Below are 144,179 nucleotides of genomic sequence, written 5' to 3'. Positions count from 1 at the left end.
ACATACCCGCAGGTACAGAAGTTTGATTTGCTGATCATTCCGCTTAGGACATCTGCTGAGTTGTTGACAGTGCTCTGTTGTCCGGAACTTATATTTTGGTACTGACTCTTTTTGCTATGTATATTATACGTTGCTCAGGGGTACGAGGGGGCCCTATCCCATTCTATGACTAGATTATCTTTCTATAGAGGTCTGTAGATATTTGTTGTAGGTTCTATATATAGTTTGGGATTTTATACTCTGTGATGACTGTAGCGGTGTTCCCATACTACTTATGTTTTGATTTGATCTAGCGTACTCGTTTGATGTTAATATTTGCTTATTTCATTAATATGCTAATTAGATTAAAGGTACATATGAGTGTCAAACTTGGGCATCAGTCACGGCCTACGGGGTTCAGATCGTGACAAAAGGTTTTATCCTTAATATTTCACAAGCTGTCTTATTAACACTTTACTTCCATCATAATCCTTTTTTCCTTGCACTCTTGTCATAATCATACTTTTATTTCTTTCAACTATAACTCATCATAGTTTATCCCTATGTATCAATTCAGGTGATGCCTTACTATATCATTTTATCCCGATCTATCAATCTTCTCTGAATCATCTTCTTTGGCTTATAGGTCCTTTCCAACTTCGTTCTAATATACCAGTATCGACCTTCTAGTTTCTATTGCCATTAATTCAGCAATTAACTCATTCCTCGAGGTCAACCATACTCATTTAGTCAAATCTCATCATTGTTGTGAGCACAACCTTTCAAGACATACTACGGCCCTGTATCTCATTCTCTTGTTATTTCTAAGAAAAATTGGGCAGAGTTTCCTCTGTATTTCTCATTATCTCAACACCTACACACAGAAAATACCAACAGTGCCTCACAGGGCACACATATATATAGTCATATCATCTTATATCATAGCCACACAGGGCGCCCACAATTAACAATATGGAAAAGGACTTACCTCGTATGTCCACTCAAATTGCACCGATTATACTTTCCTATTTACCTTTCCTTTCACTCTTAAACTTTATATGTCAATCGCATTTCAATACCTTACCTGACATTTGTCTTTTGTGCCTTTGATTAACTGCATGCTTTGTAACTTCCAATATCGTCAGTTACTTTCTTCTATCAATATTGTTCTTCTGCTGAAACCACAAGTTAGTATGAAGAATTTCATTCCCTATGACTCAGTTCTATCGCACGATCTTAGAAATGAATGAAAGGTAACATCCTAAATATCCTATAGCCTCCTATCTATAGATGTGGTAAATAACACATCGATAAACAAGACTCTACTAGACACGGTCTATAGATATTTCAAGGATGAACTGCTCTGATACCACTTCTATCACAACCCAACCCTGTAGGCCACGACTGGGGTCCGACCTGGACCCCCTTATGCGTATCTATCAGCTATACTTAAGTTGAACCATGTGTGATGTGATACTATACACAAAAACCTCAATAGTTTAAAACTTTTTCATATACATGTAGCCTCTTTCATTCATATCATATTATGAAAGGGCACGCGAGCCGACAAGGCTGCCATATTATAAAAACATTTATAATATGCCGTATAGGCACAGTCGAAACAAACTTATAAACAACCCATATATACATATATCTACAAACCCCTAAGAATAGTAACAGCAACATATAGCAGGACAGAACCCCTGCCGTACCCCTGGACAAATCAATATATACATATTACATGATTGGTATCAAAAGTTAGGCTTCGGAACAGTAGAGCGCTCCCAACATCGTTGAGTGGAAATCCTAAACTGGCGGATCTCCAAAATGAAAATCTGTATCTACGGGCATGAAACGCAACCCCCGAAGAACAGGGGGTTAGTATGATATATGTACTAAGTATATAAAGCATAACAACACATAATTGAGCTAACAACTGAAGTAGGGATGCAGGAAACAAATATAACAGTTAACGAATTTCTCTACCTGCATCTTATGACATGAGGGCATGTATATCCTCCTTACATACCATACTTGGCCCCGCTGTGGGACTTGGTGCTACAAGTGTGCCACTATATTTCCACATGCATGTCTATAGACTATATTCGGCCCTTTAGTGAGGGACTCACTGAAGTTGTCATTTCATCATATATCATTCCCATCCCTTCATGGGATGCGGTGAATAATCATTTTATTATATATCATGCCCAGCCCTTCATGGGATGCGGTGAATAATCATTTCATCATATATCATGTTCGGCCTTTCATGGGATGCGATGAGTTTATCCTGCCCGGCCCTTCATGGGACGCGGTGAGTTTATCCTACCCGGCCCTTCATGGGATGCGGTCAGTGACGTATTAACAGCCTGCACAAGTAGAGTAATGAGAAACCATATACAATTAGCTCATGATCTAAGACTCGGTATAACAATCATCATGGACTATCATTTGAGGATCAAAATAATCATCACTCAAGTATCCTCTAAATGCCATTAAAGGCCATATCGACGGAGTCTCAAGAGTCCTAGACTTTTATTAAGGTAATACCAAACGGCTTATGCAATCAGATATACTTGTCATTATAGAGTTCTTAGGCATGGGAGCTCATACATTCAATTAGTATTCATCATATAGGGACTCGAGGGTAGCAGTTCAACTACTTCAAGGACTTTGATATTAAGAAATGAATAGGAGTTATAGTGCATGCTTCCCATGCATCTGGTTACTAGTTCCTGTATAGAAGGCTCGAGGGTGATAGCTCAGCTACCTTAAGAGCCTTAGCATTTAGAAGTGAACACGAGTCAATAGGCTCTACATATATTACCTTTTATCCTATAGGAGCCTTAACTAGGCAATAGCTCAACTATTACAGGAGTTCTACTATTACGAAGTGGATAAGAATTATAGACTGTACTCGAAGCTTTACGAATGGAATTATCCCCAAGTTCCATATACAAACCATACGTAACTTATATATAAGACATGTTAGAAAGAAATAAAGAAGAATAGATTTACATACTTATGCCAAAAACATGCCAAGAGAAAGCTTCACATACCTCTTACGGGTTACTCTTTATCTCATTTGTCTCGTCATCCTCTGAACCTAAGTAAGATAAAAGCAACACGAATATTAATAACCCTTGGCTTTCCAGCATCTTAGGTTACATATGAGTATTCATAGAACTCAACCCCTCGCTCGTCTTCCCAACTAGTTCTTTAGCTAGTTAAGGCGTTAACCAAAATTGGGCAGCACCTCCTCTATAATGTACCCTATCTGAATTTACAATTATGTCCCTAATACCTAAAGCCAACAAACAACATAACCAGAAGCTCACATATATATAAAACATGGCAACATTATACATTACAACCTCCAAATAACTCGCTTGAAATTACGATATCCAAAATAGGGTTTGTAGGGGGGTCATGTGGCTACAACCAGAAGCTCCCCCACCTCTTTTAGGACAAATTTAGGCCCTGCAAGACACACAACACAACCAGAATAGGCCTCCACACACACAACGCCTTATTTCGACTATAATTTAAGTATGACGACTTCAATTTCGATTGTTTCTATTATCGAGCATTCCCACTACCTTTTTTATCCTTACAACAGTATAAAAGGTATATAATACACTATATAACAACCCCATAAAGTAAAATTTAAAGGCGAAGCCTTACCTTACCCAAAATTGGCCAAAACAAGCCAAAATTGCGCCTCGAAACTTCTTTAGTCACGCTGAAACTGCGTGGACTGTTTGTTTTCCATTTTTGCTGCCCCATATAGAAATTTTTCATTATTAAACACTGTCATATCATCATAGTATACCTTAAATAATTAATTCACAGAACAAAATCGGGCCTTACCTTTTTCTCTTGGCCAACCCGTAGGGTCCTCTCTTTGCCCCTAGCATTTTCTCTCTTTATTTCTCACGTTTTCTCTCTTGTTCTAGGCTGAAATTTGGATAGAAACTGAATTTGTGAGTCATATAACATACATATATAGGTCTTACCAAGAGGTGACACATGTCAGCCCCTTAGGGTGACACGTGTCAAGCCCTTATTGGGCCATGTATCCCTGTCAAGGCTCCTAGGCTGCCATGTGTCCTTGGTAGGGCCCACCCTCAAGTAGGTGGGTCACCTACTTTACCCCAATAAGGTGGGTCACCTGCTACCACGTGGAACTCCTTCATTGGCTGCCACATATCCTCTTTTCCTCTTCCTCGTGGGTTCATAATCTCATCTTGTTTTAAGAGCCTATGTAATCCATGCTATGTAAGCTTGGTATGTCCTCAAGTAGCTTAAGTATGTAAGACTTCTAATTCAGTAGCTTAAGTAGGTACATCGAGTCCTACGACTCATTACTTGGCCTCCAATTCCTTTTGGATTCGTATGACTCTATTTCCAACCTTCCCTACTATGAGGTATCACCTTCTCCCTTCCTTAGAGTCATTTGATAGTGTCATAGCTTATCCAGCTCACATGATAATATATATGGATCTTAAGAAGATATTCTAAGCTCAAGAGTATGAGGTGTAACATCCTTTCCCTTTAGAACATTCTGAGCTCGTTAATGGTTTGCCTCTTACTCGTAGGCAACATGATTCGATTTGGGTGATTATCGACCAAATGAATAAGTCGGCTTATTTTCTTCTTGTTAAGACATCATACTCTGCCAAAATTTATGTTAGGTTGTATATTTGAGTGTTGGTTAAGATTCATGGTATTCCATTATCTATCATTTCTGATCAAGGTACTCAGTTTACATCTGAGTTTTGGGGATCTTTCCAAAGTGGTCTTAGTAATCAAGTGAAGCTTAGTACAACTTTTCTCCCACAGATGGATGGACAGGCCAAGTGTATTATTCATACCCTAGAGTATATGTTGAGAGTCTATGTTATGGATTTTAAAGGAAATTGGGATAATCATTTGTTATTGATAGAGTTTGCTTATAATAACAATTATCATTCCAGCATTTAGATGGCTCCATTTGTAGCCTTATATGGTAGAAAGTATTGATATCCTGTTGGTTGGTTTGAGGTTAGTGAAATTGCTTTGATAGGTCCTGAGTTGGTATATGAGGTTATGGAGAAGGTGAGACTTATTAGGGAAATATTAAAGACTGCCCAAAGTCGAGAAAAGTCCTATTCGGATGTGAGGAAAAGAGAGCTTGAATTTGAGGTGAATGATTGGGTTTTAAGATGGATGCATTTTTGTAGGAAAGGGAAACTAAGTCCCCACTATGTTGGCCCATATCAGATTTTGAGGTAGATTGGGAAGGTGGCATATGAGTTAGATTTAACTTCAGATTTGGTATCGGTGCATTCGGTATTTCATGTGTCATGATTGAGGAAGTTTATTAGTGATCCTAACTCTATTGTTACCTTGGATAGCATTGAGGTAAAGGAGAGTCTCTATTATGAGGAAGTTTCATTTGAGATCTTAGGACAGCAAGTTAGGAAGTTGAGAAATAAAGAAATGTCGTCCATTCAAGTTTTATAGAGGAATCAAGAGGTTGAGGGAGCTACATGGGAAGCCGAAGTAGCTATGATGTCGGGATATCCTTATATATTTTCCTTTCATACCTAGTTGAGGTATTTAGTTCCTTCATGATCCATTCAGCCTAAACTTTGTGTTTTAGTCATTCTCATATTCTCTTATGCATTCATGTTCATGAAACGAGTTTTAAAGTCATGTTTTAGATTGAGATTGAGTATTTCATGTTTTATGCACTTTCGAGAAGTTTTGCATTCATGTTGGGCTACTATGTTCTTTTCCATTCCACTCATGCTAGTTTGAGTCCCATTTGAGGATGAATGTTTCTACGGGGGAGATATTGTAAAACCCCAAAATTTGAAAAGTCAAAAAATGAAGTTCAAAAGAAGTTTCCAAGAAAAATCTCAACTTTTGCGCTAAGGGATCTCCACGAGCTTAGTGCACGAGTCGTGAACTTGAGTACATGCCACATTGCCCATCAGGGTAGAAGCCTCGAAACTTAGTGGATCATGGGTTGGACCATGAGTGGTGAGCACTAAAAGTTGTGATGGCCCATGGTGGACACCCTCCTCAGACCCCCTTGGCAGCCTTCTCACCATGCCCATCACCATGAGCCATGGTGATCTTCACGGGCCATGGTGTGTCTCGTGGGAGGGGACCCTTGAAAAACCCTTATTCCAAAAGTCCAAGTACACCACCATAACCATGAATATGGCCCATATTAGCCATCACGGATCAAGGTGAAGGCTCGTCTAGGTGCCCGAATCTAATTTAAGTTGGGGTATTTTGGTTATTCTCTATGTTTTCATTAATGAATATAGATGGGTTTTGGGAGATTATTCTAACCTATTAACTACTCTATGCCCTCCAAACCCTCTTATTATCATTCTAACTCTCTAAGATAAAATCTTCTCTCTAAAATTATGCTCTCCAAGTCTCCTTCTTCCTCAAGTTAATTCTAAGGATTTCTTCAAGGTCAAGCTTCAATTTTCTGCAATTTAGGGCATCTAAAGGTCAAGGTATATGGGAATTCAACCTTGGTCCCTGTCACCCATGGAATCATACGTTTTCTCTCAAATTCTCTTATGATTTATTCTTCTAAAAGCTCTAATTTTATGGTGTTGCATTGCGTATTCTCATTCATGATATGTCTTATGATTTATGATAAAATTATGCATAATTCACATAACATCGAATTATTTCAAGATAAATTTTAAAGACCTATGCTACATGCTAGTTTCAAGCATGATTTATGAGTTATGATCATGATTTTCAAGTTATTTCTATGAAAGCTATATGAATGATGTTCAAAGATACTTTAAGAAAAAGAAGTTATGAATGATGTTTCAATGATGCTATAATCAAAGAATTTATGGTGCAATAAGGACAATTCTTGCACAATTATGTTAAAAGAGGTGATAAGGACAATTCTCACCAATTCAAGAATTCCTTGTAAATCAAGCAAGTTAATGAGTTATTCTTATGATTTTACCATGATGAAGCTAATAGATGAGCTATTCTTATGTTATCTTTATAAAGATGGATTGAATCTATTATTATCTTTCATAATGATATTAATGATTATGTTTTCATGAAAGTTCTATTGGGATAAAGACTTAGCGTCGAGAGGACTATAAGGTTGGGTTCAGTACGGTAGCCATTATATCTACCCAAGAGAATCCTAGTAGAAACCTTTAGTCCCTAACATTATTGCCTGCATAGGTTTAAAGATGTCAATATGGCGAATCTAGTGGATCCACATATAGATCATATAAAGATAATGTACAATGACAGAGTCTACCCTGAAAGGTAGCCACTTCCTTCTCGATGTAGGGATCGTCAGGTTTCATGTAATAGCTTGCATGGTCTTAAGTGTCAGTTAAGGTCCTATTCCACACCAATTAAAGAAAGGTTATAAATTTCTCATGATAATGATGTTTTGATGGATTGACCAATGAGTTAAATGTTTCAATATTTTTGGTTGTACTCATGTGTAAGATAGTAGTCTTGCATCCTATATTTCATATTGATTATGTCCTATATTTATTTGTTTATGCATACTTCTCACACACTTAATACATTTAATCTAGTAATGCACAATTGTTTCCTACATTGTATCATAATATAGGACAGACGATCATCACGCACCTCATATTCATGAGTAGAGTTGAGCCTAGACTTGCACTTGTGGTGAGTCCTCATGTTTAGAGAACAAGATACTTTATTTTTATTTACTTCATTTGACTATTTCATTATATTATATTATCATGGGTGATCTAGGAGCTTGTCTTATGCACCCATCTAGTAGTAGAGGCATGCTGGATGTGGTAGAGTCTATGTTGTCTTCTATTCTGTATTTTGTGACATATGCTATATTTTGAGACTATGCTTTTGTGTCTATGATTTAGTTTATTTTTCTTATTTATCTTAGGTATGCTCTTGAATGATATGCTAAGAGGCTTGGTTGGGGCCCTGCGAGATTCTAATCATTGTGTTGCGCCTAAGGCCTAGCTTAGGTCGTGACTGAGACATTGCGTTGGTTAAATTGATGCATTCTGAAAGACTTTGAGACTTTGAGTACAGTAGGTATTTTAGGGTTTAGGAGGTTAAATTTGCTATTAGTAGGAAAAGCAAGGGAAGAGCAATCGGACCTATGAGATTCTGACTGAATTTTAGAAGAGCATGGACAAGGCAGGTATGAAGTGGTTGACTGGATTATTTAATATTATTTTTAAGATGAAAAAATGTCCAATGAATGAAATTGGAGTACAATGGTTTCATTGTACAAGAACAAGAGTAATATCCCAAACTATAACAGTTATGGGGATATCAAATTGTTAAGTCACACTATGAAGGTCTAGGTGAGAGTGGTGAAGATAAAGGTGAAAAGAGGGGAATCTATTTTCCAGAATCAATTTGGACTCATACCGGGGTGATCGACTACTAAACCTTCTATCTTGTGCAACACTAGTGGAGAAATATAGGGAACGAAATAGGGACATACATATGGTGTTCATTGATCTTAACTAGGCCTATGACAAAGTCTAAGGGATGTCCTATGAAGGTGTTTGGAGGTTGAAGGTGCCTTGGTGATTTATATTAGGGATATAAAGGGCACATATGATGGATCCAATACTTGGTTTAGAATGGTACGAGGAGACTCAGAGCACTTTTCTGTTGAGATGGGGCTACATTAGGGATCAGTTCTTAGGCCTTTTCTATTTGCCTTGGTGATAGATGAGCTGATGTGATCTATTCAGGAGGATATTCCATAGTGTATGTTATTTATGGATGTCATAGTACTGATTAATGAGATACGGGACAAAACTAATAATAGATTGGAGGTTTGGAGACAAACTCTAAAGTCCAAAGTGTTTAGGTTGAGCAGAATCAAAATAGGCAAATTCAGTATTGTGTTGGATGAAGCGAGCATGGAAGTACGGCTTGCCATACAAACTATTCCCAAGAGAAAGAGTTTTAAATAACTTAGGCCCATCATCCAAGACAATGGGGATATCAATGATGATATCATACATCACATTGGGAAGGCATGGCTAAAATGGGCCTCTGGAGTATGGTTTGTTAAAAAGGTACCACATAACTTAAAGGTGAGTGGTGGTTTGACCATCCTTATTGTATAGAGTAGAGCTCTGGCCAGCTAAGAGCTTACATATTTAGAAGATGCAGCTTACGAAGATGAGGATGTTGAGATGGATGTGTGGGCATACTAGGAGTGACAAGATTAGGAATGAGGTTATTCGAGAAAAAGTAGAGGACAAGATGAGAAAAGCGATACTGAGATAGTTTTGGCATGTGCAAAGGAGGTGCTTTGATACCCTAGTAAGAAGGTGCGGAAGCCTAGTTGTAAGGGCACGTATGTGAAGGTGTAAAGGTAGGACAAAAAAGTATTGGAGAGAGGTGACTAGACAGGACATGGCAAGTCACGACCCAAATCCGAGTGTAATGGCACTTTTCTCAACCTACCGAGACGAGTAGCCTAAAATCCAATAAAAAGTAAATGCAAAAGAAATAAGACAATATGACACATAATTCAAGCGAAAATGGATAAATAAACTCAAAATCCCCAAAGAATAGTTATCACGTATACAGGCCACTAATGAAATATAGAATAAGAAAAGAAATATAGTCATAATGTCTTTGTCTCAAGAACAAGGCTAAAATATAGATAGAGTAAGAGGTGTCCGCCCGAAGGATGCAACAGCTATCTCAACACTCAAAAAGAAGCCTCAGATATTGTAAAAATTCTAGAAGTCATGCAGGTCTAGGCTCACAACCTACAAAAGTGTAGAAGCAAGTAGTGAGAACCAAACAACATGGTACTCAGCAAGCGGACAACTAAAACTAGGCAAAGCTAAATAGAATACAAGTACTTCTGTCATCCCAACCAAACCTCCTCAACTATAACCTACACAGAAATCAATCCAACCTAGTATTTCTAATAACATATATCTCATGATATTTAATATCTTAACAATGTCTCAGTCAAATCACATCAAGTTCAATAGTATCATTCACGGATACAACAAGGAGTAAACATTCCATAAATAGCAAAAGATATGCAATACAATGTAATAGAATGTCACGTATAGTGGTGCATGTCTGTCCTAATGATACACATCTGCTGATTAGAAAGAAAAAACCCATGGGAGACTCACATAGTCTATTTATCCATCGAAACTATTTTCCTTCATCATAAACAACAATCGCCGGAACCATTTCTCTTCTCAATAATCGTCAATCGCTAGAACCATTTTTCTTAGGTATCATCATCATTTCAATTTCATCATAGTATATCAGAACCAATGCAAATAAGCATTATTCATATAAATTAGGATAATAGGATGATATCAACAACAATACATATTTCATATTAAGAAAATCACTTCACATGTCCACAATATATCAAAGTCATCATCACATCATTCACACCAATGTAAATCATCAAATTACCATTTTATTACTCCTCTCTTCATTATTAAGATCATTCAAAATGAAAAAGAATCTGAATCCAATCTCATTACTCTCAAATACACATAATAATAAATACGAGATTCTACAAGCTTTAACGGAGGTTTAGAAGTTTGCTTGCCTCAATTTCAATCATAACTAGTGCGAAACTCTTTCTAAGCCTAAAATTACCTCTTGAATCCAAAGGAATCATCAAAAATTCAATCTGAGTATCCAAACTCCAAATGTGGACCAAAGTCAAACCTTAATTTAAAATAACTTCTACTTCCAAATTAAGACCTCAAATCCCTAAAATACTCCAAATTTAGAAACGACGACTCTCCTAGACCAAATTCCACATTTCAAAGCTGATGAAACAGACAAAATATCATTATGAGGCTCATAGCTCTGGTTGGTACCAAATACCACTTTTGAACAACTTAGGCCTTCAAAACTCAAAAACTTCCAAAACTCTAAACTTTGCAGAAGAATTTCCAAAACCGACTGCACACATATCAAATATGACTCGAGGCACTATTGGGAGGGGTAAAATGGTTATTTTGTAAATAATTTCAAAAATAGACTTCAGGGTCATTACATCATCTATCTCTAAAAACCAATCTATCTAGAATAGCTATGGGCTCCCCCTTAAATGTCAAATTTGCATCCAACTTTGCGGAATCATAGAAAATCACATGGGACTCGTCCGGAGCATGGAAACATGGAATACAAGATATACCATTGATAAGCTAAGTCGAAAGGCTATTCTATAAGCCACATGTATGACTCTCCCCAAAATCTCAAATGGGCCAATAAATCGAGGGCTGAGCTTGCCCTTCTTTTTAAAACCCATCACGTCCTTCATAGGCGACACTCGGAGCCAAATATGATCGGTCTTCATAGTTTCAAGGGTCGAACTCTCCAGTCTGTATAACTCTTCTGCCTACTCTAGGATATCAAGAGTTGACTTTGAATCATACGAATCTGCTCCATGACGTCTCTAAGAAAGTTCGTGTCTAAAGAGCCCATGTCGGCAAAATCAAACCACCCAATAGGAGGTCTACACCGTCTACTATATAATGCCTCGAATAGAGCCATCTGAATATTGGAGTGATAATTGTTATGGTAGGAAAACTCTCCTAAGGGAAAATATTGATCCCACCTAGCAGAAAAATCAATAACACAGACTCGAAGCATGTTCTCCAACACTTGAATCTTCCACTCAAACTTTCCATCGATCTGTGGATGAAAACCTATACTGATATCCAGCCTAATACCTAAAACATGATGTAATGCCCTCCAAAAGTGAGACGTAAATAATGAATCCCAAGCAAAGATGGTGGATATAGGCACCCCATAAAGCCGAATGATCTAACTAATGTACAACTGAACTAACTCAGTCTGTCAATAACTACCCAAATAGAATCATAATCACCCACGGTGGTAGGTAAACCCACAACATAGTCTATAGTGATTCGCTCCCACTTTCAAGTAGGAATGGGCATCCTATGTGTCATACCTCCAGGCCGCTCATGCTCATACTTAATCATTTGACAAGTCAACCACTTAGACACAAACTCTGTGATATCCCGCTTTATCCCACACCACTAGTAATGCTGACTCAGATCATGGTACATATTTGCTTCCCCCGGGTGAATAGAATATCGAAAACAATGAGCCTCTTCTAGAATTAATCTAATCAAATCGCCTATGTTAGGCATACAAATCCTTCCCTTAATCCTTAAAACACCATTTGAATCAAGTACAGCCTCTTTGACTTTGCCCCTTAACACCGTGTCTCGAATGAGATATAACTTCTCATCATTAAACTGTCGCTCCTGAATTTGGTCAACTAATGAAGAACGAGCCTTAATAAAAGCAATAAAGCCCCCACTCTTCTCAAAAGTCTGCAAACAAATAAAGTTGTTGGCTAACCTATGGACATCCCTAGCCAAGGGACTTTTATCCACACTAATCACAACGAAACTCCTTATACTAGAAGTCTTCTTACTCAAAGCATCGGCCACCACATTGGACTTTCTCGGGTGATACAAGATAGTCATGCCATAGTCCTTCGATAACTCAAGCTATCTACGCTACCTTAAGTTTAGATTCCTCTAACTGAAAAGGTACAGAAGACTCCGATGATCGATGAATACCTCATAATGTACACTATACAAGTAATGACTCCATAGCTTCAACACAAATACCACCGCTACTAACTCCAAATCGTGAGTAAGATATGTCTTCTCATGAGCCTACAACTGTCTAGAAGCATAGGAAACCACCTTTCCTTTTTGCATCAACACCTCTCCTAAACCAACTCTGAAAGCATCATAATATACGATGAAGTCCACACCCCCCTTGGATAGAGTTAAAATAGGAGCTGTAGTCAATAAGGTCAGAGCTTTTGAAAGCTCGCCTCACGAATGAATGAAACTCTATGACCTTCTAAGTCAGTCTAGTCAAAAAAGTCACAATAGTGGAGAAACCCTGCATGAAGCATCTGTAGTAACCAGCCAACCTCACAAAACTCCAAATCTCGGTAGGGAAAGTAGGCCTAGTCCAAACTTTAATTGCCTCAATCTTGGACGGATCCACTCTAATGCTCTTATTGGATACCACATGTCCTTTAAATACTATAGGCTAGAGCCTAAACTCACACTTAGAGAAATTTGCATATAACTTCTGCTCCCTCAACTTTTGAAGCAACAACCTCGAGTGTTGCACATGATCCTCCTCGGTCTTGGAATACACCAAGATATCATCAATGAAAAAATTATCAAGGAGTTAAAATATGAGGGAACCACCCCATTCATCAACTCCATGAACGCTGGTGGGGTGTTAGTTAGCCCAAATGACATATCTAAGAACTCATAATGGCCATAACGGGTCCAAAAAGTTTTCTTAGGAATATTTGATGCCCTAATCTTTAGTTGATGATAATTGAACCTCAAATTAATCTTAGAGAACAAAGTCGTTCCCTTAATTTGATCAAATAAATCATCAACACAAGGAAGGGGATACTTGTTCTTGACAGTCACCTTGTTCAACTGTCTATAATCGATACACATCCTCATGGACGCATATTTGTTCTTTATAAATAAGACTGGTGCACTCTAAGGTGATACACTAGGGTGAATAAAATCTTTGTTCAACAAGTCTTGCAATTGTTCCTTCAATTCCTTCAACTCAAATCGAGCCATGGAATATGGAAGAATAGAAATGGGCTTAGTGTCCGGCTCTAAGTCAATACCAAAGTCAATGTCCCTATCTGGAGGAACACTAGGAAGATCAGTATAAAGTACATCAGCAAACTCCCTAATTACAAGAATAGACTCCATAGGATGTGACTTCATACTAGTATCTAGAATGAAAGACAAATACGACATACACTCTTTATCAATCAACCTCTGAGAACGAACATAAGAGAAAAACTTACTAGGGTAAGAACCACTAGTACCCTTCTACTAGATCCTCAGAACACCAGGTATCACTAAGGTAATAGTCTTAGCGTAACAATAAAGAATTGAACGCTAGGGAGAAATCCAATCCATACCTAATAAAACATCAAATTATACCATCCCAGAATAATCATATCTATCCAAGTATCATACCTGGCCAAGGAAACAAAACAAGATCGATACACTCGATCCACTGCTAAGAGCTCACCCACGAGTATAGAAACATGAATAGGAATAGGCATACAATCACGTGTCAAATCAAATCTAAATGCAAAATAGGCAGACACATAGGATAATATAGACCCTAATCAAATAACAAAGATGCAAGTCGATGGTAGACTAGGACGATACCTGTGATAACTACATTAGAAGCCTCAGCTCGGGTCTCCCCGAGAAACCATAACATTGAGCTCCCCTTCCACTACCAATCTGCAATGCAACTCTTCCTCCTCCCTGTAGAACTATAGCACCGCCAGTACCCTTACCAGAAGTGTGACCAACTCTATCAGTCTAAGCTCTACCCCGACCCCAAGCCAAAGGCGTTAGTGCTCTAGCTAGAGTTGAATATGTACGTTATGGATCGGAATGATTCTGTAGTGGGCACTGATAAATCATATGATCGGGATCCCCACAACCACAATAAGGCCTCAAAACTGAGTATTGTTGTGATGAACTAGATGAACTTGTCTTCACACCCCAGCCTGCTAGCCTCTCTACGACCCCTAATAACTCTGACCCACACTATAGGACCCATGGGGTATATTACCTCCCTAAGAAGTTGGCATAGACGCGTGAACTAGCCCTCTATGCTGAAAAAAACCACCTTCTCTAGAGGACCCTCTACCTCCAGATGAGGTACCAGAAAACTAACTAGATACATGGCCCTCTTGGGGTCCCCAAACTCCTCTCTCTCCATCAACTTTGCCTCCTTAGCGGCACCCACAATGGACTGGAAGGATGCCCTATCACAGGCATATCAAAAAACTATTGTATAGATGGAATAAGTCAATCCTCGCATAAATCAGCGAACTCGCTCAGTCTCATCAGGAAGAACGGCTAAAGCATGCCTTGACAACTAATAAAAATGAGTCTCATACTTTAAAACTATAAGGTCCTCCTGCCTCAAACTCTTGAACCGCAACCGTCACTTTTTCATTACACTCCATGGAACAAATTAGTCATAGAAAGCACTAGGAAACTCATGCCAAGTCACTTGTTATGAACCAGTCTTTCTAGGGCTCAAGGACACTCTCCACCACTCTTTAGCTGGCCCACATAACTAGAGTATAGCATAATGAACTCAATAGGTCTCAGCTAGCCCCACTGTCTTTAATAACTCCCTGGACATGGTTAGGAACTCATGAGCATACTTAATTTTCCTAATCTAAAACTGAGGTGGATCCATCTTTCAAAACCTCTCATATGTATGTTGCTCATCATAAGTCAACACCATCACCGATGTACCTTAAGCTCACTCCCTCTATACTCTAATCTCATCAGCTGTGGAACCCGCAAGTGGCTGTCCCATCGGACCCTGAACAATTGGAACTTGATATTGCTTCAGGGTCTAAGCCCCTACTCTAATCTGAGAGCCCTCAGGTGTACCTATCGCACCCACACTCTAAGTAAAACCCTCAAGTGCACCCAGCACTCTCATCAAAGTATCCTGAATCAACGGTGTAGTAGCAATCTATGGAGGGTCTTAGTCCTCTGTAGCATCAACATGTGGCTCAGGGGAAGCCTCTCTAACATGGCCTATGACAGGTGCAACTTTATGGGAACGACCTCTACCTAATGTCGCTCTACAACCACAACTTCTAGATCGGCCCCTAGCTCTGCCCCTAACTGGGGTCCCAACATTAGCCTCGGGGACTGCCTCCCCTCTTCTACCACTAGTTGTAGCTTTGGTGCTAGCCATCTATAGAAAAGGACACATAACAACTCAGCACTAACGCAAGTAACACCACGCGATATGAATTGAAAGAACAAAAGGGAAACTTCCTAACAATCTTCACAGCTTTTCAAAGATAAATACAAACATCTCCATATCGATCCTTGAGACTCTACTTAGACATGGCTTGTACACATATAAGACCTATGAGCCTAGGGCTCTGATACCATTTTGTTATTATTTGAATTCGGGTGTGATGACACTCATCTCAACCCACCAATACGAGTCAGCCTAAAACCCAATAAAAAGTAAATGAGGAAGAAATAAAAAAGTACGATACATAATTCAAGCAAAAATAGATAAATAAACCCAAAATCCCCCAAGACTGATTTTCACGTATACAAGTCACTTATGAAATACAAAATAAGAAAAGAAATATAGTCGTGGTAGAAATATAGACAGAGTAAGAGGTCTCCGCTGGAAGGATGCAACAGCTACCTCAATACTCAAACAAAAGCCTCGTCTGTGGTAGAAATACTAGAAGTCATGCAGGTCCGGGCTCACAACTTATATGAGTATAGAAACAAGGAGTGAATATCAAATAACATGGTACTCAGTTAGCGGACAACTAAAGCTAGGCAAAGTTAAATAGAATACAAGTAATCCTATCATCCCAACCAAACTTCCTCAACTATACCTGCATAGAAATCAACCCAGCCTAGTAGTTCAAATATCATATATCTCGTGATCAAGAATAGCTCAATAACGTCTTGGTCAAATCACGTCAAGTTCAATAGTATCATTCATAGATACAACTAGGGGAAAACACAATCCACAAATGGCAAAAGATATGCAATGCAATGCAATGGAATGTCACGTATAGTGATGCATGTCTTTTCTAATAATACATATCCGCTAACTAGCAGGTCGAAATCCATGGGGGATAAACATGGTCCATGTATCCATTAGAACCATTTTTCTTCAACATAAACATCAATCGTCGGAACCATTTCCCTTCACCATTGCTAGAACCATTTTCTTTTGACATAATCATCAATCGTCGAAACCATTTTCCTTCAATATCACTAGAACCATTTTACTTCTGCATCATCATTATTTCAATTTCATCACAGTATATCAGAACATATGCAAATAAGTAATGTTCATACAAATCACAATAATAGGATGATATCAACAACAATACATATTTCATATAAATATAATCACTTCACTTATCCACAATATATCAAAGTCATCATCACATCGATCACAACAATGTAAATCATCAAATTGCCATTTTATTACCCCTCCTCTTCTTAATTATTAAGATCATTCCAAGTGAACAAGTACCTGAACCAATATCCATTACTCCCCAATACATATAATAAGAAATATGATATTCGACAAGCTTTAATGAAGATTTAGAAGTTTACTTGCCTCAATTTCAATCAAAATACTTCAAAATTTAGGCCTTCCCTTTTTGTTGGCTCTCCAAATTAACAAAATCTATTAAATATAAATTTCCAATAAGAATACGAGCATAGCGACACTCAAATCATCAATTTTAAAAATCTAGCCGAAATCAATCCAAAAATTCAATTCTGGAAATAAAGGGATTGGAAATCATTGTATGAAAATGTTCTTCATGACATAAGGAATCTATTAGTGAAATTTTTCAAAAATGAAGTTAAAATCAACCCACAGTCACCATTTTAAGAATTTTGAGTTCTTGAACAAAACCCCCATTTTTGAAGTTCAAAAATCAAGAATTAAAGGCCAAAATCAAGATATAATTAATGGGTAATGAAGATTGTAGGTCATGTAATTTACCCAATCGATTTGCCTAGAAAAACCCTCAAGAAATCGCTTCTACCGAGCACCTAAAACTCAAAAATAGAGGAAAATAGCCAATTCCCGACTTTTGAGAATCGTTCACTGTACATACATAAAATGCTCATCGCGATCGTGACACCTAGGCATACGATCGCGATGAGTTATAAGGGGTCAACTCATTTATTTTGACCCTCTCAATCACATCTAAGGCCAAGTGATCGCGGTGCACATACTATCAGATCCTTTGTGATCGCGGCAGTGGCCCACGCGATTGTAAAGTACAATGCTACTCATTCACATGATCATGAAGGGCGCATCGCATTCGTGATGCAGAGTGCATTAGGCACCAGAAAACCAGCAAATTAGAAACACAGACAAGCATAATAGTTTCCAAATGGACCTTCGGAATTCATTCGGAATCTTGTGAATACAAAACATATGTGTTACCCCACTAAATTCAATATTACAGACTCAATGAAACCGTCAAAATTCAAATTGAGGTCTCCATGATTCAAAATTTGTTTAGTCACAACTAAACTAGTTTATGATTCAAAAGGATCAAATCGCCTTCGGAGCTCTCAAAAAATACACTGAAACTCTTTCTAGACCTAAAATCACCTTTTGTAGCCAATAGAATCGTCGGAAATCCAAGCCGAGCATTCAAACTCCTAATGTTTGCCAAACTCAAACCATAGTCTAAACTAACTTCAACTTCTAACTTAAGATCTCAAATCCCCGAAAAAGCTCCAAATTCAAAAAAGATGGCTCTCTTAGACCAAATTCCACATTCCAGAGCTAATGAAACTCATGAAATTCTATTCTGAGGCTCATAGCACCGGTTAGTACTAAATACCACTTTTGAAAAACTTAGGCCTTCAAAACTCAAAAACTTCAAAACTCTAAACTTTGCAAAGATTTCTAAAATCAACCCCACACACAGATCAAATACTACTCGGGACAACTATCGGGAGGGATAAAATGGTCATTTTATAAAAAATTTCAAAAATGACCTTCAATGTCGTTACATGGTACAACTTCATATTATCAAGGAAATAACTTTAAATAGAAAGGAGTGGAGGTCGCATATTTGGGTAGATGGTTAGTATGGGTAGAGTGTTGTCATGTTTTGCGATGGTTTAGTACCTGTCGTAGGACTAGTCGTGTCCTTGTAATTTTTGTCATATGTTATTTATTGTATTTCTATTATCACACTTTTTCGTTGTTGTTATTGTTGCTCTTTAGTATACTTTACACTGATTTTGTTACTAACTGGTATGATTTCTTCATTATTTTCTTCGTATTTTACTTGAATTTGATGCACTTGAGTTGAGGGTCTTTTGAAAACAGTTTTTCTACCTCCACAAGGTAGTGGTGAAGATAAACTCTACCCTTCTCAGATATTGTTGTTGTTGTTGTTACCTTTATTATTAAGTACTCCCTTTGTTTTTATTAGTTTTTCGTATTTTGACTTGACACAAGTTTAAGAAAGTAAAATTGAATCAAGTGGTATTAAAATAAAGATGTGTTAAATATACTAAAATACTTTTAATGTTTTGATCTTAAATATCTCATTTGGAAAATTGAAATTAAAGAGTTCCTAAAAAGGTAAAGAGACTTTCTTTTCTAAATAAATTAAAAGGAAAGTGGGACAAACAAATTGATACTGTAATTATTTCAAACTCATTTTTATGAATGAGTGAAATGACTTATACTCCCTCCGTTTCATATTATTTGGGCCTTGTTAACTTAGCACACTCCTTAAGAAAATTTTAGTTAGAGGTGTATATTATTAAACCAACCTTGTTAATGATACTTTGAAACTTTAAATTCGACTACTACTAAATAATACAAAGTATAGTATGGGAAGTAAGTAATAGAACTCTCTTAATTTGTTAAAATGATCAAATAAAATAAAATAACTATTTTTAATATAGGGTCTAAATAAAATAAAACGAAAAAAAATACTAATTAAGAGTGATGTAATAAAATTATCATTTTATTTATTACTTCTTAAAAAATGCATCAAGTTAAACATGAACAAATTAACTTGAAACAAAAGAGTACGTAGGGGAATTTAATTCGAGGTACATGCACGACATGCACATGTATCTCTTGAAACATGAAATTGATGAATCACATTGTTAGAGGGAATTACTACCTTTTAGCCAACGCAACCATTCTCATATCGTGGTAACTAAAATGTATTCCTTTCGTCCATGTTTATTTATTTATCTGACTTAACATATAATTTAAGAAGCAAAAAATGAAATAATAAATATACTATACCATTTAATTATTATAGGTCATCTTAGGTATTGAAAAATAAATTAAAAATAATAAGTATTTAGTAATAAAGATATAAAATGATAAATTATTTTTAAATTTTTTAAATTAAAGAAGTAAAAGTGAATATTTATTTTTAGTACAATAAACTGAAAGTAGTAATGTTAGAATAGAATAATGAGATAAATGTACTCCTTTCTCGTTTGAGTCGCGATTTTGTTTTAATTTGTGATTTCCTCATTTTCCTAGCTTCCTCAAAGAAAGAAGAAATAACAAGATTTGTTTGAAGGCAAACCGCAAACGCCGTGTTAGTGTTTGGTTCTCAACTGCCTCTAAAATGTTTTTCAAAGCTTCTTCTTTGGTATGCATAGACCTAACCCATAATTTTGGAAAATACGAAACATTTCCAATATTACCTGGCGTATCGGCTTGGAAAACCATTTCTTGTTAGTAATCCAGACAAAACTGAATTCCTTCTAAATTTAAAATCATTCTTAAGGCATATTTTGTAAAACTAATACAAACAACGACGACAACAACAACAAACTTAATGTAATTTCATAAGTGGTGTCTGGAGAGGATGTTGTGTACGCAGTCTTACTTATACAAATGTTGTTTTTGATAAACCCTAGACTCGAGTAAAGACTATCAAACAACAAGAATGTAAAGAAAATACAAAGGCTACGAGAACAATGTCAACACAAATAGTACGATAACTAAAGCAACAGAAACAACAAGTAATACTAAAATTATAGAATAAGATTAGTACTAGGAGAATAATACTAACAAAATCGAAAATGGATATAGTCAGGCTCGATTACCTACTAACCTTTTACCCAAATTCTTGACTAGTTGACATTCATCTCTTCCTATCTAGGATCATTATTCTCGGTAAGTTATATGTGTATCACCTCTTATCTAATCACCTCTCCCCAAGACTTCTCTTCCCTACCTCTCCTTAATTATTATAATTATACATAATCTCTCAAAGCTCTTCAATAGGGCATCTGTGCATCTTCTCCTCAAATGTCCGAACCATTTTCGTCTCACCTCTCTCATTTTATCACCACAGAGGCTACTCCAACGTTATTCTGGATTGTTACGCCTGATCTTAGCGCTCTTAGTATGCTTACACATCCATCTCAACATCTTTATTTCTCTACTCTCATATTGTACATGTGTGTGTTCTTGATCGGCCAATACTCTACCTCATACAATATAATTTGTATGACCATCACTTTATAAAACTTATTTTTAAAAATTGGTGGGATATTCTTATCATACAAGAAACCAATTCTTTTCATTGAACTTACACTCAAAATATTTTGTCTTAATCCTACTCAACCTAAATCCTTTAGAAGGGTTTGTCTCAGAACCTCAAACCTACAATTAACTTTTTTTTTGTAACTAATCAATCAAAACTATGTCATATGCAAATAACATACACCATGAAACCTCTATTTGGATATGTTGCATCAATTCATCCATCATAAGGCAAATAAAAATTGACTACAACTGATCCCTTATGCAACATCATCTCAATTAGGAAGGGAATCGAGTATCCTTGTATTGTCCTCATGCAGATCTTGGCTTCATCAGATATTTCCTTAACTTACCTAATGTAAGATTCATGTACATATTTAGCTTCCAAACATCACCATAGAACCCAAGATTCATGTACATCTTTAGCCTCCAAACTGAACAATTTCATATTAAGCTTCAACCTGCTTGTTAAATCCATAAATAGAGAAAAGATACAGAGGAAAGAAGAAGAAAAGAGAAGAAGAAGAAGAGAGAGAGGAGAGATGTGGAAGAGAGAAGAGAAAATATCTTTTCAGATTTTGTTATTTCATTCATCAGAGTATATACTAATACACATACACATAGCTAATTAGTGTAACAACCAATCAGTTACAATCACCTCACCTAACTAACTAACTAATTAGTTTTTAACAGAATTTTAATCAAAAGACTAAAAAGCCCTCAACTTCTTAACTTCTACCACTCCCCTTCAAGCTAGGTGGTGTAAAGATGTTCAACACCCCTAGCTTGGACAAAATATATTCATGATGGGCTTTAGACAATTCTTTTGTTAGTATGTCTGTTGGTTGTTCTTGAGTCAGAAGGTAGTGTACTTGAATTAAGCCTTGTTGCAGCCTTTCTCTAATGAAGTGACAATCTATTTCTATATGCTTTATTATTTCATGATACACAGGATTGGCAGCAATTTGAATCACAACTTTGCTATCACTATACACCTGCACTGGCATCTGTACTTCAGCCTCCACTTCTTTCAGCAATCCCAGTAGCCAGACCAACTCTGACACAGTTGAGGCCATGCTTCTATATTCAGCTTCAGCTGAGCTTCTTGACACTGTGGACTGCTTCTTGGCCTTCCATGATATTAGTGACTTTCCAATCTTTATCATGTATCCAGTGACTGATTTCCTGGTTAGAGGGCAAGCAGCCCAGTCTGCATCACAATATATACTAACCTGATTATTTGAGTGGCTTGAGAGTAGTATGCCCTATCCAGGTTGTCTCTTTAGACACTTGACTACTCTTAGTGCAGCATCCATGTGAGATATTTTTGATTGATTTAGGAATTGATTCAATGTCTGAGTGCCGAAGGATATGTCCGGCCTTGTCATGTTGAGATATAGTATCTTACCTATAAGCCTTTGATATGCTGATTGATCTGTCAGGGGATCATCTGATTCCTCTTGATTCTTGTTCACATGTTCATCATACTATTTGGATGTCAATTTGATATTTACATCTATTGGGGTGCTTGCTGGTTTGGCTACTGTCATTTCCACTCCTGCTATGAGTTCAAGTGTATACTTCCTCTGATGCATAAGTATTCCTTTTGTGGTCCTTGTAAATTCAATTCTAAGGAAGTACTTGAGCTCCCCCAAGTCTTTCATATTAAAGGCCTTTTGTAAGGCCTTCTTAGTTTCTTCTATTAACTTCAAGCTGCTTCCAATGATCAGCATGTTATCTACATACACAAGTACTATTTCCACTCCTTCTAATGATTTGTTGATGAATAAGAAGTAGTCATATTGACTCTGTTTAAACTTCAATCTTAGGAGAGCTTCAGTGAGTTTTTAATTCCACTATCTTGGATCTTGCTTAAGGCCATACAAAGACTTTGTCAGTCTGCACACATTCTCCCCTTGACTGACAAAACCTTGAGAAAGCTATATGTATATTTCATCTATTAAGTCTCCATGAAGGAAAGCATTAAAGACATCCATCTGATGGATGTGCCATTGTTTAGATACTGCAATAGACAGAATAGTCCTCACTGTTACCATTTTAACCACTGGAGAAAATGTCTTTGTGTAATCAATTCCTTCCTGCTGGTTGTATCCCTTTGCAACTAACCTGGCCTTGAACCTTTATATTTCTCCTGTAGATTTATATTTGACTTTGTAAATCCACCTGCACCCAATAGCCTTCTTGCCTGTAGGTAGTGGTGTAATCTCCCATATGTTATTGCTCTCCAAGGCCTGGATCTCTGCTTGCATGGCCCCAATCCATCTAGGATCTTTGATTGCTTCTGCATAGATGGTAGGTTCAGTCATAGTGGATGTAGCTGCAATATAGCATTGATAAGATGGGGATAGATGAGAATAAATGACATAGTTAGAAAGAGGATAAGGGACATCCTTAAGTGCATTGAATGAGACAAAGTCCTTCAGCCAGACAGGGGGTTGTTTAGACCTTGTAGACTTTCTAGCAATCTGTGGAACCACTGCAATGGGAGGCACCTCAGGGACCATGGGATCATACTGCAGGTGTACTTCAGGTAAAGTCTGAGTTACCTCAGGTTGCTCAATATCTGTATGAATAGAGTTTGGATCAGTACTTGGAGATATAGTAGCCTGATCAGTACTTGGTGTGATCACAAGATCCAGTATAGTGAAATCTTGTTGTGGATCTACAAAAAACTGCTGAAGTGTGGACCTGTCATCTGTGGCAAATAGGAAGATATTTTCCCTAAAGAGAATATCCCTACTAACAAAGAATGACCTATGAGCAAATCAAATAATATGTATCCTTTATGCACTTTAGAGTAGCCCATGTGGACAGCAGACCTTGATCTGCACATGAGTTTATCATGTTCAGTGAGATTTTTTGCAAAAGCCAAGCAGCCAATTGACCTCAAGTGAGACAGGATTGGTTTTACACCATATAGTTTTTCATAAGGATATTTGAACTCTAGCACACTACTAGGAAGTCTGTTAATAAGATACATTGCAGCTAGGACACAGTGACCCCAGAACTTAATAGGAATTTTACCTTGAAATCTTAGTGCTCTTGTGACTTCAAGTAAATATCTATATTTTCTTTCAGCAATACTATTTTGTTGAGGAGTGTAAGGGCAGGATTTTTGATGTATAACACCTAGTTCTTTAAACAGATTATCACAAACTGAGTTAACAAATTCTGTACCATTATCAGTTCTTATAGCCTTGACAGCTTTCCCAAACTGATTCTGAACATACTTCAGAAATATTAGAAGTGATACACAAACATCTGATTTTTGTTTAAGCAAGAATAACCAAGTCATCCTTGAAAAATCATCAACTATTGTAAGAAAGTATTTGTTGCCATTAAAGGTGGCTGTATTGTAAGGTCCCCAAAGGTCAACATGTAACAATTCAAAGCAGTTACTACTTTTTCTACTACTAGAAAGAAAAATAGACCTGGTTTGTTTTGCCATTGGACAAACTAGACATTGAGAAACTTGACACATAGTGTGTTTAGTCATAGTGAACATTTTAGCAAGTACTGTTGAAGAGACATGTCCAAGCCTTTGATGCCATAACTCCATGTCTGTAGTTGAATCCTTGACTTTGGGATGAGCTGAATCAACAACAAGAGCAGACTCCTTACTATTACTTTGAGATAATTGCCTCCACAATAGATATAGGCCCCCTTCTTCTCTACCAACTTCCTTCACCTTCCCAGTGTAAAGCTCCTGAAAAACACAAAAGTCAGGGAATAAGGAGACTGAGCATCCTAATTCCTTTATTATTTTGCTGACAGACATCAGGTTATATTTGAACTCTGGTATATGGAATACATTAGTAATAAGACTTCGAGTTGACAGACTACATGAACCAATGTGTGTTACTTGTGTGGTACCTCCATTTGGTAAGGATACCTCCTTAGGAATATCTAGCTTTAATACAGACTCCTTTCTCAGCATATCCAATTTTGATACCATGTGATTTATTGCACGTGTATCTACAATCTAGACATCACTATTTTCAGTGACCAATAATGCTTTACCTACAACATTTGCCTTATTTCCATCAGATGCAGTAACTCTTGATTGTATCTGTTGATTCAGCATTTTGAGGATTTGATCATATTGTTCTTTTGTGAATGTGCATCCTTGAAGTAATTGTTTGACATCCTTTTCAGCTTGACTAGTAGTGGTAGCAGGTGTACTGGCCTCAACTGAGATTGTATGTGTGTGATGCTGTGCTTTGATGTTCCTTTTCCATACTGATTTGTCATGTACATTGGTGTTCAAACCATAAGAGAAATGAGCATGAGCAGGATCCTGAGTGGAATTGACAGAGTCAATATATGCAGTGTTTGCACTTTATATCTTTCTTTTTGACTTAAAGTCTGATGGATATCCAACAACTTTGTAACAGTACTCTTTAGTGTGACCTCTACACTTACAAAAATCACAGATTAGCAGTGTATTTTTCTTGAACTTATGATTTGCACCTGAGCTGTTTCCACCTTTAGAGTACATTGCTGCTGACTCTAAGATAGAAGAATTTAGGCCCAAAGTATTGTGGCGTGTAACAACAGACTTTTGACTTTTATCTCCTACTACCATAGCATAGGCCTGATTAACAGTTGGTAGTGAATCTATCATGAGTATCTGGCTCCTAGCCTGATGATACGAACTATTAAGCCCCATTAAGAATTGGTATAGCCTATGTCTATTCATGTGAGCAACAAAACCTCTGGATATCTCACAGTTACAATTAGGTGCAGGCACTAGTACCTCAAATTCATCCCACAGAGCTTTTAGCTTTGTGTAATATGCAGAAACTGAAGTTGTCCCCTACTAGAGAGTTGCAATTTCTTTGTGCAAACTATAGGTCCTTGAACCATCCACTCTATCAAATCTTTCTTGTAGATCAGTCCACACATCCATTGCATTTGAAGCAAATGCAATTCTACTGAGCAGACTTTTTGACACTAAATTCATCAGCCATGATAAGACAATGGCATTTACCCTTACCCATTGACTCCATAGTGTTACGACCCAACCCCGTAGGCCGTGATGGGTGCCCAAACCAGACATACACGTGTACCCCTGCCAACTATATATAACCTGTCTCCTGTTTATACCACAAATGCATCAACATGTAAGAAACATACAAGCCGACAAGGCTGTAGTAACGTATAGGGTCGTTCCGTACTACATACATACGTGAACTGACAAGGCCGCCACAATACAGGGAACGCCCCAAATCATAAGTCATATCAGTACAGTTGTACATACATACATATACAACTCATGTACCACTGATATACAACTCATATACAGATCATACACAACTCATATACAACTTATATACAGCTCATACACCACTCATATACACGTACAACCTATATACGTATACCACCTACATATGTATATAACCCACTTATGCATCCACAGACCTCTAAGAGTAAGAAAACTGTAACATAAGGCGGGACAGGGCCCCCGCCGTACCCATGAACAAAACAAATATGTACAATAAGGTATAGTACCCAAAAGTCAGGCTCCAGCACAATGGAGCACTTCCGAACCGCTGAGTGGGACTCCTACGCTGGCGGATCCCCAAACTGTGTAACTGTACCTGCGGGCATGAACGCAGCCCCCTCGGAGAAGGGGGTTAGTACGACATATGTACTGAGTATGTAAAACATAATATAACATAACTGAAACCATATCTAAAATCGCGAAGCAGGGGATAACATATCATATGAGAAACCTGTACCTGTACCTTGTGAATTATAAAAGCATGCATGTTCAAATTATATCATATAGCCAGCCCTATTAGGGGTCCGGTGGATACATCTGCAATATCATCACAACCCTGTGCCATCATCATCTTATTACCATACATCATCATATAAATATATACACACGTATCCCGGCCCTCTAGTGAGGGACTCGAGGAATAAGGCAGTGAACTGCGCACGAGAACATACCCCGGCCCGGGACTCGGTGAAAGATGTGACATTGTATACACGAGTAGAGTAATGAGCAACTATATGCAATTTAAATCATTATCGAAGACTCGACTGTAGAAGCAAATTAAGCTATCGTCTGAGAATCAGGGTTATAATGTAATCACCTTAAATGTCCTCTAAATGCCATTAGGGCTATACTAGTTAGTGTCTCGGGGTCCTTAGACACGTACTAAGATAATGCTAACTGCTTAAGGACTCCAGAATACATGTTTTCATATAGTCCTTACAACTAGGAGCTCGTATATTCATTAAGTCCTTAGTATAGGTAAGGTTCAAGGAAAGTAGCTTAACTGTTATAAAAGTTCATTACCCAGAAGTGAATAAGAGACACTTAGGAATGGAATTACTTCATATATCGCATCATTATTTACTTACCTCTACGACATGCCAAAAGAAGAGAAAGAATAGGCTTTACATACCTCTTATGGATTCCCCGTAATCGTCCACGTCGTTGTCCTCGAAACCTATTTAACACGGAAGTAAGGCAAGTATTAACAACATTATACTTTTCAGCAACTCAGACTACCTATGAGTATTCATCGAGCTCGTCCCCTCGCTCGCATCCTCGACTAGTTCCTTAATCAGTTAAGAAGTTAACAAAAATCGGATAGCACCTCCCCTATAATATGCCCTATCCGAATCCACAACCATGTCCTTAGAACTTGAAGCTAACCAAAAATACAGCTATCATCCCATACATATACATATTACGACAACATTACACAATATAAACCCTCAAAAATTCACTCGAAACTAAGATACCAAAACTAGAGTTTTTAATCTTTCTTTCGCGAATTCTTTAATTGCAAAGAGGAGGGTCGTGTGGCTGAAACCAGAAGCCCACCACACCCTTAGAAACACACATCCCAGCACCCTAAAAACTCACCACACGACCAGCAGTCACACACCACAAGCGCGAGGCATTATTCGATTACAATTAACTATAGCGATTCCAATTTCGCTTATTTCGAACGCCAAACTTTTGAAGCCTTTTACCCAACTTCCAGCATCTCCTAATGTGTATAATACACCCAAATTTAACATCATAAACTTCAAATTATAGGGGAAGAACTTACCTTTTCCGAAATTGGCTAAAACTAACCGAAATTGTGCCTCGGAACTTCTTCAACGTGCTGAAATTGAGCGGGCTGCTTGTGGTACTTCCTCGCTGCCCCAAATTGAATTTTTAGGTTATAAAACACCAATATACAACTTAGGGACACGTCAATTAATTAATTCACGGAACGAAACCCGGAAGCTTACCCAAAAGGGGTCAAATCCGTAGCCCTCTCCCTTGCCCCTTTTCACGTTTTCTCTCCCTTTTTCCTTCAAAATTTCAGTTGCAACGCTGGAGTTTTAGTTCCATGAACGTCTTAAAACACATATATACGTATCCACGTACTTAAGATACACCGTATATAATTAATTCACGGAAGAAAGTTGAGAAACTCACCTTTAATCTTCAAGAACCAAGGTTGCCTCTCTTTTCTCTCTTTTCACGTTTTTTTTCTAAGTTTAGCTACTGTTTTGGATAAATGAACAACTGAAGTATTACATATACATATATATATGAGGTGACACATGTCAGCCCCTAAGGGTGACACGTGTCAGGCCCTCATTGGGCCACCTCAATCATGCGGCCAATGGGGTGCTGCCACGTGGCAGCGGAGTCCACCTCCCCCAAGCAGGTGGGTCACCTACTTGACCCCAAGTAGGTGGGTCACCTGCTTGCTTAGGGCTGCCACGTGTCACCCTCCTATTGGCTGCCTCGCGAAATTTTTTTCTCTTCCTCGTGGGTTCGTAATCTCGTCTTAGTTTAAGAGCATATGTCATTCATGCTATGAAAGCTTGGTATGTACTCAAATAGATTAGGTAAGTAAAACTTCTAAGTTAGAGGCGTACATAAGCAAATCACATCCTACGACTCATCGCTTGGCCTCCAACTTCCTCCGACTTCTCTTGACCTTATTTCCAATCTTCCCTACTGTGGGGTGTCACACTCTCCCTCCTTGGAGTTGTTTAATGGTGTCGTAACTTAGGCGGCTCACATGATAGCTTTTAAGTAACTTTAGGAACCTTTCGAGTTCAAGAATGTGGGGTGTAACACACAGTTCCCCCTTTAGAACATTCGCCCCCGAATGTTAAATGCAACTTTCCTTAAGACCTTACCTAATTATAAAGAGGTTCCTTTATTTTATTATATCACATAAATTTCCATCCATATAATTAATCTATAAGTTTTCAAGAATCAGCGTTACCTGTAGATATCGGGAACAGGTATGGATATTTATTTTTCATGTCCTCTTCAGCTTCCCAGGTTATCTCTTCACGATTCCTATTTCGCCACAACACCTTGATAGAAGCTACGTCCTTAGTCCGCAGTCTTCTGATTTGCCGATCCAGGATGGCTATAGGTTGCTCTTCATAGGCTAACTCCTCTATGACCAGGATATCATCTACGGGTGTACCCGAGATGGATCACCCACATATTTACGAAGCATTGACACGTGGAAGACTGGATGTACGGCTTCTAGATCTGCTGGTAAGTTTAGTTCATACGCCACTTTGCCTATTCGACAAAGAATCAGGTAAGGGCCAATGTACCTCGGACTCAGCTTCCCTTTCTTGTCGAACCTCATTACCCCTTTCATGGGCGATACTTTTAAGAATACCCAATCACCTACTTGAAATTCCAAAGGTCGACGTCGATTATCTGCATATGATTTTTGTCGATTCTGGGCATCTAATAATCTTTCCCGAATAAGCTTCACTTTATCTACCGCCTGTTGGACCATGTATGGGCCTATTAGTTGTATTTCGCCAACCTCAAACCAACTGATAGGTGACTTGCACTTCTTGCCGTATAAAGCCTCATACGGCACCATCTGGATACTGGAGTGATAGCTGTTATTGTAGGCAAACTCAATAAGTGGTACATGATCATCCCAGCTACCTTTGAAGTCAATTATGCAGGCCCGCAACATATCCTCTAGCGTTTGAATCATATGCTTAGCTTGCCCATCAGTTTGAGGATGAAATGATGTACTAAGGCTTACCTGTGTCCCCAAGCCTTCCTGGAATGACTTCCACAAGTGGGTTGTGAACTGAGCTCCTCTGTCCGAGATAATAGATGTGGGAACTCCATGAAGTCATACTATTTCCTTGATGTACAGTTTTGCATAGTCCTTGGCTGAGTAAGTAGTCCGGACTGGAAGAAAGTGGGCTGATTTTGTCAGCCTATCCACGATAACCCATATGGAATCCTGCTTTCGAAGAGTCCGAGGCAAACCTATAATGAAGTCTATATTAATCGCTTCCCATTTCCAAGTTGGAATCTCCATCTCCTGTAGTAGCCCACCCGGTTTCTGATGTTCAACTTTAACTTGTTGGCAGTTTGGGCATTGGGCTACGAACTCTGCTATATCCCTTTTCATACCATCCCACCAATACATATATCTGAGGTCGTGATACATCTTGGTTGACCCCAGATGAATAGAATAGCGAGTGTAATGTGCCTCTCCCATTACTTACTGTCATAGTCCTGCAACCTCCGGTACACAGACTTTGCCTTGGTATTGTAATACCCCACCGGCCGTAAGGTCAAATGGAGTCTTTTCCTTTTGGAGAGTTTCATGTCTATACTTCGCTAGAATAGGGTCCTGGTATTGACATTGTTTTACTTCCTCCATGATGGAGGATTCAGCAATTCCTCGAACAGAAACCCCGTCATCACCCAAATCAACTAAGCGGACTCCAAGATTGGCAAGCTGGCAGATCTCACGGATCATTTCCTTCCCGGTCGTACCTCTGCTAAGCTACCCATTGATTTACAGCTGAGCATATCCGCCACCATATTCGCTTTCCCAGGGTGGTATAAGATATCGACATCATAATCTTTCAGTAATTCCAACCACCTTCTCTGCCGTAAGTTCAATTCCTTTTGTTTGAAGATATACTAGAGGCTTTTGTGATCTGTATAGATATCCACATGTACACCATATAAATAGTGCCTCCATATTTTCAAGGCATGAATCACCGCTGCTAATTCCAAGTCATGGGTTGGATAATTCTTTTCATATTTCCTGAGCTTTCGGGAGGCATAAGCTATAACTTTACCCTGTTGCATCAACACACATCCAAGTCCAATACCGGAAGCATCACAATAAATAACAAGACCATTGGGTCCTTCTGGAAGGGTTAGAATAGGATCCGTAGTCAATTTTTCTTTTAACAACTGAAAGCTCCGTTCACAAACATCAGTCCACTGGAACTTAGCCGCCTTTTGAGTCAGCCTTATTAAAGGCGCCGAAATAGAAGCAAACCCTTCTACGATCCTTCTGTAATATCCTGCTAACCCCAAAAAGCTACGTACCTCCATAGGAGTTGTAGGTCTTGGCCATGCCTTCACGGCCTCAATCTTCTGCGTATCTATGCGAATACCATCGATCCCAATAATATGCCCCAGAAAAGCCACTGAAGTTAACCAAAATTCACATTTAGAAAATTTAGCATATAATTTCTGGTGTTGGAGTATTCCCAGTACTGCCCGCAAATGATCCGCATGTTCCTTTTCTGATCGTGAATAGACCAAAATATCATTAATAAATACGATCACGAACAAATCTAGAAATGGTTTGAACACTTGGTTTATCAAGTCCATAAACACCGCTGGAGCATTTGTCAACCCAAAAGACATCACTTTGAACTCATAATGTCCGTATCGGGTTCTGAATGCAGTCTTTGGGATATCCGCTTCTCTTACCCGTACCTGATGGTAGCCTGACCGCAGGTCTATCTTCGAAAAGCGTTTAGCAACCTGTAACTGGTCAAACAAATCATCAATCCTGGGGAGGGGATATCTTCTCTTAATTGTTACCTTGTTCAACTGCTTATAGTCAATGCATATTTGCAGCGATCCATCTTTCTTTTTAACAAATAATATCGGCGCTCCCCATGGGGATGTACTGGGCCTAATGAAGCCTTTTTCCAGCAAGTCCTTTAGTTGCTCCTTTAGCTCCTTTAATTCCGCGGGTGCCACTCTATATGGGGGAATAGAAATAGGCTGAGTATCTGGTGGCATGTCTATCGTGAACTCTATCTCCCGTTCGGGAGGAAGACCTGGAAGTTCATCTGGAAACACATTCGGATATTCATTAACCACGGGTACCGACTGAAGAGTTGGCACCTCTGCTTCCAGATCGTGCACGTGGACTAAATGATAAATACACCCCTTCCTGATCATTTTCCTTGCCTTAAGGTATGAAATAAACTTACCCTTCGGCAATGCCGTGTTTCCTGCCCACTCAACAATTGATTCACCTGGAAACTGGAACCAAACTACTTTATTTCTACAGTCTATGTTGGCATGACAAGAAGCTAACCAATCTATACCCATAATAACATCAAATTCCACCATATCCAATTCTATCAAATCAGCCAAGGTACGATGACTATATACATTAACCGGGCAATTTCTATATACTTGTTTCACCACAAGAGAGTCTCCTACTGGTGTAGCCACCTTAAATGCTTTTATTAATTCAGGCTTAATCCCAATTCTATTAGCAACAAAAGGAGATATATATGATAAATTAGAGCCGGGATCCATCAACGTATATACGTCCCGAGAGAAGATTGATAATATACCTGTGACTACATTTGGCGACGCTTCCTGATCTTGTCTACTGGCCAATGCATACATACGTTTAGAAGGGCTGCCAGAACTAGAAGTTCCACCACGATATCTACCACGGCCTGCCAGTATCTGCATACCCCGCCCTATCGGGCGCATAGCCACAGAAGAAGAAGAACCTGCAACTGACCCAGTTGGCTGAGCCATACCACCAGGAGTACTTTTAAACGGACATTCTCTCGCAATATGTCCTTGGCGGCCACAAGAAAAACAGGCACCTGTACTTCGGCGATATTCCCCAAAATGAAGTCTATTACAATGGGGACACTGTGGTACTAGTTGTCTTGACTGTCAAGAACTCTGGTCCACCTGTGTACCTGAAGCTCTGGAGCTTTGACTAGGCCCCAAATATCTGGTGCTCTCAACTCTTCCACCTAGAAACTGTGGAGGTACACTCCGAGCTGGCTGGGAAGGATACCTACCAGATTGCTGGAATCGCCCGCTGCGAAATTCCCCTGGATAACCAACTGACCTAGCCCTCTTTGGCTGACTTCTATCAAAACCTCTGTCGGGCTATCGCCTTCTATGTTGCTCTTCTACCCCTTGGGCATAGGCTTGCACCCGGGCAATATCCATGCCTGGCTGAGAAGCCATAGCCATGCAGCTATCAACCAAATAAAGGTCCAAGCCCATAATGTACCAATACACCCTGTCTGCCATATCTGCTACAACTGTGGGGGCATACCTCGCCAATGAGTCAAACTCGAGGCTATAGTCGCGAATACTCCTGTCGTTCTGCTTTAACTGCAAAAATTTATCAACCCTGGCTCGTTTCATTTCTAGAGGTAGGAAGTGGCTAAGAAAGGCTTCTGCAAATTCATCCCATTCAGCTGGAGGAGCACCCTCGCCCCTCGATAACTCCCAAGACTCGTGCCAGTTAGCGGCCACATCACGCAGCCGATAGGAAGCTAATTCCACCGACTCAGTCTCCGAGGCCCTAATGATTCATAGTGTATGCTGCATCTGTCTAGTGAACTCCTGTGGGTCCTCTGCAGGTCTCGATCCATGAAATTCTGGGGGATTGTAGGCTAGGAAGTCACGAACCCTCAAGGTATCTTGTCTATTTGCATCATCTGGGCCATTCCTCTGAGCCTGTCCTGCCATCAGTCCAGTCAGCAACTGCACTGCATCTCTCATAGCTCTGTCTTCCGCCCTATGCTGTGGGACTGGAGGCTCCTATACTGGAGGTTTGAGATCTACAGCTGCTGCTGCCCTAAACTCCTCTGGGGGTGGCGACGTAGTAGAACTTGCCGACTGAAGTACAATCCTCGGCATAGACTGGGCACGGGCCCTAGTAATTCTTGGGGTCTGACTAGTTTCCCCAGCTACTGACTTGCCCTTCTGGGCAGTGGTTGCTTTCCGTAGAGGCATCACTATAAACATAAAGGTAGGTTAGTGAAGGGTCATCCTAAAACATAGCTCTATCGCACGATCTATAATAAGAAAGAAAGTAACATCCTAAATGTCCTATAGCTTCCTGTTTATAGATGTGGTGCACAACACACCGATAAACAAGCCTCTACTAGACACGGTATGTGGACACTCCAAGGACAAACTGCTCTAATACCACTTCTGTCACGACCCAACCCCGTAGGCCGTGATGGGTGCCCAAACTGGACATACACGTGTACCCCTGCCAACTATACATAACCCGTCTCCTGTTTATACCACAAATGCATCAACATGTAAGAAACATATAAGCCGATAAGGTTGTAGTAACGTATAGGGTCGTTCCGTACTACATACATACGCGAGCCGACAAGGCCGCCACAATACAGGGAACGCCCCAAATTATAAGTCATATCAGTACAGTTGTACATACATACATATAAACCTCATGTACCACTGATATACAACTCATATACAGATCATACACAACTCATATACAACTCATATACAGCTCATACACCACTCATATACACGTACAACCTACATACGTATACCACCCACATATGTATACAACCCACCTATGCATCCACAGACCTCTAAGAGTAAGAAAACTGTAACATAAGGTGGGACAGGGCCCCCGCCGTACCCGTGAACAAAACAAATATGTACAATAAGGTGTAGTACCCAAAAGTCAGGCTCCAGCACAATGGAGCACTTTCGGACCGTTGAGTGGGACTCCTACGCTGGCGGATCCCCAAACTGTGTACCTGTACCTGCGGGCATGAACGCAGCCCCCCTCCAGAGAAGGGGGTCAGTACGACATATGTACTGAGTATGTAAAACATAATATAACATAACTGAAACCATATCTAAAACTGCAAAGCAGGGGATAACATATCATATGAGAAACCTGTTCTTGTACCTTGTGAATTATAAAAGCATGCATGTTCAAATTATATCATATAGCCAGCCCTATTAGGGGTCCGGTGGATACATCTGTAATATCATCACAACCCCGTGCCATCATTATCTTATTACCATACATCATCATATAAATATATACACACGTATCCCGTCCCTCTAATGAGGGACTCGAGGAATAAGGCAGTGAACTGCGCACGAGAACATACCCCGGCCCGGGACTCGGTGAAAGATGTGTCACTGTATACACGAGTAGAGTAATGAGTAACTATATGTAATTTAAATCATTATCGAAGACTCGACCGTAGAAGCAAATTAAGCTATCGTCTGAGAATCAGGGTTATAATGTAATCACCTTAAATGTCCTCTAAATGCTATTAGGTCTATACTAGTTAGTGTCTCGGGGTCCTTAGACACGTACTAAGATAATGCTAATTGCTTAAGGACTCCAGAATACATGTTTTCATATAGTCCTTACAACTAGGAGCCCGTATATTCATTAAGTCCTTAGTATAGGTAAGGTTCAAGGAAAGTAGCTTAACTGTTATAAAAGTTCATTACCCAGAAGTGAATAAGAGACACTTAGGAATGGAATTACTTCATATATCGCATCATTGTTTACTTACCTCTACGACATGCCAAAAGAAGAGAAAGAATAGGCTTTACATACCTCTAATGGATTTCCCATAATCGTCCACGACGTTGTCCTCGAAACCTATTTAACACGGAAGCAAGTATTAACAACCTTAGACTTTTCAGCAACTTAGACTACCTACGAGTATTCATCGAGCTCGTCCCCTCGCTCGCATCCTCTACTAGTTCCTTAACCAGTTAAGAAGTTAACGAAAATTGGACAGCACCTCCCCTATAATGTGCCCTATCCGAATCCACAACCATGTCCTTAGCACCTGCAGCTAACCAACAATACAGCTATCAGCCCATACATATACATATTACGACAACATTACACAATATAAACCCTCAACAATTCACTCGAAACTAAGATACCAAAACTAGAGTTTTTAATCTTTCTTTCGCGAATTCTTTAATTGCAAAGCAGAGGGTCATGTGGCTGCAACCAGCATCCCCCCACGACCTTAGAAACACACATCCCATCACCCTAAGAACTCACCACACGACCAGACGTCACACACCACAAGCGCGAGGCATTATTCGATTACAATTAACTATAGCGATTCCAATTTCGCTTATTTCGAACGCCGAACTTTTGAAGCCTTTTACCCAACTTCCATCAGCTACTAAGGTTTATAATACACCCTAATTTAACATCATAAACTTCAAATTATAGGGGAAGAACTTACCTTTTCCGAAATTGGCTAAAACTAGCCGAAATTGTGCCTCGGAACTTCTTCAACGTGCTGAAATTGAGCGGGCTGCTTGTGGTACTTCCTCGCTGCCCCAAATTGAATTTTTACGTTATAAAACACCAATATACAACTTAGGAACACGTAAATTAATTAATTCACAGAACGAAACCCGGAAGCTTACCCAAAAAGGGTCAAATCCGTAGCCCTCTCCCTTGCCCCTTTTCACGTTTTCTCTCCCTTTTTCCTTCAAAATTTCAGTTGCAACACTGGAGTTTTAGTTCCATGAACATCTTAAAACACATATATACGTATCCACGTACTTAAAATACACCGTATATAATTAATTCACGGAAGAAAGTTGAGAAACTCACCTTTAATCTTCAAGAACCAAGGTTGCCTCTCTTTTCTCTCTTTTCACGTTTTTTTTCTAAGTTTAGCTACTGTTTTGGATAAATGAACAACTGAAGTATTACATATACATATATATATGAGGTGACACATGTCAGCTCCTAAGGGTGACACGTGTCAGGCCCTCATTGGGCCACCTCAATCATGCGGCCAATGGGGTGCTGCCACGTGGCAGCGGAGTCCACCTCCCCCAAGCAGGTGGGTCACCTACTTGACCCCAAGTAGGTGGGTCACCTGCTTGCTTAGGGCTGCCACGTGTCACCCTCCTATTGGCTGCCTCGCGAAATTTTTTTCTCTTCCTCGTGGGTTCGTAATCTCGTCTTAGTTTAAGAGCATATGTCATTCATGCTATGAAAGCTTGGTATGTACTCAAATAGATTAGGTAAGTAAAACTTCTAAGTTAGAGGCGTACATAAGCAAATCACATCCTACGACTCATCGCTTGGCCTCCAACTTCCTCCGACTTCTCTTGACCTTATTTCCAATCTTCCCTACTGTGGGGTGTCACACTCTCCCTCCTTGGAGTTGTTTAATGGTGTCGTAACTTAGGTGGCTCACATGATAGCTTTTAAGTAACTTTAGGAACCTTTCGAGTTCAAGAATGTGGGGTGTAACACACAGTTCCTCACCATACATCTCTTTTCTGCATGTACCATCAACTAGCCCTAATTTGTTCCTTCCTAGTAGAGTTAGTTTGATCGATCGGTTCCACAGTGGTAGTTCTCCACACCAAGCTGTTGAAACGAAATAATATTGATTTCACTTACATCTGTAGGACTTAAGAAAAGTGGATGGTTGTAGTCAATACCTTGCCCAGACATGGAGCTGTTACTTGAATTTAGCTGAACTCGTTGACCTAGGGTTTCTTCACCTGTCATATTTCAAAATTTTCTTCCTGATTTCTGTAGTTGTAGGGACGATCTGAGCTTAGACCTGCAAACCAACCTAAAAAAACTTATGAATCTATGAATCTAACTAGATTCTTTGACTCAAAACCGGAACACCTATCACAGCAAATCACTGTGATATGGGCTCTGATACCATGAACAATTTCATATTGAGCTTCAACCTGCTTGTTAAAGCTAGAAACAGAGAAAAGAAGAAGAAAAGAGAAGAAGAAGAAGAGAGAGAGGAGAGATGTGGAAGAGAGAAGAGAAAATATCTTCTCACATTGTGTTATTTCATTCATCAGAGTACATACTAATACACATCCACATAGCTAATTAGTGTAACAACCAATCAGTTACAATCACCTCACCTAACTAACCAACTAATTAGTTTTTAACAGAATTTTAATCAAAAGACTAAAAAGCCCTCAACTTCTTAACTTCTAACACAAACATCTCCATAGAACCCAAGATTCATGTACATCTTTAGCCTCCAAACATCTCCATATAATTTCTAGGTCAATAAACACTATATGTAAATCCATTATCGCCTTACTAGATGTATGACTTCTATTGTCGAATGCCCAAACATGAAGCTAAATTGGTTTTCTCGATAACAAACACAATTCTCTTTGTCCTCATCTCAACTTGTACGCCGCCTCCATTCTTAATTTGGTCTAATAAATCAATAACAGTAGCTAGTAACTACATATCCTTTGTTAAATCCTTCTATATGGCATGAACAATCTCTACACGTCGATTTAGCATGGGTCTTTCTTCTTCTTCTTCTTTTGCAAAACTTAAAGTTGTGATTTTTGTAAAATATAAATTTATGGATCAAATTTATGTATAAAAATAAATTTAAATCACAATTTGAAATTTTAAATACTACTCTTTGAAGAATTTTGAGATTTGAAGTTATTGATTCGAAATAAGAACTTGAAAACATCCTCTCAAAGTCTATGACGAAATGCCTACTTGATGTGACCTCGAGTATAAGTTTTTCAAGATTTTAAAATAAATGTTTAAATTTTAACTAATACAAGTGAACTTACTTTATGATTGAAAACATCTGAGAATTTAATTAAAATAGATCTTCAATACTTTATCGTAAAAGTGTGATTTAGCTAGAGTGCGGGGTGGTGGGGGAGCTTTCATGCTTCACAGTCCAAAACACTTCCAAAAGTCTTTGAAGAAGAAAGAAAGTGACACTTGGAATATCTATGATGATTATTATCGAGTTATGACCACCGACCCCGTACCATTCTTTTTCTGAATTTTCTGTCCACGCAGTTTTCAAATTTAACTAATGAAGTAGTAATTGGTTTGGTGTGACCAGCCTACTTTTTTCCAAACTAAATGCATGCCAAGTGGCTAGTGATAAAGTATCATCCTTTCACTATCTATATTTACTTAAATGGAGTGATCATTGCCTTGATATTGACCTCCATTATCACCCTACTGATATGGAAATCAACTTCTCCACTCAGAAATTTAAGAAAAACACACAATTTCCTATTTCACTCGACCCCCGACCGGAAGAAAAAAAAATTATGAAATAAAAAAAAAACACCATTATTGTTTGTATGGTGTTTAATTATATGACCATTTTATCTAAAAATTAAAATTGTTAGCAAGTACTTTTATGGTTCTTATTTATGTGCTATATTTTCCTTTTTAGTTTATTCTATAAAGAATGACATATTTCTATATTTAGAGGAAATTTAATTTTAAAATTCTTCTTTACTCGTAAAATAATCTATGATTGCAGTTCACAATTAGGTTTGTTTTAGATTACACATTTCAAAACTCTTTAATTTTTTTCTTAAACATTGCGTTAAGCCAAACGATGCAACATAAATTAGGATTAAGGAAGTATAAATTTTAAGTAAGAGAATTTTATATTATGCAACAAAAAAGAACCCCTAATTACATGCATATTTTTAAAACACAACCGTAATTAATCAACATAGCAATAATGCTTTTTAAAAAAAATAGCAACTTAAGAAAATAAGGGACTCTTGGAGGAGGGGTGGGTGCTAGAAATTAAAAAGGAAGAAAAAATATGATGAAAAGGGTGGTTGTTATGATGGTTTGAACTTTAAATATCTAAGTGAAAGTAATTTTTATGTGTACTTACTATACGTATGGTACAATGATATACACAGGAAATACAATGATATAATTGTGTATATGACTGTATGTTTGTGTGCGTCAATGTATATTACTATATATCATGTCTATGTCAAGTGTATACGTACATTGACACACCTAGGGGTGTACATGGATCGGGTTGGTTCGGATTTTTTACAAACCAAACCAAACCATTTGTGTCGGGTTATAAAATCTGTAAACCAAACCAAACCAACAAAAGTCGGGTTTTTCGATATCAATTTTTCTCGGGTTTTTCGGATTTTTTCGGGTTTTTCGGGTTTCTCGGGTTTTTTTCGGGTTTTTTTGGTTTTTTCATAGTATCTACTAAAAAACACAGAGCAGTGCTTCTTAAAAAGAGTTCTAGTACAAAATATCAACATATAAGATGGACGCAGAACACTGTTTGAAGTTTTAACTTTATAATATAACTTTATAAGATGGGCTTTTTTTGTATATTATTTAGATGGGCTTCTCAAGTCCAAATCTAAATGTAAGAAAGAAAACAAAAATTATGAAAAAAATTTAAAAAATATTTATAAATTATATTTTAATAAATATTTTTATGTATAACATAATTTAAAATTAGTATATCTATAATCGAGTCGGTTTGGGTTTGGTTTGACTTTTTTTAGTTAAAATCAAACCAACCCTAAAATGGTCGGGGGTTTTTTCAAACACCAAATTAAGTCAAACCAAACCACTAGTCGAGTTTTTTCGATTTGATTTAATTTGTCGGTTTGATGCGGTTTATCAATTTGCCCTGTACAGCCCTAGACACACCCAAAGAAAATATAATACAAGTATTCATGAACATAAGATAATTAGAAAATATTCATGAAATGCAAGGGAATAGAAAGAGCATGAAATTTTCATGAAATGGTAGGATAAGCTTTTAATATATTTGCCAAAACACACAATAAATGAGAGTAGCTTTCAGCCGTTATTACAACCTTTGACGTGTAGTGATGGCGACAATCGATGACTTGTCATATTTAAAGGATATTTCTTTAAAATAGAAATGGGCCAAAATTAATTCTACCATGAAAAGGTTCCACATGATAGCTACATAACCGGCCACAAGGCCAATGAAATCTCAATTTTTTTTAATACATATTTAGTAAAAAATTTAATATAAATACAAATTTTGAATCAAACCTAAATAGCTGCTAAAATTTGTTGAATGTGAATATCAGTAAAAACAGAGCTAAAATATGAATTACTGATTTAACTGTACTCAATAGTGTTAGTTTGCATTCTCTATGTCTTTGAAAATGTATTGAATATGTATATATTTTTAATATTAAAAGACTAGAAATTCATAAATTTAAAATTCTTACTCTGTGTCTACTCATATATATGAAAAGACTAGAAAGTACATCTCCTAATATCATAGTTAATCGTGTCTACTCATATATATGAAAAGACTAGAAAGTACATCTCCTAATATCATAGTTAATCGTGTCTACTCATATATATGAAAAGACTAGAAAGTACATCTCCTAATATCATAGTTAATCGGAACTTGTAGTAATCGCTCAAATGCTGAAAGAATCACCCGTTTCAATGCACATGTAATTTTTTGCTGAGATAGGCAATATAATATTCACCTTAATTTTATTTATTATTCCATCAGTCTTATTGATACTTTTAGCTATCCTATCATATTATATATATATATATATATATATATATATATATATATAAAGACATATTTCTATAGATTTCAAAATAAAATATATTAATAGTGTCACACACAAACACACACACAAAAATATATATAATATATAAGTGGAGATCCTAGGTTGTAGGAGGACTGGACAAAAATAAATTCTCCTCTAAAGTTATATCGAAAAGTTAGCTACATACTTAAATTATCATGGCGATCTATTATACACCTAAACTACCTATAAGTAAAATTATTACCCCCTAAAACTAACGTGGCAAAAAAAAAAAGGAAAAACGCATCAAATTCTGTAAAGTAAAAAAAAAAAGGAGAAGCATTCACTTCTATTTACTCCTCATTTTGAATTTTGATTTTTTTTCTTTCAAAACCCATTAAGAAGAAGAAGATTTTTTTCTCCCCATTTTGGTGGAGAAGACGATTGGAGTTTGGGGGGGGGGGGGAATTCGGGGGTCGGATGGGTGGTTAATAATTAATTAGGAGTTAATTAGTATAAAATATAGTTAATAAAAGAAAAGTTAATTCATAAAGAAAAGAAAAGAAAAAAATATAAAAATCGGATGGATAGTTAATAATTAATTAGGAGTTAATTAGTATAAAATGTAGTTAATAAAAGAATATGTTAGACACGTTTTCAGGAATAAATTTCTCATTCGATGAACTCACCGTTGCAGACACAAGTGGAGGACAGAAGCGATTATATACGAAGCCCACAATACAAAAAAAAAATTATAAATGTGAGCTTTGATGAATTTGGTCATGGAAATTGGAGAAGAGGAGTTCTTATATCTCTCTTAGCCAAAAATAAATTAGAATTCATCACTGAGGCTTGTCACATTCCTCATCAGATTCAGTGGAAAAGAAGCAATGACATAATCCTTGCTTGGCTTCTAATCTCTAAGTAAAGACATCAGACATCAGTGAGAGTGTGATTTATTCACAAATTGGTGAGAAATTATGGAATGAGCTTGAAAAGAGGTATTATCAAGCAGATGGGACCAAACTCTTTCAACTGCAAAGAGATGTCAACAATATCAACCAAGGAACAAGTGATATACCAAGATGTTTTATAAATGTAAATGTGGAGCAAAGGTACACATTATCAAAATGAATGAAGTCCGAAAACAAATACTCCCAATAGTGCACAAGCATACTCCATCATTTTGCATCAAAAAAAGTCAAGGGATTCCACTCTAATTTTACTTCTATTACAGAGTTTTCTACTTTTCTAAACACTCGATAGACTCCACAAAAGAAATCTCATGCTCATGAAGAAAACAAGGATGATCAATTTTGTAGATACTGTTATAAGATAGGACATCTAAAAATAGACTAATACTGATTGATTGGATACTATGTACACAACATAATTAACAAACAAAATTAAGAAGAAAGAAACGCAATAGGGAAATGCAACTACGACAACATAGATGAATGCTTTAGATATCTCAGCAACTGTTATCTATACCTTAGCTTGATTACAAGACACAAATGGAAGAAAAAAGCGGTCATATACAAAGCTCACAATACAAGATCCCAAGTTGATACAAGATACATGACCAAAGCCCAAAACTTATTCACCTTGGATAAAGTTTCCTAACTGCAGTTTAGACTTTTCCTAGCCAACTTTTACACAGCTATAATTAAATATTATATGTAATTAATTTCCTTTTCTGTTTTGTATAACAAATTTGTTAGAGGATAGAAGGTTCTAGATTAGAATTCTGAAATGTATAAATAAACAAAGTTGTACATAATGAAATATACAGAAAATGAAAAGCAAGCTGTCTACAGAATTGACAAAAAAAGGCTGAAGAGACTAATATGTTCATGAAAAATTGCAAAGGGAACTTCTTGAGTCTTGATTGAGCTTTAATATCATGCATTTTTAATTGAAGAGGAGAGGAAAGTTTTGTTGGGTTCAATTGATAGGTTGAATGGAAAATGGAGTGAAAAAAAATGAAGGGAAAAACGAGTTGTTCTTTCTTACTTTATGAAATAATCATTTGTCCTACATAGGTGGTGGAAAGAAAAAGTCTCCTACTTAAAAGTAGAAGTACTCCTTCATGTTGCTAAAGGGTCAACAAGAGGATCTCCCCTCGCGTCATCGTCGTCGCTCACTTGGCTCGGCTTCGGCTTTGATTGATAATGTTTTCGGACCAAATTTTCTTTAATATTTTTTTAATTAATTATTATTTAAGTAATTAAAAAATTCTGACCCATGACCCGATCCGTTTCTTTCTTTCTCAGATTAATTTAAAACATTCTCTACCATTTTTTCAACGAATTTTTCTGTAAGGTTGCAACATTTTCTGAAAAGTTGCAAACCTTAAAGTTGCGATCTTTTCCCAACAGGCACCTTTTCTGAAAAATTGCAAACAGGCTATATATTTTTGTAGATCCTCAGAATTGTTCCTAACGAAAATTTCTGATAAACATCTTCTTCTTCTTCTTTTCTGCACTTCCTAAAAACTCGTGTGATACACTGCTTTTGAATGGTTCGCAGTCACCATAATTTGTTGTACCGCTATTTTGGTGAGTAAATCGTTTTATCCTGGGAGGAAAGATTCAAAAACCTTAGGTACATTAAGGAAAATAATTTCCTTAAGGACACACTATGCATTCAGTGGGCTCGATCTTTTGTTCTTACATAATTTGTCAGATACTGTTCTTCTTTTCAGTTTCTGTCATTTAATTTTCAAACTTTATTATTACTGTTTCAATATTTTACAATACAGTTTACTAACAATCTTAAGAAAATTATTGTCATTTTTGTGTTTCTGATTAAACTGTATTCTATTATGGAGACTAAAACCTATGTGATTTTCTACTCCGTATGAAATTTGGTATTCTGACTTGAAGAGTATAAAAACTTCGTTGAAATATTAAAGTTCATACTTGTACGACAATTTGAAGTATATAAAAACTTCATCGTTGCTGTTGTAAAAAGTTTGACATTCTGAAGTATTAAAACAGTTTATCTATTTTGATAGTGAAAAGAAATGTCAAGTGAAACTGCTACTACTTCTGCGACTGTTGCTGCAACAAGCCGCACTTCTATGCCACCGACGAAAAAATCAGGGAAATTTTTTGGAGCCAACTTCAAAGAATGACAGCAAAGGGTGTTCTTTTGACTTATCACTCTTGGTATGTAGAAGTTCACCAACGAAGACCCTCCTGTTCCTGCTGCTAATATGCCGGACAATGAAAAATTTATGATTACTAAGGCATGGACACATGCGGATTTTCTATGCAAGGGCTACATCCTAAGTGCTTTGGATGATGATTGTTACAATGTCTACAGTGCTGTGAAAACTTCTAAAGAATTGTGGGATTCACTTGAGAAGAAGTATAAGACTGAAGACGCATGCTTGAAAAAAAATTTGGTTACTAAGTTTCTAGACTATAAAATGATAGATAGCAGAACGGTTGGAACCCAAGTTCAAGAACTACAACTTATTTTTCATGACCTTATTACTGAAGGTATGGTAGTTAATGAAGCATTTCAAGTGGCTGCAATGATAGAAAAGTTTCCTTCTTCGTGGAGAGATTTCAAATATTATCTAAAGCACAAGCGCAAGAAAATGAAGTTGGAAGATCTTGTGATTCGTCTCAAGATTGAGGAAGATAACAAAACAGCCAAAAAGAATTCATGTGGAAATTCAACGATTATGGGAGTGAACATCGTTGAAGATGTTGCTCCAAAAAATAAGAAAAGGAAGAAACCTTTTGGAAAGAATAAGGAGCATAACAAGAAAAAATTCAAGGGCAATTATTATAATTATGGGAAAGCTGACCACAAAATCCCAGATTGTCATCTTCCAAAAAAGGACAAGGGAAAGGGGCAAGCCAATATGGTGGAGAATAAAGAAGGCATGAATGATTTGTGTGCAATGCTATCGGAATGCAACCTGGTAGGAAATTCCAAAGAATGGTGGCTTGATTCAGGAGCTGCATCGCATGTTTGTTCAGTCCGAGAAGCCTTCGCTACTTATTCCCCTGCTGCTCCTGATGCGACTATCTATATGGGAAATTCTACAACAGCTAAGGTCGAAGAATATGGTAGAGTATTTCTGAAAATGACATCCGGCAAGGTAGTGACGCTGAATAAAGTTTATCATGTTCCAAAAATGCAAAAGAACTTAATTTTTTCCGGTCTTCTTATCAAGAATAGATTTAAGTGTGTTCTAGTTTCAGACAAAGTAGTTGTTGGTAAAAATGAAATGTATTTAAGAAAAGGTTACCTTACTGAGGGTCTTTTCAAACTAAATGTAATGGTTTTTGATGATAATAAAGTTCAAGCTTCTTCTTACTTACTTGAGTCAAATAATTTATGGCATTCACGTTTAGGATATGTCAATCATAAAATCTTGCGAAAACTGATTAACTTAAATGTATTGCCTAACTTTGATTGCAATAAATTAAAATTCCAAGTATGTGTTGAATCTAAATATGCTAAGCATCCTTATAAATCTATTGAAAGGAATTCCAGTCCCTTAGAATTGATTCACACAGACATTTGTGATATGAAGTCAACACCAACTCGTGGTGAGAAAAAGTATTTTATAACTTTTATTGACGATTGCACTCGATATTGTTATGTGTATTTGCTTAATAGTAAGGATAAAGCAATTGATGCATTTAAGCAAAACAAGAACGAAGTAAGAAATCAATTGAACAAAAAGAAAAAAATGATTAGAAGTGATAGGGGGAGAATACGAATCTTCTTTTACAGAGATATGTTTAGAACATGGAATTATTCATCAAATTACTGTCCCCTACGCACCACAATCAAATGGAATTAGGAAAAGAAAAAACCGAATATTAAAAAAAATGATGAATGCTTTATTAATAAGTTCTGATTTACCGCAGAACTTGTGCAAGAAAGTTATCCTTACAGCTAATCAAATACTCAACAAGGTGCCCCATAGCAAAACACAATATATTCCATATGAACTATGGAAAAGAAGAAAATCCAACTTGAAATATTTCAAAGTATGGGTGTTTAGCAAAGGTCCAAGTGCCTTTTCCCAAAAGGGTAAAAATTGGACCAAACACCGTGGATTATATTTTTATTGGCTATGCCACAAACAGCAAAGCTTGTCGATTTTTAGTTCACAAAGCAGATAATCCCGAAATTTATCTTAATACGATAATTGAATCAGATAATGTTAAATTCTTTAAAAATATTTATCCGTATAAAACAGAATGTGAGTTGTCAGTGAAAGATCTAAACGACCGCAAGAAGAATCATAGGAAAGTAAACCAACTGAAGAGGATCTAAGGCGTAGCAAACGTCGAAGGATATCTACTTCTTTTGGACCAGATTTTGTGACATTCTTGCTTGAAAATGAGCCTCAAATATTTAAAGTATCAATATCTTCTTCTAATTTAGCATTTTGGAAAGAGATAGTCAATAATGAGATTCAATCAATTTTGAATAACCATAATGGGAATTGGTTGATCTTCCTCCTGGAAATAAACCTTTAGGATCAAAATGAATTTTTAAAAGGAAAATGAAAGGTGATGGGACTATTGACAAATATAAGGCAAGACTTGTGGTCAAAGGATATAGACAGAAAAAGGTCTTGATTACTTTGACACATATTCGCCAGTAACAAGGATAACATCTATTCGGGTGTTAGTGGCACTGGCAGCCATATATGGTCTTGAAATCCATCAAATAGATGTTAAGACGGCTTTCTTAAATGGAGAATTGGAGGAAGAAATTTACATGGAATAACCTGAGGGTTTCGTAGTTCCTGGTAAAGAAAGGAAAGTGTGCAAACTTGTTAAGTTACTTTATGGACTTAAACAAGAACCTAAACAATGGCATGTGAAATTTGATCAAACAATGATGGCAAATGGATTTAAGATTAATAAGTGTGAAAAATGTGTTTACATTAAAAATACTCCAAATCATGAAGTCATTAGTTGTTTATATGTTGATGACATGTTGATAATGAGTAGAGATATTGTCGATGTGAATTCTACGAAGCGTATGCTTGCTAGCAAATTTGACATGAAAGATTTAGGGGTTGTTGATTTGATCTTAGGAATTAGGATCCATAAAACTTCATAAGGTATAGCATTATCACAGTCACATTATATGTAACACCCCTCAAACTTTTTCCCAAGATTCGGGCCTTCTTTGTACACGTGTGGGGCCCATCATATTTATTTCGAAGTACGTGCTTGAGTTAAGATGAGTCCTTGAGGAGTTTAAGAGTGTTGGAGGTGATGTGGGGTCATTGAGGACCCCTAGGACCGAGCTAAGTCCAAAAGATCCATCGTGGCTAAGTTTAGGACGAGTTCACGTAAGGGTCGACTTTCAATGACCCTATCGTTTGAAAGACTTTAATCCGAATGGCCCACGACCTATCAAATTAAAGGTCGTCAAGTCTTCTTTCCAACGCCACCAAGAACGTAGATTTTGGAGTTCGGGGCCAAAAGATATGACGATTCGAAGACGAACTAGCACGATAGGGACTTCATTTTGGCCTGGGTTACCACTGCTGGGGAAATGGCCCTGGCGCCGTAAGGGCGCGATGCGCCACTATCGCGCCAGGAACATGCCTCAGTAGTTTGGTCCCTAGCGCGACGCGCCACTAAAAGTGTGCAGGGTTTTTCAGGCCAAAATCCCAGAATTCAGAACAATGGGCTTGGCGCTGTAAGGGCGCGACGCGCCACTATCGCGCCAGAAACATGCCTCAGTAGTTTGGTCTCTGGCGCGGCGCGCCACTACGAGGTGTGCAGGTTTTTAGGCGTAATTGGCCTTGGCGCTGCAAGGGCGCGACGCGCCACTATCGCGCCAAGGGCGTTTTGGCCTAATTTTTTAGAATTTTGGAGGAAGGACAATTTGGGAATTGTCCCAAATTATATATACCCAAGCCTTGTATATTTTGGGACCATTTTCTTCAGCCCTCACTCTCTCTCTAAAAGCCCTAGCTCCTCTCTTTTCTCTTCTTCTCCATTTCCAACAAAAAAGAGTCCAAGAACTTCAAGATTTGAGTCCTCCATTGAAGACCCAACTACAAGGTTTTCTTCAAGTCTTCACTAAGGTATGTAAGGCTAACCAAAACATGGGTTGAGTCCACCCATGTGCACTATTCTTGTCTTGAAGTTAGATATCCATGAAAATTGAGTTTCTTGGTATGGTACATGTTTGAATGAACTTGGTCTCCATTTTATTTAATTATTTATGTGCCAATGTTGTTGAGCTAAGAGGTTCCTAAAATGAGCCCTTATGTGAGTATGAGATGATGAAGGAATGAGTTGCTAAATATGTTTTACTGATCTTCTTAATTATGTAGATTTGATAAAGTATATTACTTTCTTAAAAATGTTGCCTATTATAAAAATGTCGATTTGAAGTCTTGAAAATGTGGTGAGTCATGAGGATTTTCTCAAATGGATGAGGTAATGATTGATTATATCTAGATGATGTTATACATGTGCATTTAAAGCTTCCTTGAAGATATGATTGAGATTGAGCATTGAGATTGATATTTGATTATGACAGAGTTGATGAGTCGACAAGGTTGTAATGAGACTTGTTGATATGAGTTGATTGAGTTGAGTTGATGGAGTTTTATGAGCATTGAGTCTTGGGAGGAGTATCGAGCACCGAATTGGGCAAGAGTATAGTCCATACTCGAACCCAATACCTGTGTTGCCAAACATAAGGGGGATTGAACCGTTAAAGTCGGATGCTTCCCCGAGAGCTTTTGTCCTGACATTATAGGACCTGGTTGGATTGGATCCATGAGTGTTCGTCATTCATGCCCTGGCAAGGTATGAACGGGCGTGGCAATGACGTCGTTTCGTTGTACCTTCACTGGCTCATAAGTGTTGGTTGTCGGTTAAGAGAAACTCCCAAATAAGTGTTGATAGTACTCTGAGTCAGATTGAGTTGAATTGTATATGATTGGTCCAGTCTAAATCATATCCTTGTTTAGACTTAGGACATTTGATTGAGTTGTCATCCTTTTTGAGTTGAGCTCCCGAGTTGATTTATTCTTCCTTGATGTTTGTTGTATTCGGCCATTTTACATACTCGTACATTCCATGTACTGACGACATTTGGCCTGCATCGTTTCATGATGCAGAGACAGGTACTAGAGATCATCAACCGGCGCTCCGTTGAAGATCAACTTACACTTTCAGCCAGTCGGTGAGTCCTCCTAGTTCCTGGAGGATATTGGGCCTTCCTGTACAGTTTTTGGATTGTCTCTTCTTTATTTAGATTGTCGGTAGCCATGGGCTTGTCATTGGCACCTTTTAGACTTGAATAGAGGCTTCATAGACTAAGATGTGAGAAGGTCGAGCGGCCATCTTGAGGATTCCTATTTTGATTATCGTCTTGATTGTAAATATTTGGCCTTCGGCCCTTATGATATAAAAAGTATTTCTTAAATTGAGTTTTCTGCTAATAGAATGTGCTTGAATGAATGAGTGATTGTCCCAAGTGGTTCGCCCGGAGGTCAGAGATGGCCTTCGGGTGCCGGTTACGTCTAGGGTACCCTCCCGAGGCGTGACAAACATGGTATCAGAGCACAGAGTTCAAGTGTCCTAGGGAGTCCATGAAGCCGTGTCTAGTAGAGTCTTGCTTATGGGTGTGTTGTGCACCACACTTATAATCAGGAGGCTATAAGACATTAGGAATTATTTCACTTCTTTCATACTCTGAATTCGTGCGATGGAGTTAAACTCCATGAAACTTCCTTTCTAATTCGTGCGTTCATACGTTACAGATAATGCCTCCTAAACGTACCGCTAGCTAGAGGAATATTGATAATGCAGGGATGCCACAGTCAGAGGCACGCCCAGCAAGAGCTAGAGGCCGACCCGCGAGATATGCGGAGGCACCTCAAGTGCCATCTACTCCACCTGCACCCACATCAGAAGCTGAATTTCGAGGGGCAATTGCCATGCTCACCCAACTAATGGCCGCCCGAAGTGGCAATCAGAGTTTGCCGACTCTCAGCTCTAGTTCCCAGTAACCATCTGCTGCCACTAGAATTAGAGACTTTTTGAGGATGAACCCACTGGCATTTAAGGGTTCTAAGGTTGATGAAGATCCCCAGAATTTCATTGATGAAATGTGGAAGATTCTAAAAGCTATGCATGCTACAGAAATCGAGGGGGTCAAGTTGGTGTCTTATCAACTCAAAGATGTGGCAAATATTTGGTATAATCAATGGGAGCAGAGTAGAGGTGAAGATGTTGAACCTGCTAGATGGGATGAATTCGAGGGGGCTTTTCTTGACCACTTCTTTCCCCGAGAATTGAGGGAAGCGAAGGTGGAGGAATTCGTTAATCTGAAGCAGGAAGGAATGTCGGTTAAGGAGTATGGCCTAAGGTTCATCCAGCTGTCCCGGTATGCTCCAGAAATGATTCCTGATGTGAGGTCGAAGATGAGGAAGTTCATCTCCGGATTAGGGAGGCATGTGAAGAAGGAATGCAAGGCAGCATTGTTGATCTCGGATATGGACCTTTCCAGATTAATGGTGTATGCTCAACAGGTAGAGGAGGAGAAGAGGAAAGACAGAGAAGAGCACCTGAGCAAAAAGGCAAGGTCATCTGGGTATGAGAATGAACAGAGGCAAAGCAAGGGCAACAGGTCCTTCTTCCAGAAGAGGCCTTCCACCTATGCCTCATCTACCGCCAGCGCACCAATGCCGCAGGACAGGTATGATCGGCAGGGACAAAGTCGCCAGAATTTCAGACCCCAGGTTTCTCAATCCCCGGCCAGTGTAAGTCAGGGTTCGAAGGAAAAGCCACCATGCGGCAAGTGTGGTAGGCTCCACTTGGGAGAATGCAGAGTAGGAAGGGTTGGTTGCTATAAATGCGGCCAAATGGGCCATCTTCTGAGGGAGTGTCCAACATGGGGGAATAGGGCCCAGTCCTCTGCTATCGCACCACCAGCTAGAGGAAATCAGAGGGGCGCTACTCTAGGTACGAATGGAGGTACAAACCGCCTATATGCCATGGGTAGTCGCCAAGATCAGGAGAACTCTCCAAACGTCGTGACGGGTATGATTCGAGTCTCTTCCTTTGATTGTTATGTGTTGATGGATCCAGGTGCCACCTTATCTTTTGTAACTCCCTATGTGGCTAGTAAGTTCAATAAAATCCCTGAACGTCTTCTTGAGCCCTTTTGTGTGGCCACTCCTGTCGGTGATTCTGTCTTAGCTGAGAGAGTCTATAGAGATTGCACTGTGTCAATTCATCACAGGGACACCTTGGCTGACTTGGTTGAGTTAGACATGGTTGATTTCGATGTGATCCTTGGTATGGACTGGCTTTATGTCTGCTATGCCTCTATTGATTGTAGAACTCAAATTGTCACTTTCAGATTCCCGAATGAGGCTGTCATAGAATGGAGGGGTAGTCCTATTGCGCCTAAGGGTAAGTTTATTTCATACCTTAGGGCTAGGAAGCTAATCTCAAAAGGGTGTATCTATCACCTTGTCCGAGTGAAAGATGACAGCATTGAGTCTCCATCCCTTGAGTCGGTTTCGATTGTCAACGAATTTCCGGATGTCTTTCCTGAAGATCTGCCTGGAGTCCCTCCTGATAGGGAGATCGACTTTGGGATTGATGTTCTTCCTGATGCCCAGCCTATCTCAATTCCCCCATATAGAATGGCTCCGGCCGAGTTGAAGGAGTTGAAGGAGCAGCTGAAGGACTTGTTAGATTAGGGATTCATTAGGCCGAGTGTCTCGCCATGGGGTGCTCTGGTCCTATTTGTGCGGAAGAAGGATGGGTCCCTTAGAATGTGTATCGACTACAGGCAGTTAAATAAGGTCACCGTAAAGAACAAATACCCTCTTCCCAGAATAGATGACTTATTCGACCAACTTCAAGGTGCCACTTGTTTCTCAAAGATAGACTTGAGATTCGGCTACCACCAGTTGAAGGTGAGAGAATGCGATGTTCCGAAGACTGCTTTCCGAACTCGTTATGGCCACTTTGAATTTTTGGTCATGTCTTTTGGGTTGACTAATGCTCCCGTCGCTTTTATGGATCTCATGAACCGAGTATTCAAACCGTACCTTGATATGTTTGTGATTGTATTCATAGATGATATTATGGTTTACTCCAAGAATGAAGAGGAGCATGCCTATCATCTTAGAGTCGTTCTACAAACTTTGAGGGACCAGGTATTGTATGCAAAGTTCTCTAAATGTGAATTTTGGCTTGCATCGGTGGCCTTCTTAGGCCACATTGTATCTGGAGATGGTATTCAGATGGATGCTCAGAAAATAGAAGCTGTGAAAAATTGGCCTAAACCCACATCCCCAACAGAGATAAGGAGCTTTCTGGGCTTAGCCGGGTACTATCGAAGGTTTGTAGAGGGATTCTCATCCATATCATCACCATTGACTAAGCTGACCCAAAAGAAGGCTAAGTTCCAATGGTCTGATGCTTGTGAGGAGAGTTTCCAGAAATTGAAGACCAAGCTAACCACTGCTCCTTTTCTAACCTTGCCCGATGGAACAGAAGGTTTTGTGATTTATTGTGATGCCTCGAGAGTTGGTTTGGGTTGTGTGTTGATGCAAAGGGGAAAGGTGATAGCCTATGCTTCAAGACAGCTTAAGCTTCATGAGAGGAATTACCCAACTCATGACCTTGAGCTGGCAACTGTGGTGTTTGCACTTAAAATCTGGCGCCACTACCTGTATGGAGTGCATATCGATGTATTCACCGATCACAAGAGCTTGCAATACGTCTTTAGCCAGAAGGAACTCAACCTTAGGCAAAGGAGATGGCTTGAGCTACTCAAGGACTATGATATGAGCATCCTCTACCATCCAGGTAAAGCTAATGTTGTTGCTGATGCTCTTAGCAGGTTGTCCATGGGTAGCACTAGCCACGTGGAGGAAGGAAAGAGGGAATTGGCGAAGGAGGTACACAGATTAGCCCGATTGGGAGTTCATCTGGAAGAGAACAATAAAGGCAGAGTTACCATTCAGGATGGGTCTACGTCCTCACTTGTGGCAGAGGTGAAGGAGAAGCAAGACCAAGATCCCGTCCTTCTCCAATTAAAGGGAGGCGTTCACAAACAAGAGGTAATGGTTTTTACCCAAGGAGGAGATGGTGTGTTGCGGTACCAAAATAGATTGTGCGTGCTGGATGTTGATGATGTTCGAGAGAGGATTATGGCCGAAGCGCATAGTTCTAGATACTCTATTCATCCGAGTTCCACAAAAATGTACCATGACTTAAGAGAGAACTACTGGTGGAGCGGGATGAAGAAGGATATTGCGGAATTCGTTTCCAAATGCCCGAATTGTCAACAAGTGAAGGTTGAGCATCAAAGGCCCTGTGGTCTAGCCCAAAACATAGAAATTCCAGAATGGAAATGGGAGATGATCAACATGGACTTTATTACAGGCTTGCCGAAGTCCCGAAAGCACCATGATTCCATTTGGGTAATTGTGGATAGAATGACGAAATCAGCTCACTTCTTGGCGGTTAAGACTACTGACACCGTAGAAGAATATGCAAAGTTGTATATACAGGAGATCGTCAGACTGCATGGGGTCCCTTTGTCTATTATCTCAGACAGAGGAGCCCAATTCACTTCCCAATTTTGGAAATCCTTTCAGAAGGGATTAGGTTCGAGGGTGAACTTGAGTACAGCATTCCATCCCCAGACAGATGGCCAAGCAGAGCGCACAATTCAGACATTGGAAGATATGCTGAGAGCGTGTGTGCTTGACTTCAAGGGAAATTGGGATGATCACTTGCCTCTTATAGAGTTTGCATATAACAATAGCTACCATGCAAGCATTCAAATGGCTCCTTATGAAGCCTTGTATGGGAAGAGGTGTAGATCGCCCATTGGGTGGTTTGAAGTTGGTGAAGCCGAGTTGATTGGACCTGACCTCGTCCATCAAGCCATGGAGAAGGTATGAGTTATCCGAGAGAGGCTAAAGACAGCCCAAAGTCGCCAAAAATCGTACACCGATGTGAGGAGGAGAGACTTAGAGTTTGAGGTGGATGATTGGGTGTATTTGAAAGTGTCACCCATGAAGGGGGTCATGAGGTTTGGAAAGAAGGGGAAACTTAGTCCTCGATACATTGGCCCGTACCAAATTTTGAGGCGGATCGGGAGTGTCGCTTATGAGCTGGACCTACCTTCAGAACTAGCTTCTATTCATCCGGTGTTCCACGTTTCAATGTTGAAAAAATGCTTGGGTGACCCCTCATTGGTAGTCCCTATTGAAAGCATTGGAATTAAGGATAGCTTATCCTATGAGGAGGTCCCAATCCAAATCCTTGATCGCCAAATCCGCAAATTGAGGAACAAGGAGGTTGCCTCAGTCAAAGTCTTGTGGAGGAACCAATTTGTTGAGGAAGCCACGTGGGAAGCGAAGGAAGCCATGAAGTCTAAATACCCACATCTATTCGTGCCTACCGAGGAGAGCATTGAAGGTAATGACTACTTCCTTGACTCGAATTCATTCGTACCTTTTTGAGTTTTGATTGATATTTGATTGAGAATTTGATTGATTGAATGACTGAATTTTGATTGTGATTTGTACCCCGAGTCTATTCTTGGTTGCTCGTCATTCGAGGACGAATGATCCCAAGGGGGAGATAATGTAACACCCCTCAAACTTTTTCCCAAGATTCGGGCCTTCTTTGTACACGTGTGGGGCCCATCGTATTTATTTCGAAGTACGTGCTTGAGTTAAGATGAATCCTTGAGGAGTTTAAGAGCATTGGAGGTGATGTGGGGTCATTGAGGACCCCTAGGACCGAGCTAAGTCCAAAAGATCCGTCGTGGCTAAGTTTAGGACGAGTTCACGTAAGGGTCAACTTTCAATGACCCTATCGTTTGAAAGACTTTAATCTGGGTGGCCCACGACCTATCAAATTAAAGGTCGTCGAGTCTTCTTTCCAACGCCACCAAGAACGTAGATTTTGGAGTTCGGGGCCAAAAGATATGACGATTCGAAGACGAACTAGCACGATAGGGACTTCATTTTGGCCTGGGTTACCACTGCTGGGGAAATGGCCCTGGCGCCGTAAGGGCGCGACGCGCCACTATCGCGCCAGGAATATGCCTCAGTAGTTTGGTCCCTGGCGCGACGCGCCACTAAAAGTGTGCAGGGTTTTTCAGGCCAAAATCCCAGAATTCAGAACAATGGGCTTGGCGCTGTAAGGGCACGACGCGCCACTATCGCGCCAGAAACATGCCTCAGTAGTTTGGTCTCTGGCGTGGCGCGCCACTACGAGGTGTGCAGGTTTTTAGGCGTAATTGGCCTTGGCGCTGCAAGGGCGCGATGCGCCACTATCGCGCCAAGGGCGTTTTGGCCTAATTTTTTAGAATTTTGGAGGAAGGGCAATTTGGGAATTGTCCCAAATTATATATACCCAAGCCTTGTATATTTTGGGACCATTTTCTTCAGCCCTCACTCTCTCTCTAAAAGCCCTAGCTCCTCTCTCTTCTCTTCTTCTCCATTTCCAACAAAAAAGAGTCCAAGAACTTCAAGATTTGAGTCCTCCATTGAAGACCCAACTACAAGGTTTTCTTCAAGTCTTCACTAAGGTATGTAAGGCTAACCAAAATATGGGTTGAGTCCACCCATGTGCCCTATTCTTGTCTTGAGGTTAGATATCCATGAAAATTGAGTTTCTTGGTATGGTATATGTTTGAATGAACTTGGTCTCCATTTTATTTAATTATTTATGTGCCAATGTTGTTGAGCTAAGAGGTTCCTAAAATGAGCCCTTATGTGAGTATGAGATGATGAAGGAATGAGTTGCTAAATATGTTTTACTGATCTTCTTAATTATGTAGATTTGATAAAGTATATTACTTTCTTAAAAATGTTGCCTATTATAAAAATGTCGATTTGAAGTCTTGAAGATGTGGTGAGTCATGAGGATTTTCTCAAATGGATGAGGTAATGATTGATTATATCTAGATGATGTTATACATGTGCATTTAAAGCTTCCTTGAAGATATGATTGAGATTGAGCATTGAGATTGATATTTGATTGTGACAGAGTTGATGAGTCGACAAGGTTGTAATGAGACTTGTTGATATGAGTTGATTGAGTTGAGTTGATGGAGTTTTATGAGCATTGAGTCTTGGGAGGAGTATCGAGCACCGAATTAGGCAAGAGTATAGTCCATACTCGAACCCAATACCTGTGTTGCCAAACGTAAGGGGGATTGAACCGTTAAAGTCGGATGCTTCCCCGAGAGCTTTTGTCCTGACATTATAGGACCTGGTTGGATTGGATCCATGAGTGTTCGTCGTTCATGCCCTGGCAAGGTATGAACGGGCGTGGCAATGACGTCGTTTCGTTGTACCTTCACTGGCTCATAAGTGTTGGTTGTCGGTTAAAAGAAACTCCCAAATAAGTGTTGATAGTACTCTGAGTCAGATTGAGTTGAATTGTATATGATTGGTCCAGTCTAAATCATATCCTTGTTTAGACTTAGGACATTTGATTGAGTTGTCATCCCTTTTGAGTTGAGCTCCCGAGTTAATTTATTCTTCCTTGATATTCGTTGTATTCGACCATTTTACATACTCGTACATTCCATGTACTGACACCATTTGGCCTGCATCGTTTCATGATGCAGAGACAGGTACTAGAGATCATCAACCGGCGCTCCGTTGAAGATCAACTTACACTTTCAGCCAGTCGGTGAGTCCTCCTAGTTCCTGGAGGATATTGGGCCTTCCTGTACAGTTTTTGGATTGTCTCTTCTTTATTTAGATTGTCGGTAGCCATGGGCTTGTCATTGACACCTTTTAGACTTGAATAGAGGCTTCATAGACTAAGATGTGAGGAGGTCGAGCGGCCATCTTGAGGATTCCTATTTTGATTATCGTCTTGATTGTAAATATTTGGCCTTCGGCCCTTATGATATGAGAAGTATTTCTTAAATTGAGTTTTCTGCTAATAGAATGTGCTTGAATGAATGAGTGATTGTCCCAAGTGGTTCGCCCGGAGGTCAGAGATGGCCTTCGGGTGCCAGTTACGTCTAGGGTACCCTCCCGGGGCGTGACATTATATTGAAAAGATACTTGATAATTTAAAGTATTTAAATTTCAATGTTGCAAAAACTCCAATTGATGTAAGTTTTGCACTTTAAAAGAATGAAGGTGAAAATGACTCACAATTGGACTATGCATGAGTTTTGGGAAGTTTGATGTATATTATGAATTATACACGACCAGATATAGCATGTGTTATTAGCAAGTTGAGTCGATTTACGAGTAATCCCAATCAAACTCATTGGATGGCAATAGAACGAGTCTTGGGGTATTTAAAACACACCAAAACTATGCTTTGCATTATAATAAATATCCCACAGTAATTGAGGGATATAGTAATGTAAACTGGATCACCAGTTCATCTGAAGTTAAATCCACGAGTGGATATATTTTTATCGTTGGTGGAGGAGCAGTGTCTTGAAAATCATCAAAACAGACATGCATCACCCGCTCTACAGTAGAATCTAAATTTATAGCTTTAGACAAGGCCGGTGAAGAAGCTGAATGACTCCGAAATTTCTTGGAAGATATTTCATTTTGTCCCAAACCTTTGGCACCTATATGTATACACTGTGATAGCCAAGCAACAATAGGTAGGGCAGGGAGCGTTATGTATAACGAAAAATCACGTCACATTCGATGAAGACACAATACTATTAGACAACTACTCTCTAGTGGGGTTATCACTATTGACTATGTAAAGTCAAGAGATAACATATTGGATCCACTAATAAAAGGCCTATCTAGAGAGGTTGTTGAAAGATCATCGAGGGAAATGGGGTTAAGGCCAAGGACAAGTCATCATGACGGTAACTCTACATAGTAGACTGGAGATCCCAAGAACTAGGTTCAAACAGATCAAACAAAGTTATGAATGTCGGTTCAACATTGTCAAATAACTCAACCTATTCTCATGATGATGACAATGTTCAGAAATAAGGATAAAACCTTAAGACTTTTTAATGAGTTAATAAGGCATTAAAGTTTTTTAATGACTATCTAAGTCTGGCAGAAAATGAGTAGATAGTATGTCTATAGGACTACACGTTTAGAAATCACCTATGTGAGTGTGAAGTATAAGTCGCTTTAAGGGGAATGACGATAAAGGCCCATTCTCTATGCATTCACGAAATCAGGCGGTGTTCATGGCTGAAACGAACACAGCCGTGAGAACCATAGATGGTTGAGGGTTAATTGTGTGACTTATGTTGTCTAGTTATACAATAAAGTTCGACGGTTCAAAGATATAGCATCTACCGATTAATCGAGTATATCCTATATAAGTTCACTATGGAAAGTTCAAAGGAAAATCTACTTATCCAGATGTAATTAATCTTCGCTTGTATATCACATACTTATCCGTGCATTTCTTTATCTTATAGTTATTCCCCATTAATGTGGGGGGTTGTTGGTTTTAATTAATAGGTTGAATGGGAAGTGGAGGGAAAAATAAGTTGTTCCCTCTTGCTTTATGAAATAAGCATTTATTCCACATAGGTGGTGGAAAGAAAAAGTCTCCTACTTAAAAGTAGAAGCACTCCTTCATGTTGCTAAAGGGTCAAGAAGAGGGTCTCCCCTCGCGTCGTTGTCGTCGCTCGCTCGGCTCAGCTTCGGCTTCGGATTTGGATTTGGATTTGGATTTGGTAAACCTACTTATCCAGATGCAATTAATCTTCACTTGTACATCACACACTTATCTGTGCATTCCTTTATCTTATAGCTATTCCCCATTCATGTGGGGGATTGTTGGGTTTGATTGATAGGTTGAATGGGAAATGAAAGGAAAAGAAGTAGAGAAAAAAATGAGTTGTTCCCTCTTGTTTTAAGAAAAAAACATTTGTCCCACATAGGTGGTGGAAAGAAAAAGTTTCCTACTTAAAAGTAGAACCACTCTTTCATGTTGCTAAAGGGTCAAGAAGAGGGTCTCCCCTCACACCGTCATCATCGCTCGCTCGGCTCGGCTTCGGCTTCGGATTCGGATTCGGATTCGGTCAAATGATCTGATTGATTAATAATCTTTTTGGATCAAATTTCCTTTAATATTTTTTTAATTAATTATTATTGAAGTAATTAAAAAATTCTGACCCATGACCTGACCCGTTTCTTTCTTTTCGGATTAATTTAAAACATTTCCTACCATTTTTCAACGAATTTTTTTTTGTAAGGTTGCAACCTTTTTTGAAAAGTTGCAAACCTTAAAGTTGCGATATTTTCCCAATAAGCACCTTTTCTGAAAAATTGCAAACAGGCTATATATTTTTGTGGATCCTCAGAATTGTTCCTAACGAAAATTTCTGATAAACATCTTCTTCTTCTTCTTTTCTGCACGTTCTATCCTGGGAGGAAAGATTCAAAAACCTTAGGTACATTGAGGGAAATAATTTTCTTAAGGACACACTGTGCATTCAGTGGGTTCGATTTTTTGTTCTTACATAATTTGTCAGATACTGTTCTTCTTTTCAGTTTCTGTCATTTAATTTTCAAACTTTATTGTTACTGTTTCAATATTTTATAATACAGTTTACTAACAAGTCTGAGTATTTTGATATTTAATTTAAGATGTATTCAATAGCTTAAAATACAAGTAGAATACACTTAGATGATAAGCTAGACTAGGTTCGAAAAGCGAGAAACCTTATAGTTACGACTATTATCCTTTAATGTTGACAGAAAGAATGAAACACTAGAGCCATATATATGATTATTCACCGGCGTTAGTTTCTTGAAGGATAAAAATGAAGAGAGCCGGATTATATTGTGAATGTCCATAGACAGACGTTTCCTAGATAAGCTTACAAGTACATAGTTCAAGCAGACAGCTTTCAAATAGGCAGTTTACATGTAGGCAAAAATGCCAAAATGACAATTTTTCCAATAAACACTATGCCCGATGCTATTTTTACTGAGCTAAATTTGATTAAAGCTTGATTGCCACACATCACCTTGTAATACGTTTAAATACCAAATCCAGATTTTGACCCATACAGTAAGAAAATTCTCTCAATCATCTCTCCAATTTAAAGAAAATTCTCTCAATAATCTCTCCAATTTAAATACTCTTATTATGGACAAGGTGCGGTTATCTCCGTCCCCGCTAACTTGAAGGGGTGTTGATAGTTCTGTAACTTTTATGTGTAGTTCGTTACATTTGGGAAAATATGAGAAATATACGTTTTAAGTTGGTTGTGTACAAATTGGATTGTTTAAGATGCATACAACGATATGTAATTAAAATACATAAAATACTTTCAATCATCTCTCTAATTTAATTACATTTAGTAATTGATCAAAAGGTGTATATGTATATCTATCTAGAGTTCGTAAATGACACAATAATTAATCTTTTATCTCTCAACAATCTTAGGCCCATAAAACAAACATTGTCAGTACTAGGGCTGTACAGGGCAAATCGATAAACCGCACCAAACCGACAAACCAAACCAAACCGGAAAAAAACCCGACTAGTGGTTTGGTTTGACTTGGTTTGGTGTTTGGAAAAAAAACCCGACTATTATAGGGTTGGTTTGGTTTTAACTAAAAAAAGTCAAACCGAACCCAAACCGACCCGATTATAGATATACTACTCTTAAATTATGTTATACATAAAAATATTTATTAAAATATAATTTATAAATATTTTTTTAAAATTTTTAATAATTGTTTTTTCTTTCTTACATTTAGTTTTGGACTTGAGAAACCCATCTAAATAATATACAAAAAAAGCTCATCTTATAAAGTTATATTATAAAGTTAAAACTTCAAACAGTGTTCTGCCTCCATCTTATATGTTGATATTTTGTACTAGAATTCTTTTTAAGAAGCACCGCTCTTTGTTTTTTATTAGATACTATGAAAACTCGAGAAACCCGAAAAAACCCGAATAACCCGAAAAAACCCGAAAAATCCGAGAAAAATTAATATCGAAAAACCCGACTTTATTGGTTTGGTTTGGTTTATAGATTTAATAATCCGACACAAATGATTTGGTTTGGTTTATAAAAAATCCGAACCAACCCGGTCCATGTACACCCCTAGTCAGTACTTAATAGAGGATTTACAGCTAAAAAGTGGAAACACGTGAGAATCATGGAACGTATCATTGTCAATTATCATTTAATCATTGATGTAACTACTTCCTCAAAAGTATGGAAAAGGAAGTCTCAAGTTAGAATCAAGTATGAGCTGATATTTTTCTATTATGTTACTTTAAAACTAGAATTAAGTGTACTATTCATTTTGCTGCTCTCGAATATGACTTAAGATTATTTACACTTTGGTTACTCATGAGCTGATGAAATGAAGCATAAATGATCCAAAATCAGATGATAATGCTAAAACCTATTGTTGAAGATATATTTATATTTAAAACATAATCTCTTTAATAACGTAAACTTCTAGATGAAATAATTACACATTCAAATATAACTTTAATTAAAACAAAATAATGTCCCTGTTGGTTTTATTTTTACCACCTATATCAACAAAAAAAACACGTGCTTTGGCACATAAAAATATTACAGTACACTTGAACCGTTACAACTTCAAACATATAAACGTTTAAGGAAGCCTAACTTTGGACTTTGATTTTTATACCAAAATTATCACACTGTTTATATTGCGGATTATGGATGGAAAATTGGGCACAAGTCGAGCAATATGCAATAACACAAAGGTCTAATAAAAGTAAACGGACATTGAAAAACCATTTGAGTTTTAAGAATACTCTTTACGTCAACCTGTCTAACCACCTTGACATTCTACATCATGCCTCATGCCTGCAGTAACAAGAGAAAACGGGCATATACCATATCATAGGGCAAGATAAACGATTGTGTTTATATTGAATTACAGTGTCAAATTTAAAAAATAAAAAAATAAACAAGATCTAAGAAACATGTGATATTAGTTAAGGACTATTCTTACCCTGAAAAAAAATTATATATCTGGAATTAGGTACAAATTTTGTCGGTATAACTTGTTGGTAGCTAACATGCATAATGTTTTAATAATTCGTCCCTAAATAGAATTAGTGATAAATTTTATTGTTTAATTACTGAATTTGTCCATCATTAATTAATTCCTGTATTTTCAGTCGTAATGTTAGATTTTACTCATATTAGTTTAGAATTGTATACTTAAAAATAAGGTAAATTTAAATTAATTAAGAGGTAGTATCATCACTTTTAATTTCATGTGACATAATTAATAAATTTGATAGAAAACAATAAAGGAGTGAAAGCTTTTGAGTTACTCTTTGTTGTACTTAGGAGGCGTTTGACTATGGAAAAATTTCTTTTGTTTTTTTGGAGTTGAACTTCGGAAAACAACGTTAGGTCGTAAAATTTCAGAAATCAATTTGAAGCTGAATTCCATAAATTTGAAAAACAACAAAATATGTTTCACTCCTAGTTATCCACAAAAAGTAAAAAACTATCCTAATTTATATTAATGGTCAAGCATAACTCTAATTTTTAAATATCATTTTTCACTTCTAAAAACTAGTGTCCGTTTAATAAAGTTTAAATTATATTTAACTAAAATAATTTTCACGTTAAAGGTAGAAAGATTGAAATATAACTTTTACCCCCATAATAAAAACTTGGCACACTAAATTAATTATTTGTTTTATTCAAATGAATAAATTGTGTGATTCCGGGAAAAACAAGAAAAATCGATGATTTAGGAAAGCTAAATTCTTATTTTCTCGCATGCTGCACTAATTAGTATATGTTGTATGGAGTATATAAAATTAGGAGTGTTAAATAAATGAGTTGAGTTGAATTTAAATAATTAAAATAGATATAATTAAAAAAAGAAAAATTACGCGATAAGTAAATATATACTAATTAATTATGGTTCGCGGCAAATATTTAGATGTAATTACAGTTTGAGGTTTGTATAATTCGCGCGATTATACAAATATTGTGCGTGAGTATACAAACGTTGGGCGCAAATATATTTGAGTTTTGTATAATTCGCGTGATTTATACAAACGTTGTGTGTGAATCAAATTGTATAGCAAAATATATAAACACTACAAATTGTATAGGAGATTATACAAATATTGTGTAGAAATTCTATAGTGAAATATATAAGCGTTATACAAAAACTATGAATTGTATAGTGAATTATACAAACATATACAAACGCTGCGCAAATTATACAAATGCTACTATAACTATAGTTACGAATTTTAATTAACAAACTATAATTATAAAATATAATTAAGATTTTATTGAGTGATTATATATAAAAATTCCTCATTAATAAATGAGTCAATTATTAATCTGATAAAAAATATGGATTGGGTTGAATGGCTAAAATCGTACGTATTTGCATGAAACTATGACACAACGTGTTAAAAATAAAAAGATGGAAGTTATAATCAGGAGGGTATTTATGTCATTCACTCAAATTGGACGCCCTGTTTCGTATGGACGGCCGCCGATATAGAGCGAAAGCGATTACATGTGCGGCTACAGTAATCGAACGGGGACGGTGATTTGAATGGTAGTTTAAGTAATTACAATTTTGACTAAGGGTAATGTTGTAAAATTGTATTTACTAATCTTATTTGTTTCAGGTAAAACAAAACAAGACTTTTTGAAACCACGCACTATGAAGTCTATTTTGCTACTGCACTTTATATCATATCCTAAAATTAGTAGGCAAAAAGCATTGATTTATCACGGCGCATGCTATATATCCTTTATTAAAAAAAATTAAAAATTTTAAGCACGGTAACAAATTTATATTAGTATTATTAGATAAATTTTTTAAATTTTGAGCCAGATTCTATTATTTTAACTTTATATTATATTTTTTTATTGAATATTTCATTGTTAATATTCTTATTTCATAAGGTTTATGTACATCCTACCTTCTCGAGACTTCACTTGTATAATTATATTGAGTATGTTATAGTTATTCAATTTGCATATAACAACTAAAATAAAAAAGGCCTCTCTCTGAAGTTTGGCTTTAGGCCCCCAAACTTGTTGAGACGGCCCTGTGTGAGTTTGTAAATTATATTTTTATTTTTAGTACGTAAGTAAAATATATTGTTAAAAATTAGTGTATCTTATTTTTTTATTTACTGTTTACTTGTGTTTCTTTTATTGAGTCGAATAATTCAGCTCCTATCTTTTAGGAATGAAATCAGATTTTTAGTTTATCTAGATAGGAGTCTTAGTCTTAGTAACTTGTTGAGTTATTTTAGGAGTTGAACGTTAGTGGTTTAGTATTATATATGCTCTGCATATCTGGTGTAAAAACCAGTTCTAGTGAAAAAGCAATAACATTCTTCTCTCTATTCCATTTCATTTATATTGCAATTTTTTTTCTTTTGCATATTTTTATTTCATGGTATCAGAGCAAGGTTATTGATCTAAAGTTATTTTCTTCTTCTTGTCTATCAAGTTGGTTATCTTGTTGGAGGAGATTGAAAATTATAGAAGAGAAGCTTGTGCAGTATGGAGCCGGTAAATGAAAGAAACAGTGCACAGTTTGGTGTCGAGAATCTTGTAGGGACAAACTACAAGTACTGGAGAATGTGTATGGAGGCTTACCTTTAAGGTCAAGACCTCTAGGATCTTCTTGCTGGTGCTGAAGCAGAAATTCCAGCAAATACTCTAGAGAATGTGGAACCACAGAGGAAATGAAAGATAAAACATGGTAAAGCGCTCTTTTCTTTGAGGACTTCAATTGAAAAAGAACTCATTGATCCTGTATGTGATGTTAGTTCACCAAAAGAAGTTTGGGAGATACTTGAGAGATTTTTCACTAAAAAGAATAGCGCTAGGCTACAGTTGCTGAAAAATTAATTGGCAATGCTATCGTAGGGAGGAATGTCTATTTCTGAATATTTCATGCGAGTCAAAAGTATTTGTGCTGAAATTTCAGGATTAGATCCGAAGGAGAAAATCGGTGAAGCAAGAATGCGGCAATTTCTTATTCGAGGATTGAAAAAAGAGTACAATCCATTCATCACCTCCATTCAAGGTTGGGCAAAGCAACCTTTAGTTGAAGAATTTGAAAATTTGCTTTCCAACCAAGAGACATTAGCAAAGCAAATGATAAAAAGCTTCAAAAGATCCCGTTCTCTTCTCAAAGGATAAATATAAAAAAAATCATCACATCAACTGGGACCAAGAACAGTAAAAAGGCTCAAATAATAAAAAAGCTACTGGTGGCAGCTTTAAAAATAAAAAGTGTTATAGATGTGGTATAGTTGGGCACATCAAGAAAAATTATAGAGTGAAGATTTCAAATGCAATAGCTACAATGATGATAGCTTCAAAGGGGAGCAATGCTTCATTGCGGAAGTAACTGAACAGAAGAACGATGATGTCGTGTCAGTTCAAGATCTCTACAATGATGATAGCTTCAAAGAAGAATTGATCATTGATTCTGATTGCTCTCATCATGTAAACAAAAATGATTCACTACTTTCAGAATTATGTCAACATAATAGAGATCGAATTGTTGTTACAGCGGATAATTCGACATATCCAGTAGCTAAAAAAGGATTCTTGAAGAATGACGCTGGAGATACACGTACTATCAAGTTGAACGACGTCTATCATGCTTCAGATTTGAAGAAAAATTTAGTTTCAGTTTCTCAAATTATTGATTCTGAAAAATATATTTTGTTTGGTCCAAATGATATAAAGGTTCTTGATAACGTAAAGAACATAGATGTTGATGTTGTTCTTATTGGTGAAAAGAAGGGTTCTATATTTGTTATGGCAGTAGGGGAAGCCTATGTGAAGAAGACAAGTCAAACAGATAGTGCAATAATTTGGCATACTCGATTGAAACATATGGGATACCAATTGTTGCGGCAAATTTCTTCAAAGAAATTGGTGTATGGCATACCAGATCTACAAAATATTCATGAAGATGTAGTTTACCAAGGTTGTCAATTTGGCAAAACACATTATCTTTCATTTCAAAAACATTGAATCGCATATCCACTATGTTTGAGTTGATTCATACAGACTTGATGGGACCAACAAGTTATAGTGATTTTCGCTATGTCATGGTGTTTATAGATGATTTTTCAAAATATACGTGGGTGAAATTCTTGAAAGAAAAGAGTGAATCTTTGTCAAAATTTGCTGAATTTAAAACTACTGTGGAGAAAAAATTTAAGATGAAAATTAAATGCTTGCGTAGCGATAATGGAAGAGAATATAATATATGTCAAATGATTTCTTCAAATACTGTGATGCAAATGATATTTCAAGACAAATGACATGTCCAAATATCCCCCAACAGAATGGTATTTCCGAAAGAAAAATAGCTCACCTTGTTTTCACGAGCCTTTTCTAATTACATGATAAAAATCTCCCTCGAGAGCTTTGGGCTAAAGCTATTCGATGTGCAGGACATGTAATAAATCATTTGACACCATGTCTAGGTAAAGAAAAATTCTTTTTTAAGATTCTATATGATGAAAAGCCAAATATAAATTATTTTTGGGTATTTGGTTTAACTTGTTATGTTCATGTTTCGAAATCTAACCGAACTAAACTTGAACTGAGAGCAAAAAAGTGTGTCTTTGTTGGCTATGATTCATATAGAAAAGGTTGAAGGTGTATGGATCCTGAAACCAAGAAATTTGTAACTTCCAAAGATGTTGTGTTCGATGAAATATCATCACATGATTCAGTCCAAAAAACTAGCAACGAAGAAATTATTCTTGAGGGCGATCAAGACCATTTGTAGCTAATTCCAGAGAGTAACTTGCAGGCTTCAAATAGTGATGAGATATCAAGTCCAAATACTTCAAATGATGATTATGGTGAACAAAAAACTGAAAAGAGTTCAATAAGGGAGAAAAGACAACCACGTTACTTCAGAGATTACGAGGTACAATTGAACAATTCCTCAATTACTTCATGCTTATTTATAGAAGTATTGGATGATACAATAAGCTTTGAAGAAGAAAATGGCCATCCAAAGTGGAAAGCAGCTATGCAAGAAGAAATTGACGCTCTAAATAAAAATCAAACATGGGAGTTGGTGTCGAAGCCAGAGAATAGCGACCTTATCACTTGCAAATGAGTTTATCGTTTGAAGAAAAACTCAAATGGGGTTGTCTATAAATACAAATTTCGGCTTGTCGCACATGGTTTCTCTCAAAGTTATGGGCTGGATTATGAGGAAACATTCAGTCCAGTCGTAAAAATGGTAACTATAAGAATCATTTTTTCTCTTGCGGCATCTAAGAATTGAAAGTTGTAGCAAATTGATGTAAAAAATGCTTTTCTTTATGGAGAATTGGATCGTGAAGTGTTTATGGAGTAGCCTAAAGGACATGTCTCTAAGCAGTATCCTCATCACGTTTGTCGATTAAAGAAAGCATTGTATGGTCTTAAACAAACACCACACGCTTGGTATGGTAAAGTGGTCAAATACTTTATCTTTTGTGGTTTTAAATTTTTCGATGCAAATTCTAGTTTATTTATTAAATTAGAATCAAATATGCACCTAATGGTCTTATTATATGTGAATGACATGATCATTATCGAAAATAATGAAGCTGCAATTTCGATGCTGAAAAATGAATTTTTTATTCATTTTGAGATGAAGAATTTGTTGAAAGTGAGCTATTTTCTTGGTCTGAAAATTGAAAAAACAGATCAAGGATATTTTATTTCTCAAAAGATATATGCGGAAAAATTATTGCAGCGTTTTGACATGTGGGAGTCGAAAGAAAAAGCCATTCCAATGGTGCCTCATCTTAAGCTGATGAAAGATGACGAAAAGCCATTAAAAGAAGTCAAATTTTTTTAGCAACTTGTTGGTAGTTTAATTTGTTTAACTATCACAAGACTGGAGATGCTTATTCTGTTGGAATTATTTCTCAGTTCATGCAATGCCCGAGAAGTTCACACCTAGATGCAACAAGAAGAATTCTTCGTTATGTGAAGGGCTCACTTGATCATGGTCTTATGTATAGAAGACATGAAAAATTTATGTTAAGTGGATTAACCGACACAAATTGAGCTGGAAATGCGAATGACAGACATTCAATTTTGGGATATTGTTTTAGCATTGATTTAGTTATGGTATCTTGGTGCAACAAGAAGCAACCAGTGGTCGCATTATCTAGCACTGAAGCTGAGTACATAGCAGCAACATGGCTGCGCAAGAATGTATGTGGTTGAAGAGATTAATCAGTGAGATATTGTTCAAAGATGATTATGCTGTTCAAATTAGATGTGATAACAAAAATGTTGTCAAGCTTGCATCGAATTTAATTTTTCATGGTCGGATGAAGCACATAGAGGTTCGTCACCACTACATTCGAGAGAAAGTGCTGGAACAAAAAATTCTTCTAAAAGAAATTTCTACAAATAAGCAAGTCGCGGACATATTTACAAAGGCCATGATAAAGCCTAAGTTTGAATATTTCAGAGCTTCTTTTGGAGTTATTGATCATAAGCATGCACTAAGGGGGAGTGTTAAAAATTAGTGCATCTTATTTTTTTATTTACTGTTTACTTGTGTTTCTTTTACTGAGTCAAATAATTCAATTCCTATCTTTTAGGAATGAAATCAGATTTCTAGTTTATCTAGATAAGAATCTTAGTCTTAGTAATTTGTTGAGTTATTTTAGGAGTTGAACGTTAGTGGTTTAGTATTATATATGTTCTGCATAACTGCTATAAAAATCAATTCCAATAAAAAAGCAACAACATTCTTCTCTCTGTTCCATTTCATTTATATTGCAAATATCTTCTTTTCCTCTGCATATTTTTGTTTCATATATTATTTTAGAAATATTTGTGTATATTATAGGAAAACATTATGAGGGTTGGAAGTTGGGGTAGGAATGCGGGGTGGGTGGGGATGAAGGCTATTGGGGTGGGAAATGAGTGAAGTGTGTTGGTCCGTTGTGGGGAGGAGACAATTACATAGAATGACACTTGTAGAACTTATTTTTTTTTACTTCTATTATAAAAGTCATTTTTTCTTAATTTTAAGAATCTTATTTTTCTAGAGAAAATATTTTTAAAAATATTGACCATTAAACATGAGAAATTAAAAAAATATTTTTTTTCGCACCAAGAATATCTTTGATATGAATTAAAAACATGCTCTAATAAATAAATAATTTTCGTACTTACTTAATGATGTTGAGATAAATAAACATAAAACATTATCTTAATAACACATACATATAATTCAAACAACGTTGATAAGATGGTAATAGGTTGGTAGGGTAGAGGGTTGAGGTCAGAAGGGGTGCGGTTTGGTTAGGTGTGGGGAAATAGGGGTCGGAGTTTGGGTGGGTTGGTGTAAGGATTGGGGGCAGAGTGAAGTTATAATTTAAAGTAGTCTTTTTATATTATTAGTCTATTCTAAATAATACATATAGAATTTGAATATTTTAACATAAATATAAAATTTAGATCAAATTATTGTATTTAGCACTATCATTTGCAAAATTTATTTTCCTACTCTCATTAAATTTTAAAAAATTGAAATAAAACACACCGATACCAAACGCAGCCTAAGGGTGTAGCACTTTATGCATTATTCTTGGACGATTGTCCGTACAATTTGATTGGACTTTCTTTATCTACCTATACCTTTATTCTATCAAACAATTCAATTACTTTTTGTTACATCTATCTACAAGTCAATACTAAGAAGAGGAATCATTGACTTTCAGTAATACTACCTGTTAAGATATCATTCGGCCTTCATTCAAAACGAAGTTGAAATTTAGTTACAAGTCAGAGAATTACAATGTTTTATAATATGATTGTTTTAGAATAGGATATTTTAATTTAAATCATAAAAATAGTGATTGAGATAACACATTAATGTAATTTAATAATGTATGTTTATGACACTTTTTTTTAAAATCTATTCATAATTTTTTTTACTAAGTTTCATATTTTTAAACTGATTTACTTTAAGTTTCTCTTTTTACCCTTAATAACACATTGAAATGTCATGTCATATTGAAAACTACGAGTTTTAAAGGTACTTTTAACTCCAGTTTAGTAATAGATTTTAAGTTGAAACTTAAAAATTTGAATTTATTAAAATTATGATTTTTGAAATTTAAAACTATATACCTGCCAATTACTTGAAAAAACTTGAGTTTCTATGACTGAAAGTAAAAATTTTACTGGCCGTTAATTTTTGAAACTTGAAAATTTATTTAATCTGATCCCAAATCTTTGACTATACAAATATATGAATATAAATTTTCAAATTTTGATCCAAAATGTATAGTCAAACAGATGTTTACCAATAAATTTTCAAAAATTAATCCAAAAGACTAAATGCTAGGTGGCAAAAAACCTTTTTGCTTTTATGAGTTTCGAATGGAGGTAAGTAAAGAAATATTCAAGGACGGCTGGTGGGTGAAAAAATAGTAATAGCGTTTATGGAAAGTTAATGTTAAAATTAGTAGTTGATATCGTCATTTCTATTACGTACTTTTTACATTGTTACTTTTCTGCATCATCTTTTTTGCAGTAGCTCTAACAGGACAGTTTGAGCTAACAAAACCATTAACCAAATGAAGATAAGTATTTAATTCATGACAAGCTGCAATATTAATACCATTAAAGTATGGTGAATCACTACTACTTAACCGTAGTTCACATCCAACATCTGCATATACCCATTGACTATCTTCCACAAGCTTTTGCATCCAATGGCCACTTTTTTTCGTAAAATTATTATCGTTATTGTCAATGACAAATCCGGGGACTTTGGTTATAAGATCGTCTGAGTTGACAATACGCAAAATTTTTGTACCTTGTTTATCAAGATGGTATCGGAAGCTGTGGTTTCCGACCCTTGGACCACCAAACGACATGACGGTGACTAAGGGTATTTCTCTGAAAAATTGTTTAATATCGTAGGCTGTTAGAGTTGCTAACGCAGCCCCAAGGGAGTGGCCTGCGATGGTGAAGCTTAATGTTTCACCAGCGTAAGATTTTTTTATTCGGGCTATTTCTTCTCTGACCATATCTTGTAGACTCTGAAGTGTGTCAATTTTGGATGTATATAAACTTAGGAAACCACTTTCGACCATTGGGAAACATATACTGGAACAACATTTAATGTTATCTTCATTAATGTTAGGGAGAGGAGTGAGAGTGGCTCGTATATTCTCGAGCCACTCTAAGCAAGTTGCTGTGCCTCGTAAGGCAATGACAACGTCTCTTCTCCCTAGTCTTGCGATTTCTCTTTGGTCATGACAAATTGCGACATAACCAATCCAACTCGATTGCTTAGCTATCCATTTAGGCACTTTATCAACCCAACTTGGGAGATTAATCCCGCTAGTAGCTTTCAAGTACTTGGAAACACGATAACCAGTACCCGGAAAGCCAGAATGATGAAAAAGTTTTTTCTTTGAGTATTTACACATTGCGTATGAAGGGGAAGAAGGATCAAAATTACAAGCTCTATAAGCAGCTTCAACAAAATGGCCATATCTTATTATTTCTCCACGTAAATTATCATCTAGCGGATCGAGCAAACCTTCCCAATTCTTGATTCCTTGATACTCCATCCAATTCTTGCCTAGTTTCTCTGGGCAACGTCCAGAGAAACTAGGCACCGTCCAAGAGGATGTTGAAGCTAAATTTGGACTAGTAGGCTCAGTATTAATCCAGCCAAGAATTAAGTTTTTGATGTTCTTGGTGAGGTTTAAATTTCTTGTAAACTTATGTGTTGGTTCAGTAATGGTGACGAACTGGAATGTATGTTGTTGTTGGGGGTTTTGTTTGGAAGTGCATGGGGGTAATGATTTAAAAGAAAGCTTCATGATATGAAAAACTGGTTTCTTAATTAATGTACTTCTCCAGAAGTTATGCAAAAGGGACTAAAAAAATATATCTTGGTACACTTTAAAAAGGTTGCTTCAAAGTGGCCTTTTTATAGTTGCATAAAGTGCAAACGTATATCATGTATTGACTGAGTCTCTATACGCAATGATTGATTAATTACATTCATACACAGCTGTACGTGTGGATCATGTAAGTATTATACATTAATAACAAGTATGCATTTGCTTTAGTTTTTTTTTTTTTTTCATTTCTGGTGTGTACATATATAATGATAAGAAGGGCCGGGGGTGGGGTTAAGTATATACAGTTTGCTAATGACAAAAAACAATATAACAGGAAAAACAACACACTATTGGGTCTAATGGTTATTGGTACATCAAAAGGTGGAGAGGTGGGGTCAGTGGCAGATATGTGGGAATCCAAAATTTATATTTAATATGTTGAATATTTAAAGTTCACCATTAAATTAATTATTATATATATTAAGATTATAGATTTAAATATATATTACTTGTTGAAAATTATTGATATATTTATGTTCTATGTTGAAAATAATGGAGTGAGTTGAGTACATAGTGCAAATGGAGTGAGTTGTGTATATTGTACAAAAGCTTCCTCTAATTCTATTGTTTGGTTAGTCAAATTTTAAAAATTAGCTTACATTGAAAATGTTTTTTTTTTCAATAGTGCTTTTCAAAGAAAATATGTTTAGGGAGAAATAGTTTATATTTTGGTCAATAAATTTTAAAAGCATTTTGAGTCAATTAGTGTTTAGGTAAACCCTTAAAAATATATTTCGTATTGTACTTTTCTCAAAATATTTTTCTAAAAAGTACTTTTGAGAAAAATTATTTTTTTAACTTATGAAAAAAAAAACAAATTATGCTATTTTCTAAGTAATACTTATTATCTTTCATAAGCTTTATTTTTTATTATTATTATAGAAAATAAGCATTTTGATCTCTCAAAAATATTACCTAGCAGGCTATAGTCAATGAGAAAGGTATTGGTAGAAAATCAGACGGTCCAAATTGAATCTGATGGACGGAGAAATTTACTAAAGACGAAATACCATGAAAATGATGTGACTTTCAAAAAAATTCCAACGAGACGGAAAACACTTGTCACTCATTAGATGGTGAGAACGTACAATCCTATGGATCTACACCATCTCTATATTTGAAGGAGGGAATCCATCGGTATCCCTTTAAAATTAGTATCAACTTTTATTTAGACACTTTAATTAATCTTTATTCATTTTAGACACTTCAAATAAAATCCTGATATGTCATTTTGACACTTTGTCCTGACTTGAGACATTGCATGTGCTACACCCATTTTGAGCGCATGAAGAATATTTTTTTAAAATATAAAATAAATATATATATATTTTTTCTTTTTCTTCTTCTTCTCCATTTTCTAGATGTTTTTCTCCATAACTTTGAACCTTGATTTTATAATCTCATTGTCATTGCTTAGATCTAGTTCTTGTTTTCCTTCCATTGTTAATTAGTTATTGATTTTTAAAAATAAAGAAGAAAAAATTATGTCTTTGTAAAATAAAATTTTCAAAATAGTTTCTTTTAATAGTGTTTCTTGAGAAGACAATATGCGTGGGGAAGGAGTTGGAGTTGGGGTTGGGGTGGGTGGAGATGGAGAAGACGACCTGATAGGACGGAGGAGGGGTTGGGGTTGGGCTGAGTGGAGGTGGAGTCGTAGCGAAAACGATTGGGTGGGGTGCGTGAAGAAAACGACTAGGTGGGGGTGATTTTTTTCTTTTTTTCAAAAATCACTTTTTTTTAAAAGGTGAATTTCTTCTTTTTTAAAAAAAATTATTATTTAGGTAAAAAATGTCACATGTCATCAAGTTAATGACCACTTTTTTTTCTACTCAAAAGTCATTATTTTAAAATTCTTTTTGATATATATATGCCACGTGACTTCATTTAATTCACCACTTTGACACATTATCGGCAAGTGTATAATATACACTTTAGATATTTTGGTGATTGTAAAAAAAGTGTCAAAATGACACATCGAGACTTTACTTGATGTGTCTAAAATGAACATACCTTAATTGAGGTGTCTAAGTAAAAGTTGGTGCCAACTTTAGGGGGCTACCAATGGGTTCCGCCTATTTAGAGAATAAAATAGAGAATGAGCACTTCAATCACCCTCTATTTTACTCTCTACACTCCAAATGTAGAGAATCGAATAGTAGTTCTCCAAATTTGGTTAACTCCTATTCACACTCTCTATTTCACTTTTTGAATATTTTTCATTATTATATATTATCTTTCTACTTTCTATTATACAATATTTATAATTAACATATCATAAATCATATAATGTCATTAATTAAATCTCTATTATACGTAATTTTGTTTAATGTAATACAACATTTTAAAATATATATTATTTAATATATATTACTATCATTCCGGATTAATAATATTTTTAATTTTTTTTAAAAAATTTGTCACTTTAATTTTCGTCAAATATTTCAAATATATTATTTTTAATTTTCTTCAAATATTCCAAATATGTTATTCGATATGATTGGATTATGCCGAACATGATATAACATTGTGAAAAATTAAAAAAATAAAATTACTAATTTAGTGTTTTCAAAATTGAAAGTTGAGTATTTATGTAATACTTACATAATTGTATTTCATTAATGATATCACTTTTATTTGAATGTCCATTAGTATATATATTATTTAATATTTGCTTACAATTTATATTATTTAGAAATTTAAAATAAAAAATTATAATAAATATTAAGAATTTGGAAAAAATAAATTTTATATTACATGAAAATTAAATATGGTGATTATTTGAAAAAAAATAAAAAAATGATTTATATTACGAAATAAGAAAATAAAAATAAAATTGAAATAATAATATAATATTAAAAGGACAGCCCAGTGCACTAAAGCTCCCGCTATGCGCGGGGTTCGGAGAAAATAATAATATAATATTAAGGAGAGAAAAAAAATTTCTTTTTTCGTAAATAAAATAGAGAATTGGGTTAGAGTTGGTTGTCTCCAAATACTCTCTATTCTTTATATTTGGAGAGTAAAATAGAGAGTGGGTTGGAGATACCCTTAGGGTGCGTTAGATACCGATGGGAAGCGGTGATATTTTCTTACTTTTTTATATTCGACGTCAAAGAATAAGTCTCTTAAAAAAATGAGAAAGATGACTTTAAAGTATACAAATAAATTCTACAAATGACATTTGACATTTTATTGATTGGGTTCTCCTACTCTCCAACATACTCAACTTCACCCCTACCTTCATGGCCCCTATCCCCACCAACCCACACCTACCAGTTACCCCGACATTCCATTATATTTGTTTAGATTATATAGATTATTTTTAGGATAATATTTTTTTAATTTTGTATTGAATATATTTTTCATGAAAAATGTTTAGTTTCCTTAGTACCAAACACACCCTTATTGTGTTTTCATTTGAAATCATGAATTGGTCAATTTTCAAAAGTTTCAAGTATATAAATAATTTTTGCAAAAATTCCAAGTAGTATTTTAAGAACAGAAAAAGATAATTTTTCAAAAGTATGCTACCCAATACAATATATCATATTCATATAGTTATATTTATAATTTATACCTACATAATCAAAAAAATAAAATTGCAATAGTATATATGCACATTATAAACAATATAAATTTTCTATAAATAATGTATTAACCTTATAATATATTGTATAAAAGGCAAACAAACAACAACAACAACAAACCCAGTATAATCCCACAATGTGGGGTCTGGGGAGGGTAGAGTGTACGCAGACCTAACCCCCACCTTGAAAGGTAGAGCGCTGTTTCCGAAAGACCCTCGGTTTCAAGAGAAGAAAACAAGATAAGAGGTCAAATAAGGACAAACAAGATGAAAACAAGATAAAAACAAGGAATAACAAAAGTGAGAAAGTCATGGTAGAATTGTACGGAAAGAAAGAAGCATTAACTACTATAAATAAATAAATAAATAAGATAATGAAGGTATAATGGCGCCACAACTATAAACAACAATACAATGCAGAAATTAAATGGCAATAAACAATGCAGAAATTATTATCAGAAATTAATAATTCTGATAATATCTAAGTGGTGTTGTATTAGCAAAAACTGGTCTCAATAAAACACACATTTGCCGCTACCTGATAATGCCATCACCCAAAAATCCAGAAGGTCAAGGAAATTACAATCCCTTTGATGCCAATTATGCACAAAAGCTTAACTTAATTAAAAAAAAAATACATAATTGTGTTCGATTTGATTGTTTCATTTGTGCTTTGTTTCAACATACTTATTTCATTTTTGTACAAATTTAAATCTTTTCACTGTAGTAGAGTGATTTGGCTGTTTCAAAATGGACTTAAAAGTGTGTACTGAATTATTCAAATTAACATTTTAAATGATTTGATATTCCATTTGAAGTGGTAATTTTTTTTTTTTTGATTGTCATATGTACAAACACACATTTGTTATCATAAGTTCCAACAAATGCATGTTGGAGCAATTTGAAGGAGAATTTTTTGGATCTTGTTGGTTGATTTTATGTTTTACCGGTCGTGAAAATATTAACAATATGTTGGTTGACATGGTGTATTTCTAGGGGGTCTTCAATCATATCTTTGGATAAAAATGTGTTGTGTGGTTTTAACCTGTGGTATCCTTCAACAAAAGCAATCAGTATTAGAGTTAATGTTCAATTTATTTATAACATACAAATGCTTATAGTTTCTCAAAAATCATCCAATTAAGGAAATAAATTTTCAATGAAATATTAGTATGCCAAAGATTGTCGAGAAAAAAAATCATAGCAGATGAATTCCTAATAATATGTGTTATTATGAGCTGACTTTGAAGTTTTGATGATTTAACAAATCCTGGGACCTAATGAGGAACTTCGTCCTGTGAGAAATTGTAGATTCCGTGTCATGAAAATGACAGCTGTAAAACGTATTCTGCAACCACTGCCACTACTGCAGTGGTTGTTAGTGCGCGTCTATTTGCAGAGCACCAGATTCCTAGCCAATGGCATTATTCCTAGGTTTTGTATCCATCATATATAGGTCTCTTCTTCAATGACACAAAACCAGTTTTTTGCATTCCTGATTTTCACACAAGCAAAAGCTATTTTCTCAAGAAATATTCTCTCGAATAACAACATGGGATCTGATGAGTTATCGTCGTTCTTAGTTGTTTTTAGATTTATATTTCTATGCGTAATATCTGTATATCTATTCCTGAGTCATAAAAGAACTAGATCATTCTTGAGTTTTCAGAGTTGTAGCTAGAGTTAGCTATGTTGAGTTCTTAAAGTCTAAATCGACTAGTTCCGGTTAATTTAGTGGTAGAGTTGTTCTTAGTTTGTGTAACAGAGTTGTTACACTAAGGGGGAATGAATTAAGAGTTTAATTCCCAAATTACAAGAGTTTGTAATCTAAATCTTTGCTCCTTAATAATAATGGAGTCGAGTTAAAATCATGTGAGATAGGTCATGATTTTCTCCTCTCTTTAGCAAGGGGTTTCCACGTAAATTTCTTATGTTCTTTGTTTTGAGTATTTTGTTTTTTGTACTGTTCTTGCTGTGTCAAGAGACCTGGTTCATTGATGCATAGTGGACTCATATGAGTCATCAATTGGTATCCGAGCAGAACTCTCTATAAGGTTAACATCGAGAGAAGATCTTGTGAAAAGAAATGACTGCTCCACCTAATTTGGAGGAAATATAATCAGCCACCGGGCTACCTTATTTCAATGGATAGTTCTATGATTGGTGGAAAACTCGCATGCATGATTTTCTCATTGTTTGAAGATAATTGACTCTGGAGTATTGTCTTGGATGAATCTCATGTTCCTTTGAATAAGGTTAAAGAAGGATAAATCACTCGTGTTGTTCCTAAAAATCGAATGGAGTGCAATGAAGCTAATAGGAAGAAGAATGAAAAGAACTACAAGACTAAAAAGCTACTGGTCTGTGGTATAAGACCATATGAGTACAACATAATCTCTTCTTGTGAATCAACCAAAGAAATTTGGGACTACTTAAGAACTGCTCATGAAGGAACAACTCAAGTTAATCAGTCTAAAATAGACATGCTGACCACTCAATATGAAAATTCCTTAATGAAGAAAGGTGAAACAATTTAAGAAATGCATACTAGGTTTACTTCCATCACCAATGAGCTTCAATGTGTGGGCATTCATCCAAGTAAGCAGGTCAGGAAGATACTTAGAATTCTTTCCAAGTCTTGAGAGAGTAAAGTAGATGCTATCACTGATGCATGGGACCTGAAAACCCTTACAAAGAATGAGCTCATTGAAAATCTTCAGATCCATGAGCAAAAAAAGCAACAAGATCATCCCAAGAAAGAAGTGAGAAAAGAAAAATTCCTAGCTTTTAAAGTTTCACAAAGCGATATCTATGAAGAAGATGAGGACATAGCCTATTTGACTCGCAGATTTCAAAAGATTATAAGAAAACATGGTGGATTTATGAAAAAGGGAAACTCAAGCAGATCAATAAATGCTACAGACTTGTGTTATAAGTGTGAAAAATCAGGAAATTTCATTAGAGATTTTCCTATGCACAAGTTGAAGTACGAAAACTATGTCAAATATGGAGGTGAAAAGACAAATGAAGGGACCAGGTCTCAGACAAAAGGGGGGAGAAAATAAGTTGTTGACTATATAGTGAAGAAGACTCTTGCTATCTAGGGAAATTCATCAAGTGATTCAGAGGAATTTGATCACCCAGATATTACTTCAATGCATCTTGTTAAAGATGATGAAGAAGTCTTTGATACTATATTTTCTTTCATGAGAAAATCTGAAGATGATGAAATTATGCAGTGGTAACTCTTTCTAATTTTAAAGAAAATCTTCATGTTTACTTCACTAAAAAATTGAGAGGTTTAGCTAGTATGTTTATTGACTCAATCAGTGAATTGAGCACTGAAAAAGATCTTTTGAACAACAATTAGATATCTTTCATGATAAAAAAATTGCTTAAGTTTCTCAGATGTTTGACATGGAGGAAAAAATGATAGTTCTAGAAGCTGAAAATCTAGAACTCAAGGAGAAACTAAAATGGGAGTATAAGAATAATTCAAAGAGAAAAAGAGATGCTAGCAATGTACAACTTGAACTTGAAATGAGTTTAAGAACTGTTGAAATGAAGACGACAATGAATTTAGAGAGAAATGTTTAGTTAGAAAGGGACCTGGTCCAAGTGAAAGAAGAACTGAAAAAATCTTCCTTAAATTGACTACCTCCTCAAAAATGCTTTCTAATCTCACCAAACAGGGGCAGAATGGTGGAAAGAGTTTGGGAAGTGAGACTGTAGATCACCCCTACAATCCTCACAACAAATATGTTTCTATTTATGACAATCTGCTATGCATTCACTGCGGTCTTAATGACCTTCTTAAGAAAAATTGTACTACCTGAAAAAGAACAGAAGAAAGTTTTTAAAAATATTCCAAACAAAAGAATAGGCAGAACAAGGGACCTTGGCCTGGTCCTACCTTTTATCCTAAGATGACCGTTCTGGACAAGAAATTCTCTTATTATGCCCTGATGTGCATATTGGGGATCCAAACTTAAATGGGTTCCCAAAGCTAACAAGTGATTTATTATGCAGATGAGTGGAGGAAACAACAGTCAATATTGGTTCATGGACAATGGATGCTCAAAACTTATGAATGAAAATATTGAAAACTTCCTCTCACTCAAGGCACTTGAAGGTGGAGGTGCCTCATTTGAAAATGGTAAAAAAGGGTATATTCTTGGTGTAGGAAGCATTGTAAAATATCTTGAACACTCTATTGAAAATTTCTATTATGTGAATGGGTTAAAATACAACCTACTGAATGTCTCACAAATATGTGACAAAGAAAATAAGGTTAGATTTTTGTCTGAAATATGCATCGTCACAAATCTGAGTTCGAAAAAGGTGATTCTAGCTACAAAAAGGTGAAAAAAATATGTATATTGCTAATTTGGATATTGCTCATTAGTGAACAAATTTGTGACCTAGGACCTGGTGCGTGGATTGCCAAAGATAAAGTTCACTTATGACAAAAATTTGTGATGCTTGTGTTAAAGGAAAAAAAACCAAATCATCTTTCAAACAGAAGAAACCGGTGAGCACAATCAAACCTCTTAAGCTGCTCCATATAGATCTATGTGATCCAGTGAAGATTCAAAGTAGAGCAAGAAAGAAGTACATATTTGTTGTCATGGATGACTTTGCCAGGTTTACCTGGACTATGTTCCTCAGATCAAAAGATGAAACTTATAATGTATTGATGATATTTTCCAAGATGATATAGATAAAGCTGAACTACATAATTACAGGGATCAAATCAAATCATGACACTAAATCTAAAAATGCAAGAGTTGAAAACTTTTGTGCTGAACATGAGATTCATCACAACTTTTCAGCACCTAAAACACCCATCAAAATGGTATAGTTGAAAGGAAGAACAGAATTCTGGTTGATATTGCCAAAATAATGCTTATTAATTCAAATCTTCCAAAGAATTTATGGGCTAAAGTTTTGAATACGACATGTTATGTGACTAACAGGCTTTTAATCAGGTCTATTCTCAACAAAACCCTTTATTAGCTGTTAAAAATAGAAAGCCTAAACTGAGTTATGTAAAGGCTTTGGGGTGTCAGTGTTTTATTTTGAACAATGGAAAGGATGATCTTGGGAAATTTGATACCAAGAGCAATGAAAAGGTGTTTGTAGGATAATTCTCTTCCATCAAGGTCTATAAAGTCTACAACAAAAGGAGAGTGTGTATCGAAGAATGTGTCCATGTCATCTTTGATGAATCTGGAAGTATTGAAAATTTGAAGAACAAAGATACTTTTGGGATTAAAAAATTGCTTCAAATTCAGAGGGATAGTCTAACCGATGAACCTGCTAAAGAACTTCTTCCACAGAAAGTTGGTGAATCTAAAGAAGCTGATAAAGAAAATGAACCTGATGAGAGACTTGATCAAGCTAAACTTGATGTTGGATGTGGTCTGATATACAATGTTGAACAACATGATGCTGCTCAATCTGAGGATGCAGAGTCTGAAAATGAAGATGCATAAGTAGAACATCCTCAATAGCTAACAAGACATTCTGGTTGGAAACATAGGTCATCCCATCTACTGGAAAATCTCATCTCTCTCCTTGAATTCTGGAATGCTTACTATATCTAAAGCAAGAAATTTAGTTGCATTCTCAGCATTTATATTAAACGCTGAGCCTGAAAACATAGAGAAAGCTCTGAAGAATGTTGATTGGGTGAATCTTATGTAAGAAGAGTTGCACCAATTTGAAACAAATAAGTTATGACACCTGGTCCTTAGGCTCCTGACGAAACTATCATAGGGATCAGGTGGGTTTTTATGAACAAACTTGATGAACATGGGGTGATCACAAGGAACAAGTCAAGACTGGTGGTTCAAGGTACAACTAAGAGGAAGGGATTGATTATGATAAAACCTTTTCCCCGTGTCAAGGATGGAATCTATCAGGATACTTATTGCTTTTGTAGCATTTATGGATTTCAAACTATATCAAATGGATGTGAAGAGTCCCTTTCTAGATGGATATCTGAAGGAGGAAGTGTATATGAAACAACCACCAGATTTTAAAGATATTGATCAACTAAATCATGTGCTCAAGTTGGACAAGATTCTCCATGGACTGAAATAAGCTCTTAGAGCCTGGTATGAAAGGTTGTCCAAATATCTTTTGGAAAATGATTTTAAGAGAGGAAAGATTGACAATACTCTTTTCTTAAAGTCACGAGGAAAAGATCATTCAAGTATATGTCGATGACATTATTTTTGAAGAAACATCTGAATCTCCGTGTGATGGTTTTTCTGCACTTATGGAAAGTGAATTTGAAATGAGTATAATGGGAGAATTGAGCTTCTTTTTAGGCTTACAGATCAAACAAAATCCAAATGGTATCTTCATAAAGGGTAACCCGGTGCACTAAAGCTCCCGCTATGGTATCTTTCAAATGGTATCTTCATTGTCAATAAAAGTATATCAAGGAGATGCTGAAGAAATTTCACATGATGGATGCCAAGCAAATTGATACTCCCATGAGAACCAGCTCAAGTCTGAATGCTGACGAACCTGGTCCTATGGTGAATGAGATATGTATAGAGGAATTATTGGTTCATTACCGTATCTTATTGCCAGCAGACCTAATATTGCCTTAGTATTGGAATGTGTGCTAGATTCCAAGCTTCTCCTAAGAAATCCCATCTAAAAGCTACCAAGAGGATCCTAAGATACTTGAAGAAGACAGGGGACCTAGTCCTATTCCATCAGGAAACTCTTTTGACTTGATGGGATATGTTGATGAAAATTACATAGGATATCAGGTTGATAAAAAAAGTACCTCAGGAATGACTCATTTTCTGGGTTCTTCACTTTTTCGAGGGGACTAAAAAGCAAAATTCAGTTTCTCTTTTCATAGCTGAAGCAGAAAATATAGCAGCTATATTTTGTTATGCACAACTTCTATGGATTAAGAAACAATGTGAAGATTTTAGAGTTGTCACTCGCACTATTCCTCTCATATGTGATGATACAAGTGCACTCAATATGGCTAAGAATCCCATTCATTAGAAAAGAACTAAGCATATTGATGTGAGACATCACTTTCTAAGAGATAATGTTGAAAAAAGGAATATACACATGCAATTTTGCAAGACTGAAGATCAAATTGATGATATATTTACCAAGGCTCTAAGCAGGGACCAGTTCGAGAAGAGCATGTTGAAGCTTGAATGTTAAAACTTGACTAAATTCATTCTATCTAAAGAATTCTATCCCTTATTGACTATGCTTAGAAAGCAGGTATCCTCGTCTTTGGTACTGTATATTTTGGTAAATTCACTCTCATACCTTTTGTAGGCATACACATGTGATGAATATGTTGGAAGTAAAAAAAAGACAGGATATATCTGGGTAAATCACCTTCAAATTCCAAAGAGGGACCTGGATAAATCTCAAAGGTTAGCATTCTTAATATTCATTTAAACTAGTTATGAGAATTAGTGTGATTTCCATGTATCAGTCATCCGTCTTTTGACTGTTGTCCCATCATTTAAAATCCAAACAACAAACTCTTTCAAGGGATCTGACACACCTCTCTCTTTCCTTTTATACTCCATTCCCCTCTCTCTCCATTTCAACCTAGTCCTACACTTTTTAATTTATCAGAACATCTTTTTGAAGTCAACTTACCATAGGGTAAAAATACTAAATCAAACATTCTTTCTACTAGTGAGAAGTTAGATGTGGAATGACTCACTGAAATAAGAGAAAGCTTAAGACCCCCATCTTAAATCACCAGAAATTCCTCTTATGGACACTGTGCCTTTCTTTGACTAGACACCTAGAACTTGTGCAGCTTGTGCGTATGTTCACAATGAAGAAGAAAGCGATAATTATCCTTTTTCCTAGGGTATAAGGAGGTTAATGGTACATGTTTTAAGCAAAGGAAAGGAGAAGGTTACATAAGAAAAGGAGAAGGTTACAGAAGAAAAGGTTGTTAAACAAAATCCCTATTCTACTAGGGGTTCTCAAAGGAAGTTGTTGAGTGATGCTATGAAAGAAAATAAAGCTCAAAGAATGGAGAATAGGAGAAAAAGAAAATATATGGTTTATAAGGACTAGATTCCTGAATATGATGTGGTTGATATTTCAAAGGAGAAGAATGGTAGTGAAACTGAGTCTGAGAATATCATCTATGCTGTTGAGAAAAAAAGAAGTGAAGCACTGAAAAAATGAAAACCTACCCAGAGCCCAAGGGTAAGGAAACCTCAAGCCCAAAAGGTAGTTGAACCTAAGAAGAAAAGAAACAAAGAAAAAGGAAAGAGAAAGAAAAAGAAATCTGCCAAGCATAAAAGAGAAGAGTCCTCTAAAGAACTTTTATAAATCAAGGTCCGAGTCTAATAAAGGATCTGTTTCCAGAAGTAAAAAAGTGAAGGTTTAAAAGGATTTGACCAAAGAAGAAAGTGTCAATATCTTGAAAACTCAAAAAGTTTTGAATGCAAGGGCTTGTGACCCTGTAATTATGTCCAAGCTTGGTATGAGTGATCTAGTTGATGCAGTTCATCATGGAGTCCCTGAAAAAGTTTTATGCAATCAATCTCCCTATCATCATGTTGGAACACATGCACAAGACCATGTTTGCAAAGAATAAGAAGTATGGTATGGGTTATGGCTATTTTTTAATAAAAGTGTTCAATCATTTGGAGATTCTTCTTGAAGTAGGTGTCAGAGGAACTGTTAAGCAAACCTTTTCCATGAATATTCTTGTTGAATGTGAATGTATATAGAGAAGAATGAGACAAATGAGCAAGGTATCTGAGTTATTGTTGGAATAGGAGCAATTAAATAATGAACTAGAAAAAATGATAGCCCTCCTGGTAAGAAGGATGTAGAAATTGCATGTTTGAAAGCTTAGTTGATGAAGACCCAAATAGCGGGACCTGGTTCGAATGAACTAACATAATTGAATGCTCAATATTAGAGCCTCACTACTCAGGTTAAAGATCTCCAAGAAAAGTTGCTTAATAATCATGTTGAAGCAGACGCCCACCTTACTCTAGTCCTTAAATCACTCACTCAAAGGCCTCCCTCATCCTAGTTTCTTTCAGCTTCCTCCTTCTTTCTTTTTTTCTTCAATGGGCATTGTCTCGGTTCTATGTGTAGTTTTAATGAACTGTTTTAAATGTTAATCTTTAAATTCTTTTTTGAATGACTTTCCTTTTTTTGTCTACTAGCCCTCTTTTACATTATGCATTTTATTACATGCTTGTGTTTCCTAAGTAGCTATGATTTTTCCAAAATTGCAGATCTTAAACTTGGTTTACTGCTATTTATTTTTATGATGTCAAAAGGGGGAATAATATTATGTGTTGCCGATGGAACTTAGGGAACTAGTCTTGTTGATAGGGGAAGATCTAGTTGAGAGGGGGAACTCATTGAAATACAGAAATACATGATTGGTAATTTGTCATCCTCAAAAAAGGATTGTTATTTTGAGCTAACTTTGAAGTTTTGATGATTTAACAGTTTGGGGTCATTATGAGGAACTAGGTCCTAGGAGAAACTGTGGTTTCTGTTACATAAAAAGGACAACTACGAAAGGTACTCTACAACCAGTACCACTACTGCAGTGGTTGTTGGTGCGTCTATTTGCAGAGCAGCAGATTCCTATCCAATGGCATTGATCCTAGGTTTTGTGTCCATCATATATAAATCTCTTCTTCAATAAAACAAAATCAGTTTTTTGCATTTCTAATTTTATCACAAGCGAAAGTTATTTTCTTAAGAAATATTTTTTCAAAGAGCGGCATATGACTTGATAGAGTTATCGTCATTCTTAGCTGTCTTTAGGTTTATATCTCTGTGCATAATAGCTGTAGATGTATTCCTTAGTTATAAAAGAATTAGATTATTTTTGAGTTTTCAGAGTTGTTGCTAGAGTTAACTATGTTGAGTTATTGAAGTCTAAATCGACTAGTTCCAGTTGATTTAGTGGGCAATAGAGTTGTTGCTTAGTTCTTGTGTAACAAAGTTGTTACACTGAGGGGGAAAGGGATTAAGAGTTTAATTTCTAGATTGCAAGAGTTTGTAATATGAATTTTTTCTCCTTGATGATAATGGAATTGAGTTGAAATCTGTGAGATAAGTCATGATTTTCTCCTCCCTTGAACAAGGGAGTTTCCACGTAAACTTCTTGTGTTCTTTATTTTGAGTATTTTATTTTCTGTACTATTCTTCCTGTGTCAAGAGACTTGGTACATTGATGTGTGGTGGATTCATATAAGTGATCAATCTATGAGGCACTACTATTAGAGAAAATATTATTTTGAGTAGGATTTTAAATGAGTAGCAAGTCAGGACAATTAGGAACTTCAAAAGCTATAGCTATGTGTTGCACCTTCTGATTAGAAGCTCCATTTAGAAAGTTTAATAGAGTTCTACTCATAATTTAAGATAATTTGATCAACTGGTAGTTTAACAAATTTGCCTGAATGTATGTATAGCATAATCAAGGCCTTTATCTGCTCAATTTTCCAACAAAAATTTGATTTTATTTATTGAATTTTCACATAATATGACATTCAACTTTGGTCTTAATCATTATAAGATTCTTTCATGAGTGAGAGAAAGTCTTGGTGACAATTTTATTAATACAATAAGCTTTTTTGCAGTACTTTTCTTTAGAATGTCAGTCCATAAGAATGATTGGGTGCTAAAATCCACCATTTTCTTAGGAATAGGGTATCAATGATATCCTCATATTTTTAATACAAAGTTTATATTCACCTTTAGGGATAACTAGGTTGTGCCAGGACGTCCAATGATATTTTCTTTCTTCCTTCACTAGTAACCCCAAAGAAAGTTAGAAAATATTTATCAATAGGATTGAAGTGTTAATATAAAATTTACTCTGTTATACAAAATTATACAAGTTTTATAAAAATTAAACTTCATGTCCTACAAACCTCGATCACGAAACTCCAGTCAAAATGGATCAAATATAAATGTGAACGTTTTGTATTTAGTTTGATATTTTAACATTTGATATTCAGTAATTCCATATTTAATAATTGAAATAATATATCAATACCAAATTTCAAAGTTCGATAAATCAAATTTTGGTTCAGTAAATCTCAGTATTGTATTTTGAATTTATCCACATGATTTTAGAGAAATTCAACCACTATCCTTATGTTATTTCTCTTCACTAATGAAATTTTAAGTTGTCAAAGCACCAACTTGTCCAAATGTGATAATGACCGACCATCATTTCAGAGAGTAAAGAGATTTTAAATTCAATGTAACTATTTCAGTTCTTTATTTTTTTTTGTTGATAAAATTACTATGTGATAACATTCATGTTGGCATACCTGAATTAAATCGATGAGCTTCAAAGAATATTAATAAAATAATTATCACAAAAGAAATACTAATCGACAAACCCAAAAGGAAGAAGATTGGGGCCACATGAAGCCCAAAAAGAAGCCCCAAAAAGTTGAATATTAAAAACCAAAAGAGGTTGAAATCTCATGCCAAAACTGTTGAAGTCACATAGAAGTTTTGGAGAAAATTTGTCACTTCTTTCCTTTTCTTTTTGACAGCTAATTTTTGGAACAAGTTTGACATTATTTTTACATTCTTTCTGAGTTTAAGTTTCCAGTTTAAAAGTTTCTTAGTTTAAAAATTTCATAGTTATTATTTTAATAAATGTAGGATTTAAATCCCATGCCATATGTGGATTGAATTTGCTTATATACATGAGTTTTTATTTGCATAAGACATAGTTAATATTATTTGAAAGATTTCTGTTCATTACACCTTTGTATGTGGTGATTATGAATTTTTCTTATAATCTTATAAGAACGATTCTTTAAGAGGTACGATTAATTTTTAACTTGATATCTTTGATTTATCAAAGTAAATTAAATATGTTAATTATCTTATACTAATTGTTTTCTCCAATTTCTTCAAAATAGGAGTTTAGATCATTTATGATCTAAGTTCTTGAATTAACTCTATTAGCATCATAATTAGTTTTTATCCACTAATTTTGAATACTAAGATCAATTAGAGTTCATAGCACTTTGTCTTAAAATTTGAGGATTTTATTCTCGAGTTTCACATATCTTTCAATTCTTGTCTTTAATCTCTCTATTTTTGTTTTCGTATTATTTTCTTCTTTATTCAAGCAACTCGATTCTTATCAAGTTGTATAAGAGCGATTCTATCAAGGTTCCATTCATGATAATTTTTTGAGTTTCAAAATAAAAAAAATTCTCCTTGTTATAGTAGCTTAAAATTTAAGCTACATAGAACCAAATAAAAAATAAAACAAACAAAATAAAAAAAAAGCCAAAAAATTACAAACAAAACTAATGAAAGAGAAAATTAAATTGCTTGAGAATTAAAGTACTTTCAAGAACCTTTTGATTTAATTTTGATTCCTGATTTTCTATATCAAAGAGTCAAATTAAGAAGAGGAGAAGTTTAATTTTTTTTTCTTGTTTGGATAGTGATCAATTCTTTTTCTTTTCACATGTTATCTCTAAAGAGCTGTTACTAGTAGGGTTTATATATGAATCCTAAAAGTTATAATTTGAGTGAAAAAGGCAGGAGAGATCGAGATCAACATAATAATTTTTTTTTTCAAATTGATGGATCTTTTTTATTCGATATTTTGTGATGTCTCAAGTACATAAGAAAAATGAAGCTGCAACTCAAAACGACACCAACTTTGTTGAAATGCTGATCACATGATTGGAGATATGAATGTCACCGCAACTGATTTGAGGAGGAAATATAGTTTTCATATAAAGTGTGAAATAAAAGATAATAATTGCTCTATGATTATTGATATGGAATTGGTGCTAATATGATAAGTTGTTACGTGGTTGAGAAGTTGGAAACTACATGCGTCAAACACACCATTCCTTATAAGCGGCAATGATTGAATGATTTTGGTGAGCTTAAGGTGATTAAGCAATGCATGATTTTTTTCTCATTTGAAAGATACTTTGATGATGTTCTTTGTGATCTAATTTTAATGCAAGATTGTCATATCATGCTTGAACGTCTATGTTAGTTTAATAGGAATGCAATTCATGATAGGAGAAAGAATAAAGTTTCTCTTTAGCTAAACAAAAGAAAATTTATATTTGCGCCTTTAACTTTATCCCAAATTTATGAATATCAAAAATGTGTAAAAAATAATATATATATATAAAAATATATATGAGAGAAGTAATGGAGTGCATGTTGACATCACAATAGAGGAAAAATGAGAGAATGTGTTGTGTGAAGAGAATGAAATATCAAGTGAGAAAAAAAATTGAGATCAAGAGAACAAGAAAGAAAGATGATCATGAGAGAAAATATCAGAGGGATGGTCGTGAGGTAGAGAGGGAAAAATAAGAGAGTTCGAGTGAAGTTATTTCTTATACTAACTCTAACCTTCCTATCTCTTCTAGTTATTTTGACTATCTTGTAGGTACTTACAGGAAGATTTACAACAACAACAACAACCACCTACCAGTGAAATCCCTCTAAGTGGGGTCTAGAAAGGTAGAGTGTACGTAGGCCTTACCACTACCATAAGGAGGTAGAGAGCCTGTTTCTGAAAGACCCTAACATAAGTGCCTTAAACCCAAATAAATGAAAAAGAAGAAATAATGAAGAAAACATAGCCATTAATAAGAAAGACAATGTAAAGTCTACAAGAAAAAAAATATAACAACAACAAATATTGTGATAATAAAAACACAATACACAATATATGGAAAGACAACACTTCACCCCTACTAACGTTCTACCCTAATATGCGTCCTTCACTCCTTCCTATCTAGAGTAATGTCCACGGTAATATGAAGCTGCACCAGATCTTGTCCAATCACCTCTTCCCAATATTTATTTGGCCTATCTCTACCCCTCCAATTACTCCCTACAACCACCCTTTTGCACCTCCTTAGTGAGGCGTCAACATACCTCTTTTACATATATTTAAACCATCTCAGTCTCGCTTCCCTCTTCTTGTCCGCCATAAATGACACTCCAACCTCTCTTGTATAACCTCATTCCTAATCTTTTCGCTCCTAGTATGCCCACACATCCATCTCAAAATCCTCATTTCTGCAACATGCCTCTTCTGAACATGTGAGTTCTTGACTGGACAACACCCAACCCTTTATAACAAGGACGGTATAACCACCACTCTGTAAAATTTCCCTTTTAAGTTTAAGTGGTACCTTCTTATTATATAAGACTCTAGAGGCAAGCCTTAATTTTATCCATGCTGCCCCAATGTGATGTGTGACATTACTATTGATGTCCCTACTATCCTAGAGTACGGACTCAAGAACTTAAAACTTTCTCTCTTAGGAATGGGTTGTGTGGTAAACCTCACTTCCACATCTGCTTTATCTAGCACAACACCGAATTCGCACTCCACATACTCTATTTTGGTCCTGTTCAACCGAACCCTTTGGATCCAGAGTCTATCTCCAAACCTCCAACTAAGCATTAACTCTATCTTGTGTCTAGAACCACTAGGATGGATGAACACCTTATCAAGCAGTTCCTAAAGTTGACTCTTAAGTTCTCTCAACTCTGCTGCCATACTTTGTCACAACCCTGACTCATCGTGAGTGATACCCACACTAACCTTTTGATGAGAGAATTAATAACTAATCCAACTTAACCCCTCAATCAATTTTTAAGAAGATAGAACAAGCAATTTATAAGAGTAAAATAGTTTAAACAATAAAAACTGAGTTCCCATAAACTCAAATTATCATAAAACATTAATGAGGAAATCAATGTCTCTATTTGGAGGCATGCCAGGCAGATTCATAGGAAATACCTCCTTAAACTCAGAAACTACAGGAATAGGCTCAATGAAAGGGGACTCTGCAGTAACATTCTGAATATGAGCCAAATACGCCAAACAACCTCTCCCACTAGCTTTCTAGTGCGAAGAACGAATATGATCTTCAATGGTTTTGGCATGTACAATCCTTCCCACTCTAGAGTCACAGTCTTAACATTATAATTAAGAACAACAAAATAGAGGGACAGCTAAGTCATGCAAAGATCACATCAAAATCAACCATATCCATAATGACTAAGTTGTAACACCCTAAAATCCTATCTCAAATCAAATCAGAAAAACCTAGAAAAAGTTAGATAAGTCTATAGAACTTAGAAGCACGATCAACATCTATGGACCATAGATACAACCATGACCCATATATGAGGCTTGTAGTTCATATTCAAAAAGTGAAATTCCCTTCGACTTTCTACAAACAAAGTCTATGAACCATAGAATTATTTACGAGTTGTAGACTTGAACCGTAGATTAAGTTCTAAAACTTAGAAACTTCATGTGTATAAGACCAGTCTTATTTATGAGTCGTAGACAATTCTATGGACCATAGATGGGTCCATAGAACAAAGTCTCTAACCCAGTATTCCTTTTGATTTTCACAAGCTCTTTTTACAGCTTGTACAAGTAGCTATTGTGTTATACCCCGCACCTTTGTACAATGGAGTATATTTTTTTAAACGATTTCCATATGATGCAGGTTATCTATGAAGTTCTATGTGAGTAGCAATGGTTGGAAATAGGTCTAGAAGGCTTTGGAAGGAGTTGGAGGCCAAATAAGGAGTCGTGGTACTCAACCTACTCGCGTAAGCTACCAACTTCGATGTCTTACATACCTAAGCTACTAGAGTACATGCCAAGCTTACATAACAAGGATTACATAGGTTCTTAAAGTAAGACGATATTACGAACCTATAGAAAAGAGGATGACATGTGGTGGCCTAAGGAGATGACATGTGGCAGCGTGAGGGAATGACACATGGAAGCAGGTGATGTACCTACTTAGGGTCAAGTAGGTAACCCACCTGCTTGGGGGTGGGCCCCACCCTTCCACATGGAAGCCTAGGAGGCCTTGCATAGACGCGGTGGCCCAATAAAGGCTAGACATGTGTCACCCTTAGGGGATGACACATTTCACCTCCTAAGGAGGATTATATATGTGTTATATGCTGGAGTATATCTCATTTTCAGCATCTTAGCATTAAGCAATTGAGAGAAAACGTGAGAGAAAAAGAAAGGCAGCCATGGCTTGAGCCCTCAACTTTTGCTCCGTGAATTAATTATCTAAGGTATTCCTTGGTTAAATAATGGTGTTTTACAATGTAGATGAATAGTTGGGGCAGCGAGGAGGTTCGACGTAAACCTACACCTTTCGGCAAGTTTCGGAAGTTAGTTTGTTAAGGTATGGCTGGATTCGGTTCTCCCATGATTTGTTAAGGGTTTAAGCATGTTATGACTGTATAAATATGGATTGGAAATGTGAAAATATGCATGTTACGGCTGAAGGATGTTGCAGGCCGTGTAGGGGTTGTTTTGAAGCTATTCTAGCGGGTTAAAGTTTGGCTAGTGTTGTCGTTAGTATAGTGTCATGTTTGGAGGTGATTTATCTATGTTGCAGGGATGGAACGCGGCTAAAAATGGATATATATGCTTCTGGTTGCATCCTGGTAATACTCCATTTTGGTTTGGTTAAGATTTTTTGAAATAAAGATTGAAAACCGTATTTTAAAGTCGTAATTTTTGTTGGGCGAGTTGTTTGGAACTTGTATTGCGTAGTATTGTAGTAATTCAATTGTGTATTGCTGCTGGTTTTGGTTGTTGGTATGGATGAAATGATTGGAGATTAAATCGGAAGTTTGGATAGGGCAAGGTATAGGGGAGATGCTGCCCGATTTCCGCTAACTTCTTAACTAATTAGTCAACTAGTTGAGAAAAGTAAATAAGGAAATGATTCCTTGGATGTTTGGTTGTAGAATTGAATGCTGGAAAGTCGAAGGTCACTAAACTTAGATTTACTTTCGTGTTAAATAGGTTAAAGGAGTAACTAAGTGGGCCAGGATGCGGTTAACCCATAACAGGTATGTATAGCTTATCTCGTCTTTTCTCTTGGCATGTCTTAGCCATAAGTGGTTGGTTTATGTATTGTCGTGATATTTCCATTCATAGAACCCTGAGTATGATTCATAAATCTTATTCACTTCTTGATGTTAGAACTCCTGTGATAGTTGAGTTATTGTCTTGTAAGTCTTTTACGTGATGAAAAGTAGTATACGTGAAGCATATCCCTTCCTTCTCTTGAAATGACTTAATGTAAGTGGAACGATGCATGATATGAGTTAGAAGTAATTCCATTTATAGGTTTCGGGTATAACTCATGACTTGTACTCACTTTTGAATTATAAGGGTCTTAAAGTAGTTGGACTATGACTCTCGAGCCTTCTATATGTTGAATAGTAATTGCATGCATAAGCTCCTATACCGAGAGGCTCTTGGACATACTTTATGATGATATTTAAGGAATATTTGATATGTTACCAAGTTTTACATGCATGTATATGCATTGTTATATGATATACAGATCGGCTATCATACCTCGGCATTATTCTACGATATACAGATCGGGTCATCATACCTAGGCATTATCATATGAGATACGAATCGGGCCATTGTACCTCAGCATTATTATATGAGATACGGATTGGGCCGTTGTTCCTCGACATTATTATGTGATATGTGGATCGGGCTGTCGTTCCTCAACATTAATATATGCTATATATGTATACGGATTGGGCCATCTTACCTCGACATTGTTATATAAGCTAGAATCAGGATATTGTTCTTCGGCATTATTATATGATATGTGGATCGGGCCATCGTTTCTCGACGTGTACTTGCTATATACATGAATCGGGTTATACGTTCCACAATGCTAATGGTACATATGTGCATATGATGACAGAATTATGTAGTTGTTACATCGAGTCCCTGAATGGGCCGATTACAGTATGTGATGATAGTATGTATGACTTTAGTTTATAAGATGCAGGTACGGTAGACGGCTAAATGTTATACTTTCCCCCTGCATCCCTATTTTAGCTCTTGTCTTAGTTATGATATTTTATGCTTTATATACTTTGAACATGTATCGTACTGACCCCCTTTCTTCAGGGGGCTGCATTTCATGCCCACAGGTACAGGTACACATTTTGAAGATCCGTCAGCTTAGGATTTCCACTCAGCTATATTGGGAGTGCTCCACTATTCTAGAGCCTATCCTGTTGGTACCGATCCTCTTATGTATACATTTATTTATTCAGGGGTACAATGGAGGCCCTGTACCACCGTATATTACCGTTGCTATTCTTAGAGGTCTGTAGACTTATGTATGTGGGTTATTTGTAAGTTTGCTTCAATTGTGCCTATATGGCATGTAGTAAGTGTTGTTATGTTATGACAGCCTTGTCGGCTTGCATGCCCTTTCATGTTATGATACAAATAAAAGAGGCTACGTGTATAAGAAGTTGTTATGGCCCATTGGGGTTCTTATGTATAGTTCTTATATTTGATAGGTATGTATACAGGGGTCCCGGTCGGAACCCGATCGCGGCTGACGTGGTTGGGTCATGACAGAAGTGGTATCAGAGTAGTTTATCCTTGGAGTGTCTACAGACTGTGTCTAGTAGAGTCTTGTTTATCGGTATATTGTGCACCACATCTATAAACAGGAGGCTACAGGACATTTAGGAAGTTACTTTCCTTCATATCTAAGATCGTGCTATAGAGCTGAGTCGTAGGGAATGAAATTCCTTATACTAACCTTTGACTAAAGCAAGTGACTGACGATATTTGAAGTTACCAAGCACGCAGGTAAGCAAAGGCACGAAAGATATATGTCAGATAAAGTATTGAAGTATGCTTGAAATGTAAAATTGAAATTGAAAGGAAAGGTAGATAGGAAAGTGTAACCGGTGCAGTTCGAGTGGACATACGAGGTAAGTCTATTTTCATACTATTGATATTGGGCGCCCTGTGTAGCTGCGATATGATATGATATGAGTATATATGTCTGCTCTATGAGGTATTGTTGGTATTTCCTGCGTGCAGATGTTGAGATAGTAAAAATACAGAGGAAACTCTATCCAAATTTTCTTAGAAATAACAAGAGAATAAGATACAGGGTTGTAGTATGCCTTGCCCATCATAAGAAGGGGATTTGACTAGACTATGAGTATGGATGACCTCGAGAAATAAGTTAATTACTGAAGTGATAGAAATAGTAATGAGGAGGTCAATATTGGTATGGAAAAAAAATCTGGAAATGAATGGTGAGATTAAGAGATGATTTAGAGAATGAATAAGAAAGACTTACACAGATTTATAGGGAAGGTTCTGAATAAAAGGTCAAGTGGTAATGAAAGTAAAGGTGAGCAACAAGACAGGATGAATGCCAGAAATGACTGGTATGCTAAGAACAAATAGAGGTAAATAAAGAATATTTTGAAAATGAGAGATGAAAGGACTACTGAAGAAATCACTCTAGATAGACGTAATTACTTAAGTGTGAGTATCGGACACAAAGAGAAATAGACAGTTACAAACTGAAGGTATAGTGTGATGAAAAGGTAATAAGACAAGACCACTATTAAAACCAAGTTGCTATGATTCTGAGTGAGATTAGAAGATAGCATCGGGTACACGAAAAGGATGAAAGCTCATGAGGCATAAAGAAATATGGTGTATATGTGACTCCACTGTGGAAAATAGTAAGATCCTTAGCGAATAGGGGATGTAGATTTACATAACAAATGATGTGTTGCGAATTTATTATGGGGACAAGTGGTACCCAATAGAATAAGGCTAGTATTATGACAAAGCTTGAGACACGGATCATAAAAGTATAAGTGCTACCGAGTGCAGAATTTGAAACAGTTATAAGCACGAGCTAATTACTGATTGGAATAAATGGAATGTGGCTTTGAATGCACTGCTATATTAAGGATATTACTCGAGTACCAGTGCTCAGAATGGATTTGGTACTATATATCGAGGCTTCTAAGCACTTCATGATTGTATTAAGGATTCGTACATGGGTACACCCTAAAGGGGGGAAGTGGATAAGAGAAATACAAGCGTGAGATGAAACCAACCGACACTATAACGTGTTAATGCAAACACTAAAACTTAAAGTGAGATCCCATGCTTGAACAAGCTAGCAAGATCTAAAAGCCAGCAGTAGATGGATAAAAGCCAAGATTATATCTGAGATAGTATGGAGGATTATTGGGAAGGACCTTGAATAGTATGACGTCAAATGATGGGCACATACAAAAAGGGATGGATAAGAAAAAAGGATGATAACGAGTAACTTAAAGATATTGTAAAGGATAACAAGGCTATACTTGACTAAAGGTCAAGATGTTGGCAACCGAGTTACTGGCTTCTAACATTGTGATGTATAAGTAGCAAAAGGGGAAGGATAAGAAATCTCTCTTATGATAGAATATGAGAGAACTTTAAGGGTACGCACAACAAAACAATGGTGACCTAAAAAAGACTGCAAGTACGTGTTAGTACAATGACACATGTAGAGCAGGGTAAGCCAAGAGTAGGAAAGACTATGATTAGAATTGCACACACTTTCTACAAATGGTACAAGAACAATATGCAACCTATGAATATTGGTATGCTAAGAATGAGACCGAGTGGTTACTTGATAAAAAGAAGTTGGTTATAGCAATATGATTGCAATGTGATAGGTGGTAAGAGAACTAGAAGGAAGATTAAGTAAGAGCGCAGTAGGACATGCCTAGAGCGTTACAAGTTTAATTAAGAGAAATTGTGTGATAGCTTAAACAAAATGGAGCATTAGAAGCTTGATAGCCTATTACAAGGGATCGAAATCCTGACTCGGAAATGAAAAGCAGTTAATATGGATTATAGTATAGGTTGACCTCGCATTCTGTGTAAGTATGAGTTCATAGGGGTTATGGTAGATAGGCTGACAGAAACAACCTATTTTCTTCCAGTTAGGAAGACACATTTAGCTAAAAATTATGAAAGTTTATATGACAAGGAAATAGTAAGCCTTCACAGAGTTCCCACATCTGTTATCTTAGATAGGGAAGTTCAATTTAAGGCTAACTTCTGGAGATCATTCCAGGAGGGATTGGGAACATAGGTGAATCTTAGTACAACATTTCACCCCAGACTAATGGATAGGCCGAGCATACTATCCAGACTCTATAAGGTATATTGCAGGCCTACATTACTGACTATAAGAGTAGCTAGTTACTAATAGATGGTGCATTTGTATGCCAAAGCCCTTCAATATTATACCAGTTAATGATAGACAAAACACAAAGTGGCTATGGAGGTCGTTATGTGAGGGAACTTCAGCACCACTCAATAGCCAACTCTGAGGGGCGAAAAGCAAAACCAAAAGGGTAGGGGTACCAGTTGATGTCCTCTAAAGAAGGCAAGAAGTAATACACAAGGTCAAAGATTTCACAATATGACCTTGGTTACAAGAATTACTTTGCCCTCCATGGACGGATTATTCTATATGAAATGTTATCCATCAATTACTAACATCAGCCCATGTTCCTTCAATCAAGGACTATCTTATCATGACCCAACCCCGTATGCCATGACTGGGTTCCAACTTGGACCCCCGTATACGTACCTATCAGCTATAGTCAAGTTAAACTATGCATAATGTGATACTGCACACAAAACCCCAATGGGTCAAAATCTTTTTATGTACATATAGCCTCTTTCATTCGTACCATATCATGAAAGGGCGTGCAAGCCGACAAGGCTGTCATAGCATAAAAACATATGCATTATATCGTATAAGCACAACCAAACCAAACTTACAAACAACCCACATACACATGTCTACAGACCTTCACGAATTGTAATGATGACATATGGTGGGACAGGGCCCCCGCCGTACCCCTGAACAAATAGATATATATACAGGAAGACCAGTACCCAAAAGCTAGGATCCAGAACAGTGGAGCACTTCCAATATAGCTGAGCAGAAATCCTAAGCTGGCGGATCTCTGAAATAAACAGCTGTACCTGTGGGCATGAAATGCAGTTCCAAAAAAGGAGGGTCAGTACGATATATGTATTGAGTATATAAAGTATAACATTTCACAAATGAAGTCACATCTGAAGTAGAGATCCAAGAAACAAATATGATACTCAATAAGGCACTGTACTTGTGTCTTATGAGATAAATCATACACATTATTATCATATATCGCACCCGGCCTATTATGGGGCTCGGGGCCATAGTCATATATCATGCCTCAACACCACATCATCATATTATATTATCGCATATATATACCATACTCGACCCTTTATGGGAATCGGTGTCATCATATCATCATATATCATACCCGGCCTTTTATGGGACTCGGTGTCATAATCATCATATACCGTACCCGGCCCTTTATGGGACTCGGTGTCATAATCATCATATACCGTACCCGGCCCTTTATGGGACTCAGTGTCATAATCATCATATACCGTACCCCGCTCTTTATGGGACTCGATCTCATAATCATCATATATCGTACCCGAGCCTTTATGGGACTCGGTGTCATAATCATTATATACCATACCTGGCCCTTTACGGGACTCAGTATCATAATCATCATATACCGTACCTGGCCCTTTATGGGATTCGGTGTCATAATCATCATATTATTATCTGAGACTCAATAAAATGATCATACTGGACTATCCTTTGAGGTTTATAATGGTACTTTTCCCAAGTACCCTCTAAGTGTCATTAGGGGTCGTATCAACTAGAGTCTCAAGAATTATAGGCATTTATCAAGTAATGCCGAACGGTTTATAAAATCAGAGGCATTGGTCGTCCTAGAGTCCTTAGGAATAGGAGCTTATCAAAGTAAGGACATGAGTCACTATAGCATCTGTGAGCATATGAATTTTCACACACAAATTCCTGTTTTACATACAGAAGGCTCGAGGGTAATAGCTAAACTACCATAAGAGCGTTAACATCAGAAAGTGAGTAAGAGACAAGAATCCTATTCGGAACATAAGAATGAGATTACCCTAGCTTGTATACATATCACTTACTTTTAGGATATGCCCAATGAGAAGAGAGGATAGTTTACGTACTTACTACTTCCCATCACATAGAAGCCTTGAGAAGTAATAACTCAACTAGTATATGAGTTCTACCATCGAGAAGTGAATAAGACTTATGAACCATACTTGGAGTTTTAAGAATAGAATTACTCCCAAATTTCATACACATCTCATACTTGTGCTAGGACATACCGAGAAAAGAAGTTAGCTTCACAAACTTACTACCCTCTATCATAGAGGAGGCTTGAGAGCCGTAGCTCCATTATTATGGAAGTTCTAATATTAGGAAGTTGGGAAGACTCATAAATCTTGCTCGGAGCTTTATGGATGGGATATTCCCCAAAGCTTGCATCATGTAATACTTATATCAAGACATGCCAAAATAAAGAATAAGATTTACATACTTATGCCAAAGATATGTCAAAAGAAAGAATAAGCTTTACATACTCCTCACTTCCTAACGTATGGAAGGCTTGAGAAGCCCTAGTTCAATTATTGTAGAAGTGCTTTCATCAATAAGTAAGTAAGGAACGTGGATTATGCTTGGCATTTATGAGTAGATTTACCCTCAAGCTCATATCATTCATTTCTTAACTTGAAGACATACCAAGAGAAAGGAAGAGATAGCTTCACATACCTGTAGTAGCTCGATTGTAGTCCAGATTGTTTTGTTTCTTCTTCAACCTATTTAACATGAGATTAATACTAAGATGACTAACTTTCAACTTTACAACTTCCAAATCTATACTCAAGTATCTATAGGCACCATTTCCTTACTCGCCTTTCTCGACTAGTCTATTAGTTATTTAAGAAGTTAACAGAATTCGGGCAGCATCTCCTCTATAAATCGCCCTATCCGAACTTCTAATTAACCTCCAAACCTTAGAAGCCATATTAATAACAACAGAAAGCAGCCAATACACAATTACATCACTTCAACATTACACAAAACAAGTCCCAAATAGCCCGCTTAAAACTACGATACCAAAATAGGGTTTTTAATCTCTATTTCATAAAACCTTTACCCACACGAACCGGGGTGTCATGTGGATGAAATCATCAGCATATACAGTCATTTTTATTCATGTTCCAGCCCTGAAACATAGATAGATCTCCTCCAAACACAACACCATGCTAACGACAACGCTAGTTAAACTTTAAGCCGACTAGAATACACCAAAATAGTCTCTACATGACTTGCAGCCTCCTTCAGCAGTGACGTACATATTTTCACATCTCCAACTCATGTTTACACACCATAAAATTCTTAAGCACTTACCAAAACATGGGACAAGAGAATCAAACCTTATCTTGCTGAAAATTGACTTCGGAAGATCCTTAACGTGCTGAAAATTGGTGGGGCTGCTCGCTGCACTTCCTGCTGCCCCAAATAATTACTTTACGCTATTAAACACCGTTAGGTAACTGTAGGATACCTTAAATAATTAATTCATGGATCAAAAATGCAGGGCCTACCTTGTTCTTGTGGCTGCCGTGACTCTCTCTTCTCTCCCTGAAGTTTTCTCCAATTTTCCTCAAGTGTAAGATCTGAAAAATGACTTCCTTAGTCATAATTTCAGCATATATATCCCATTTTTGGAGGTGACACATGGAAGCCCCCCTAGGGAGCCACCTCACGCCATGCTGCCACCAATATGCTGCCACATGGCAGCGGGGTCCATCCCAAGCAGGTGAGTCACCTACTTGGTCCAAGTAGGTGCATCACCTACTTATCCTAAGTAGGTGCATCACCTACTTGCTCCTAAGTAGGTGTTACGCCTCTTTTCGCCTCTTTCGTGGGTTCATAATCTCGTCTTACTTTAAGAACCTATGTAATCCTTTCTACGTAAGCTCGACACACCCTCAAGTTTCTTAGTTATATAAGACGTCCAAGTCGGTAGCTTACGCAAGTAAGTCGAGTCCTACAACTCATTACTTGTCCTCCAACTCCTTTCAGATTTGTATAACTCTATTTCCAAGCTTTCCTACTATAGGGCATCGTATCCTCCCTTACTTAGAGTTATTTGGTTACGTTATAGCTAATCTGGGTCATGAGGTGTCTTTTAAGAAGTTTAGGAAGGCTTTCTGAAGTACAAAAGTATGGGGCATAACATATCTGTTCAGCTGAGACTGCGAGAAGTTATAGGTCAAGAGGATAGTGAGGCTATGTGAAGTTCCTATAGCTATTATCTCAGACGAAGGAGCCCAAGTTACAGTAACTACTAAAGATCAGTCCACGAGGAGATTGGGAAGACAAATAGGTCTTTATACCCCATGTTACCCTCAGGCTGATGGACAGACTAAGCTTGCTAGCTAAATGCTAGACGATATGTTGCGGGCCTATACAGTTGAATTCAAAGGTAGCTAGGACAATTGTCTATTACCTGTCGAGATTACCTATGATAATAACTATCATTCTAGTATCTAGATAGCCCTGTACGAGGTTTTGAATAACAAAAAATGCAGGTCACCCATTGTTTGGTTGGAAATTGGTAAAACATAACTAATAGGCCCAGACATGGTTTAGCAAGCTGTGGAGAAAGGCTTGTACATGGCAGCCATTACAAAGAATTCCTGAAATCCTTTTTGGACCTTATGAAAATTAACATTCAAGCATGAATGTTCTAAAAGGGGGAAGGATGTTATACCCCGTACTTTTGTACATTGGAGCATATTTTTTTTAAAACTATTGCCATATGATGCAGGTTATCTATGAAGTTCTACGTGAGTAGTGATAGTTGGAAATAGGTCTAGAAGGCTTTGGAAGAAGTTTGAGGCCAAATAAGGAGTCGTGGTACTCAACCTAGTCGCGTAAGCTACCAACTTCGATGTCTTACATACCTAAGCTACTAGAGTACATGCCAAGCTTACGTAACAAGGATTACATAGGTTCTTAAAGTAAGACGAGATTATGAACCTATGAAAAAGGGGATGACACATGGTGGCCTAAGGAGATGACACGTGGCAGCATGAAAAAGTGACACATGGTAATACTTTATTTTGGTTTGGTTAAGATTTTGTGAAATAAAGATTGAAAACCATATTTTAAAGTCATGATTTTGGTTGGGCGAGTTGTTTGGAACTTGTATTGAGTAGTATTATAGTAATTTAATTGTGTATGGATGCTGGTTGTGGTAGTTGGTATGGCTGAAATAATTGGAGGTTAAATCGGAAGTTTGGATAGGGCAAGGTATAGGGGAGATGTTTCCCAATTTCCGCTAACTTCTTAACTAATTAATCAACTAGTCGAGAAAAGTGAATAAGGAAATGATTCCTTGGATGCTTGGTTGTAGAATTGAAAGTTGGAAAGTCGAAGGTCACTAACCTTAGAGTTACTTTCGTGTTAAATAGGTTAAAGGAGTAACGAAGCGGGCCGGGATGCGATTAACCCATAATAGGTGTGTAAAGCTTATCTCTTCTTTTCTCTTTGCATGTCTTAGCCATAAGTGGTTGGTATATGTACTGTGGGGATAATTCCATTCATAGAACCCCAAGTATGGTTCGTAAATCTTATTCACTTCTTGATGTTAGAACTCCTGCGATAGTTGAGTTATTGTCTTGTAAGCCTTTTATGTGATTAAAAGTAGTATACGTGAAGCCTATCCCTTCTTTCTCTTGAAATGGCTTAATATAAATGGAACGATGTATGATATGAGTTAGAAGCAATTCCATTTATAGGTTCCGGGTATAACTCATGACTTGTACTCACTTTTGAATGATAAGGGTCTTAAAGTAGTTGGACTACAGACCTTGAGCCTTCTATATGCTGAATAGTGATTGAATGCGTAAGCTCCTATACCTAGAGGCTCTTGACATACTTTATGATGATATTTGAGGGATTTTTGATATGTTACCAAGTTTTACATGCACATATATGCATTATTATATGATATACAGATAGGGCCATTGTACCTCAGCATTATTCTACAATATACGGATCGGGCCGTCGTACCTCGGTATTATTATATGAGATATGGATTAGGCCATCATTCCTCGGCATTATTATGTGATATGTAGATCGGTCCATCATTCCTCAGCATTAATATATGCTATATATGTATACTGATTGGGCCATCGTACCTCGGCATTGTTATATGAGCTATGGATTGGGCCATTGTTCCTCGACATTATTATACGATATGTGGATCAGGCTGTCGTTCCTCGGCATTATTATATGATATATGGATTGGGCCATCGTTCCTCAATGTGTACTTGCTATATACATAAATTGGGCTATACGTTCCACAGTGCTAATGATATATATATGCTTATGATGATAAAATGATGTAGTTGTTACACCGAGTCCCTGAACGGGCTGGTTATAGTACGTGATGATAGTATGTGTGACTTTAGTTTATAAGATGCAGGCACGGTAGATGGCTAAATGTTATACTTGCCCCCTGCATCCCTATTTCAGCTGTTGTCTTAGTTATGATGTTTTATGCTTTATATACTCAGTACATGTATCGTACTAACCCCCTTTCTTTGGGGGGTTGCGTTTCATGCCCCATAGGTACAGGTATGCATTTTGGAGATCCATTAGCTTAGGATTTCCACTCAGCTATGTTGGGAGTGCTCTACTATTCTGGAGCTTAGCTTGTTGGTACCGGTCCTCCTATGTATATATTTATTTGTTCAGGGGTACGGTGAAGGCCTGTCCTGCCGTATATTACCGTTGATATTCTTAGAGGTCTATAGACTTATGTATGTGGGTTATTTATAAGTTTACTTCAATTGTGCCTATATGGCATGTAGTAAGTAATGTTACGTTATGGCAGCCTTGTCGGTTGCGTGCCCTTTCATGTTATGATACAAATAAAAGAGGCTACGTGTATAAGAAGTTGTTATGACCCATTGGAGTTCTTATGTATAGTTCTTATATCTGACAGGTATGTATACGGGGGTCTATGTCGGAACCCAATCGTGGCCTATGAGGTTGGGTTGTGACATATTGACCGTAGATTAGTTTCGTCAATCTAAACTATAGAAAACTCCAGATCCTAGAAAGACTTCTACGAGAGGGCTTCTATGACCCATTGAAACTTCTACAGACCGTAGATGGCCCCATAGACAGACTTTATCATCTTTAATAAAGGTTAGTTATTTCTTTTCCTACCCTTTCTAAGTCTGAACATCAATCTTTTGTGATACAATTAGGGTCATTATCAATTCGTTTTGAACTTTATACTCACATAATCATTCTCAAGACTAAGAGCAAGGATTCAAGAGGAGAATTATCACAACCCAAGCTAGTCCCTAGGCATGACATGATGATTAGAAATTTGAGGGATTCCAACCAAGTCTCTTACCATACATTGCATACAAAAGATAAGTAAAGACATCAATCAAATCATAGCGCAGAATATAAGTCTCAAAAATGAAATATCAAAATAAAGGGAGTACAATCTCATGACCATCTAAACATGCCTCTACTTCTATTAGATAGGGATTAGGACGAGTTCCTAGCTCACCAAAACATAAAGGATGGAAGTATAATGTAAAATAAGAAAAGCTTGCATCCTCGAAATATGAGGACTCACCAACTATGAATTAGCAATAGACAACTCTAGCCACGATTGGGAAGATAAGCATAATGATCATCGGATCTTACATTATGATACAATTTAAGCAAAAGTAGTATGTGAGAAATATGCATAGTGAAGAAATTATAACATGATAAACATGAAGCGTGTAATGCAAGACCAATAATCATTTAAAAGCATGAGAGTGAAAATCATAAGTTGTAACATGTGGTCAATGTACCATTTGAAATCATCATAAGGGATCATAACCAAACATTTTTCATTTGTGGGATATAACCTTTAACCAACATATAATACCATGCGAGCTATAACATGATATTTAGTGTTACTCCCACGCAGAAAAAGAAGAGGATGTTTACCAAGGTAAACTCTATGAGAAAATCTTAAACTTTAGCTATTTGTGGATCCACTAGCTAGGCATTTTAAGGCAAACCTATGGAGGCAACGTAGTTTGGAACTAGAGGTTTCTACTAAAGTTCCCTTGGGTCACTTCTTGAGCTTCCGAACTAAACCCCACCTCAAAGTCCTCTTGGTTCTTAGTAAATATCCCAATGGAAGCCATAAATCATAGTCATTAACATCATTAGGAAAGTTAATAATTAATACCAATCCTCATCATAAAATAGTCAAAAGAGTAGCTCATTAACATGATGGTTCAAACAAGAATAAGAAAACCTCTCATATTTATGAATTCATGAGTGGTGAGAAAACCTTTCACCTCTTTCATTAATGTGTGAGAAAACCTTTCACAACTTATATACTTACTTGAGAACATACTTGAGATCATAATTCATCATCATCATAAACTATTCATAAACCTCTTTCATAAATGTATGAGAAAACCTATCACAAACTATATACTTACTTGAGAACGTAATTGAGATCCTAATTCATCATCATCATAAACTATTTATAAATCCTTCATCAATCCATGATCATAACTTCATAATTTCATACTTTAAAAATAGCATAATGCATGGGTCCATGAAAACTCACTTGAAAACTTGCAATTCAACTTAAAACATGCATAATTGAATCATTAATATTGAAATAAATCATAATTGAAGTGACTCAATGGATTCTCATGAAAAACCTAAACCATTTAATTGTAATCAATTGAAAACAGAGAAAACCTTGGGACTCTATGGATGGAAAGGATCCATGGATGAATTCCCAACATACCATATTAAACTATACTTAAAATCTGAAAAAAGAGACTTAAATGCTTGAGCCCTAGCCTTGTATTGAACATTGACTCCCGAAAGAGAAGTTTAGAGAAAGGATTATTGTAACTAGTGATTGGAGAGGGAATGAGGGAAATTTAAAGGGTTTAAGTGGTTATAAATATAGTAATAGGCTTAAAACAATGTATATTAGGGATTGAATGAGTTGGTATTTGTCATGACCCAACCTCGTGGGCCGCGACTAGGGTCCGACCCGGACCCCCGTGTATCTTTCTATTGACTATAGTCAAATAAGACTATGTATAACGTGATACTGCTCACAAAAACCTCAATAGGTTAAAACTTTTTCATGGTCATATAGCCTTCTAGATATAGGAACCAAACACATGAACCTAGTGGGTGATAAAATATTCATACACGTATAGCCTCTTTCATTTGCATCATGTCATGAAAGGGAAAGCCAACTGATAAGGCTGCCATAACATAATAGCTTTTACAACATATCGCATAGGCATAACCGAAATAAATTCCTAAACAACCCACCCACATATGTCTATAGACCTCTAAGAATAGGAACGGCATCATATGGCGGGACAGGGCCCCCGCCGTACCCCTGCATAAACAAATATATACATCGCAGGACCAGTACCCAAAAGCTAGGCTCTAAAATAGTGGAGCACTTCCCACATAGTTGAGCGGAAATCCTAAGCTGGCGGATCTCAGAAATGAACATCTGTACCTGCGGGCATGAAATGCAACCCCCCAGAGAAAGGGGGTCACTACGATTCATGTACTGAGTATATAAGCATACATAACTGAGATAACAACTGATACAGGGATGCAAGAAACCAAGTATATCATTTAATAGGGTACTGTGCCTGTATCTCATAAAATAAAGTCATGTATACCATTATCACGTATCGTATCCGGCCTGCTCGAAGACTCGGTGTTACAAACTCATCATCTATCATGATAGGTATATATATGCCATTAATGCTGTGGGACGTACAGCCCGATCCCTGTATATAGAAAGTACATACCAAGGAACATCGACCCGATCCATGTATCATATAATAATGCCGAGGAACGACGGCCCGATCCGTATATCGTATAACAATGCCGAGGTATGACGGCCCAATTCGTATAATGCAAAATAATGCTGAGGTACGATGGCCCGATCCGTATAATGCAAAATGATGCTGAGGTACAATGGCCCAATCCGTACAATGCATAATAATGCCGAGGTACGATGGCCCGATCCGTATAATGCATAATCTATCGTGGAACGTATGACCCGATCCTTACATAGCAAAATATGCTGAGGTACCTCCGGCTCGATCCATATATATATCATAATGCATATACATGCACGCAAAACTCTGTAACATATCAAACATCCCTTAGATATCATCATAAAGCATATTCAAGAGCCCCTAGGTATAGGAGCTTACACATCCCAACACTATTCAACCTATAGGAAGCTCAAGGGTCGTAGTTCAACTACTTCAAGGCCCTTGTCATTCAAAAGTGGGTACAATTCATACCAAAAGAGAGGAAGAATAACTTTACATACACTACTTCTCAGCATATAGAAGCCTTAAGGAATGAAAGCTTAACTACTTTAAGAGTCTTGACATTCAACAGTGAACACGAATTATGAATCATGAATCATGTTCAGAGCTCATGAATAGAGTTACCCCAAGCTTCATACACATATCACTTGTCACTTAGATCTAACACATGCCCAAAAGAAAGAACATATAGGCTTTACATATTTATACCAAAACATGCCAAAAGAAGGAATAGCTTTACATACTTATGCAAGAAACATGCCAAAAGAAAGCTTCACATACCTCTTATGAGTTACTCTTTATCCCGTTCGCCTCGTCGTCCTTTGAACCTATTCAACATGAAAGTAATACGAATATCAACCACTCTTAACTTTCTAGCATCTTAGGTTGCACCTTAGTATTAATGGAATCTATTTCCTTAGTTGTTTCCCCGACTAGTTCTGTTATTTGCTAAGGTGTCGACGAAAATTGGGCAGCACCTCCCCTATAATGTGCCCTATCCAAATTTTCAATTAGGTCCCTAAGACCTACAGCCAACCAACCACAACAACCTGCAGCAATTCACACCAACAATATACAACATAAATTCCAAACGACTTATTCAAAAATACGATATCACAATAGGGCGTCTAGCCTTTATTTTGTAACGCCTTTAACTATACGAAACAAGGGGTCATGTGGATGCAACCAGCAGCATCCACACCCATTTTATAATGCATTTAGGCCCTGAAACAATACATTACACCCCTGCAGCAACAACTTACAAGAACGATACTTTATTTCGGCGACAATTCACTTCTAGCGACTCCAATTTAGTTTATTTCGAACGTCAAGCATCTCTATTATGTTTTCACATTTCCAGCTACTTAAACAATGTATAATACCCTCTATAAAAACACCATAAACTCCAATTTAAAAGGAAAGGCCTTACCTTACATTAAACTCGTCAAACTTGCCAAAACTATCAAAGCGTGAAATCTGGACAGCCCACTATCTTATATTGTCGCTTCGTTTCGAAGGGGTAATTGAGGGAAACAGGATTTATGGCCTCAATGAAAGTTATATACATGTGTATCAAGGTCGCATACAATTTTGAATCACCCCTACAACAATTTTGTATGAAAAGATATGCCCAATATACAATCAGCAGTCCTTGTAGAATTTCTAAAACGAAATCTGGGCAGCAGCTCCCCCATGCTTCACCACCATTGTTAGAGTAGAGAAAAGCACAAATGGGTTGTATAGTCTAAATGAAAGTTATATCCCTATGAAATATATTTCCAAAACATCTTGAATCACTTAAAACGAAGCCTTACACAAAGAGTTATACTCGTTTTACTAACATCAGTTTAATTCAAAAATGGGTTTGTTCCCTAGCGTTTTCTCTTTAAGCTTCTCTTAGTTTTCCAAGTGTAGAACTGAAAATATGGTTCCGTAGGCATCGTAATATACATATATACACCTCCACTTAGTTGAGGAACACCGTAGATAATTAATTGACAGAGGAAAAGTGAAGAACTCACCTTTAATTCTTCTAAACCATGGCTGCCTCCTTCCCTTCTTCTTCTCCACGTTTTTCTCTCTATGTTTTGGGCTGATTTTGGATAAATAATGACTTAAGAGTCATTAGCATACCTATATATGGTTCCTTAGGAAGTTCCACATGTCATCCCCTAAGGGTGACATGTGTCAAGCCCTTATTGGGCCACGAATCCATACCTAGCCTCCAAGGCTACCATGTAGCGGTGTGGGACCCATCTCAAGTAGGTGTGTCACCTACTTGGTCCAAGTAGGTGCATCACCTACTTAGTCAAAGTAGGTGCATCACCTGCTTACTTCCGAGTTAGTGCTACGCCTCCTTCCACCTCTCCCGTGGGTTCGTAATCTCATCCTACTTGAGGAGCCCATGTAATCCTTGCTACGTAAGCTCAACATGTACTCCAGTGTCTTAGTTATGTAAGTCGTCCAAGTTGGTAGCTTACGTAAGTAAGTCGAGTCCTACGACTTGTTATTTTGGCCTCTAATTCATTTTAAATCCTTATAGACCTATTTCCAACCTTCACTCTCAAGGGGCGTCACGTCCTCCCTTCCTTAGAGTTATTTAATCATGTTATAGATAATCTGGGTCACGGGACATCTTTCAAGAAGCTTAAGAAGACGTTCCGAAGCATAAAGTTACGGGGTATAATAGTATTGACAAAATCACCCTCATTAAAAGACTGATGAAGATAGGTTAGAGAGATTGGCCGTGCTTGCTGACCCAATTGCCGAGTCTTCAATCTCCCCCCTCTCAATCTCTGAGTGAAAATCTTTGAAAAATTTTGCGATCTAGACCTAGTTCACCAACTCAATCGACGAGTCGCTAAGTACCTTTTTCCCTCGCCCAAATTTCTTTTTCTAGCAACTTGTTTGATTCATTTGACAAGATCCTTAGTTTGCTAAAGGTCCTTGTTTTTCTGAGCAATTTTTCTAAATTAAAGGGCAAGCTGAAAGGTACTTTGGCATGTCGCCGAAGAAAATCGGCGAGCCTCAGCTTTCTTTTCTCTAATATTTTTCCCGTTCAACTTTAACATCCCAACTTTCAATTTTTGAGGCCTCACAATATCTCCACATTGGGAAAATTCTTCCTTGATTGGGACCTAAATTGCATGAAAGGATTAGGAAAGAGAGACATAGAAGCCCAACATGAATACAATAATATAGTAAAATGCATAAACAAGGAATATTCAATCCCAAGATAAAACATGATTCTCAAAACTTATATCAGGAACATGCATCCATATGAAAATATGAGAAGAGGTGGAACTTAGAAATTCATGAGTGGGAATCATGAAAGAACTTAATACCTCAACTAGGAATGGAATGAAAGATATCAGGATATTGTGACATCATATCAGCCTCGGCCTCCTATGTAGCACCCTCCACCTCTTGATTCCTCCACAACACCCTAACAAATGTAACTTTTTTGTTTCTTAACTTTTGAACTTGCTGGTCTGGAATCTCAAATAAAACTTCCTCATAGGAAAAACTCTCCTTTAATCCAATGCTCTATAAAGGAAGAATCGAGTTAGGATTACCAACACATTTCTTCAACAAAGAACATAAACACTGGATGCACCTATGCCAACTCTGGAGGCAAATGCAAATCATATGCTACCTTACCATAACACCTCAAGATTTGATATAGACCAACATATTAGTGACTAAAATTCCCCTTTTTTCCAAAACACATCACACCCTTCATGGGTGAGATTTTAGAGTAAGCCCAATCGTTAACCTCAGACTCAAGTTCCTTTCTCCTTAAATCTAAATATGATTTTTTGTTAGCTTTGGGCAATCTTCAATGTTTTTCTAATGAGTCTAACCTTCTCCATACCCTCTTGCACCAACTCGGGGCCTATCAAGGTAACTTCACCAATCTTAAACAATCTAATAGAAGACCTACATCTCCTACCATAAAAAACCTCAATGAAGCCATTTGAATACTCGAGTGATAGCTATTATTATAGGCAAACTTGATCAATGGAGAATGATCATCCCAATTACCTTTGAATTCTATGACACATTCTCTCAACATATTCTCCAAGGTTTGAATGGTACGATCTGCTTGACCATTGGTTTGAGGTTAAAAAATTGCACTAAGTTTAACTTGAGAATGAGGACCCTTTTGGAAACATCTCCAAAACTAAGATGTAAATTGAGTACCTCGATCGAAGATGATAGACATCGGAACACTATGAAGCTTAACCAACTCTCAGATGTAAACTTTAGTGTAATCCTCAACCGAATGGGAAGTATTTATGGGAAGGAAATGCACCGACTTAGTCATTCGGTCAACAACAACCCAAATTAAATCATATTGCCTACTAGTACGAGGCAAACCCATAATAAAGTCCATATTCAAGTCTTAATACTTTCAAGTAGGAATCTCAATATCTTGAGCTAAAACTCCCAATTTTTGATGCTCAACTTTTACTTGTTGACTATTAGAATACTTAGCTACAAACTCCGTAATATCCCTTTTAATGCCATTCCATCAATACGCCTCTGTCAAATCTTGATACATATTTGTAAAACCCAAATGAATAGAATACATAAACTATGAGCTTTGAACAATATCATTTTCCTCAAGCCATTAATATCAGGAACACACAATCAGCCTTTATATCTAAGCACGCCATCTCCTTCTTGGGAGAAAAATTCATTGGCTTTTTTTGGCAACCGCTTTCTTCAACTCAACCAGAGTAGAATCATTATTTTGATTTGCCTTCACATCTACCACAAGAGATAATTTGGAACTATTTTATACAACAATACCACCATCCTTCGAACCAACCAATTGAACACCCAACCGAGCTAGTCTATACAAATTACGAACAAACTCATTTTTTTCATCTTCAACATGGAAAATACTATTCATGGAAAATATACTAAGAGCATCAACAACCATATTCTCTTTACTCAAATTGTACAATGTACTCATATCATAATGCTTCTACCACTCAATTCATCTTTTTTGTCAAAGATTCAAGTCTTTTTGGTGAAATATATATTGCAAACTGGTATGGTCGGTTAACACATCCACATGGACACCATATAGATAATACCTCAGAATCTTCAAAGAAAACAGAACCACCGCTAACTCCAAATCATGGATCAGATAGTTCTTTTCATGTACCTTAAGGTGCCTAGAAGCATAGGCTATCACTTTACTATTTTGCATCAAAACACATAAAGCATCACAAAATACAACAAATCCATCATATCCTTCTGGTAAAGTTACACCAGAGCGGAAATAAGTCTATTTTTCAACTCTTGGAAACTTTTCTCACATGCCTCGGACCTTTGGAACTTTCTTTTCTTTTTAGTCAAACTAGTCAAGGGCGATAAAATGCAATAGAATCCTTCCACAAACTGTCTGTAATAATCGGATAAGTCCAAGAAACTTCAAATATCAAAAGGGGAAAAAGGTTTAAGCCAATTCTTAACCTCTTTGGTCTTTTATAGGATTCACCATAATACCTTTACCAGAAATAATATGGACAAGGTTTTAAGTATCGGTTTTTGGTTTTTAAACTGGTTCTTCATTAATTTTGAACTTGTTTCTATCACGGCCCAAGTTTAGAGCCTAGACATGACATGACAAATGAGGAACCCAAAGGTACCTCAAAAAAGCCTATTAGCATTCATTTAGCCTTTCATATATAATGACAATAATTAAACAAGCAGAAATAAGGGAAAACATGGACTATACGAAACAAAGAAGTGGGAACCATAAGAGTAAATTTTCAACTTACATATGCCCAACAATACCTCTAACTTTTAGATTTAACGGAGGCTAAGACAAGTCCCTAGCTCACCCTCAATCAAAATAGAATAAAATGCCATAGTAGTGTCTAAAGATCTCAAAATATCATAAACTAGAAAGATAAATGATTATTGTACCCAAAACATGGGAATTCACCAAAAGTAGCCTTCAAATGAAATCTCAACTAGCCACGTGGAGGAGAATGAGGAGGACCACCGGTTCCTACATGGTGATAACATGTAGAAAAAAGAGTATGCATTAGTACTTTGAATATACTAAGTATGTAGGCATGCAGTACAATGTAAAATTGTTATGACATTTATAACGTAAAGTACGTAAATGATTGCATGCATGAGAAATCAAGTAGATAACATTTAAATCATACATATGTGGGAAGATGATTATAACCAACAATAAGACCATGTGAGCTATGACATGGAATCCAATGTAACCCTCACATTGGAATAGGGGAGACAACTTGCCAAGGTAGAACTCCTTCTATTTTACATTCATTCTTTAACTTTAACTTTAAGGGCTTTTGTGGATCTATTAGCCTAAGCCTACAAGGGATCCTATGTTGGGACATAGTTAATGAGACAAGGGGTTTCTACTAGGATTCCCTTACCGAAATTCTACCTCAATGCCCCATTCTGTGCTAAGTAAAATCCCACAGAATAGTATATCATAATAACATAAGCATACATATAGTTTGAGACTTCAAATCATCATTCGGTAGAATATCTCCTAAAAACCTCTAGTGATTACAATATGCAAGAATTGCCCTTATTGCATAAGAATTCATCATTCATATCATTTCATTATTATTTCATCTCATAAGACTCTCTTTTGATTATAGACATTATTTTTATAAATATTAATTTGGAGTCAAAAGTTTTCAAGTCAAACTTCATTGAAAACATAGTAAAACTAGGTGGGTTCTATTCAATTCAACATTCAAACATACTTTTCTATTGAATCATGCATAAATATCATCAATTAAGTCAAGTTAAAACATACTTCAAATAACCCACCATTTATTTCAAACACCCATAATAGCTTGAGATATGAAATTCAATAATTCGTGCAATCGAGTAGTAATATAAGCTTGCTTGAACATAATATAAATAATTTGAACCATAATCTAGCAATTTCAAAAGGATTGAACAAGACCCATTTGAAAATACATAAACCCAAGATAGGAAATTAGGGCATTTATAAGTAGAAATCCATTTCATGCAATTTGATTCAATAACCACCATTTCAATCGTACTTCATGCTAGTAAGAAGAAATTAGAAGTACCCATAAAGAATTAATATATGAATTCAATGAAATTAGTTGGAAAGGGTTTTGGGAATCCATGGGTGAAAGAACCTATAGATGAAGAAACCCACATACCTTAAAGTGAAGTTTGAAGAAAAATTGAAGAGGTCTTGAGAAGCTCATAGAAATTTTAATGCGTGGTCTTCAATGGGACCTAAAACCCTTTTTGATTTGAGAGGAATTTATTGGAGATGATTTTGGAATGAAGGAGGGTGAAATATAGGGATTTAGGTAGTTAAAGGAGTGGAAAATAACCCTAAAAATCGTCCATGACTGACTACATAAGTTCAGAGAATTGTCCAAGATGCCCTCTATTAAAACTAGAAATGTTCGCTAAAATTTGACTTGTATGGGAACAAATCTGCAATGCGGAGATGTTCCATTTCAATTTATATTTTTCCGAAATAGGTAATTTAAGCTCGGAGTACACAGTAACACCATTTATACATAAAACACATTCTACTAATGTGTTTTATGTACATTTTCCTGTGCTAGGTCAAATTTGACTAGATTTGTCCAAGGAAGAATCTATACACTAGGGGAACAGATGCGGTCGAAGCGCTAAGGTCACAGACTCTTCTGTTTTGGGCCAATTCTTGAAAAAATCATCTTGTAAAAAATGAGTCCAAAAAATCCTCCAAAGCCATTTTACCTATATTTCACCTTATCATAGTACATTCAAACCTTCAAAATACACGATACATTACAATATCTCCCCCTTGGGAATATTCATCCTCGAATAAGACCATACATAGCTTGAGTAGAGTAGAGTGTAAACTAACAAGCTATCATGAATACAACAGTTCAGTTTGAAAATATCATTCAAAACACATTTCATAACTATGCATGCATATGATGATAAAATTTGAAATGCAAGGATTCTAAGAAATTTCATGAGGACAACTTAATGCCTTAGGGTTGAGTAGATGAAAGAGATGAGGGTATCACTTCATCATATCCATTTAAGTGTTGCAACTTCCTTGTTCCTCAACCTCTTGACTTGCTGGTCTAAAATCTGAACCGGGACCACTTCATAGGTCAACCTTTCTGTAACATTCACTAATTCCAATGGCATAATGGAACTTGAATCACCTACACACTTTCTCAATATAGAGACATGGTTTAGCGGATGAACCGAGGCTAACTCCAATTACAAATCAAGTTCATAGGCCACCTTACCAAAATGTCTTAGGGCTCTATATCTCTATAGGAAATTCTATCCCAAGAGTACTACCCCTTACTACCATATTCAACAAATCTCGAGACCTAATAAAGAAATACCCAATACATCGTACATTCACCACAAGCCATCAATAACACATTCAAGCTAGTTATATAACGATTCTAATACACTTATTTGAAACCCTTAACAAGAAGTCATCAATAGCCTACTATAATCGTTCATATATCTACAACTACGCATTCAAGCCTACCATTTTAACCACTTTATGGCTCCCTTGAAGTCATCATCACTTAAGAATTTTCATGTTTATCTTAGCATCTCTACATCCACATTTGCATTAACTCCTACTAATGGAAATACCAATATACTCTTACATATCTATTGCATACAATAAGATCCCATCTAGCTGTTCATCTACGTCCATAGCCTTAAATGGAATAAGCATACTTCAATCATCACAATATGGAACACCTACTCTCCCCAAAATATTTCCTAACTCATCTATCAAGAGCTATGGGCTTTATTCAATAGTCTCTCAGGCCATCAACATTGGAACACATAATCAACCATGGTAATGAAACACCCTATCTCCCCCTTGGGAAAAAGACATCCACTTTCTTCTCTTCCACTAATTTTTCAACTCCACCAATGTGAGATCAAGGTTTCATTTTAACTTAACATTTACTACCAAAGATGATTCAGACCCATTTTGCACAAACACGCCACTATCATCAGAACTACTCAACTTCACTCCCAATCTATCCAATCGATAAAATATCCCTTACAACTCCCTCTTCCCTTCATCAACATGAGCCACGCTTCCCCATGGACACCCTACTAAGTGCATCAAAACTCCTTAACTATGGGGACTATCTCATGAGAAGGACTTTTATAGTTGACATCCTTAACCCTCACAATATGACAAATGCAACCCTTAGAAATTAATTCCCAGGCTTTAAGACAAGAAATAAACCTACCTTTAACTACTGAATCATGAACCTTCCACTCGAGATTTGAAACTTTACTTTATAAGTCCTATATTCTATAGAAGTGTATGATGCATGCAACCAATCAATCCCAAGAATAACATCCAAAATCTACCATGCCAAGCTTAATAAGATCACAAGGAATAACTTTGTGTAAGATAGACATGGGACCACCCTTATAAACCCTTCTAGCAACAACCGACTCACCAATGGGGGTGGCCACTAAATAGGGTTTTAATAATATTTTAGGCTATACATCAACCCTATTAGCAAGCAATGAAGTAATAAATGATAAATTGGCATCCGGATCTAATAATGCATACACATCAAAATCAAATACCTTCAACTTACCGGATGAAGCAACTCAAGCCATATCCCTTCTCTTTATGGTAGTCACTAGACATTTCCTCTTCTTATGTCCACTCTCACCACAACCATAGCAGCCACATGTACTGGCCAGGAATTCTCCTAAATGGTTCTTACAACACCAATAGCATGTGGGGTAAGGCCTTTCCTTCTTATTACTCTCCCTCAGATTCGAGGCAATGTTTCTCCTTTTAACATCCTCTGACGGTTAAAATCTTTACCCCTCATAGAATTCCTTTGGCTTCCTTAATTTCTTTTTTTACCACTCGCATTCACTAGTGTCACCTTTGTTGATTTAACTGATCAGTAAAAGCTTGAGCCAATAATAGAATGGCATTACAAAATTCTACATTAGTTACTTATTTGGCTAGAATATCATTACGGACTTGTTCCTCATTTGCTTTAACCCTTTGTTTAATTGGAGCCTCTTGAATCGGAGGAATTTTAACCTCAATAGCATCCATTTCTCTAGGTGGAGGTACTCTTCTTTGAGGCATTATCTAGATAATACTAAATGATTTGTTAGATAAGGGAAGTCTTAAGATAAATCTAAGGCATGACATTAAACATAAAATAAGGGAAAATATCTTGAATGCCTCATAGTCTCATATTCATAATTGTGGCGCGCTTCACCGCCATGAACAATACCCTATTCGACGCGGTATGTTAGAATCTGTGGACTATTCAAAACCTCTAGCTTTGGTATCATATTTGTCACGACCCAAGCCTAGGGCCTACACGTGACCCTGCGAATGAGGAATCTGAATGTACTTCAAATAATCCTCTTAGCATTCATTTGGTCTTTCATAGGTAATGACAATAATTAAAAAAGAAGAAACAAGGGAAAATAGGGACTATGGGAACATTGAAGAGGGAATGATAATCGTAAATTTTTAACTTACATATGTCCAACAATAAATTTAACTTTTAGATTTAGTCGGGGCTAAGACAAGTCCCTAGCACACCATCAATAAGAATAGAATGCAATGCCATAGTAGTGTCTAAAAGTCTCAACATATCATAAATTAGAAAGATAAAGGAGTATTATTCCCGAAATATGGGAACTCACCAAAAGTAGCCTTTAAACAAAATCTCAACTAGCCATATTGAGGATTACCAGAAGGAGCACCGATCTGTACAGGGTGATATCATGTAGGCAAAAGAGTATGCACTAGTACTTTGAATGTACTAAGAATGTAGGCATGCAATACAATGTAAAACATTTAGCACATTTTTAAGATAAAGTATGCAAATAAGTGCATGTATGAGAAATCAAGTAAATAACATTTAAATCATATATATATGAGAAAGATGACTATAACCGACAATAAGATCATGTAAACTATAATATGAAATCCACATAACCCCCTCCACCAAATTGGAAGAGGAGAAACTACTTGCCAAGGTTGAACTCTATCAATTTTACATTCATTCTTTAACTTTAACTTTAAGGGCTTTTGTGGATCTACTAGCCTAAGCCTACAAGGGATCCTATATTGACACATAGTTAATGAGACAAGGGGTTCCTACTAGGATTCTCTTACCGAATTCCACCTCAATGCCCCATTCGGTGCTAACTCATATACCACAGAATAGTATATCATAATAACATAAGCATACATATAGTTTGAGACTTCAAATAATCATTCGGTAGAATAGCTCTTTAAAACCTTTGGTTATTTCAATATGAAAGAATTGTCCTTATTGCATAAGAGTCCATCCTTCATATCATTTCATAATTATTTCTTTCATAAGACTCCATTTTGATCATAGACATTACTTTCATAAACATTCATTTGGAGTCAAAAGCTTTCAAGTCAAACTTCATTGAAAACATAGTAAAACTAGGTAGGTTCTATTCAATTCAACTTTCAAACATGCTTTTCAATAGAATTATGCATAAACATCATCAATTGAGTCAAGGTAAAACATACTTCAAATAACCCACCATTCATTGCAAAGACCCATAATAGCTTGAGATAGGAAATTACTTGAAATTCAACAATACATACAATTGAGTAGTAATATAAGCTTACTTGAATATAATATAAATAATTTCAACCATAATCTAGAAATTTGAAAAGGGTTGAACAAGAACCATTTGAAAATCTATAAACCCAAGATAGGAAATTAGGGCATTAATAGGTAGAAATTCATTTCATGCAATTTGAGTCAATAACCGCCATTTCAATCATGCTTCATGCTAGTAAGAAGAAATTAGAAGTACCCATAAAGAATTAATATTTGAATCTAAAGAAATTAGTTGAAAAGGGTTTTAGGACTTCCATGGGTGGAAGAACCAATAGATGAAGAAACCCACATACCTTAAAGTGAAGCTTGAAGAAGAATTGAAGAGGTCATGAGAAGCTCGAAGAAACTTTAATGCTTGGTATTCAATGGGGAGCCTTGAAACCCTTTTGATTTGAGAGGAATTTGTTGGAGATAATTTGGGAATGAGGAGGGTGAAATATAGGGTTTTAGGTAGTAAAAGGAGTGGAAAATAACCCTAAAAATCATCCAAGTCCGACTATATACGTTTAGAGAATTGTCTAAGATGTCCTCAATTAAAATTAGAAATTTTTGCTAAAAATTTGAACTGTATGGGAACAAGTCCAAGATGCAGAGATGTTCTATTATAGTTTATTTTCTTCCGAAATAGGTAAATCAAGCTCAGGGCACACAGTAACACCATTTACACGTAAAATGCATTCTTCAAATGCATTTTATGTACATTTTCCCGTGGTAGGTCAAATTTAACCAGATTTGTCTAAGGAATAATTTGTACACTGGGGGAGCAGAGGCGCTACGCACTAGGGTTGCGGATCCTTCTATTTTGGGTCAATTCTTGAAAAATTCATCTTACTAAATACCAGTTCAAAAAATCCTCCAAATCCATTTCCCCTCTATTTCACCTTATTATAGCACATTCCAACCTTCAAAATACACGGGGACCTTACAATTTCATGCTCAATTTTAATAGAATTTTCAACCATGAACTCTCTTTTACTTGTAGAACATGATTTTAAAATGCATTTATGATTTAATATTCTTGATTTTGAAGAAATTTTGAACGATTTTAACCCCGGTTCTTAACCTGAGAAATATAGATATCGTTGGAACCCTTTTGATGAATACTATCTATTATGGATAGTTAGGGATCATTTTGGAGTAGGTGTTTGAAGAAAAGCTCCGATAAAGTGTTTCAGGTGAAGATTTTGGCCTTCGAGGTAGGTTTGGCTTATCTTTCTTCTAGACTGGGTTGGGTAGTTAATAGTTCTTATCAATTAGGTAATGAGATGGGATCATACTATGAGATTGAGGTGTTGTAAATTGTAAACTATGTTATTTCATCCGTGTTGGGACTTATTTATTGTGTTTGCCCATGTGGGGGCTTGTACATTTGATAACCCTATGTGGAGGCAGTATGTGATATTTTTTTTGAGAGTATGTGATCAATGAGGTTAAATGAGAAAGGGGTTTTGAAATGACTCTTCTTATGTGTTGATGTGAAACGCCTGAGAGAAGGGCTTAAAATAACTTTTTATCACTTTTTATCATGAAATGAACATTTTTCAGAAGATAAATGCATGTTTCAAATGATTTCTTCTAATATTTTTTCATTAGAGGGCATAGATCATGATTTATTGAGATTTGATGATTTTAGTTCTTATTATGCATTCATTTAGTATACTATGCTTCTGTATTATACCTATTGTGATGATTCATCCTCATTCATCTCATGATTGTTCATGGGAAGTTGAGAACTATGAAAATATTATTTTTGAGAAAGAAAATAAGACATCATATATATATACACACACACACACATATATATATATATATATATACATACACACACTTGACCATGAGCTAGGTGGCAAGTTGATAAGATATTAAAATCTTGAGATTTGGTATATGGACTTCGAGTCCACCATGGGTCCTTATCTTGGAAGTTAGAGGCTCGGCAATGTCTACCCAACTGATTATGCGAAAACTTAATTCCACCACATCATTTCATCATTTCATTGCATTGCATTGGTAATCTCTATTATTGTGAATCTTTCCTTTTATTATGATTATTTATGTGTAGTTGTACCTGCTTACTTTACTCAACTCGTTCTAATATAAATAGCGAAACTGATTCTGATATGAGACTTTTATTGTGTGCAAGTGAAAGCATTTCATAGTTTATTTTCGTAAGTTTTGATTATATATCTTATACGCAGTCGGTCAAACCACTGAGTATATGCAAATTATACTCACTCCTACTTCTATATCCTTTTGATGAAGAGCCTAATGAGGACGTTCTCGTGGCGGCTGGGCAGATCTAGCGAATTGTTTCCATTCAGAGTTGTGGTGAGATTCTGCTTTCTATATCATCATTAAACTCTATCTATCTATTTCAATCTTTATTTTTGGTTTCACAGACGTGTGATGTATTTGATAATTCAAAGTTATAGTAGATGTTCTTTATTCTTATGATACTAGAATTTGGGAACTTCTTGTTATATCTAATTTTTCTTTCAATTATGGAATGACTACACTCTAGGAGTACCTCAACTCCCTGTTACTGGCATGCTATATTTATTAAAGTCTCTTGACAGCGGAAATAGGAGATTACTAATAAGCCAGATTCTTCACGAATCATATTCAACTATAAGGCATTTCGTTACACTTTAATCGACCTCGTAAAGAGGCGCACTCCAATACCATTGATGTCCAATAGCTTTTATAGTAATGGCTAGATCTCGTGGATCTCTTACTAACGTGTCCATTGAGTATAACAGAGCAAATTATAGTAGATCAATGAACATAGGGATGATACTAGGGCCTCCAAGTCTCTTTCTCCTATTAAGCTCAACCTTCCAATGATGGATTTTATGCCACAGAATGAATTGAGAGTTCGGAGGAGAATTCTCCATTTAATCTTGTGTGTGAGTTGATTCTCTTTTTTGTAATATTTGAGATATCTATTGAGTTAGAAAGTTAGGCTTACACACTAAGTTTGATTTTGAATGTGTGCTATCATGACCTTGGCTTTTGGGTTGTGAAACAATATAACAACCCATTCTTATCGCTATGGATAAGCCACTAAGGAAGAAATTTAGGTCAGAAAACTTTTTAATAGTTACTTAAAAAAATTGAGACTAGGTCAGACTTAAATAGAATCTAAGTCAGGTGATGTCTAAGGTAATTCGGTAAAAGATTAGGGTGGATTGATGAGATTTTATTATTTATCTAGTATCTAAGACATTAAGGAATTCATAGGTCCTTATAAAAGTGAATTTGGGTGAGTAGAACTCCCGAAATTGAATTTGGCGTGAAGGGGATATCTCAGAATGTCAAAGTTTGAGGTTGTTGCAAAATGGGGCTTTGGGACATAATTTGACATTTTGTTCCGTGCAAGACATTATGTTGGGAATAATCCCACTATAGAAGGGTCCACTATAGTGGGACAGTCACATGTTGTTTTTATCAGGGAAAATTCTCAAAAATGTTATTATTTGCCACAACTTCATTTCTGAAGAGCAGGGGTTGACTTAGGGGTATTACTTTACAGTTTTCCATCAAATATTTTCGTAAAGATAAGTTACTCATTCCTCTATCCTATAATTTGATTCTTAGACCTTAAAATTTAGGGAATTCTCTTAGAGGGCAAGTTCCGGCCTTAAATTAATGGTGGAAAAAAATCCTAGTTGGATAAGGTGATCATGAAATTGGCCAAGGGTTAGAATTTTGATATAATATGGGTAATTTAGGTCATTTTTCATTGATTCTTTTGTATTTTTTATTTGTTTTAGACCAAGAATAAGCCAAGACACGTCAGAAAGAAAAAAATCATTAGTGTCTGGCTTGTTTTGAGGTATGTGATGGTTGTATTTTCCCATTTGTGTTATATATTACTCTTAACTACTTTATTAATATTGCATTCATGATATATGATTAGGAAAAAAGAAAAGAACATAAAGTAAAATGATATCTAGTGATCAAATTGTATGCAATGAATGTATTACTTGGTTGTACATGTTTTGTGCCTATTCATTGTGGTTGTGATTATGAAGTGTGACTTCATGTTGGATCGGGTATCACACTAGTACATTTTGTTTAAGTACCACGCCGACACATTTGTATCGAGTACCATACTGGTATATTTCAATCAAGTACCATACTAGTACAATTGTATTGGGTACAATGTTAGTACATTTCGAATGGGTACCACACCGGTAGACTAACTATTAGAACATGTATTACGCTGGTACACTAATAGTTAGGGTATGGTTCCATGAGAGGATCATTGGTTACTGTTAAATTGTTATTGAGTATGTTTACTTATATTATCATTTAAGAGTTGGCATAATTGTGATGTGATTGTATATTGTTGCCTTACCGTGTTTTAGTTCATTTTTAATATCTCATTAATGGAAATAGTCGTGTGATCTTACCAGTACACTGTGGTTGTGTATTGATACTATATTTTTCTTTCTCTATTGAGTACAAGGCATATTCAGACGGCTATTAAGAGACCTTAGCTAGGAGATAATTGATAGTTTAGATTTAAGACTGAATCAGTTCTTTCAAACTGCCATGAATTTATGTTAGCTCTTAGTCCTCTCTTTTTGGACTCAGACCCTTTAGAATATTATTTTATGTTTATTATTTTTTGGGTTGCATTCCCTTATTCTATACTGTTAGCTAAAATTTTGATACAATGAATTTCAGATTCTAGGGAGTTAACTTCCGCATATTTTGATAAATTTCTTGAGTCTATGAGGACTCAACTTTTCAAATATTTCATTTTAATGGCTTCCACATATTTAAATGCATCTTTGGTTTATGTTATGCTCTATTTGGGTGTAGTATTGTGTAACTCCCCGCACAAATCTAGCATAGATCATGTTCGAGAGCCTAGAGAAAACTTGAGGAAGTGTAGCTGGAAGTGGGATTTATGACCTTCTCTACGGCCCATAGAGTGATCTACAATTCATTGAAAGGGTTATGGAACCCCTCCATACTTGTTCAAATTTCAGAAGGGAAGATTATTCCACTGAGCTATAGTTATGACCCGTAAGTAGAGTTTCCAATTGTAGGGAGGCTCGTAGGTGAAGTTCCGAAACTTAGAAATTTTTGTATGCAGGATTACCCATCGAGTGTTCTACGACCCATAGAAAATGATAGTAGAGCCTCTACACTTAGTCAAAATTCAATGGTCAAGGAAAACTCCTATGATCCAAGATGATGACCCATAAACCTTTGTACGACCCATCAAGGCATCCGAGAACCCAAACCCTCTTTTTTTAGTGAGTCCATAAGGGACTTTGATGACCCATCAAAGGGTCTACCACTCACTCATAGAAGGGTGGTCGTAGACCCATGTGTGCAATTTCTAGTGAGGACCAAATTTGGACCATGGCTTCTACGATCGATATTCAATGGTCCGTAGAAGTCCTACGATCTGTAGAAGGGTCTGTACAGGCCATAGTCCATTTAATAAAGGCTAATTTGATCTTTTCCCCACCTTTTCCAAACTTAACCCAAGTTGTTTTGGGACTAAATTTAGTTCCTTATCAATACCCAAAGGGTTTTTCTCTCATAAACATTTAGAAACTTTTCAGAGAAAGAATTGGAGAAAAGGAAAAGAGCTCAGTTCAAGGGTTTCAAGCGACGTCTTTAAAGTTTGACTAGATAATCATAGTTCCAAGTATGTAAGGCTATCATAACATTGGAATAAATTTATTCTCATTTCCTACATCATCATACAGTCAAGTTAAGCTTTGAGTTGGGATTCAATTCCAATAAAGTGAATTCTTAAGTATCTATAAAACTCTTTATTGAATTTTAGTATGTGTATTTTACTATACTTTGATGAGTTGGGTGTTTGAGATTATCGATTCATATTTTTATTCAAATGAAACCTTGTTGATTTTTTTGATTAATTAGTTTATGCATTGTTTGAGTTAAAAGAATGATGATTTTCAATATTAAATTAAGGAAGAGTTAAGCATGAGTTGAGTTTGAAGATGTATCTTGTTGTCTATTTTCAAGCATGAGTGTTAATACATTTTAAACATCTATTTGATGAATTTTTTGTGAAGTTAATGTATGTTTTCTAAATGCATTATTGAGATGAGATATTGCCTGTCTTTAAGTGAAAAGGTGAGACAAGAAAATATGAGTAAGTTTTTAATGAGATTTGATGAGACGTATTTTAAATATTTTACTCACTTGATGTATATGAGCATAGTAAGTAATTTGGGAGTACTATCGAGAACCAACTTGGGTAAGAGTTTAGATAACTCAATCTCTATAAACTAAGTAGCCAGCATAGGATTGGATTTTGTCGTTCATTCAAGCAACTCCACACAGTCCAAAAAAGGACTTTTTTATATGGATCTAGTGACGTGACGTCCCTTACCCTGGCAAGGTATTGGGCGGCTGTGATAATGACAATGCTTTGTTGTATCGTCACTAGCTCGTAAGTGATGGTTATCGGTTAGAGAAACTCTCAAATAAGTAAAGTATCGTATTTTATATATCGAGTTACATATTATTTCATATCTTTTAAAATATTGCCTTTTATTATATTGCATGTTTTGTTGAATTGAGCTATTTTTAGAGATGAGTTTCTTGAGTTGAGTAAGTTTCCTTTCATCAATTTTACATACTGTACATTTCATCTACTGACGTCATTCGACCTGCATTATTTTATGATGCAGATGTAGGTGTTAGAGATCATCAACAGACACTCCATTTAAGATCTATCTTCTCTAGCTTTGGGTGAGACCTCTTTGCATAAAGAAGAGCTCTTTATTTATCAATTTTCTTTATTTATAATGGTTCTTTGAGGTAGTTGTGTTCTTGTCTAGGTACCTTCTTAGTAGCTGGTAGATTCTTCATAGACTAAGTGGAGTGGGGTCATTATAATTCTTTCAGAATTTGTTTTTAAACTATGATCTTCATAATTAGTTATGACGTTGAGTTTTATTTCATCTGAGTAGTTTAATTTATTATTTAAAAGTTATGAGGATGTTTTATAAATGCCCACTTGAGTTACTCTTTTCATGAGTTGAATCTTCCACTGAGAGAGTTAGCCAGGCCAAGGGTTCGCTTGGGGCCAATAATGATTTTCGAGTGTCGGTCATGTCCAGGGTGTAGGCTCAGGATGTGACAAACTTAGTATCAAAGCATAGAGTTAAAGAGTCCTAAGGTGTATATGAAGTCGCGTCTAGTAGAGTCCTTCCTAATAGTGTGAAGAGTGCCATATCTATAATAGAGAGGCTATAGGACTTTTAGGAACCTTTTCATTTCTTTCATACTCCAGTTCGTGCTATAGAGTTTAAATCTATGAAATGTCCTTCTAATTTTTGTGTTTCACTATTTTAGATCATGCCTTCCAAAAGAACCCTGAGTCAGAGAAATATCGTTGAGAATGAAATTCCACAGCTATCTGGAATGAAGACTCAAAACCAAGCTTGAGTTGTTGAGAATTAGAATGAAGTTTATAATGGGACTCAAGAGGTTCCAAAGACTACTCAGTCTCCCATGACTTCGGAGGAAGAAATTTAGGGAGCAATTTTTATGCTCACTCAATTGATGGTTGCACAGTCTAGTCATCAGAATACTCCAGTTCCAAGATCTAGTTCACAAGAGTTGTCTGCTGCTAACAGAATCTAATATTTTCTAAGAATGAACCCACCAGTCATCACTAGATCCAAAGTTAAGGAAGATCCTCAAAATTTTAGTGATGACATATGGAAAATCTTGAAAGTAATGCATGCCACTGAGATAAAGGGAGTTGAACATATCTCCTTCTAGCTTAAGAATATTTCTAATGGCTGGTACAACTAGTGGGAGGAAAGTAGAGGTGAGGATATTGACCCCTTAGTCTGGGATGAGATTGAAAATACCTTCCTAGACCATTTCTTTCTGCAAGAGCTGAGAGTGGCAAAGGTAGATGGGTTTGAAATAGGAATGGATGATTTTCAAAGTGTATAACCTCAAGTTTAGTCGTTTGTCAAGGTATGCTCCAGAGATGGTCCCTAAAGTGAGAGCCAAGATGAGGAAGTTTGTTTCAGGCTTGAGGAGACATGTGAAGAAGGAGTGTCAGGAAGATTTATTGAACTCAGATATGGAAACCTACAGACACATGGTGTATGCTCAATAAATTAAATATAATAAGAAAAAGCATAAAGAGGATCACTAAAGCAAGAAGAAAAATCCACAAGCCATGAGGGCAACCAAATGAAATGTGAAAATGAAGAATCGCTTATGTTTTTAGAAGAGCTCTTCTAGTTATGCACAATCTTTAGTGAGTGCAGCTGTGTCCAACATAAGGAATATCAGAGGTCAAAAATTTTTAGAGCACATGGTTTGCAGTCCTAAGGGAGTGTGGTCCAAGGGCCTATGCAGGCTCTACCTTATCATAGGTGTGGTAACTTCATCTAGGAGAGTGTCGTATGGGCACCAATGGTTCTTACAAGTGTTGCCAGGCAGGTCACTTCTATAGAGAATGTATGATGGAGGGACAAAGTAGTAGAGAAAAGAAAGGCCCAATCTTCTTTAGCAGCACCCCCAACAAGGATAATCAGAGAGGTTTTAATTTAAGGCAGGAGGAGGTATGAACTGTCTGTATAATATGACTAATCGCCATGACCAAGAGAACTTGCTAGATGTCATCAATGGTATACTTCAACTCTTTTCTCATGATGTTTATGTATTACTTGATCCAAGTGCCACTTTGTCTTTATTTACTCCTTATGTAGATATTAAATTTAGAATTCTTCCTAAACAATTCTTTGAGCTATTCAGTGTATCTACTCATGCTGGTGAGTCTATTCTAGCGTAGAGAGTTGATCATGTTTGTATAGTCTCTTTCTATCATATAGAGACTTATGCAAACATAGTTGAGTTAGACATGGTTGACTTTGATGTCATTCTTGGCATGGATTGGATTTATTCTTGTTATGCCTCAATTGATTGTAGAACCCAAATTGTTAAGTTTAAGTTTTTGAATGAGCCAGTTATTGAGTGGAAGGTAGCCCAGCCTTGCTTAAGGGTCAATTTATTTCAGACCTTAAGGCTAGAAAGTTAGTTTATAAGGGGTGTATCTACCACATTATCTTATTTAGAGATTATAGTGTGGAGACGCCATCCCTTCAGTCAGTTTCTGTAGTGAATGACTTTCCTAAAGTTTTTCCTGAGGACTTACCTAGAGTCCCTCCTGATAGGGAGATAGACATAGGAATAGATGTTCTTCCCAATACTCATCCTATTCCTATTCCGTCATATTGAATAGCTCCCACAGAGTTAAAAAAAGTAAAAAGACCAGTGGAAAGATCTTATAGATAAGGGGTTTATTAGACCAAATATCCCATCTTAGGGAGCTCCTGTCATTTTTTTGTGAAAGAAAGATGGTTCCTTGAGGATGTGCATTGACTACCATCAATTAAACAAGGATACTATAAAGAATAAGTATCATCTTATGAGAATCGATGATAATGTTTTACCAACTTTAGGGTACCACTTATTTTCATAAGTTAGACCTCAGATCGAGTAATTATCAATTGAATGTGAGAGGAAGCAACATTCTGAAGATAACTTTCAAAACCAGATCTGATTACTACAGGTTCCTAATTATGTCCTTCAGTTTAACTAATGCTCTTGCAGAATTTGTGGACCTCATGACTAGTGTGTTCAATTAGTATCTAGACATTTTTTTATTATGTTTATCAATGACATTCTAATATATTTGAGGATTAAGGAGGAGCATTCCAACCATCTCAAAATTGTTTTCCCAACTCTCAAGGAAAAGGAGTGGTATGCTAAGTTTTCAAAGTGTGAGTTTTGTCTTGTGTTTGTGGAATTACTAGGCTATATTATTTCTTGTGATGGTATTCGAGTGGATTCTCAGAAAATTGAAGCTGTTAAGAATTGGCTCAGACCCACATCGCCGACTATCTAAAACATTTCTTGGGTTGGGTTGGTTATTATTGGAGGTTTTTTGAAGGATTCGCATCCATATCATCGCCATTGACCAAGTTGACTTAGAAGAAGACTAAGTTTCAATTGTACGATGCTTGTTAGAAGGGTTTTCAAGAGTTGAAAATGAGGTTGACTATTGCTTTAGTTTTTTCCCTAAGGGAACAAATGGGTTTGTGATTTATTGTGATGCGTCTAGAATTATAGTTGGTTGCGTTAGGATTCAGAAAAGCAAAGTTATAGCATCTGCATCCAGACATCTTAAGATCCATGAGAGGAATTATCTGACTCACAATCTAGAGTTGCCAGTGGTAGTATTTTCTCGCAAGATTTGGTGTCATTATCTGTATGATGTGCATGTAGATGCTTTCACTGATCACAAGAATATGAAATATGTATTTAGTCAAAAAGAGCTGAAGCTAAGACAGAGGAGATGGCTTGAGTTGCTCAAGGATTATGACATGAGTATTCTCTAATATCCAGTTAAAGCTAATATTGTTGTTGATACTCTTAACAGGTTATCCATGGGAGTTTCTCTCATATTGAGGAATAGAAGAAAGATTTGTCCAAAGAGGTACATAGACTTGCACGTTTGGGAGTTTTTCTTGTGGACTCTGATGAAGGAGGTGTTATTGTTCAGAATGGGGTTGAATCTTCGTTAGTTATTGAGGTGAAAGAAAAACAAGATCAAGACCATATTTTTCTCCAATTGAAAGAAGATGTCTATAAGCAGAAGGTGATGGCATTTGCCAAATGAGGAGATGGAGTGTTGAGATATCATGGGAGATTGTGTATTGCAAGTGTTGATGGTCTTAGAGAAAGAATAATGAAACATGCCCAAAGCTCCAGATATTCCACTCATCTGCATTTTATAAATATGTACCATGACTTGAGACAAGTCTATTTATGGAATGGAATGAAGAGAGATATAGTAGAGTTTGTATCTACGTGCTAGAATTAGTAACAAGTCAAAGTTGAGCATTAAAGGCCTTGTGATGTAGATCAAAATATAGAGTTTCTAGAGTGGAAGTCAGAGATGATCAACATGGATTTCATTACGGGTTTACTACGGTTGCTCAAATATCATGATTCAATTTGGGTGATTGTGGATAGAATGGCCAAATCAACCCTCTTATTGCCCATTAGAACTAAGGATACGACCGAGGATTATGCAATATGATAATATTCTAGAGATATTCAAATTACAGTTTCACTGTCAATCATATCAGGCAGAGGTTCTCAATTCACTTCTTGGTTTTGGAAGTCATTTCAGAAAGATTTGGGTTAAAAGGTAAATATGTGTACTGCTTTCTATCCTCAGATAGATGGTCAGGCAGATCATACATTTCAGACTCTTGAGGATATGTTGAGAGCTTGTGTTATCGACTTCAAGGGTAATTAGGATGACCACTTGCCACTTATTGAGTTTGCTTATAATAATAGCTTTTATTCGAGCATTTAAATGGATCCATATGAGGCCCTCTATGGGGGGGGGGGGGGAGAAATAGATTGCCAATCAGTTGGTTCAAAGTTGGTGAAGCTGGTTGATAGGGCCAGACTTAGTTCATCAAGCTATTAAGAAAGTGAAAATCATCCAAGAAAGGTTAAAAATTATGCCAAGTCATCAGAAATCCTATACTAATATTAAGAGAAGAGATTTTGAGTTTGAAGTAAATAATTGGGTGTATCTGAGAGTTTTGCCCATGAATGGAGTTATGAGACTTGGGGAAGAACAAAAATTAAATCCCCAATACATTGTTCCTTACCATATTATAAAGATAATTGGAAATGTCACCTATGAGTTAGAGCTTCCACCAAAGTTAGATTTTGTTCATCCAGCATTCCATATTTCCATGCTTAAGAAATGCTTGGGAGATCCTTCACTCATTGTTCTTTCAGAATAAATTTGGAATGAAGGCTAGCTTGTCCTATGAGGAGGTTCCTGTCCAAATTCTTGACCATCAAGTTCGTAAATTAAGGAACAAAAAGGTCTCTTCCATCAAAGTTTTATGGCAAAATCAATTTGTTAAGGTGGATATTTGGGAAGCCGAGTAGGATATGAATGCCAAATACCCGCATCTATTCATACCTCTTAATGTTGATGTTTAAGATAATATTCCTTCTCGTATTCCAATCTTTAAGTTAGTACCTTCTTGGCTTTGAAGTAGCTGAGTGATTTATTCTTGAGTTTGATGATTTAAGTCCTTACATTACATTTGTGTCATGAGTGAATACTTAACTTAGTCATCATTCGAGGATGAATTGTATTAAGGGGGGGGGGAGATATTATAACACCTCATGTAATTCTAGCCTAAATCAAGTTCGAGAACTAAAAATCTTGAGGAAGTAAGATGGCAGTGGGATCTACCCCACCCTATGACCCATAGAGCGATCTACCATAAGACCCATGGAAGTTGGAAAGATAGAAAATGAGGAACAAAAGATGGAATTCCAGAAAATATAGCTTTTTAGCACCAGGTGATGACCAAGAAGGTTATCACGGCTGTAGTGAGAACCATGGTCTGTGGCGTGCCACCATGGAGGAGTTTCAGAAACATGAATCCTGTAGGGAAGGTCCATGATAGGGACCACGAGTCGTGGTGAGCACCACGAGCCATGATGAGAACCTCGAGCCGTGGTGACCCCTCCCATGACACCCTTAGAAACCCTTCCAAGGCAGGGACCATGCAACACCACCACATGCCATATTGCCCTTCACAGACCATGGTGGTTCTATGGTAGGAAACCTTACAGACTCCCATGTCAGGTTCCTCACCACGACCCTCACAACGGGCCATGGTGACCTTCACGGACTGTCATGATCTCTATGAAAGAGGTTTTGAAGATTTTACTTTTTACTAAGTTCAAGAAAGTTACCACGATCACCACCACTGACCATGGTGAGTTACACGGACCGTGGGGGTGCTTTGTGAACCCCCAATTTTTAGGTTTAAGTGATGGTTATTTTAGTCTTTTCCCTATATTTCTATAATGAATAAGGATGGTTTGTAAGTCTAGATTCATACCTATTGACTACCCTAAAGTCTTCTAACCCTCTCATTCTCAAACATAACTCCCAAAATCCAAAACCCTCTCTCATAAGTTTTCTCTCTAAGGTCTTCTTCTTCCTCAAGCAATTCAAAAGAGTTCTCCAAGGTCAATTTTTCACTCTCTTCAATTTAGGGCTCATCAAGGTCAAGGTCTGTGGGACTTTATCTATGGGTACCTTTCACCTATGGAATCCCAAAGATTTCTTCTCAATTCCTATTGTGATTTCTTTAATTAAAAGCCCTAATTTTATGATTTGCATTGAGTCTTCTCATTTATGATATATTTCAATACTATTAGTTTAATTATGCATAATTCACATCATATTACATGATTTCAAGTTGAATTTCAATGACCCATGATATATACTAGTTTCAAGTATGATTTATAAGATATGATCATGATTTTCAAGTTATATTTTATGAAAGCTTTATGCTATGAATTAAAGATGATTATACAAAGAAGTTCATGAATGATAATTCTTTGATGTTTCAAGCAAAGTTAAAGATAGGGCAAGTTAAGTCTCCAAAGATGTTTATGATCAAAGATATGAAATGATGGAATGCGTACACCCACGTTACATGAGTTATATGATCAATGAGCTAATCCTATGCTTTTACTATTATGATGATAGATTATCTATTCTTATGATTATTTATAAAGATGGATTGATATTAGTTATTATCTTTTCTTATGATGTTTATGATCATGTTTTATGTGTTTCGTTGGGATATTGACTAAGCGCTGAGAGAACTTTTATGTAGGGACATGACACTTATTTCATATCTTGACAGTTGTTACTTCATTCTCTTATGTTGTCTATATGGGCGAGATAGGAGGTTTTTTGTGACCCCATCTAGTTATTAGAGGCACGTTAGATAGCAAAGGAGTCTATGTTGTCATTTCTCATTTTGATTCTTATATTCTATTTGAAACTATGATTTTGTATCATTGATTCTTGTTTATTAACTTTATTTATCTTATGTATGCTCATGTATATTATGCTAAAAGTCTTTGGTAGAGTCTTACGTGATTCTAATTATCGTGTTACAACTAGGCCCTAGGTTGGGTCATGACAAACTTGGTATTAGATTATAAGGTTCAAGTGTCTTAGGGAGTCTAACATACCGCGTCAAGTAGAGTCTTTTTCATTGGAATAAAGTACGCCATATCTATGAATATGAGGCTATAAGGTGTCTTAGTAAACACTTCACTTCATTCATGATCTCATTATACTATAGAGTTGAACTTTAAGGTTTCCTCCTCTAATGATTTTTTTTTGCGATTACAGAATAATGCCTTCATTAACAGCTCTCATCCGAAGGAATGTTGAAGAGGAGCCACATACTTTGAATTCTTCTTTAAATGATCAAGTGACTAATTTAGAGTTTTGAGCCGCCTTCCAAATGCTATCCCAAGCCGTGACTACTCAAGTGAATCGAGGGTTGAATAATCCTAAAGTTGTGAATACTCTGTCTTCAAAGGTTAGAGATTTCAGAAGGATGAACCCTCCCAAGTTACATAGATCCAAGGTTGATGAGGATCCCCAATATTTTATTAATGAGTTATACAAGATTGTTGAGATAATGGGAGTGTCTTTAGAAAAAAGGGCAGAATTGGCGGCCTACCAACTCAATGGTCTCAGTCAAGTGTGGTATAATCAATGGAAAGCCAAAAGGGTTGAAGATGGTCCCATAGGTTGGGAAAGGTTCAAAGTTGCCTTTCTTGATCACATCTTCCCACTTGAGTTGAGGGAGGCAAAGGTGTTGGAATTTATCAATCTCAAGCAAGGGAATATGACTGTGAGGGAGTATGCCCTCAAGTTCATAAAATTGTCCAAGTATGCTCCATCCTTGGTAGCAGACTCTTATGCCCGAATGAGTAAGTTTATTTTGGGAGTATTGGACTTGGTTATGAAAGAATGTCATACCACTGTGCTCATCAAGGAGATGGACATCTCTAGGCTCATAATGTATGTCTAGCAAATTAAAGGAGAAAATTTTAAGGAGATAAATGCAAGGGAGTGCAAGAGGTCTCACTATGAAAGTGAGTTTTCTCAAGTTCAAGGTTCTTCAAACACTCTGGCTCCAAAATTTGAGAAGGACAAGGTGTTAAATCCTAAGGCAAGGGGTGGAGCTTCAGGTGGTCAAGTTTTCCCTCCATGTAAGAAGTGTGGAAAAAAACCATAAAGGAGAGTGCTTAGCGGGTTTGGATGTTTGTTTCAACTATGGATGTTTTCACCGATCACAAGAGTTTGCAGTGTGTGTTCACTCAAAAGGTTGACCCTGCGACAAAGAAAATTGCTTGAGTTGTTGAAGGATTATTACATGAGTATTATACACCATTCGGGTAAGGTGAATATGGTTTCCGATGCTCTTAGTAAATTGTCCATGAATAGTGTTTCTCATATTGAGGATAAGAAGAAAGAGCTAGTTCGGGATGTGCATAGATTAGCCTACTTGGATGTTTGATTGGTTGATTCCGAGAATGGTGGTGTTATTTTATAAAATGGTTACGAATCATCTCTTGTGGTTGATGTAAAGGAAATACAAGATAGTGATCTCATTTTGGTTGAATTGAAGAAAGTGGTTGCCAAAGAAGCCATTGAGGTTTTCTCCCAAAGGAGAGATAGTGTGTTGAGATATCAAGTTCGGTTATGTGTTCCAAATGTTGATATTGGTGTCTTGTAAGACATTTATATTGTCTAAATCTCATAGTTCGTGGTATTCTATTCATCCTGGTTTCACAAAAACATATTGAGATTTGAGGGAAGTACATTAGTGGAATAAAATAAAAAGGGATATTGCGGAACTCGTGGCTAAGTTTCCTAATTGCCAACAAGTGAAGGTTGAACATCAAAAACCAGGAGTTTTTTCCCAAGACATTGATATTCCTACTTGGAAGTGAGAAGACTTGAATATGGACTTCATTATAGGTTTGCCCCGTACTGGTAGGCAACATGATTCCATTTCGGTGATTGTTTGATCGAATGACTAAGTCAACTCATTTTCTCCTAGTTAAGACTTCATATTCACCCGAGGACTATGCTAGATTGTATGTCCGAGAGTTGGTTAAGATTCATGTTTTCCATTGTCTATTATCTCAGATGGAGGTACTTAGTTTACATCTCAGTTTTGGAAATCCTTCCAAAAGGGTCTTAGAACTTAAATAAAGCCTAATACCGCTTTTCACCGACAAATAAATGGTCAGGCTGAGTGTACCATTCAAACATTACAGGATATGTTGAGAGCATGTGTTATTGATTCTAAAGGAAATTGGAATAATTATTTACCATTGATAGAGTTTGCTTATAATAACAACTATCATTCTAGCATTGAGATGGCTCCATTTGAGGTTTTGTATTGTGGGTGGTGTAGATCCCCTATCGGTTGGTTCGAAGTAGGTAAAATTGATTTGATAGGGCCTGAATTGGTGTTTGAGGCTATAGAGAAGGTTAGACTCTTAGAGAAATATTGAAGGCAACCCAAAGCTAACAAAAGTCCTATTCAGATGTGAGAAGAAAAGAACTTGAATTTAAGGTTAATGATTGGGTTTACTTGAAGATTTCGCCCATGAAGGGTGTGATCTATTAAGGTCAGAAGGGGAAGCTAAGTCCCTGTTATGTTGGCCCATATCAGATTTTGAGGCGGATTGGTAAGGTGACTTATGAGATGGATTTGCCTTCAAATTTGGCCTTGGTGCAACCGGTGTTCCATGTGTCTTTGTTGATGAACTTTATTGGTGATCCTAGATCCATTGTGCCATTAAAAAATATTGATATTAAAGAGAGTCTTTTAGTCTTTCATATAAAGAGGTTTTGGTTGAGATCTTAGACCGATAAGTTAGAAAGTTGAGGAACAAGGAAATAGCTTCAATTAAAGTGTTATGGAGGAACCAAGAGGTTGAGGGACATACATGGAAAGCCAAATCCGATATGATGTCGCGATATCCTCATCTCTTTCCTTTCATACCTAGGTGAGGTATTTAGTTCCTTCATAATCCAATCAGCCCAAACCACGTGTTTCATTTGTTCTCATTGTTTTATATGTATTCATGTTTATGAAATGTGTTTTAAATTCATGTTTTAGCTTGAGATTAAATATTTCATGTTTTATTCATTATCAAGATGTTTTGCATTCATGTTGGGCTATTATGTTCCATTCGTATTCCATTCATGCTATCTTGAGTCTTATTCAAGGACGAATGTTCCCAAGGGGGAGATATTGTAAGACCCTAAAAGTTGGAAAGATGGAAAATGAGGAACAAAAGATGAAATTTTAGAAAATGTATCTTTTTGGCACCAGGTGATGACCACAAAGGCCATCACGGACCATAATGAACACCATGCTCTGTGGGTGCCACCGTTTTAAAGTTTCAGAAATATAAATCAAAGAAGGGTCCATGACTCACCACAGCTCGTGGTGCCCTCCGTAGTGACCCCTCCCCTGACACCCTTAAAAATGTTTCCAAGGCAAGGAACACGCAACACCACCACGGGCTGTATTTCCCTTCAAGGACTATGGTGGGTTCCGTGGTAGTCACCCCTACGGACTCCCATGTCAGGTTCTTCACGAAGACCCTCACCATGGGTCGTGATAACCTTCACGGACCTTTACGTTCTCCGTAAAGGAGGCCCTAAAGATTTTACTTTTTCCTAAGTTCAAGTAAGTTACCACAATCACCACCATGGATCGTGGTGAGTTACACAGACCATGAACCCCAGATTCCAATTTTAATTGGGGGTTATTTTAGTCTTTTTCCTATATTTCTTTGATGGATGAGGGCGGTTTGTAAGGCTAGATTCATACCTAATAACTACCTATCATGACCTAAATTAGGGCTAAGCTACGACACGATGATCGGAAAGCAAGGGACCCCAACGAAGCCATCTTAGAATTCATTGCATTTATAAGGTAAAGAACATGTTAATAATATATAAGAGAAAGTAATCAACTTAAGGGAGTGAGACTCAATGATAGAATCAATCAACTAATGTACGAATGGACTACATCATACTACCTAAACATGCCTCTAATTTTACTCTTTGATGGGGACTTAGGACAAGCTCCTAGCTCACCCAAACATAAGGGGAAGTAAATAGTAGCAATATGAAACAATTCCTTACCCTTGATAAGATGAGGACTCACCAACTCTTGATATCTAATCAACTCCAGCCACAAATAGTATAGTTGTGAGTGTCGTTCGCCCCTACATTATGAGACAATGTAGGCAAAATATGTGTTAGTACATTTGAATGTACTAAGTATGTGAGGTATGCATGAAAAAATAAAGGAGCGTAACCATTATGCCATAAGATGCATGACCAATCTTCATGAACATGAGTAAGGGTTAAAATATTTATGAACACATGGAAACTCATGGTCAATGCATACCATAAAACTTCATCATATAACTCATAGCTTAACTACAACTTGTGTGGGATAAGACCTTTAACCGAAATCTAAGACCATGCAAGAAATAATATGGAATTTAATATAACCCTCATCGAGAAGGGGGAGGCTACCTTTCTAGGGTATACTCTGTCATGGTACTCATATCAACTCAACTGTGCTATATATGGATTCACTAGTTAGTCCATGAAGGCAACCTATGCGGGCAACGTAGTTTGGGACTTTAGGTTTCAACTAGTATTCCCTTAGGGAACTAACTACTTTACCAGACCAAACGCCACCTAAAAGTACTTTCGGTGCTTAGTCAAATATCCCAACGAAAACTCATAAACACATGATCATAATATAATAGGGAAAGATAGTAACTACCTATCAATCCATCTTTACAAAACATTAGAAATAGCTCATTAACTTAGTGATTCATAAAAATCTATAAATTTGGTGAAAATTATACTTATCACCATCTTTAACATAATTGTGTGAGAATTAGACTTATCACACCATAATAACTTTTTTTTTCTTAACTCTGGCCATCATCATAACTTTCGTCATAAAATTATAATCTCATCTTTAAATCAGACAAACTTTCATTGAAAATCATTAAACTCATGATCAACTCAAAAAACATTTTTAATTTCATAATCATAACTTGAAAGTAACTTTATTCATGGGCCTTCATAATTCAACTTAAAATAATTCAATTCATGTTGAAATTGAAACAACCCAATGTAATTTATTAAAATTAGGGTTCATAATTCAATTGAAATTGAATGAAAACTTGAGAAAACATTGGGACTTCATGGACGAATGGAACCCATAAATCAATACCACATACCTTTCTTGAATTCACTAAGAATTAAAGAGAAACCTCATAGAAATGTGGAAACCCTAGCTTGAGCTTGAAGAGAAACCTTCAGATAATTCTTTAGTCTTGTCTTAAAGAAATTTTGAAGAATGAATTGAATAAGAGGGGAATTTGAAGACTTGAATATATATGGACTTTGAACTTGGCCATAAAAGTCTCTAGGTTCATTGATCCGAACTTAGGAAATGATAAAACTACACCCCATTAAATCTGAAACTTAACTCTATAAGACACCTTTTTACGGATCGTCGAAGGAATGATGAGTCGTCAAAATGACTCATCTTGTAGGTCTGAGGAATGGGCTTAAAATCGAGCCTCTGAGGTTTAGAATGTGTCATTATTATGACTCACCTATGGGTCATAGAATTGGTCCATCCTAAAGGTCTCAAAACCTAAAAATATGTAGCTCTCTAAAGTTCAACTATGAGTCATGTCTACGACTCGTAAAGCTTTCTACGGACTGTCCTGTCAAGTCGTAGACTTGACCTTGAGGGACTTCTGAAACTTATCCTATGAATTCTATCTATGAGTTATGTCTAAGATTGTGTAGGGGTTTACAGGTCGTAAGCTTGATTCGTAGGAACTTTCTTTGAGGTTAGTCATGATCAATTACCAAGACTCTCTCTACGACTCATTTCTATGGGTGATAGAATCCTCTACGACTCATAGAGACGATCATAAACTTGGGTCTAGTCAAAATTTTGAAGATTTCTCCTTGGATCCAACTTTCTAACTTCCTGGGGTCTTATAATATCTCCCCCCTTAGGAACATTTGTTCTCGAATGAGATTAACTTATCATAGGAAGGACACGGAAAGAGGACTACCAATCCAAAATGAACATAATGACACCTTAAAATGCATGGTTAATGAAAACTTCAACTTAACATAAAATCCTGACTTTAAAATCAACTTTCATGAACATGCATGCATATGAATGACATAGGAGGAACTGAATATGGAAGAGGTAAATTAACTTGAATAAGAACGACTTACTACTTTAGGCTTGAGTAGAGGGAAAGAGGTCCAAGTATCATTTCATCATATCCGCCTCTGCCTCCCAAGTAGCTCTTTCTACTTGTTGATTCCTCCATAACACTTTGACTAACACAACTTCTTTGTTCCTTAACTTCTTAAATTGCGGGTCTAAGATCTCTATCGAAATTTCTTCATAAGTCAAATTCTCTTCAACACTTACATCTTCCAATGGCACAATGGAGTTTGGATCACCCACAAACTTTCTCAATAAGATAAATGAAACACCAGGTGAACCATAGCTAACTCAAGTGGAAAATCTAACTCATAAGCCACCTTTCCAACACGTCTTAATATCTTATAAGGTCCAACGTACCTAGTACTCAATTTCCATTTCTTATCGAAATGCATTACACCCTTCATGGGTAAAACCTTCAAATAGAACTAATCATCCACCGTAAATTCAAGGTCTCTTTTCCTAACATCAAAATTAGACTTTTGACAACTTTGATCTGTCTTCAACCCCTGCCTTATGAGTCTAACCTTCTCCATAGCATCAATAACTAAATCTGGAACAATCAACTCTATATCACCTACTTCAAACTATCCCACCGGAGATCTACATCTTTTCCTATACAATTCTTCAAAAGGAGTCATTTGGATGCTAGAGTGATAAATATTATTATAGGCAAACTCAATTAATGGCAAATGTTCATCCCAACTTCCTTTACAATCAATCACACACCCTTAACACATCTCTAAAGTTTGGATCATTCTTTTGACTTGATCATTTATTTGAGGATGGAAAGCGGTACTTAACTTTACCTTTGTACCGAGACCCTTTTGAAACAACTTCCAAAAGTGGGAAGTGAATTATGTGCCTCGAAATGATATAATGGACAAGGGCACTCCATGAAGTATTACTAACTCACGAACATACAACTTAACATAGTTTTGGAACCATAAAAAGTTTTAACCGGTATAAAATGAGCCAACTTAGTCATCCGGTCTACAACAACCCAAATGGAATCATGTTTCCTCTTAGTATGAGGCAAACCCATTACAAATTCCAAATTCATATCCTCCCACTTCCAAGTAGGAAATTCAATATCTTGGGCTAAAACTCCCGGTCTTTGATGTTTAACTTTAACTTATTGGCAATTGGGACACCTAGCTACAAATTCTGCTATGTCCTTCTGCATGCTAGTCCACTAATACACTTCTTTTAAGTCACAATACATCTTGGTCGAACCCAGATGAATTGAATATTAGGAACTATGGGACTCATTCAATATCAACTCTCTCAAATCACCAACATTAGGTACACAAAACTAACCTTGGTAACGTAACACCCCATCTCTCCCTTGGGAGAAAGCCTCAATGGAGTTTTTGGCAAACGACTTCTTCAACTCAACTAACACCGGATCATTGTCTTGTTTGGCCCTTCTACAAGAGAGGATTCTAAACCATTATGCACAAGAAAACCTCCATCATTAGAATCTACCAAATGCACACCTAAACATACCAACATATGAACATCCTTTCCCAATTATTTTCTACCTTCCTCAACATGTGTAAAACTACTATGGACAATCTAATTAGTACATTGGAAACCACATTAGCTTTGCCCGGATGATATAACACACTCATGTCATAATCCTTCGCCAACTTAAGCCATCTCCTTTGTCAAAGGTTCAAATTTTTTTGCTTGAACACATATTGTAGCCTTTTATGGTAGGTGAACACATCCACGTGGACACCATAAAGATAGTGCCTCTAAATATTCAAAGAAAACACAACCGCCGCTAGTTCTAGATCATGGGTTGGGTAATTGTGTTCAGGCACCTTAATTTTTCTAGAAGCATAGGCTATTACCTTACCATACAAAACCAAGACCAACCCTTGAAGCATCACAATACACAACGAAACCGTAGGACCCTTCTAGCAAGGTCAAGATAAGAGCGGTAATGAAACAATCTTTTAACTCTTGAAAACTTTTTGCACAAGTTTTCAACCATTGAAACTTCACCTTCTATTGAGTTAACTTGGTCAAAGGTGATGAGATCGATTAAAATCCTTCCACAAATATCCTATAATATCTGGTTAGGTCTAAGAAGCTCCTAATATCCAATGGAGATAATGGTCTAGGCCGATTCTTAACTGCATTGGTTTATTAAGATCAACCATAATCCCTTCACCGGACACAATATGTCCAAGAAAAACCATCTCCCTTTCCAAAAACTCACTTATTGAACTTGGCAAATAATTGCTTGTGCCTTAGAGTTTGCAACACAATCCTCAAGTGATTGGTATGCTCCTCCTTATTTCGAGAGTAAACCAAAATATCATCAATGAATACAATCACAAACATGTCTAAATATTACTTAAACACCCTATTCATTAATTCAATGACAGCCGCGGGGGCATTGGTTAAACCAAAAAATATAACTAGGAACTCATAGTGGTCATACCTTGTTTAGAATGTTGTTTTAGGAATATCACACTCCCTCACTCTCAATTAGTGATAACTAGAATGAAGATTTATCTTCGAGAAGTATCTTGCCCTTTGCAATTGATTAACAAATCATATATTCTCAAAATTGGGTACTTATTCTTGATGGTTACTTTATTTAATTACTGCTAGTCAATACACATATGTAGCGAACCATTCTTCTTTCTAATAAATAGAATAGGAGCACCCCATGGGGATATACTTGGTCTAATGAAACCTATCGTTTAACTCTTTTAATTCTGCCGGGGCTATTCGGTAAGGAGGAATGAAAATAGGTTGAGTACCTGAAAGAAGATCTATGATAAAGTCAATTTCCCTTTCGGGAGAAACATCAGGTAAATCATCGAAAAACACATCCAGAGACTCATTCACAATAGGAACCAACTCTAGAGTAGGGGCTTCAGAATTTTTATCCTTAACCCTCACAAGATGGTAAATGCAACCCTTGGAATTATTTTCTGAGATTTAAGGCACGAAATTACTTTGCTTCTACTCTAGGACTAGCTCATTAGGAAATTGGAATTTAACCACTCGGGTTCTACAATTAATGGAAGAACAACATGCATATATCTAATCCATACCAAGGATAACATCAACATCACTCATATTAAGCTCAACTAGGTCTAATAGGATAGCTTTATGAAGGACCATAACCGAACATCTTCAATAGACTCTTTTAGACACAACTGACTCACCTACAACAGTATAAATAGAGAAAGGCTCTAACAATATTTCGGGGCTAACATTAAACCTTGTAACCACACAAGGGGAAATAAAAGACAATTTTGCACTCGAATCAAGCAAAGCATAAACATCATAGTGAATGACCCATAACATACCGGCAACAAAATTGGGAGTCTCCTCCACCTCTTGTCTACCATAAAGGGCATAAAACCTATTATTGTGTTGACCACCCTTTGCTTGCATTTAGGCACCTTTATCAACTTGGCCTTGAGGATGACCATCTTTTACCTTGCATTCCTTAGCATGATGATATGGCTAAACACTCACCCTTATGGTTTTTACCACACTTCTTGAATGCGAGAGTAACTTGGCCAATAGGAGTACCTCCTTAAGGCTTAGTATATAGAACACTATCCTTGTCAAACCTTATATTAGTGGAATTAGAAGACCCTTGGCTAGAGTACTTTGGCTAAAAATAAAGACGTCTACCCCCTCCGGACTTACCATGTAAGAAATCACCACCATCGGTCCTTGGTCTCTTAGACTCTCTATTCTTCTCATTTAGCTTCTCACTTTTTATTTGCTCCATATAGGTCATGATTCAAGATATAGCCATCTCCAAAATAACATAGTCTTATTACACTACACTAAGACCATATCTGACACACCTGATATAAACTTACTCATACAAGCTCTTGAGTTAGCAACCATGAATGAAACATATTTTGAGAATTGAGTAAACTTGAGGCCATACTCTGTCACACTTATACCACCTTGCTTAAGGTTGATGAACTCTTGCACTTTGTCCTCCCTCAACTCTAATGGGAAAAAGCGATAGAAACACCCCTTTGAACTCATCCCAAGTCATGGAATCCACCTCTCTATGCCTCTCACTTTTCCATTGATCATACTAAATATGATAAATACTTTTCAATTGGTTAGTATCTAAATCTTCCCTCTCAATCGGGCAAATCCCCATGATCTTAACAATCTTATGGATGCTATCAACAAACTCTTGTGGATCCTTATAAACTTTGGAACCCCAAAACTGTGGAGGATTCATCCTCGTGAAATCATGAAAGCTAGTGGCCGATGTACCAACATTCGAGTTCATAGGATCAACCACTTCACGGTTAACTTGAGCCATAACAGTTTGAGAAAGTACTTGAGAAACTGCTTGGAACTCAGTATTAGAAACTTGATCATTCAAAGGATCATTCGGAGCTTGTGTCTCCTCCTCAACCACATTTCTTCTAGAGGGGTATCTTCATGGAGGAATATTCTAAAAATCACAAAGAATAAGTGTTAGAGGGAAAAGCTTAACCAGTCTACCATACGACATAGATCATGTAAGAAGTGAGAATTTTCCTAAGACGTTTCGTATCCTCCAATTCATAGATATGGCATGCTTTACACCAATGAATAAGACTCTACCTAACATGGTATGTTAGACACCATAGGACTCTTCTAAACCTTGTTCTCTAATATCTAGTTTGTCACGACCTAAACTAGGGTCATGCCATGACACAACGATCGGGATGTGAGGGACCCCAACCAATCTATCTTAGCATTCATTGCATTCATAAGGTAAAGAATATGTTAATAAGATATAAGCATAAGTAATCAACTTAAGGGAGTTGGACTAAGGGATAAAATCAATCAATTAATGTTCGAATGGACTACATCATAATATCGTCTAAATATGCCTGTAGTTTTAGTATTTGATGGGGGCTTAGGACAAGCTCCTAGCTCACTCAAACATAAGGGGAAGTAAAATAGTAGCAATATGTCACAAGTCCTTGACCTTGATAAGATGAGGACTCACCAACTCTTGATATCTAATCAACTCTAGCCACGAATAAAATAGTTGTTAGTGTCGTCCGCCCCTACATTTTGAGACAATGTAGGAAAAATATGTGTTAGTACGTTTGAATGTAGTAATTATGTGAGGTATGCATAAATAAATAAAGGAGCATAACCATTATGCCATAAGATGCATGAACAATCATCATGAGCATGAGTAAGGCTTAAAAGATTTGAGAACACATGAAAACTCATTATCAATGCATATCACAAAACTTTATCATATAACTCATAGCTTAACTACAACTTGTGTG

General features: G+C 36.5%; 1 protein-coding gene across 1 annotated transcript; it reads right to left on the bottom strand.

Moving 5' to 3' along the window:
- Window positions 1-71,139: 71,139 nt before the first annotated feature.
- On the bottom strand, window positions 71,140-72,558 carry LOC129875769 (phospholipase A(1) DAD1, chloroplastic). Its single transcript, XM_055951013.1, has one exon. It carries the CDS (start codon window positions 72,487-72,489, stop codon window positions 71,140-71,142), a length of 1,350 nt encoding a protein of 449 aa, XP_055806988.1. The 5' UTR covers window positions 72,490-72,558.
- Between the last annotated feature and the right edge of the window lie 71,621 nt (window positions 72,559-144,179).

This window comes from Solanum dulcamara, chromosome 12 (genome assembly GCF_947179165.1).
Source record: "Solanum dulcamara chromosome 12, daSolDulc1.2, whole genome shotgun sequence".
Taxonomy (NCBI): domain Eukaryota; kingdom Viridiplantae; phylum Streptophyta; class Magnoliopsida; order Solanales; family Solanaceae; genus Solanum; species Solanum dulcamara.
This window is presented reverse-complemented; position numbering and strand designations above follow the sequence as displayed.

Coding starts and splice junctions, on each gene's coding strand:
- LOC129875769 (XM_055951013.1), bottom strand. CDS start 72,489: ATGAAGCTTTCTTTTAAATCATTACCCCCATGCACTTCCAAACAAAAC.